At 38.0% G+C, this 144,179-nt stretch overlaps 1 protein-coding gene across 1 annotated transcript; it reads left to right on the forward strand.

Annotated features, from left to right (window-relative positions):
* Window positions 1–99,544: 99,544 nt before the first annotated feature.
* Window positions 99,545–101,056, forward strand: LOC127136325 (uncharacterized). Its single transcript, XM_051062903.1, has 3 exons — window positions 99,545–99,668; window positions 100,043–100,167; window positions 100,811–101,056. The coding sequence occupies exons 1-3, from the start codon at window positions 99,545–99,547 to the stop codon at window positions 101,054–101,056; spliced, it is 495 nt and encodes a 164-aa protein (XP_050918860.1).
* Window positions 101,057–144,179: the final 43,123 nt, after the last annotated feature.

A 144,179-nucleotide genomic window follows, 5' to 3' on the forward strand; every position in this document is an offset into this window, starting at 1 on the left:
TGTTTATTTTGATAAAGAATCTTTGCATTTTGAGACATGGAGATCCCTTCCAATGCATGTTTATAAGATTGAAAACTTGAAATCTTATTCGGAAGGTTGAGTGACTCAGGTGTTGAAATCTTGGCACGTCTGGGGCACGTTTTTGTCTAACGATCTCTTCTGCAGGTGCTGTTAGATTGTTTTCACTCACTTGCAGGTTGTGATGTGAAGCTTTTGACAAAAGATCCCCGTGGAGTTCAATCAGGGACAAGGGATTGAAGAATGGTGAAAAGACGGTGAGAGAACGTACGACGATCCTGGAGTATTAATCAAGAAGACTCTTCAAAGTCTGAGGACTGGAAAGTTCGTATGAATCCAGGGGGTTCGATCTCCGTGGAGTATGGAGAAGTTGAGAATACAAGGTGATGAATCAGAAAAGTCCAGACGAGTCTGGGAGCTCTCAAAAGTGGAAAGCTGATACTGGATTTAGATGTTGAATACCAGGGTTTGACGAGTCGACGGGTGTTCTGTGCCAGACTTTCCTTGTTTCCCTAAGCAGAGTTGGAATTGTTACCTCCCCAGCAGATTCAAGGTCTGTGACTTCCCTAGCAGGGTCAGGATGGTTATATCCCCAGCGGGTTTTAGATCGGTGTTTCCTCAGCAGCCAGGCCTGGAGGTTGCTATTTCCCAGCGGAGGTGTCTGTTGGTAGTTGTTTCGCCTAGCATGGCGGAGCTTGTTGAGTTCCCCATCCAGTCGAAGATTGCTGTTTTCCCCGCAGAGTGCGTTGTTGATTTCTTCCCCAGCGAAGTCCCCAAATGGATCGGGTTCAGTGGAGGTCATCCCTGGTAAGGGTGGTCCTTTCCCCAACAGCGATGCTATTCCCCAGCAGGGTGGAGATTGGAGTGTTAGCAAGTTTCTTAGCAGAGTGCCTCGAGCTCCCCAGAAGAGTCCCTTCATGGGGATACTTTTATGCATTCATAATTTAGGAGATCATAGCATATTGCATAATAAATTGCATAGAACTTCCATGATTATGGAGCATTACGCTGAAAAAAAATCATGCATCATCATTGCAAGCATAAGCTAGTCTCAAGCCGTGGTTACCGTTTGAGATTTGGTTTCGCCAGTGGGTGAAGATGCTACTCAAGCCGTGGTTACCGTTTGAGAAGTGGTTTCGCTAGTTGGAAGATCAGCATCAGCATTGCAAGCATCATTTACTCGAGCCGTGGTTACCGCTTGGGAGTTGGTTTCGCTGGATGGTGAAGATGTTACTCCGAGGAGTTTAGCATCGTGGTGTTGGGTCAACCATATTCCCCAATAGTGCGATACTGGAGGAGATTTCTGTCCTGCGAGATAGAAGTTGGAAGATGTTACTCTGAGGAGTTTAGCATCATGACGTTGGAGTAACAATGTTCCCCAGTAGTGCGATATTGGAGGAAATTTTTCTATCGGGCGGAGATGGAAATAAAATTAAAGAACGTTACGCGATCAGCGCGAAAATACATTTCAATTGGAGAAAGGGAACTGTTGCGGCATTTTCTGGAGAACAGGGTTCAAATAGAGATTGGAGTTGAAGATTATATCCGGGATGAGGTCCTCAGGATTGTCTTCTGATCATGTGTCACCTTAGACTTTGGCTGAGGCCAACAGAGGTCGTTATGGGTGTCTTCTGAGGAAGAAATGCACATGTTACCTTCCTGTTGTGAAGGTGTACCCTCTAATATGTCGCCATCAGAGTGGTGTTGTGGTGTTATTTCCGGCGTTGCCAGTGGAATTATCACAAGATAATGGAGAGCGGGGTTCAAATGGAGAGAATGAGATGCTGGGCATTTTCTGGAGAGCGGGGTCCAAATGGAGAAAGGGAGACACGGGGGTGTTTTCTGGAGAGCGGGGTTCACAACGGCGATCACGAGCTATCGTCAGGCGACTGGGGTTCAATTGGAGAGCGGGGTTCATTGTTTGGCAAACAAGACTACTATGAAGATGTCGGGGTTCAACTGCGGTGATCCGGGATCATTCGCGCGAAAGAAAATATTTGTTCGGGGTTCAAGAAACGAAAAAGAGGAAATCAATCAGAAAGTTCCGGGGTTCAAGAAAAAGCAAAAGTAATAATAATAATCCCCAGCGGATGAGCGGCGTTCAGGCCATGGTTATTCCTGTGCTACCATTTATTTTGGTAGCCAAGTCAACTTTCTGTTTCGGTGTTCAGGCCGACTTTCTCCGTACCAGACGGATTTTTCTTTTGAGATCATTTCTTTGCCGATTCTGACAGGCATGGTTAATTATTTCCCAGCGGAGCGCAAATTGTTCGTCTGTTCTTGGTATTCAATCACTCTTCACCCTGATCATCTGAAAGTCGGGGTTGTTCATATCGACAGGTTCACAGTGGATTGAATAGGGGCAGCTGTAACACCTCAAAATTTGCCCTCCTCTTCTTGGGACTAGCTTAACATATTGCATTTCATTTTTAGGGCATTAGTCATTGCATCTTTGCATGTCATGTGAAAAAAGCAAGTCATCCTCCTAAGTCTTTCTCAGAAGATAGAAAGGTTGAGAGATTCAAGTAGTCTGGAAGACCTGTCATGTTACTTTGGCAGGCACCTATCTGAAGCCCTCCTTAAGAGGCAATGCTTGTGTTTGTTTAATTTTGTGCCAAGCAGGTAAAGACCTCTTAAGAGGCAATTGACAGATAAAAGGGATGTGTAATCCATCCCCTGCTATTCAGTTGTGTCATTCACTTTGCTCACACCATGTGTTGATGCATTGTGAATAAGAACCCAAGATCTTGTTGTGTCAGTCATGTGGAGAAGAGTTCCCTCATTCTGAACTCCCGCACTCTCTATTTGATTCAAGCTCTCCCAGGCCAGGGATAAGAGCTGTGAGGTCTTACCCTCACTTCCCATTTCATCTGCTTCACCCTAACTCTCAATGTTAGGGTTAAGAGCTAAAAACACCCCATTCCAGTTGGCTTGTTTCTACAGCCTAGCCTTGTATGAGCCAATTATTTGCATATAGTGTGTGTGCTTGCTTTATTGTACTTGTGTTTGCTTTTGTGCTGCTTAGGCTAGCTTGCTTCCTGTGCAAGTTAGGATAGAGACCTCAACATAGGTATCGTATGCATGACAACTTCTAGGCTCGAGTCGTAGTCTCCCTAGTAGCTTGTTTTCTCCCTTGTCTCTGGTTAGGAGAGAGTTTCTCCCCTGTTAAAGGGGACAATGTTGCCCTGATCCTCATACCAGATGAGGTACGCAGGCAGGAGATTGTGCGAGATCTCTCGGGGCACCCTTTTTCTTTTTGTGTGTGTTTGCTTGACAGCTAGCAGGCTCGAGTACCAGACTCCCTGTTAGTTTGTTTGTTCAACCTTTTTTGTTGCTTTTGACGACTCAGCGTCCGGTTAACCTCTTGTTTGCTTGGAGTCTGACGTAAGTCCAGCGATTGGCAGTCGGTTTCCTGTTTGTGTTTGCTTGTTTGGAGTCTGACGTAAGTCCAGCGATTGGCAGTCGGTTTCCTGTTTGTGTGTGTGGAGTCTGATGTAAGTCCAACGATTGGCATTCGGTTTCCTTGTTTGTGTTTGTTGTTTGGAGTCGGACGTAAGACCAGCCATTGGCAGTCTGTTTCCATTTGCGTGTTTGTTTTGACGTCTCAGCGTCTGTGCGTGTGTTTTGTTTCGGCGTGCGTTAGCCGAACTACGGTAGCTCTGATTCTCATTCCAGATGAGATACGTAGGCATGGGATGCGATATCCTAGCGAGCCCGTTGCCCATTTTCCCCGAACTATGTCGACTCTGATGTTTGTTTCTGACAAACTATGTAGGCCCAGGATGCGACATCCTGCCGAGTCCTCTTCCTCTATCCTCTTCCGCCTGTTTATTTCAGCGTGTGCATTCTATGAGCAGTTTCTATCAGCAACCTTATTCTATTCTCTTGAGCGTGGATCCCGTCGAGTACGACGGACGTGAGGGGGTGCTAATACCTTCCCCTTGCATAACCGACTCCCGTACCTTGTAATCTCCGGTCGTAAGACCATTCCCTTTTCCAGGTTTACTTCGAGCGTTTCCTTTCCCTCTTTGGGATAAATAACGCACGGTGGCGGCTCTGTTTGTTTGCTTTTTCCCGCCTGTTGTTTTTCGCGGATGCGACAGTGTCCTCTTTTGTAAGTCCATGTTCAGATGGCAATCCTTAACCCCTAGTTAGCCGAACTACGTTTTGCTCTGATTCTCATTCCAGATGAGATACGTAGGCATAAGACGCGACGTCTTACCGAGCACACTTATCTTTAACCCATAGGTAGCCGAGCTACGAAGACTCTGATTCTCATACTCATATGAGATACGTAGGCAATGGATGTGACATCCTTGCGAGTCATTTTCTTTTAACCTTCCTTTTAGTAAATAGTACTTTAGATATACCTACACCCTTTAGACAAGAACAACACTTATGAAAAGGGCTCCCTAGGAGTACCTAGGATGGTTTGGGTGCTTAAAACCTTCCCATTGCATAACCAACCCCCTTACCCAGATCTCTGACATTTTTTTTTTGATTCGATGAAACTTTTAGGTTTTTGTTCGCTTTCTAACAATTCCTTTGGATAAATAGAAGTACGGTGGCGACTCGACTTGTATTGTTTACCTTGGATTTAGTCAATATCTCTAATGGTAACGAATACCCCGCTACATTGACAAATTTGAGCTTCTGGTACAGAGTGGAAGTAACAACTCCTGCTTCGTGAATCCATGGCCTTCCCAACAAACAGCTGTAGGCCGGGTGAATATCCATTACCTAGAAAGTAAACTGAAAATCACTCGGACCTATCTTGATTGGAAGGTCCACTTCCTCAATTACAGTCTTGCGTGAGCCATCAAAGGCTTTGACAATTACTCCACTGTACCTCTTGGGAGCTCCTTGATAAGATAACTTTAACAATGTTGATTTTGGAAGCATATTGAGTGACGACCCAGTATCAACTAGCACGTTTGACAAAGCATCCTCTTTGCAATTCATCAAAATATGCAAATCCAGATTGTGATTTCTTCCCTCTTCAGGGAGTTCTTCGTCGCAAAAGATCAAGTTGTTGCATGAAGTGATGTTGGCTACAATATGATCAAATTGAGCCACAGTAACATCTTGCTCCACATATGCCTATTCGAGAACTCTCTGGAGTGCTTCTCTGTGCGCTTCAGAATTTAAAAGCAGAGACATCACGAAAATCTTAGAGGGAGTCTGAAGCAATTGCTCAACCACGTTGAATTCACTCCTCTTGATCAGTCGGAGTACCTCATCATCATCACTATTGGCTTTCAAATTGTTGGGTTCACCAGACTTATCTCTTGGACAACCCACATGATCTACACTAGGCACCTCCGCCTTCTTACCAATAATCAAATCTTCCTTACCCTCTGGGACAACTGGCCTAAAAACTCGACCACTGCAGGTCACCTTCGTAACATCTGCAATTCTTACTACTGAACTGGTCGTAGGCAACGAGACCTCTTGACCTTTCTCAATCATCGTAGCATTGTATTGATAAGGTACAACTTTATCAGATGCATACAAGACTGGGTCCGCCAACCGTATTACCAACGGCGAAACTGATCTGTTTCTGATGTTCTTGCTACTATCATACTGCATCACCAACCGCTCTAGTTGCTTGAAACGGGAACAATGACATTAACATCGTCATCTTCATGACGGGATTGACAAATCTGGATCATGCCTTCATCCATCAGACGATGGATGTCCCTTTTCACAACAACGCACCCTCTTGGGTTCACACTACAAATATCACAACCTTCGTGATCATGTTCACATTAACTCACCATACAGATGTCCTTGTGTATCTACACCAAGGATCCACGAATGAAACGCACATCAAAAACTTTTATTCACCTGGACAACCGTCCACCATATTCGCTGAGGTATTCCCATGAGCGGGCAAAGGATTAGCTTTTACATTAGGCGCACGGTCTTCAAAAGACACCATGCCACTCTTCATAAGCTTTTGTACCTCGTACTTCAGTGGATAACAGTTCTCAATATCGTGCTCAGGTGCACCCTGGTGAAAAGCACAACGAAGTTCAGGTTTGTACCACCAAGGAAGTGGTTCTGGTATCTGTGGTGGATTCCTTGGTTGAATCAAATTCTTGAGGACTAAAGATGGGTACAGCTCGGCATATGACATAGGAATCGGGTCGAAAGAGACCTTCTTCCTCTCGAAATTCTGTTGCTGGTGATGATTGTTGTTGGAATTGTTGTTGTTGTAGGTGTTTGTTCTTTGTTGCGGTTGTTGTTGTTGACGTTGATTCTGATACTGATGTTGTTGTTGTTGAATAGGTATTGTTGACTGATTTGAAAACACTGGAATAATAGAAGATACTTGATGATGATGATGTTGTCGGGGTGGTAAATTCCTTCTTGCTTGAGGCCACCTCTGCCTCCCACTGCTTACTGCATTTGTTTCATTTTCCTTCCTCTTGCTAAAATTGCTCCCATACTTCTTGCTAGTTGACGCCTCTTCTTTCGACAGTCGTCCTTCACGGACCCCTTCTTCAAGTCTCATCCCCATATTTACCATTTCGGTAAAATCACTAAGGGCACTGGCAATCATGCGTTCATAATAAAATGAACTCAGGGTTTTGAGAAAGATTTTTGTCATCTCCTTCTCCTCTAAAGGAGGAGTGATCTGGGCAGCCAACTCCCTCCAATGCTGGGCGTACTCCTTGAACGTCTCCTTGTCTTTCTGAGACATGGACCTCAGCTGGTCCCTATCTGACGCCATATTCACGTTGTATTTATACTGCTTCACAAAAGCCTCACCTAGATCATTGAAAGTGCGGATGCTTGCACTATCTAACCCTATATACCAACAGAGCGCAACACCTGTCAGGCTATCTTGGAAATAGTGAATCAATAGTTGATCATTATCTGTCTGGGTTGACATCTTGCGGGCATACATCACAAGATGACTAAGTGGACAAGAGTTTCCCTTATACTTCTCAAAGTCAGGAACTTTGAATTTCACTAGGATTTTCAAATTGGGCACTAAGCACAGTTTCAACAGCACTCTTCCCAAACAGATCTTTGCCTCTCAATGTTTTCAGTTCCTTGCGCAGCTCAAGGAATTGATCCTTCATCTCATCCATCTTCTCGTAGACATTCGGGTCCTCAGATGGCTTAGAATGATAGATGGTGTCTTCAACATGCGGCAGAGTGTGCACAATGGGAGGTGGCACAGACATGACCAGGCTAGATGCCGACATGGAAATAAAGGTGGGAGTGAAACCCTCTGGCACAAAATTAGGTGGCATTCCCCAAGGGAACCCGGCAGGCAGATTCAGAGCAAAGTGGGCGGTGGCAGCAGGCACAGTAGAGGTGACCACTTCAAAAATGACAGTCCTCACGGGAGGAGTTGCATGAGTTGGAGAAGCTTGGCTCTAGGCAGCAAGAACTAACTCCATCATGGCAGTCAGTCGAGCAATCTCCTCTTTCAAGTCTCGGTTCTCTTGCTCAATGTGTTCCATGATCTTTGAATAATTGGCTCGAGTGTTGTACCGATGAGTCAACTTGGCTAAAGCACAGAAGAACATTGATCAGACACCTTGGAAAAACCTGCTTATGTAAATGATGCATGAAATGCAATGCTTGATTATTTTTTTTCATTTTTTTTCAAAGAACTTACTATATCATTTTCAAATATATAAAAATTGAAATGGAAATTGCAATAATTTTGATATGACCAAAAATCTCTTTTTATTTATAAAAATTGGAAGGATTACACTGAGTACAATTTCAGAAACCAAAAATAAAAGATAAAAGAGAAAAAGAGACTAGTCATCCTAAGGATCCCTAACAACAGTGTCAGAAGATCTGGCTGAAGGCGCGTACTTCCTTCGAATGCGACGAATCTCGGTCTCAAAAGAAGCCTTCATCTGAGTCTTCTCGAGGACAAGCTGGTCAACAATCTTCTTCCAAGAAACGGAAGGCTGAGGCATGCTAGAAGATGAAACCTCTAGCTCTCTCTGTCTCTTCGTCACTCGGTCTTCAAGTAGCTCAATCAGTGCATCTTTGTCCTTAGACTCCAATGGCAACTCTTCATGCTTCTTGCTCAAAGCATGGAAACACTCTTCCCACATATCTTTCTCTTGCTTCATCTTGATGAGCGCGTCTTCCAACTCCTCTACATCTTGGTTAGGGAGAGTTAATGGCTCAACCACAACCATAGACATATGTCTTTCACAAGGATAAGGCATATTCAACTCCATATCTCTCTTCTTCACCCAAAGAGTGTAAGCTTCCAAAGCTACACAATTGCGCGAACCAAGCTCAGATCTTCTTTTCCTATGCACATTATGCCAAGCATGCATAATCTTCTGCTTCAAATGTTGGGGATCTTTACCCTCTTGATAGAAAAGACCTTCTAACAAAACATGTTATTAGGTTTGTCTCTCAAGGGGAACCCAAGTTGACGACGAGCCAAAGCAGGGTTGTAGCTAATTCCTCCTTGTGTACCAATGAGAGGCACATTAGAGAATTCACCACAACTATCAATAATCTCCAAACTGCTTAAGGACGGATCATACCAAACTGTATCATCTAGTGAGAGACATAAGTCTCTGAGACCACCTTAGACATTGTTTGTTCTCCATAAAAGCAGGTGTTTGAGGCAAGTGCGAAATAAACCACTTGTACAGAAGAGGAGTACAACATACAATAGTTCCACCACCCTTAGAATTCCTTAGATACAAAAAGAAATACATATCACCCAAACGAGTAGGCACAAGATTCCCAATCAAGAAAAGTCTAATGGAGTTAACATCAACAAAACCATCAACGTTAGGGAACAAAGCTAATCCATAGATGAGCAACACAAAGATAGCTTCAAAAGCATCCACACTACCAACATGAGCAAAAGTAGTAGCTTCCTTGATGAGGAAAACAAATGGCAATCCAAATAACCCTCCTTTCTTCACCCAATGAGCCTCTATCTCAGACTTCTTCAAGTGAAGAGCTTCAGCAATAATACTAGACCGAGGAATCTCCTCCAATCCACTAAAAGGCACTCTACTAGAAACAAGTATCCCCAAAAGATGAGAATACTCCTCCAAGGTAGGCACAAGCTGAAAATCTTGGAAAGTGAAACAATGGTAGAGAGGATCATAGAACTGCACCAATACACTCAACAATCCTTCCACTACATCAGCATACAAGATAGACAGAAGCTTCCCACGATGTTGTTTGAAGTCCAAGGGATCTAATACAAAAGATGCTAGCTTCCTTAAATCTTTCAAGTCGGGACATCTGAAACTGTACTTCTTAGTGTTCCTTCATCCACAATCCATGGTCTGAAAATATTTGCAAATGATACCTTAGTTCCTTGAAATTTTGTGTGATGAATGTTATGATGCGCATGAAATGCATGAATGCAACAATCACAAGTAAGGGATCACACACAAGGCTAACGAAGGTCAAGGGATGAATCAAGTCATTGTCAAGATCAATCATCCATTTTGGTGGATTATGGTTTTCACCTTATCAACACCCAAGTTCCATCGATAAACGTTGAGTTTTTCCCATTCGTCCGTTGACGTCTGGTTGTATATCTTCATCCCAGTCATCGGTAAATGTCTGGTCACCTTTCTTTGATGTCGGTAAACATCATCTTTCGATGTCGGTAAACGTCAAGTATCTCCCCCAGTCATCGATAAATGTCTGGTTGTTCCCAGCCAGAAATCCCCAGTAGAGTCGTCGGTAAACGTCCTATCTGGTTTCCAGTTGCAAAATATTTTGTTTTCCTTCCCCAGTGAAGTGTTCACCTCTCCGTTGGTGTCGATAAACGTCGAGCTTCTCCCGTTCGTCCGTTGACGTCTGGTCGGGTCTTTTCCCAGTCATCCATTGATGTCTGGTCACCTCTCCGTTGGTGTCGATAAACGTCGAGCTTCTCCTGTTCGTCCGTTGACGTCTGGTCGAGTCCCTTCCCATTCATCTATTGATGTCTGGTCACCTCTCCGTCGGTGTCGATAAACGTCGAGCTTCTCCCGTTCGTCCATTGACGTCTGGTCGAGTCCCTTCCCATTCATCTGTTGATGTCTGGTCACCTCTTCGTTGGTGTCGATAAACGTTGAGTTTTTCCCATTCGTCCGTTGACGTCTGGCTGTATCTTTTCATTGATAAAAATAAAAATCCCCAGTGGAGTCGTCGATAAACGTCTTGTCTGGTTACTGTTGCAAGCATCCTGTTCATATCCCGCAGAGTGCAAATTTCTACGGTTCTTTGGTATTCAATCCCTGTTTACCTTGAAGGTATAACAGCCGTTGCTCTCATCCGTTCAGGTTCCCAGTTGATTGAATAGGGTAGCTGTAGCACCTCAAATTTGCACCTCCCATTTGTATATACATTTTATTTTTAGGTCATTAACATCACATTAACATTGCATTATCATTGCATAGTTCATTACATCTCATCAGGCAAGACTGGTCAGGAGATTCAACTGTGCAAAGCAACAAGAGCATTTGCCATGATATCAAAGCCCTAGGGTGATTCCCATGAGTTCACATGACCCAAGGATCATTTTGAAGTGATTTGGCCAAGAGTTGAAGGCTCAGAATTCATCAGTCCATGTGCAAATCATCTGAGACCCACAAAAGTCAACAAAAGTCAACTGTCAATTCAACTATGGATTTGGAGGTGGGAAATGGTTAGAGATGCCTCATTCATGTGTAAACAAGTCTCATTTGACATCTCAAACATCAACATTGAAGAATTTGAAGTCAGATCAAGACTTTCAAAAAATAGCAAGTGACCTGTAATTTGAACTTTCCAAAAATGGAAAGGTTTTGGACCAACTTCAACTCAAGATTACATCATCAAGAAAGCTTCAAAGGAAATTTTGTCCAACATGAAAGTTGAAGATATTTCTCTCCCATTTCCAAAAAGTCCAAGATCATGAATTTCTCATGTTTGGTTGAGGAGATATGGTTCAATCATGGCAAAGTATGGTTTAAACTTCAAATGAGCATAACTTTCAAACCAAAACTCCAATTTGAGTGGTTCTTTTTGCATATTGATCCTTATAACATGTATTTTCCAAGCATACCATCATTTGACATGAATTCTCATTTGCATGGCATTGGCTTATTCATGAAGATTTTGGGAAGAAATTGCATAACCTCATTTTGGTTGAACATATGCATACCAAACCAATTCCAACATGTGCATGAACTCATTTTTAGGCATTTTTGAACTTGAACATGCACTGTTCATGTGTATGGAGGTGCATGAAGTAGAAAATGCATTTTTGCACTTACACCACAAAGCTTCTTAATCTCATTTGCATTTGCCCTAAACCTCTCTTAAACATGATTAGCATAGAGTATATATGCTTAATCATAACTGTTTTCATCAGAATCATCAATTGTAGATCTAGAATCACAAATTCTCCAAATTTTTCTCTCACTTTTTTTCCAAAAATTCTTCAAACCTAAACACTTTCTCTTGCTTAATTCATCATCATGAGGTATTGTTGAACACATTTGGACCAAAATTCAGAAGAAATCGTGGTTGTATTGTTCATGTTCATAGAGTGAAGCATTCATGGTGATTTGAAATTTTGTTGGATTCATGCGCAATTGAAGCTCATTCCTTCCATTAATCATCCATACAAGCATCATAGAAGAGATTTGAAGCATTGCCAAGCCTTGTAACACGTGATTCCAACTGCTGTTCATCAAGAGGTTACATTTTCGACCTCTTTAATTTTGCAAATCATTATGCTAGTTGTGTAGTTCATTGATTGGTGGAAATTCTGGAACAAAAATGGAGTGATTTGGTGCTATATTTGCAAAGATCCATGTGATTAAAGTTTTGATGTAGATTTGTAATTCCTTCGATCCATGCGTGTTTGTGTGTTTTTTCATGAATGATTTGTGAATTCTTGTTGTATGATGCATGGCGAGTGGATTGACATAAGTTTTACTGATTTCTGGAACATTTTGTTGGATCTGGAAATTTCTGGATGAAGATCTTCATGATCTTCATCGTGTTCTTCATTTTCCAGTTTTGCTGGAGATTTTCCTGCGAATTCTGTTACAAAACGCATAAGATTTCCTGCGGATTGCATGCATATTACCTGCAGATTTTTTGAATCCATGCAGCGCGCGCTAGGGTTTCATGTTTAAACGCCGTCGTTTTCGCATTTGGCGCGCTAAGTGATTCAAATCTGGCCATGGATCGAATCCGGCTGATGGCATTTTCTCATATTGCCTTGCATTTTCACCATTTCCTTCATATGTTCATGCCTTTGCTCCATTTCATTTTTTTATTTTTTCATGAACTTCTAAAATTCATTTAAAATTGAAAATTAATCCAAATTCATCCCAATTTTTTTGCATTGTGATCCTTATCTTGTCTACTATTTTTTTCCATTAATTCCAAAATTGTGCTTGGCTGGATATTTTTTGGTGCTAGAATGTTTGAGTGCATGTCCATATTTGACCTTGCCTTGGTTATCATGTTGTGAAATGCTGGTCTTTGATCCAATGAATGTGAAATTTTGCATGCTATAACTAGACACATTGCTTGACATTTTGGTGTTGATTTGGTATTTTTATCACTTGTCATTTCTGTTTTATGATCATGCTAAGTTGGTGTGAGAATTTGTGTCACACCTTGTGATGTTCAACTTGAATGATGTGTTTGCCATACCAAATGATATCCTATGCTCCTGATTTTTTGTGTGATGCATGTTATAGATGTTGTGATTGCTCATGATTTTTGGTGGAATTATTGGGATCATTTCTAATTTAATTGAGATTTTTCATTCTGGTTGGTCACATTTGAGCTTTAAAATTGCCTTGAACTTCATTTGATCATAAAATGCTTGTGGCTTATCCAATGCTTCTGAATTTTTGCATACCATTTCTAGACGTGTTGAGTGTTGTTTTGGAATTAGTTTGAGGTTTTTACCATAATCCATCCCTGTTTTATGCCTATGCTAACTTGGTGTGACAATTTGTGTCATACATGTGCTTGTCTTGACTTATGATATGTGATTGCTATGCCTAATGATGTCCAATGCCTCTAATTTTTTGTGTGATGATCATGTTGTATGTCCTGTTTACTCTTGAATTTTGCTAAGATTATTTGAATCATTTTTGATTTAATATGCATTTATTTCTTCTGATGTCACAATGTGGTCACAATTTGCATACCTGGCCATGTTTGGTTCATGAAATGCTTTTGGTTAATGATATTGATATGGGACCTTTTGAGTTGTGTTCTTGATTGGATAAAGTTGATTCATGTTAAATTTCATGTTCTGTTTTGAATGTTTGACCCTCTTTTGACCCTAGGCTTTGACCTAGTGGTTTGGACTCACTGTTTGGATTGTGGATTTCAGGTTAAGACGCACATTGCCATGATCGGAGTGGCTCACTCATTTGAGTTGATTAATTGGTTGATGATTGACTAACCTTGTGTTGTTTTGTAGGTTGATACCAATTCATTTGTGTTTGAGCTTGTGCCTTGCACCTTGTTGCTTGATGCTTTGACTATTTGTCTGATTGTATGGTTGACTGTTGTCTGTCTGATTGTTTGAATTGTAAATTGATGGGTTTAGACTTTTTCAGGTACCTAAGTTGCTTTGAGTTCTTTTGAACTTGCTTTTGCTTTGCTTGGTTGCTTTGCTTGGTTGCTTAACCACTGAGGTATAACTCTCTGACTTCATGTAGTCTGGAAGACATGTCCTGTTATGTGGGCAGGCACCTGTCTGAAGCCCTCCTTAAGAGGCAATGCTTGTGTTTGTTTATCTTTGTGCCAAGCAGGAAAAGTCCTCTTATGAGGCAATTGGCAGATAAAAGAGATGTGTAATCCATCTCCTGCTATTCAGTGTGTCATCCACTTTGCTCACACCATGTGTTGATGCATTGTGGATAATAGCCCAAGATCTTTGTTGTGTCAGTCATATGTGGAGAAGAGTTCCTACTTTCTGAACTCCCACACTTTCATTTGTCTGAAGCTCTCCCAGGCCAGGGATAAGAGTTGTGAGGTCTTATCCTCACTTCCCATTTCATCTGCTTCACCCTAACTCTCAATGTTAGGGTTAAGAGCTAACTATCACCCGATTCCATTTGGCTTGTGTTTCATAGCCTAACCTTGTGTGAGCCCAATTGTTTGCATATAGTGTGTGTGCTTGCTTTTGTGCTTATATGTATTTGCTTGTGCTGTTTAGGATAGCTTGCTTCCTGTGCAAGTTAGATAGAAACCTTAACATAGGGATCGTATGCATGACAACTTCTAGGCTCGAGTCGTAGTCTCCCTAGTAGTTTGTGTCTCCCTTTGTATCTGGTTAGGCTAGTCCTTTTTCCCTGTTAAGGGGAACTACGTCGCCCTGATCCTCATACCAGATGAGGTACGTAGGCAGGAGATGAGCTGATCTCTCCGGGCACCCTTTTTCTTTTGCAACCCCTTCGTGTGTGTTTGGAGTCTAACGTAAGTCCAGCAATTGGCAGTTGGTTTCCTGTGTCTTGTTTGCTTGTTGGAGTCTGACGTAAGTCCAGCGATTGGCAGTCGGTTTCCTGTGTGTGTGTTTGTTGGTTCGGAGTCTGATGTAAGTCCAGCGATTGGCATTCGTTTTCCATGTTTGCCTGCTTGTGTGGAGTCTGACATAAGTCCAGCGATTGGCAGTCGGTTTCCTGTTTGTGTTTTGTTTGGCGTGCGTTAGCCGAGCTACGAGTGCTCTGATTCTTCTTCTGTCAGAGAAGATACGTATGCATGGGACGCGACATCCTAGTGAGCACGTTTCCCCCCGTCCCGAACTACGTCGACTCTGATGTCTGTGCTTGACAGACTACGTAGGCCCAGGATGCGATATCCTGCCGAGTTAGTTTCTCTTGTTTTCCTGTGTTTCCTTCCAGCCTTGTGCAGTGTGTGAGCAGTTTCTAGCAACCTTTATCTTTTCTTTTGTGCGTGGATCCCGTCGAGTACGACGGATGCGTAGGGGTGCTAATACCTTCCCTTCGCATAACCGACTCCCGATCCCATCTCTCTCTGGTCGCGAGACCATGTTCTTTCCAGGTTTACTTTGAGCGTTTCCTTTCCCTCTTTTGGGATAAATAACGCACGGTGGAGGCTCTGTTGTTTCGTTTTCCCGCCGGTTTTTTGCGTAATGCGACAGCTGGCGACTCTGCTGGGGAAACAGAAGTTGACCTCTTGCTGGTCCATCTTCCCTAAGCGAGTCTCTCCTAGCGTTCTCTAGGATAGGGTTTGGTTGCTTTTGCTGTTTTATTTATTGCATTCATTTATTTATTGTTTGCATTTATGTTTGCATTCATCATCTGTTCATCTGTGCTGGCTGTGCTGTGTTTGTCTCTCTGTTGGGGTGGGAGTTACATGAGGTAAAAGTCCCAATACCCAGGCTATGAGTGAAATCTAGGACACCTAGGAATAGAGTGATTCTTGGGAAGCGGGTGGTATTGCGCCACTTACCGGAACATGATATCACGAGCAGTTCAGACTCTGATGGGGTATTATCGTTACATACTTCGGGTGTGTATATGATGATATTCTATGAAAGGGTTATTTATGCTGCGTTTGTCTCGACCTTACCCTGGCCTAGATGACACCCGTGAGTGGGGAGGGAATGATCATTATTACATGTACAGTTGGTGACTTGTTGGTGACTTGTGATCCTGTTGGTGACTTTGTTCTTCAGATATGGGTCTCAAATGATTTTTGGGTCTCAGATGATTTGTGGTTCCGAATTCAAGCCGAAGCTTTGATCCTGTGCTCCGAGATACACAGCCGACCAGTCGTGTCTACATCATTTGCATCATAGCATGTTTATTTTCAAAAAATAATGCAAAAAAAAAATGGAAAAAAGAAAAAGAAAAAGAAAAAGAAAAAGCTAATCTCTGCATGCATATCATTTCTCAGGTTCATTCAGGAGTCTATTCACTGTGAGAGATGGCATCCGTTCCCGAATTGAAGCGGAAAACTTGCTCCTACCGTTTTCGCCGTGAGCCTTTGACGTCTCTTATAGAGTTGAGCAACTTGGTGACCGACGGTAATCAGAAGGGGTTTGTTGATCAGTATGGGGACTTGTTGACACTGTTGAAGATGGTGGTAGATCCAGTGCCGTTGCAGACTCTTCTACAGTTCTATGACCTAGAGCTCCGTTGTTTCACTTTCCAGGACTATCAGTTAGCACCCACTCTTGAGGAGTATTCTATTCTGCTGAATGTCCCGATCCGGTATCAGGTTCCTTTCTTGGATGTGCCTAAGGAGGTTAATTTCAGAGTTGTTGCCAGAGCTCTTCATCTGAGTGTCAAAGAAGTGAGTGATAATTGGAAGTCCAGTGGGGATGTTGTAGGGTTGCCTTTGAAATTCCTGTTGAGGATTTCTAGAGAAGAAGCAAAGAAGGGAAATTGGGAAGCTTTTCATGCTCAGTTGGCTATCATGATCTATGGGATTGTCTTGTTCCCGAGTATGCCTATCTTTGGGGACTTTGCTGCAGTCACTATCTTCATTGGAGGAAACCCGGTTCCTACCTTGTTAGCTGACACTTACTATGCTATTCACAGTAGGCATGGTAAGGGTGGAGCTATCAGATGCTGTCTCCCACTTTTGCTCAGATGGTTCTTGTCTCTCCTGCCAGTCAGTGGACCTTTTGTGGATGCTCAGAGCACTCATAAGTGGACTCAGAGGATTATGTCTCTTACCTCTTATGATATCAGATGGCAGTCATACCGGATGGATGTGCGTAATGTCATTATGAGCTGTGGAGAGTTTCGTAATGTGCCACTTGTGGGGACTAAGGGTTGCATCAATTACAACCCGGTTCTTTCTCTTCGCCAGTTGGGGTTTGTGATGAATGGAAGACCACTTGATGCTGAGATAGCCGAGAGTGTGTACTTTGAGAAGTAGAGTGACCCTGCTAGATTGGAGCAGATAGGAAGAGCTTGGAAGACCATTGGTGTCAAGGATGGAGCTGTTCTGGGGAAGAAGTTTGCAGTTGCTATGCCTGATTACCTTGATTGGGTCAAGAAGAGAGTTGAGACTTTGCTGTTGCCCTATGATAGGATGGAGTCATTGCAAGAGCAGCCACCTTTGATCCTTGCTGAGAGTGTACCTGTTGAGCAGTACAAGCAAGCCCTGATGGAGAATCGTCGGTTGAAGGAGAAGGAACAAGATACCCAGATGGAGCTTTACAAAGCCAAAGCTGATAAGTTGAACTTGGCTCATCAACTCAGAGACATGCAGGGTGAAGATACTGCTAGACTGAAGGGCAAGAAGAGGTCCTATGAGGAGATGGAGGCACTGTTGAATACAGAACACCGGGAATGCTTGAGGTTGCAGAGAGCTGAAGCCAATTATCAGAAGAAGATAAGAGACTTGGAGAAGCAACTCAGAGACAAAGAAATCCAATTGAAGAAGGAAGTTGACTTGAGACGTGCATCAGAGAGCCAGCTTGGAGCAGAAGTTGTAGAGCTCAGAAGACAACTGAAGGAGAAGCTCACTCCCCTGCCAGAATGTTCAGAATGTGACCTGTTGATAGACCAGTGCCACTACCTGAAGACTCTCATTCCGGGAGAACATTTGTATTAGCTTGTATCTCTGTTGCTTATGTTGAGAATCACCTCTAGGCTTGTTGGATGGGATTCGTTGTTGTACTCTGATCGTTTGGATCTTTGTTGTATGATCCTTGTTGTTCATATCTATAGATGAGGCTGTTGATGTTTCACCTTGTGCTCATTTTCCTGTGTAGGTTGTTTCTTTGCTGTTTGTATTGCAGGTTATCATTTCTTGAAAGATGAATCAGGCTCTTGAATGCCTGAGAAATGAACATATCATGTGCCTCATACGCATCATAAGCATCATACACATATCATTTTGCATTACAGGTGTTCTTGCTCGAGACTTCTCACTCTGGTTCCTGTGTCAGGCAGGATAGCTGATCAACGTCCGCACCGCTACGCAACCAGATTGAATCAACAGAGGAACATGGACCAAGTTCAAGCAGAGTTGGCTGAGATGAGGGATAACATGGCCCAATTCATGACAATGATGCAAGGGGTCGTTCAAGGGCAAGAGGAGCTGCGTGCCTTAGCCCAGAGATCGGAAGTTGTACTCTCACTACCCAGTCGTGCTTCACCAGTGGGTGCACCTGTGACCGATAATGCTGCTGTTGTTGCTCCCGTCAATGATTATGCCGTGGGTGATGAGTTGAGGGGTATTCAGATTAATGGACAGCCTCTTGCTCCAGAGACTGTTAATGCCAGAGGTACCCGGGCTCCCGTTCGTCATCCTGCTCCGTTGGTCGACAGGCAAGAGGACATGTTTACCCTGCTCAGTGAAGATGATGAAGTTGTGGGAAGAACTGACGAAAGGGATCGAAAAGTGGATGCCCTTGCTGAAAAGATCAGAGCCATGAAGTGTCAGAACTCTTTGGGGTTCGATCTCACAAATATGGGTCTAGTGGAAGGATTGAGAATTCACTACAAGTTCAAAGCGCCCTCGTTCGATAAATACAACGATACTTCTTGTCCTCGCACTCATGTGCATGCGTACTACAGAAAGATCTCTGCTTATACAGACGACGAGAAAATGTGGATGTATTTCTTCCAGGATAGCTTATCTGGAGCTTCCTTGGATTGGTATATGGAGCTTAAGAGAGAATCTATTCGTAATTGGAGAGATTTGGGTGAGGCCTTCTTGAGGCAGTACAAACATAATATGGACATGGCGCCGAGCCGGACTCAGTTGCAGAGTCTTTGTCAAAAATCCGGTGAAAGTTTTAAGGAGTACGCCCAGAGGTGGCGTGAGTTGGCCGCACGAGTACAACCCCCTATGCTGGAGAGGGAGTTGACTGATATGTTTATCGGAACTTTACAAGGTGTATTCATGGACCGGATGGGGAGTTGCCCATTCGGTAGTTTTTCAGACGTGGTGATCTGTGGGGAAAGGACAGAGAGTTTGATTAAAGCTGGAAAAATTCAGGATGCTGGTTCCTCATCTTCCAAGAAACCATTTGCTGGGGCACCTCGCAGGAGAGAGGGTGAAACCAATGCTGTGCAACACGGTAAGAGGAATGTGAATAGAGGGCAATATCGCCAAGTTGCTGCTGTGACCATCCCAGCACCTCAACCACGTCAACAGCAACAACAGAGAGTTCAACAACCACCACCACAACAACAACAACAACGTCCATATCAGCCGAGACAGAGGATGCCTGATCGTCGTTTCGACCTGTTGCCGATGACCTATGCTGAGTTGTTGCCTGAATTGCTCAGATTAGGGTTTGTGGAGTTGCGTACAATGGCTCCGTTGACAAAAATACCACCTGGGTATGATGCCAATGTATGTTGTGATTTCCATTCTGGTGCACCGGGGCACCATATTGAGAACTGTAGGGCTTTTCATCATAAGGTCCAGGACTTAATTGACGCCAAAACTATCAATTTTGCTCCTGTGCCTAATGTTGTGAACAATCCTATGCCTCAGCATGGTGCGCATAGAGTGAACAATGTTGAAGGGGGAGAGGCCTTGGACTTGATAGTTGATATTGGTGATGTTCAGACATTGTTGGTTGTTGTGAATGATTGTTTGTTGAATGGGGGCGTATTCTCGGGCTGTTGTGAGGGCTGTATAGACTGTGCAGAGTCAGAGAATGGTTGTGAATAGTTGAGGGCTGGTATTCAGAATTTGATTGACGAGGGATGTTTACAGTTTAGTCGGGCTGTTAAAGATCGTGGGATGGTGTCAACTGTCACCATTTATTTCAAACCGTCTGAGGGACGTGGCTAGAGAATTGTTAATACGCCTGCAACCAGTGGTACTCCTGTTACCATTTCTGCTCTTGTAACTGTCAGTGCTCCAACTACCATCGTTGCTTTAGGAAGAAGGCCGGGTGAGAATAGTAGGGTTGTGCCGTGGAAGTACGACAACGCTTACCGTAGTAATCGAAGGGCTGAAAATCAGGTCAAACCAGTGAATCAAGCGCCTGTGACTATTAGTTTGCCTAGTAGAACTCCTGTGGTTGTGGGTCCAGTTGTGGATAATGTTGGAGGACCAGGAGGGTTTACCAGAAGTGGTCGCTTGTTTGCTCCGCAACCGTTGAGGGACAATAATGCTGAAGCTCTTGCCAAGGCCAAAGGTAAACAAGCTACTGTTGAGGAAGAACCTGCTCAGAAGGAGGCGCCTGAGGGCTCGTTTGAGAAAGACGTGGAGGAGTTCATGAAGATTATAAAGAAGAGTGACTACAAGATTGTAGATCAGCTGAATCAGACTCCGTCCAAGATTTCTATCCTCTCTTTGCTTCTGTGCTCTGAGGCACACCGTAATGCCTTGTTGAAGATGCTGAATCTGGCTTACGTGCCTCAAGAGATCTCTGTCAACCAGTTGGAGGGTGTGATTGCTAATGTGAGTACCAGGCATGGTGTGGGGTTCACAGACTTGGACTTGACGCCTGAAGGTCGCAACCATAACAAGGCCCTGCATATCACTATGGAGTGCAAAGGCGCAGTGTTGTCTCATGTGCTGGTAGACACTGGCTCATCTTTGAATGTGCTGCCTAAGAAGATTCTGGGTAAGATTGATGTTGAGGGGGTTGTACTCACTCCGAGCGATCTGATTGTTCGTGCTTTTGATGGATCCAAACGGTCTGTTTTTGGTGAAGTCACGTTGCCAGTGAAGATTGGTCCGGAGGTATTCAATATTATCTTCTATGTGATGGATATTCAGCCAGCATATAGTTGCTTATTGGGGCGTCCCTGGATTCACGCAGCTGGGGCAGTTTCGTCAACTCTCCACCAGAAGTTGAAGTATGTCTGGAACAGTCAGATTGTGATTGTGTGTGGTGAAGAAGTCATTCTGGTGAGTCACCTATCCTCTTTCAAGTATGTAAAGGTAGATGGCGAGATCCATGAAACTTTATGCCAGGCATTCGAGACTGTTGCTCTTGAGAGGGTGGCTTTTGCTGAGCAGAAGAAGCCAGGTGCCTCAATTGCATCGTACAAACAGGCTATGGATGTTGTCAACTCTGGCAATGCAGAAGGCTGGGGAAAGATGGTGGATTTTCCCGTTAAAGAAGACAAGTTCGGTATTGGCTATCAACCGTTGCGAGAGGAGCAGATTGAGCAGAAAGGGCCGAGTACCTTTACCAGCGCTGGGCTGATGAATCACGGTGATGTCTTTGCAGCCAGTAGTGAAGACGGTGACAGTGATTGTGATCTAGACAACTGGGTTCGCCCGTGTGCACCAGGGGAGATGATCAACAACTGGACGGCAGAAGATGTGGTCCAAGTTACTCTTCAAACAGAGTAATTTTCTTTTGTTTTTCATTTTGCACAAAACCCTACGTTTTGCCCAAGGCGTAGTGGTTCATTGTAGGGCCTCATCATGTTTTTCAATGATATCATTAATAAAGGACGTTTTGCAAACAAATTTGTGATCCCTGTCTTTCTGTTTTTGTTTTTCCTTCTTTTTCAAAAAATAAAAATGGCAATGTTTTTGTTTTTTTGGACTTTCTTGAACTCTTTTTTCTAAAATAAAGCATTAAACATGCAGAAGTGATCTTACGGACTCCACTATGAACAGTTCTGTTATGGCTCAGTATGATTTCAATAATCCCATCTACCAAGCTGAAGAGGAGAGTGAGGAAGACTGTGAACTCCCTAAAGAATTGGTCAGATTGTTGAAGCAGGAGGAAAGGGTCATCCAACCTCATCAGGAGGAGTTGGAGATTGTCAATCTTGGTACTGAGGACGCCAGAAAAGATATTAAGATCGGGGCTGCTTTGAAGGAAGATGTCAAGAGAAGGTTGATTGAAATGCTGAGAGAATATGTGGAGATATTCGCCTGGTCGTATCAAGATATGCCTGGGTTGGATACCGATATTGTGGTGCATAGGCTACCTCTTAGAGAAGATTGTCCTTCAGTCAAGCAGAAGCTTCGCAGAACTAGTCCTGACATGGCCGTCAAGATCAAGGAAGAGGTTCAGAAGCAGTTGGATGCGGGTTTTCTGTTAGTGACTACTTATCCCCCGTGGGTGGCCAACATCGTTCCCGTGCCGAAAAAGGACGGCAAAGTCAGAATGTGTGTCGATTACCGGGATTTGAACAGAGCGAGTCCGAAAGATGATTTCCCATTACCTCACATTGATGTATTGGTTGATAATACGGCTAAATCCTCGGTTTTCTCATTCATGGACGGTTTTTCTGGTTATAATCAGATCAAGATGGCGCCAGAGGACATGGAAAAGACGACATTCATTACACCTTGGGGCACGTTCTGCTATAAGGTGATGCCATTTGGGCTGAAGAATGCCGGTGCTACCTATCAGAGGGCTATGACGACTCTCTTTCACGATATGATGCACAAAGAGATTGAAGTGTACGTGGATGATATGACTGCGAAGTCGCAGACAGAAGAGGAGCACCTGGTGAACTTGCAGAAGTTGTTTGACAGACTGAGAAAATTCAGACTGAGGCTGAATCCGAACAAGTGTACGTTTGGTGTGAGATCCGGGAAGTTGTTAGGCTTCATTGTCAGTGAGAAAGGGATCGAGGTTGATCCAGCAAAAGTCAAAGTTATTCAAGAGATACCTGAACCGAAAACAGAAAAGCAGGTTCGTGGGTTTTTAGGGAGATTGAACTATATTGCAAGGTTTGTATCTCACCTAACTGCCACGTGTGAACCGATATTCAAATTGCTAAGAAAGAATCAAGCAATCAGGTGAAATGATGACTGTCAGAAAGCTTTTGACAAGATAAAAGAGTATTTACAGAAACCTCCAATCCTCATACCTCTAGTTCCTGGGAGACCTCTGATAATGTACCTGTCAGTGACTGAGAACTCGATGGGGTGTGTATTGGGACAGCATGACGAGTCTGGTCGAAAAGAGCATGCCATATACTACCTTAGCAAAAAGTTTACCGACTGTGAAATCAAATATTCGCAGCTTGAGAAAACTTGTTGTGCTTTGGCCTGGGTTGCTCGCCGACTGAGGCAGTATATGTTGAACCATACTACCTTATTGATTTCTAAGATGGATCCAGTAAAGTACATCTTTGAGAAGCCGGCTCTCACCGGACGTGTTGCCCGTTGGCAGATGATTTTAACAGAATATGATATTCAGTACACGTCACAGAAGGCCATCAAAGGTAGTATTCTGTCAGACTATCTTGCCGAGCAACCGATTGATGATTATCAACCGATGATGTTTGAATTCCCTGATGAAGACATCATGTATCTTAAGATGAAAGATTGTGAAGAGCCTCTTGTCGAGGAAGGACCGGATCCTGATGACAAGTGGACACTGATGTTTGATGGGGCTGTGAATATGAATGGTAACGGTGTTGGGGCAGTGCTTATCAATCCAAAAGGTGCTCATATACCTTTTTCTGCCAGACTGACTTTTGATGTAACCAACAATGAGCCTGAGTATGAGGCTTGCATCATGGGTATAGAAGAAGCCATTGATCTGAGGATCAAGAATCTTGACATATATGGAGATTCCGCTCTAGTGATTAACCAGGTCAATGGAGATTGGAATACCAACCAGCTGCATTTGATTCCTTACAGAGATTACACCAGAAGGATCCTGACGTTCTTCAAGAAGGTGAAGCTGTATCATGTTCCTCGGGATGAGAATCAGATGGCTGATGCCTTGGCTACTTTATCTTCTATGATCAAAGTTCATTGGTGGAATCATGTGCCACATGTTGCGGTGAATCGACTCGAGAGGCTTGCGTATGTGTTTGCAGCCGAGTCTGTTGTGGATGAGAAGCCGTGGTACTATGATATTAAGAATTTCCTCAAGAGCCAGGAGTATCCTGAAGGTGCGTCGAAGAATGATAAGAAAACCCTGAGAAGGCTAGCTGGAAGCTTTTATTTGAATCAGGATGATGTGCTGTACAAGAGAAACTTTGACATGGTTCTGCTCAGATGCGTGGATAGACACGAAGCAGACATGTTGATGCAAGAAGTGCATGAAGGATCTTTCGGTACCCATGCTGGTGGTCATGCAATGTCGAAGAAATTGTTGAGAGCCGGTTATTATTGGATGACTATGGAATCCAATTGTTTCAAATATGCTCGGAAGTGCCATAAGTGTCAGATTTATGCTGATAAGGTGCATGTACCACCAAGCCCTCTGAATGTCATGAATTCGCCCTGGCCGTTTGCAATGTGGGGCATTGATATGATTGGGAAGATTGAGCCTACTGCTTCTAATGGACATCGCTTCATCCTGGTTGCGATTGATTACTTCACCAAATGGGTGGAAGCAGCTTCATATGCTAATGTTACCAAACAAGTGGTTGCCCGGTTCATTAAGAAAGAAATCATTTGTCGTTATGGGGTTCCTGAGAGAATCATTACTGATAATGGTTCGAATCTCAATAACAAGATGATGAAAGAGCTTTGCAAAGATTTCAAGATTGAACATCACAATTCTTCTCCTTACAGACCAAAGATGAATGGTGCTGTATAGGCGGCAAACAAGAATATTAAGAAGATTGTGCAGAAGATGGTCGTGACGTACAAGGATTGGCATGAGATGCTGCCTTTCGCTTTGCATGGGTACCGTACTTCAGTGCGTACGTCGACCGGGGCAACCCCTTACTCCCTTGTGTATGGTATGGCAGCAGTCCTACCAGTTGAAATGGAGATTCCTTCTCTGAGAGTTTTGTTGGATGTCAAGCTTGACGAAGCTGAATGGATTCGAACAAGGTTTAATGAATTAAGCCTTATCGAAGAGAGACGGTTAGCAGCTGTGTGCCATGGGCAGTTGTATCAGAGAAGGATGAAGAGAGCCTTTGATCAGAAAGTGCGTCCTCGAAGCTATCAGCCAGGTGATTTGGTTTTGAAGAGGATCCTTCCTCCCGGTACAGATAACAGGGGCAAGTGGACTCCTAATTATGAAGGTCCATATGTTGTTAAGAAGGTTTTCTCCGGTGGAGCCTTGATGCTTACAACTATGGATGGTGAAGATTTTCCGTCCCTTGTTAACTCAGATGTAGTCAAAAAATACTTCGCATAAATTGACCCGCTGGACAAAAAGAATAAAAGAGTCCAGGCAAAAAAGGGGCATCCCGGCGAACAAAAAAAAAGAGAAAAGGTTCGGGCAAAAGTTAGGGATAAAAAATGAAAAGAATTTGTACACCCGGTAAGTCGAAAACCCGCAAGGGCGGCTTAGGCAAAAATGGGTATCCCGGTGGATTGAAAACCCGAAAGGGCGGTCCAGGCAAAAGAGGGATTAAAGCGAAGACTACAGTCTGAGTTATCTGTACTTCATCGCGCTTCATGGTCTACCATCTCCAAAGATGTGATCGGTCCAATTATTCTTCTCAGAAAGCAAGGAATTGGGAGAAAATTGATGATATGTGAGTCATAACAGAATTGGGAAATAGTGGATGCCGTATTCACATTGCCATTAGGATAGTTTATTTTTCCTTTTGTGCGCAATTACCTCTTTCTAGGAATTGCTTCCTGATGTATTCGCCTTTTCAGGCCCATTTTCAATCAATAAAAGTCGTTATTCAGATAAATTGCTCTCTTGTTTTTATTTTACTGTTTTGTTTGCAAAAACGTCCGAATTTTTGATAAACATTGCATATAAAAACGTGAAGGCTAGACAATAACGTGCAGAAAGATAAAACATTTGAAAATCATTTTGAATGATTGAGTACAATCGGGTGTATCTTGTCCATACAATCCCTTGGGGCATGTTTGTCTGCTGTTTTGCATGTTGTTACCTTTTGATTCCTGGCTGAAGCAGATAAGCCACGGTTTGTTCAGGGATACTGATAGCACTGTCTGGAAGTGTAAGAGGATAGGGGATTTTCCCAGTAGTTGAAGCAAGTTCGAGACTTGTCTCCCCAGTGTAGTCAAGATCAGGAATTCCTCAGCCGGATTGAGGATGATTCCCCAGTAAGCTTGATTGAGGATGTTTCCCCAAGCAAGTCCGAAGGTTATCAGAACTATTCTCCCCTGCAGAGATGTCCGTGAATGGTGTCCCTCAGTAGCAGGTCCAAAGGCTATCCTATCCTCGCCAGGACTCAGGATTGATAACTCCCCAGCAGGCCTGGAAGTGGTTTACCCCCAACTAGTCTGAAAGCTGACAAGTTCCCCACTGAGTCTGAAGTTTTTTAATCCCCACCGAGTTGGAAGTATGTTGTATCCCCAGCGGAGGTGTCAGTGGAGTTTATTCCCTAACAGTCTGGTTTGAAGTACTGCTATGCCCAGCGTGGTCATGAACGCTTTTCCCCGGCAGTCATTTGTGGATGTCTATCCCCAGCGTGGTCTGGTATATTATTTCCCCAACAGAGTTATGCATTTCCCCATCAGGGTGTGGAGTGTTTTCCCCTAGCGGATCTCCCTAGCAGAGGGTTTGTGTTGATGGTTTTCCCCAGCAAGTTCCCCGAGTGGATCAGGTTAGGCGAAAATTATCTCCAGTAGAGTTCATTCTACCTGTGGATGGGTCGTCCCCAGTAAAGTCACATTGGTTGTGTCCCTAGCGGAGTCCCCGAGTGGATTGGTTCCAGTGAAGGTTATCCCCGGTGGGATCCTTTCCCCAGCAACAATGTTATTCCCCAGCATGAGGTAGAAGTTGGTGCTTTTCCCCCGCAGAGCATATTCCTCAGACAGAGTTTCCCCACAGAGTTAGAGAATCTATTCAGTTCGTGTGCTCAGCAGAGCAATCTGTTTGCTCCCCAACAGGAATTTCTATAATTTGCATCTTGCATGTAGTAATCATTGCATCCTTAAATCGCATAGCATTTCCATTCAATGTGGAGCATTACGCCATAGAAAAATTCAAACATATGCATTCATGTGTTAAGCCTAATCAAACCATATCCCCAGCAGAGGAGGATCATTGTTCAACACCTGTACGACACATTTGCTACAGTTGCTCCTGACAGCATTCAGGATTGATAATTCCCCAGAGAGGTTTATTTCCTCACCCGCAGGTGAGAGGAAAGGTTGATTCTCCCCGGGGAGATCCCCAACAAGTGTTTAGCCTTGCCTTGACATATTGAAGATGTCGTTCTTGTGATACCGGTAAGTGTCATGTTTGCACCCGTGTGTGTCCCTTTTTTGGTGTCGATAAACACCATTGTTTCGGTGTCGGTAAACATCGAGTCTCATTCCAGTCATCGGTAAATGTCTGGTCGTCCCTTTATTGATGTCGGTAAACATCATCTTTCGATGTGCGTAACATCTATCCTTTCCTCAGGTCATCCGTTGATGTCTGTTCACCTCTCTGTTGGTGTCGATAAACGTTGAGTTTTTCCCGATCGTCCGTTGACGTTTGGTTGTATTGGCTTTTTCCCCAGTAGATTCACCTCTCCGTTGGTGTCGATAAACGTTGAGTTTTTCCTATTCGTCCGTTGACGTATAGTTGTATCTCCTCTTCCCAGTTCATCCGTTGATGTCTGGTCACCTCTCCGTTGGTGTCGATAAACGTTGAGTTTTTCCCATTCGTCCGTTGACGTCTGGTTGTATATCTTCATCCCAGTCATCGGTAAATGTCTGGTCACCTTTCTTTGATGTCGGTAACCATCATCTTTCGATGTCGGTAAACGTCAAGTATCTCCCCCAGTCATCGGTAAATGTCTGGTTGTTCCCAGCCAGAAATCCCCAGTAGAGTCGTCGGTAAACGTCCTATCTGGTTTCCAATTGCAAAATATTTTGTTTTCCTTCCCCAGTGAAGTGTTCACCTCTCCGTTGGTGTCGATAAACGTCGAGCTTCTCCCGTTCGTCCGTTGACGTCTGGTCGGGTCTTTTCCCAGTCATCCGTTGATGTTTGGTCACCTCTCCGTTGGTGTCGATAAACGTCGAGCTTCTCCCGTTCGTCCGTTGACGTCTGGTCGAGTCCCTTCCCATTCATCTGTTGATGTCTGGTCACCTCTCCGTTGGTGTCGATAAACGTCGAGCTTCTCCCGTTCGTCCGTTGACGTCTAGTCGAGTCCCTTCCCATTCATCTGTTGATGTCTGGTCACCTCTCCGTTGGTGTCGATAAACGTTGAGTTTTTCCCATTCGTCCGTTGACGTCTAGCTGTATCTTTTCATTGATAAAAATCAAAACCCCAGTGGAGTCGTCGGTAAACGTCTTGTCTGGTTACTGTTGCAAGCATCCTGTTCATATCCCGTAGAGTGCAAATTTCTACGGTTCTTTGGTATTCAATCCCTGTTTACCTTGAAGGTTTGACAGTTGTTGCTCTTATCCGTTCAGGTTCCCAGTTGATTGAATAGGGGCAGCTGTAGCACCTCAAATTTGCACCTCCCATTTGTATATACATTTCATTTTTAGGTCATTAACATCACATTAACATTGCATTATCATTGCATAGTTCATTACATCTCATCAGGCAAGATTGGTGAGGAGATTCAAATGTGCAAAGCAACAAGAGCATTTGCCATGAGATCAAAGCCCTAGGGTGATTCCCATGAGTTCACATGACCCAAGGATCATTTTGAAGTGATTTGGCCAAGAGTTGAAGGCTCAGAATTCATCAGTCCATGTGCAAATCATCTGAGACCCATAAAAGTCAAAAAAAGTCAACTGTCAATTCAACTATGGATTTGGAGGTGGGAAATGGTTAGAGATGCCTCATTCATGTGTAAACAAGTCTCATTTGACATCTCAAACATCAAAATTGAAGAATTTGAAGTCAGATCAAGACTTTCCAAAAATAGCAAGTGACCTGTAATTTGAACTTTCCAAAAATGGAAAGGTTTTGGACCAACTTCAACTCAAGATTACATCATCAAGAAAGCTTCAAAGGAAATTTTGTCCAACATGAAAGTTGAAGATATTTCTCTCCCATTTCCAAAAAGTCCAAGATCATGAATTTCTCATGTTTGGTTGAGGAGATATGGTTCAATCATGGCAAAGTGTGGTTTAAACTTCAAATGAGCATAACTTTCAAACCAAAACTCCAATTTGAGTGGTTCTTTTTGCATATTGATCCTTATAACATGTATTTTCCAAGCATACCATCATTTGACATGAATTCTTATTTGCACGACATTGGCTTATTCATGAAGATTTTGGGAAGAAATTGCATAACCTCATTTTGGTTGAACATATGCATACCAAACCAATTCCAACATGTGCATGAACTCATTTTTAGGCATTTTTGACCTTGAACATGCACTGTTCACGTGCATGGAGGTGCATGAAGTATAAAATGCATTTTTGCACTTACACCACAAAGCTTCTTAATCTCATTTGCATTTGCCCTAAACCTCTCTTAAACATGATTAGCATAGAGTATGTATGCTTAATCATAACTGTTTTCATCAGAATCATCAATTGTAGATCTAGAATCACAAATTCTCCAAATTTTTCTCTCACTTTTTTTCCAAAAATTCTTCAAACCTAAACACTTTCTCTTGCTTAATTCATCATCATGAGGTATTGTTGAACACATTTGGACCAAAATTCAGAAGAAATCGTGGTTGTATTGTTCATGTTCATAGAGTGAAGCATTCATGGTGATTTGAAATTCTGTTGGATTCATGCGCAATTGAAGCTCATTCCTTCCATTAATCATCCATACAAGCATCATAGAAGAGATTTGAAGCATTGCTAAGCCTTGTAACACGTGATTCCAACTGCTGTTCATCAAGAGGTTACATTTTCGACCTCTTTAATTTTGCAAATCATTATGCTAGTTGTGTAGTTCATTGATTGGTGGAAATTCTGGAACAAAAATGGAGTGATTTGGTGCTATATTTGCAAAGATCCATGTGATTAAAGTTTTGATGTAGATTTGTAATTCCTTCGATCCATGCGTGTTTGTGTGTTTTTTCCTGAATGATTTGTGAATTCTTGTTGTATGATGCATGGCGAGTGGATTGACATAAGTTTTACTGGTTTCTGGAACATTTTGTTGGATCTGGAAATTTCTGGATGAAGATCTTCATGATCTTCATCGTGTTCTTCATTTTCCAGTTTTGCTGGAGATTTTCCTGCGAATTCTGTTACAAAACGCATAAGATTTCCTGCGGATTGCATGCATATTACCTGCAGATTTTTTGAATCCATGCAGCGCTCGCTAGGGTTTCATGTTTAAACGTCGTCGTTTTGGCATTTGGCGCGCTAGGTGATTCAAATCTGGCCATGGATCGAATCCGGCTGATGGCATTTTCTCATATTGCCTTGCATTTTCACCATTTCCTTCATATGTTCATGCCTTTGCTCCATTTCATTTTTTTATTTTTTCATGAACTTCCAAAATTCATTTAAAATTGAAAATTAATCCAAATTCATCCCAATTTTTTTGCATTGTGATCCTTATCTTGTCTACTATTTTTTGATCATTAATTCCAAAATTGTGCTTGGCTGGATATTTTTTGGTGCTAGAATGTTTGAGTGCATGTCCATATTTGACCTTGCCTTGGTTATCATGTTGTGAAATGCTGGTCTTTGATCCAATGAATGTGAAATTTTGGATGCTATAACTAGACACATTGCTTGACATTTTGGTGTTGATTTGGTATTTTTATCACTTGTCATTTCTGTTTTATGATCATGCTAAGTTGGTGTGAGAATTTGTGTCACACCTTGTGATGTTCAACTTGAATGATGTGTTTGCCATACCAAATGATATCCTATGCTCCTGATTTTTTGTGTGATGCATGTTATAGATGTTGTGATTGCTCATGATTTTTGGTGGAATTATTGGGATCATTTCTGATTTAATTGAGATTTTTCATTCTGGTTAGTCACATTTGAGCTTTAAAATTGCCTTGAACTTCATTTGATCATAAAATGCTTGTGGCTTATCCAATGCTTCTGAATTTTTGCATACCATTTCTAGACGTGTTGAGTGTTGTTTTGGAATTGGTTTGAGGTTTTTACCATAATCCATCCCTGTTTTATGCCTATGCTAACTTGGTGTGACAATTTGTGTCATACATGTGCTTGTCTTGACTTATGATATGTGATTGCTATGCCTAATGATGTCCAATGCCTCTAATTTTGTGTGTGATGATCATGTTGTATGTCCTGTTTACTCTTGAATTTTGCTAAGATTATTTGAATCATTTTTGATTTAATATGCATTTATTTCTTCTGATGTCACAATGTGGTCACAATTTGCATACCTGGCCATGTTTGGTTCATGAAATGCTTTTGGTTAATGATATTGATATGGGACCTTTTGAGTTGTGTTCTTGATTGGATAAAGTTGATTCATGTTAAATTTCATGTTCTGTTTTGAATGTTTGACCCTCTTTTGACCCTAGGCTTTGACCTAGTGGTTTGGACTCACTGTTTGGATTGTGGATTTCAGGTTAAGATGCACATTGCCATGATTGGAGTGGCTCACTCATTTGAGTTGATTAATTGGTTGATGATTGGCTAACCTTGTGTTGTTTTGTAGGTTGATACCAATTCATTTGTGTTTGAGCTTGTGCCTTGCACCTTGTTGCTTGATGCTCTGACTATTTGTCTGATTGTATGGTTGACTGTTGTCTGTCTGATTGTTTGAATTATAAACTGATGGGTTTAGACTTTTTCAGGTACCTAAGTTGCTTTGAGTTCTTTTGAACTTGCTTTTGCTTTGCTTGGTTGCTTAACCACTGAGGTATAACTCTCTGACTTCATGTAGTCTGGAAGACCTGTCCTGTTATGTGGGTAGGCACATGTCTGAAGCCCTCCTTAAGAGGCAATGCTTGTGTTTGTTTATCTTTGTGCCAAGCAGGAAAAGTCCTCTTATGAGGCAATTGGTAGATAAAAGAGATGTGTAATCCATCTCCTGCTATTCAGTGTGTCATCCACTTTGCTCACACCATGTGTTGATGCATTGTGGATAATAGCCCAAGATCTTTGTTGTGTCAGTCATATGTGGAGAAGAGTTCCTACTTTCTGAACTCCCACACTTTCATTTGTCTGAAGCTCTCCCAGGCCAGGGATAAGAGTTGTGAGGTCTTATCCTCACTTCCCATTTCATCTGCTTCACCCTAACTCTCAATGTTAGGGTTAAGAGCTAACTATCACCCGATTCCATTTGGCTTGTGTTTCACAGCCTAACCTTGTGTGAGCCCAATTGTTTGCATATAGTGTGTGTGCTTGCTTTTGTGCTTATATGTATTTGCTTGTGCTGTTTAGGATAGCTTGCTTCCTGTGCAAGTTAGATAGAAACCTTAACATAGGGATCGTATGCATGACAACTTCTAGGCTCGAGTCGTAGTCTCCCTAGTAGTTTGTGTCTCCCTTTGTATCTGGTTAGGCTAGTCCTTTTTCCCTGTTAAGGGGAACTACGTCGCCCTGATCCTCATACCAGATGAGGTACGTAGGCAGGAGATGAGCTGATCTCTCCGGGCGCCCTTTTTCTTTTGCAACCCCTTCGTGTGTGTTTGGAGTCTAACGTAAGTCCAGCGATTGGCAGTTGGTTTCCTGTGTCTTGTTTGCTTGTTGGAGTCTGACGTAAGTCCAGCGATTGGCAGTCGGTTTCCTGTGTGTGTGTTTGTTGGTTTGGAGTCTGATGTAAGTCCAGCGATTGGCATTCGGTTTCCATGTTTGCCTGCTTGTGTGGAGTCTGACATAAGTCCAGCGATTGGCAGTCGGTTTCCTGTTTGTGTTTTGTTTGGCGTGCGTTAGCCGAGCTACGAGTGCTCTGATTCTTCTTCTGTCAGAGAAGATACGTATGCATGGGACGCGACATCCTAGCGAGCACGTTTCTCGCCGTCCCGAACTACGCCGACTCTGATGTCTGTGCTTGACAGACTACGTAGGCCCAGGATGCGATATCCTACCGAGTTAGTTTCTCTTGTTTTCCTGTGTTTCCTTTCAGCCTTGTGCAGTGTGTGAGCAGTTTCTAGCAACCTTTATCTTTTCTTTTGTGCGTGGATCCCGTCGAGTACGACGGATGCGTAGGGGTGCTAATACCTTCCCTTCGCATAACCGACTCCCGATCCCATCTCTCTGTGGTCGCGAGACCATGTTCTTTCCAGGTTTACTTCGAGCGTTTCCTTTCCCTCTTTTGGGATAAATAATGCACGGTGGCGGCTCTGTTGTTTGGTTTTCCCGCCGGTTTTTCGCGTAATGCGACAGACCCAATTAGAAATAGTCATGCCTAACCACAAATACTTGTGTGACATTCCCAAATCCAAAGGAGTCTCCACTTAGCAGATGGATCTCAAGCCAACTTGTTAAGGACTACTCCACACAAGTCGAACATGACTATACCATCCTCCTATCGTAATTGCAGTCAAGTTCGGGTTAGAACTTATCTCACCACTTAGAGATCACCAAGAGCAACAAGCAGATTATATCACACATACATATATACAAAAATATTCACACAAAAAGTAGGCTAAACCCACTGGAGACTACTCCCCAGCAGAGTCACCACTTAATTTTTGTAGCGGGAATTCATGATCATTAAGCTATTGACAAGCTAAAGATCAATTAACAAGAGTTGCCACTACGATTTTATTGTTTCCAAGGGAAAAGGGAAAAATGCGAAGAAAACCCAAATAGTAAGAAGTTTTCAAATAAAAACTAAGAAAAATCAGAGATCATAGGTAAGGGGGTTGGTTACACAGAGGGAAGGTGTTAGCACCCAAAGTGTCCTAGGTATTCCTAGGGAGCCCTTTTTATGTGCATATGTATTTTGTACAAAGTGATGTTTACAAACAAATAGAATGGGGGGATTAGAAAAGAATTGATTAATTATATTTTTGTGTTTGACAAGACCTTCTGCCTCGTGCCTACGTACCAACATATAAATGAAGGATCAAAACCTCGTAGTTCGTGCTAGAAATTTCAAAGTGAATATGTTGGTTTTAACAAAAATTAAGTTTGAAAAGCACAAAGGCCTAAAATGGTTTGAATGAGTTAGTTCTTTTTGGCTTTTCGAAAGTTTAAGTCAAGTATAGTTAAATTTATTTACAAGTTTGATTTAAGAAAATAAGTTTGAAAATGCAATGGCATAAGGCCAAAGTTTTTACCTTTTTGTAAAAGTGGTCTAACTTTAGAACAAAATAGTTCACACAAAGAAGGTTTTGAAAATGGAGGGAGAGATTTTGAAATTAAAGAAGTGGGGAGAAGATGAAGAGACTACCCTAGATACAAGAAATTTAAAAGTTTAAAGTTGAAAAGATTTGACCAAATGGGAGCAATCCAATAGACAAGTATGTCAATAGAAACCCAGAATTCCCTTGGACTTTTTAGAATCAAGCAACACACAAATACACCACTATATCAATCTTGAAGAGAAAATGCATCAAATAAAGATGGCCTCTTCCAAGCTTATCCACTTCATGATCTTCTTCAAAATGGCCTATGTAGCAGATTAAATCCACAAGTCACAGGTTCAAAATAACAGCTTAGCAATGACCAATGTTGCAGATGGCTGTAGAGAGATCTTGAACGATGTATCAGATGAATCCAAATTTGCAAGTTCTTGGTCTTTCAACAAATTGGCATTGGCCAAGTCCATTAGCAAATGAATGTTGCCTGAATTCTAAGTCCAATTGGGGAGATCAAAACAACAGTCCACTCAAAAGTCTTTTAGGGTTTTTGTTATTATTATGTGCATTAATGGTCAAATACCAATCAAACAAACAAAGCAACAAAGTATATCACACAATATGGTCCAAGTGGACAAAGTGAAAATTGCATAAACATAAACAATTAGAATGATATGTACAATGATAAATGATAGTAGAACAATAAAAGTAAATTGCATTAAAAGTAAAAGCTTGAAAGTAAAAGTTAATGGTTAGTAAGTTAATAGTTAGTTTTGTTTTGCTTTTTGATTTCAAGACATTCTTTGGAGAACACTCAACCCACTTGCCACAAGCATGGATCCTTGAACCAAAACATCTTCCAAAGGAAGGAAGGAAGGCCAAGTTTCCACACAATACCATGGAAGAGGGGAGACTTACAATCTCACTAACTAGAATGCTTATGCCTTTTATGTCACAAATTTAGCGCTATGTTAAGCAATCGTAATTGGACTTATGTAGAAGTCACAACTATTTGAGGCCGGGAAATAAACTTTTGGTGTTAATGCATGTTAGAGACATAATATTAAGAACTATGCTCATTAAACATACCACACACACAAAAATATGCAAAGGTGTGGCCTAATCTCATCCATACTCATGTTAATCTTTCAATCAACTAACATTAGGACTTCGATATATCATTGGCCAATTGAAAATGAATGGATGAAGAAGGGGAATTAGATGAAGAGGGAAAGGGATGAATGAGATCACAAATTGGTCAAAGGAGGACTTTTACCAAATTAATATTATTCATTCATTTTGGGAGATGGAATGTACATTCCATCAATCCCCTAAATCCAATAATATTAATTTGACAAAGTCAAATCAACCTTGACCAAGGCCCAACAAAAAATGAGAAACTCCAACAAGTCAATTCAAATGGTCAACACAATTTGAATAGCATTTATTCAATTAAAAATATTAAAATAATACATTAAATTCAAATCTGTTTTGTCCAAATCCTAAAATCACATCAAAACACCAAATAAATGGCCATGTGATTTATCATAGGTCAAACAAGGTCAAAGGACCTTCGATAAAAAATGTCATAATTTTTGGACACTTAAAAATAATTTTAAACAATTAAAAACAAATAAAAAATCAATTAATTCATGAGAAACATTAATAATGATCCAAAAAATAATTTTAATTCAGAATATGAAAGAGAAAAATATTTGAAATTTTTTGGTGAAAGTCCCATATTTTTTGGAACAATATTGAATTTAATATGAACTATTGAAGAAAATGAAATAAAAAGGAAAATCAGAAATTGCAAAAATACGTGGACCATCAGATCTCCCTCATTAATTGAGGTGGCAGATCTGATGATCCACAACGCGAGTTCCACCAATGCAAGAGTCAACTGCGTGGCAAATGTGTTAATCAAAAGGAACGACTGAGTTTAGAACACAGGAGTTGGATCACACAGCCTAAACCTCAAACACATGATCACCGGAGCCAGAGCTCCGGTTGTCTTCTCCGGCAAGCTTCGTCGGACTGGTCATCATGAACCATCACCAAATTTTCAAACAGGGGCATGATTTTAAAGAGAAAACATCACTGAGCACGAATATCACCTCCATTTCTTCCAATTCTAACTATATTGAGAGATATGTGGAATTGAAAAATGAGGTTCATGATCTGAGTTGCTTCGATTCAGCATCAAAACAACTGAAAAATAAGGTACATTGGCAGGACTTTAGCCAACACAATAATCAAGAGAATTGAGCAAGAAACAAGGAGAATCGAAGAGATCAAAGTTTCTGCAAAATACCTTCAATGGAGGTTTGAGCTTGCTAGATCTTGATCTGAATCGTGCTTTGCTTCACTCCAATTGCTTGCAGAAGAGGAATGGAATGACTTAGAATCAAAGGACTCCTGGAGAATTGAATTCTAAAACAGCGGAGATTCAAGCTCAAATTCAAATGAATTTCTCAGGTTTATCCTCTTGGTATGAAGGGTTTTCTTTGGGGAATCAAAGCTTGCATAGTGTGTGTCTTGATTCTGAGTGATTGAGCTTCAATTTATAGAGATTTCAAATGATAATTGCACACTCCTTCAAGTTTCCAAAATTGGAAAAATGATGTAAGCAAGCTGCATGGGCGTGCATAGGCCCATAAAATTATTGTCCAAAGTTCATAAAGAAGTTAAGATGCATTGGAGGTGGATTGTATTGCAAGGCAATTGAGCATTGTTGTTTGAAGTTTGATCCATGCCACTTGATACCAGCCTGTTTAAGCCATGTGCAGCCTATGCATTTCTCATCCAAAATGCATGAAGTTTAGCTCTTTGGAAAGGTGAGATCAAAAGGGAAAAGTTTGATGTTGAACATTTTTTCATTTGGAGGTTGGAACTTGGAGATATTTGAGGTGGAAGTTTGGAAAAATTTGACATATTGAGAATTTTCTAAGTGTCAAGCCATATGTCTCAATATTCCACTTTGCTTAACTTTTTATGGGAGCTTCAAATGAGAAACGTGTCTTCATAAAACTTTTAGCTCTCTCAAAGACCTTAAAAATGGTCACTAATTTCATGTCATTTGGATTTGAAATGATAGAGTTATGCATTTTTGAAGTTTGGCAAAATCACTTGATCAATGGTATAGGTCAAAAGTGACCTATAATGTAGCCTCATATCACATGTGCAAATAAGTTGAATTAGCTCCCACTACAAACATAAAAGTTGATTAAACACATTGAATTTGATTGTGCAACTTGGAAATCTTTCATCTCATAAAAATTGAGCAAGTTATAGCCTTGCGAAGTTGACTTTCAAATTAGGGTTTAGACAAAATGACATATAATGTTTCAACATAGAAAATGATTTTCCAAGCAAAACTAGCTATAGGTATCAACATGAAATTTGTTTATAATGTCATTTAGAGTATGTTTTATCTTGTAATCATTTTCATATGGTTAAAATTGTAGGAGATAGGGTCTAGGGAGACCCAATTTTGATCAGATGAATTCATCTGGCCAACCACCATCAACCGACTTGCTAATTTCCAATTCTCTTGACTTTCTTGGGTCATGGTAGATCATATATGCATAAGATGATGAAATTTTATGTGTCCCTTGAGAAATTTTATCAATTGGTTAGATAGCTTGTAGAAGAAGTTACTCAAGATACCTAGTCAAACTAGGGTTTCCAACGCAAATCACCATCAAACTCTTAAAGAAAACTTGATCAATATAACATGTAGTAACAATTGGGACTCATATATAATGATTATAACCATTCTTGAATAAATTCTTGATTGTGCTCTTTGTTCATGACGGTTTCAAACCCTAGATGTGATCAATGAATCAAGGAAATCATGTCCCTTACCTACAAAAGAGTTAGACAACTACAAAGACATATTTTTGGTATTTTGGTTAGTAAAAATGATAAAATACAAGTATGATATAATCACAAAGTTCTTGGTGATCTCTCCCAAAACAAACCCAATGAAAAGGGGTAAGGAGGATGCCAAGGTATGATCCCAACGCAAATGCTTGTGATGAAATGCATGAGGGATCTTAGGGTCAAAATTGGGGTCTTAAAATATGGTTATGTGTATTTAATGAAACATAAATCAGAGTCCTTTGAAAAGTTCAAGGAAATCAAGAATGAAGTACACAACCAAATAGGTAAGAATATTAAAACTCTTCGATCAGATCGAGGTGGTGAGTATTTAAGCCTAGAGTTTGATGACCATCTCAAAGAGTGTGGGATTCTATCCCAACTCACTCCTCCTGGAGCACCCCAATGGAACGGTGTATCTGAGAGAAGAAATCAAACCTTGTTAGACATTGTCCGATCCTTGATGAGTCACGCCTATCTTCCAAACTCCTTTTGGGGACATGCACTATTGACCGCAACTTACACACTTAACCGTGTTCCATCTAAAAAGGTTGAGAAGACACCATATGAGATATGGAGTGGTAAAAAATCATATATGTCTTACATGAAGATTTGGGGTTGCGAAGTTTATGTGAAACAGAAAATTTCAACTAAGCTTGAGCCCAAATCTGACAAATGCTTATTTTTGGGGTATCTTAAAGAAACAATAGGGTATTACTTCTACAATCCTTCTGAGGGAAAAGTTTTTATCACTCGAACTTGTGTTTTCCTAGAAAAAGGATTTTATTTCCAAAGGAATCAGTGGGAGGAAAGTAGATCTTGAAGAAATTCAAGAATCACAAAGCATTGATACACCTATGGAGGAATTAGAGCAGGAAACACAAGTAGTTGTGGAAGAGCAACCGGCTCAAGTAGAACAAGACCATCGTAGGTCAAGTAGGATATGTCACCTATCTGAGAGATATGTATATCTCATAACTGATCAAGATGATGTGTTACTCATGGATCAAGATGAGCCTGTGACCTGCCAAGAGGCCATAAATGGTCCCGAGTTTGAGAAGTGGCTAGAAGCCATGAAATCTGAAATGGATTCCATGTACACAAACCAGGTTTAGACCTTGGAAGAGCCTCCTGTAGGAGTTAACCCTATAGGTGCAAGTGGGTCTTCAAAAAGAAGACTGACATGGATGGTAAGGTACATACCTATAAGGCCAGACTGGTTGCAAAAGGATATAAACAAATTCATGGGGTTGACTCTGATGAAACCTTTTCACCAGTTGCAATGCTTAAATCTGTTCGGATTTTACTTGCTATCGCTGCATATCATGATTATGAAATATGACAGATGGATGTCAAAACTTCTTTCCTTAATGGAAATCTTCTTGAGGATGTGTACATGACACATCCTGAAGGATTTGACATACCAGAAGAACCCCAAAAGATATGTAAGTTACAAAGATCAATCTATGGATTGAAGCAAGCTTCAAGAAGCTGGATTCGTCAAGAATGAAGATGAGCCTTGTGTCTACAAGAAGGTTAGTGGGAGCATGATCGTCTTCCGGGTATTATATGTAGATGACATATTACTCATTGGAAACGATGTCCCTACCCTACAACAAGTAAAGTCTTGATTGGGGAAATGCTTTTCTATGAAGGACCTAGGTGAAGCAGCCTATATATTAGGAATCGGGATCTATAGAGATAGATCATAAAAAATGCTTGGCCTAAATCAGAGTACATGCATATACAAAGTGATGAGACGCTTTAATATGCATGATTCCAAGAAAGGATTCATACCTATGCAACATGGCCGGTATCTATCAAAAACACAATCCCATTCAACTAAGGAAGAAATGGATCACATGAATAAGACTCCATATGCATCTGCAATAGGATCTATCATGTATGCCATGTTATGTACTAAACGAGATGTCTCGTGTGCTTTAAGTGCAATGAGTAGGTACCAATCTGATCCCGGTGATGCTCATTTGATAGTTGCCAAGAATATCCTTAAGTATTTGAGAAGGACTATGGACTTATTCTTGATATATGGAGGTCAGGAAGAGCTTGCTATAATTGGATACACCAATACTAGCTTCCAGACAGATAAGGATGACTTTAGATCTCAATCTGGTAATGTGTTTTGCTTAAATGGTGGCGCTGTGAGCTGGAAAAGTTCAAAGCAAGATACAATTGCTGATTCTACAACCGAGGCCGAGTATATTGCTGCCTCAAGTGCAGCAAAGGAAGCTGTTTGGATCAAAAAGTTCATTAGTGAACTTGTCATAGTTCCTAGCATTGTGGATCCCATTGATCTCTATTGTGATAACAATGGTGCTATCGCACAAGCTAAGGAGCCTAGATCTCACCAACAATCCAAACACGTACTTAGGTGTTATCATCTCATTCGAGAGATAATAGATAGAGGAGATGTGAAAATATGCAAAGTACCTACACTTGACAATATTGCTTACCTACTGACAAAGCCTCTTGCACAGCAGAAGCATGATGGCCATATTAGATCTATGGGAATTAGGGGTATGCTTGAGTGGCTATAGTGCTAGTGGGAGATTGTTAGTGTAAGCCCTAGTGGCCAATACTTTTGGTACTTGTATCTAATTATTTATTAATAATAAAAGGCTTTTTCTTTATTATGTTTGTTTAATAAAGTCCCTAGAATAGCTAGTTCGTGTAATGTATCAAGTGTGACTTAATCATGAGATCCCATTAAACATAAGGACATTATTCTTAAAGTTTCATAGTCGAGCTTTGTTGTAAAGTGGGATAATATTAAAGTATTAAGACTATTATGTATATAGACTGATGATCACATCTCATGGATCATGGATAAGGAGTTATCAAGTCTTAAATATAGGTATGAATATCAAGAGTAATATTTATACTAGATTGACCCACTATGAGAATACTATATATAATGTTATTCAAAGTGTCATAAGTTATTCTCATGGTGATATTGGTGTATACCACCCTTCGACCTGAAACCACTATAGACCCTAGATGTAGAGTCGAGTACCTTATTGCTGATCAAACATTGTCCGTAACTAGATGACCATAAAGACAGTTGATGGATACTCCACGAAGCATACTGAGGGACATGAGTGACCTAGATGGAATTTGCCCATCCTGCGTACCAGGATATATGTCTAAGTGCCCAATATTGAATTGGACACGGATGACACGGTCTATGCCTTGTGTTCAATATATATATAAGGGAAAAAGGGTAATTGTACACATAAGTATTATCGCAAAAGGATTTGTCAGATCACATGACATTTTCGTGTCTTGGGTAGCAGTGATGTGTTGCTAGATAGCGCTCACTATTTATTATGTTAAATACGTGATTTAATATAATTACCAATGTCGCGGGAACCTCCAGGGTCACACACAATAGGACAGATTGATGAGAGATATAGTAATTAAGGAACACCGTAAGGTACAATGCACTTAAGTGAATTGTAGAACATCATAAGGTATGATGCACTTATGTAGAATACGAAATATGGTAAGGTACCAAGTGCTTAAGTGATTTTGGTATATTATAAGATATGGGCCACATACACTTAAGTGGGCTTTTTAGCTTACAGCCCACACAAGTGGTTCTGTAAATAGAACCCTTGTGCAGAAGCATTAGTTGATATGAAATTTCGTTTCTCTCTCTCCTCTCTCTCTCTTTCTCTTTCTCTCTTCTCTCTCTCTCTCTCTCTCTCTCTCTCTCTCACTCACTCACTCACTCACTCACTCACTCAAAGCCTTCATTCGTAGCAGCTAGCGCTGAGATTGAAGTATTATGTTCATGTGGACTGAGTAGAGGCGTTGTCACCATTCAAAATTCGTGATCACTCCTTAGATCTGCATCAATGGTTTCAATCGCCACAAGAGGTGACAATTCTATCACCGATCTTTCCCATTCGTAAGGATCACTAAATGAGAAATTTTAAATTCTGCAGCGTTTTGGATCGCTATTCTCCTTCACTTTGATCATCCGCCACACCAAAAGGGTTTCTTCATAGAAGAATAGGTTTGAAAGCCTTGGGGAAAGGTTGTTCACTTAAATTTTATGGTCAGTGTTATTTCTATCTTCTATATGTCCTTCATGAATTTCTTGTCTTTGCTTGGAAAAATATTTTTGGGTTGCAAATAAGGTTTCTTTAAGGTGGGGATAATGGTGGGGCGAAGATTAATTGAGTGTGTTGGAAGGATATGTATTAACCCAGATTGTATGAAGGGCATGAGGTATGAGATCTTAGGAACTTTAATCTTACCCTCAAAGATAAATTGAAGCAATTTCAATCTTCGGTTCTAATATAGGTTGGGCTTTTTACTGGCTTTTTAAGGGGGTTATCAAGATTACTAGGAAGAGTCTAAGTTCTAGGTTTTAGGAGGATGTCTGGGTGGATATTCTTGAGTATTTTTGTTGAAAAGACTTGTATTGATCTTTGATAAGAAATATAAATTAGTGGGATTATGGTTTCTTTAGATGAGGATGAGGATTTTTAGATGTCTCGGAGGAGGAGTTACTTGGTAACATGGCTCGTTTCTTTGAAGATAAAGTGCAGCATTTGAAAGAGGATGCTTGGATGTTGAATTTGGATTTGCAAAGTGTATTCTTTGTGAGATCTATAATGCCTTACTTTTTGACTCGACAAATAATTAAATAAAACATGTATAACACATATATCCTCCAAGTAAGATGTTGCTTAACAACAATCCAACTCATATTTGAAACACATAATTAAAAATGAAATTTTTTGATAAGTAAAGGAAATTATAAAATACTTGGCATTAAAAATCTCTACAGCATTATTAGTTTTAAAAATGGTCCATTATCAATAATAAAAGGAAATATATGTAACATAAAACAAATAAAAGAACAACTTGTTCCCCCTGTGTTACATATCAGAGCGACTTCAACTATAAGACTCGATTGACAAGAAAGTAAAGAGGAACAACATCATCCTCAACCTCAAGCTCCTACTCAGGTACCTAATTGTCTGTACTCTAGAGGAGCACGCAACAACATAAAAAGGGGGCGAGAATACGTTCAAATAATAATTGATGTGCAAAATAATCAAAGTAGATTACCACATCACATATTCATGCATATATCAAACATGCACCACAATATCACATATTCATATTTCACCTACATCACAATTAATCCACCAATCATGCAAATCCACACAAGAGTATTCATCAATACACAAATATTTCATCTACACAACCATTATATAATGAAATACAACATCGACTCAACTCATGCTTGTTACGGTTCCCACTCTAAATTGAACTAGTAACTCAACTCTGCATACATGCGCTACATACTAAACATTTGGTTTTTGAACCAAGCCTCCACTCTGAACTCCAAGCCCCCAGTTTGAGCTTGGGAAAAATCACAAGTCCCAACATCTGAACTCGTGTCTCTCCTCTTTGGTTATTCATATGAACCAGGTCCCAACATATGAACCCCGAGCTTCAACATCTAAGCTTCAAGCCCCCACTCTAAGCTTGGAACAAGTCACTAGTCCCCATTCTGAACTAGCAAACAAGGTTCTTTCACAACAATGACAACATATGATGCATGGTATATAACGATGCAATGATAAAAACACAACAATGAATACAAATTTACTTTGACTATAAACGATCTCTGACTATAAATGATCATGCATTCATCGTATTGTGAGACCCCAATTTTGACCCTAAGATCCCTCATGCTATCTCATCATTTTGATTGGCTTTGGGATCACACCTTGGCATCCTTCTTACCCCTCATTCATTGGGTTTGCATTGGGAGAGATCACCAAGCACTTTTGATTGTATCATACTTATTTTTCATTGTTTACTAACCAAAATACCAAAAATATGTCCATGTATAGCTTTATTCCTTTTATAGGCAGTGTGTGCATCCACATATGCCTCATCAAGCTCATAACTAGGGTTTGAGACCCTAAATACCAAAATACCAAAAATATGTCCATGTATAGCTTTATTCCTTTGAAACCCTAATTAATCTGGGTATCTTGTGTGACTTCCTCAACAAGTTTCTTCAACAATTGATAAAATATTTAAAGGGATACTTCGTATTACATCGTCTTACATATATATGATCCTCCTTGAGTCCCACAGATCAAGAGAACTTCAAGTTTACAGGTTAGTTCAAGGTGGTTGACCAAAGAAAGTCAACTAATGAAAATTGGGGTTCCCTAGACGCTATATACTATAATTTTTGTCATATGAAAATGATTCCAAGAGAAAAGTTACTCTTTATGACATTACAAACAACGTTCATGTTTACATCAAGAGCTAGTTTTGCTTGGAAATTCATTTTTTATGGTGAAAGATTATAGGTCATTTTGTTTGTGCCCTAATTAGAAGGCCAACTTACAAGGACCATAACTTGCTCAATTATTATGAGATGAAGGCCATACAAGTTTCATGATAAATTTCAACTTGCAAGGGCATGTGCCAAGAGGAAACATTATAGGTCATTTTGGGCCATCATCATTGAACAAGCAATTTTCCTCAACTTCTAAAATGCATAAATCCCTCATGCCAAATCTAAATAATGTTAAATTTGTGACCAAATTGAAGAGGGATGAAAGATCTACAACTTTGATGAAGGAACTCTTTCCATTTGAAGCTCATAGCAAATGTTATTCAAGGTGGAAGAAGTGGTCATTTGACTTGGTACTTAGAAAATTTTCAAATATGTTTGATTTCTCAAACTTACACCTCAAACTTAATCATGATACAATATCCAAATGGAAAAGTGTTCAACATCAAAGTTGTTCCCCTTGATGTAACCTTTCTAAAAAGTCCAAGATCACCAAATTTGGACCAAGTTTGAGAGACTTGCGCATGGTTCCTTTCATAGGTTTGTTATGCAAAGATTTAAATCCAATTGACCATTTCCTTTTGCATGCTTACATGTTAATGCTGCAGGATCCATTGTGCATGAATTCTAATATGATCACATCATGAATTGGGCCCAAATCATTACCCATGCATCCATGTACCAAAGTTGCTAAAATTGGAAAAATTTCAAAGTGTGTGATTTGGGCCAATTTTGAAGAAACGAAGCATGAATTTGGCCAATTTAGAAGAAACGAAGCAAAAAGACCAAAAAATAGGGGTTTTCAGCAAATATTGTACACATGGCATTATGCATGGCGACCGTTATAGGAGAAGCCATGACACATCAACCCTCAACCAGGAGGAAACGTCCATGATCCCATGAACTTTCTCATTCACACACATGGCAGGCGCCATGAAAGGGTGGCAGCCGCCACCTTTGCATTTCACGTTCCCACTAAGGAGAAGTTGAAGAGCATCATGGTCTTTGCTTGCTGCTGAGTTCCTCTATAAATAGGCCGTTCTAGTTCATTTCCAAATCATCCAACTTAGTTTACAACACTAAGACTATATTATCATCTATAAAAGTGGTAATCTGTCACATCGGGGGGTTATCACACCGTAGTGTAATTGAGTTGGAGCACTTTGATTTTGCTGTCGTCTTTATCTTCAAAGTCAAAGGTTTATCTTCCTTGTGCCAAATTTAAAGCCTCCGCTTGGAGCAGGTTATAATTTAATCTCTTTTATTTATTTTACTTTTCATCCTTTACTTTATTTAATTTCTTGCCACGCTTTACTTTACTTAATTTCTTGTCATGCTTTACTTTATTTAATTCCTTGTCATTGTCTTTATTTTATTTAAACTTCCCGCCATTATCTTTACTGCTCGTTTTAATTGTTCTACACGCTTTACTTGTTTTTCACGCCTTACATTCTAACCTTATTTTCATCATGTTCAACATCGTTGTATTTGTTTGTATTACCATGTCTGGCTAAATCTTTCAAAGGTTAGAATGTAAGGATCGCGGTTAAAAAGATGTTTCACATATTGAATTTGTAGAAATGCTTTAAAGGTTGTTTTGATTTTTAATTCGAGTTTTCTGAAACAAACTTGGTTAGTTTTAACTACTCAAGAAGTGCGAAAGCACCCTGACTTAGTTAACTAGGAATTTTTATCACTTTAAGGAAAAACAATTTTGGAAACTGTTATCGGACGCGTTGATAGATTTAAAATCAGGAAACTCCTTGGGTAAACTTTCCAAATCAAAATCACTTTTCAACTAAGTTTACGAGTCTTATTTCTTAAAAATAAGTTTACTACTTTAGCGTTCTGTGCACCTTTTATAAGTGACAATAAAAGGCCTTAATTTAAGGGTAAACTCGGTTCTGAATACGCGAAAGCGACATTTCTTATTAAATGGATTCTTTTCAAGAGTAGAAAATATTTCCCCATAAGTAGTTCTATTTAGACAATTGAAACATCGTTTAACTGACGTGAATTACATTCAAGCCTATCTTTATCTGCACTATATTTTCCTTTATTTACTATTATTCTGCGACATTAATATCTCATTTGTACCGCCTTAGATAAACATCGTAACAATAGTAACTGATAAATTGACGATTTGGTCTTTGTGGGATCAATATTCTTTTATATTACTTTGACCCAATTCGTATACTTGCGAATAGAGAGATCAGTGAGGTCCACCGGAGAAGAAGACCGGAGTTAAGGCTCCGGTAGTACGTTGTCACTTTCCCAACCTTCTGATTTGTTTCAAACGTTTTAATCACAGTCTTTGGTTCAGACTACCATGTGAGTGTCGCGTTGACTGAAGTGCATCGTGGATAGCACACGTTTGGCCATCAGTTCTGCAACCTCAATTAATAAGGAGATCTGATGGCCCTTGTTTTTTTGTATTTTCTAATTTTCTGTTTTAATCCTTTATTTTGTTTAATTCATAGAATTTTCATTTTTAATCCAAAAAATATGGGACTTTCACCAAAAATCTTTAAATATTTTTCTCGTCCTTATTTCAAATTAAAATTATTTTTTGGATTAATTTTGGTATTTTTCATGAATTAAATATTTTTGTGCACATTTTTAATTATTTTAAAATACTTCTGACTTTCTAAAAATTGTGAAATTTTTTGTCTAAGGTCCTTTGACCTTGTTTGACCTAGGATAAATCCCTTGGCCATTTATTTGGTGTTTTGAAGGGATTTGAGGTTTTGTCCAAATTAAAATGCATTTTAATTCATTTTTAATGTGATTTTTAATTGATTAAATGTTTAAAAATTATGTTGAGTCATTTTTATGGTCTTGTGATGTTTGACTTTCTATTTGGGCATTGATCATGGTTGATTTGACTTTTGTTTGATCAAAACCATTGGATTCAGGGGATTGATGAAATGTACATTTCATCTTCCAAAATGAATGGATGGGATTGATTAGATGAATTTCCTTTCATGATCAATTTTTGTTTCTATCTCCCCTTCCTTCTTCATCTTCATCCTTATTCTTCCCAATTCTCTCATTTGACCAATGAAATCTGTAATGTCTAAAAGCTAATTGATTCATCAAAGACCTTGTGTCAGATGAATCAATACAAGTACGACTGAGATAGGTCCTTCCCATTTCTTTTAGTGTGTGGTATATTTTAGGAGTTTGGTTCTTTGTACCAAAACTCTAACATAAATCAACACCTATATTTTTATTGTCCGACCTCATATAGTTGTGACTTCTACATAATTCCAATTATGATTGCTTAACATAGAGCTAAATTTGATCAAGAAGACATAACATTATAGTAAGTGAGATTATAAGTCTCCCATTCTTCATGGCATTATGTGGAAACTTGACCTTTTTTCCTTTCATGAGAGCTAGTGGCATACTTGTTAAATTATCCAAGTTGGAGCCCTTCTCATGGAAGATGCCTTGGTTTAAGGATTCGTACTTGTGAATGAATGGTTGACTGTTCTCCAAGGAATGACTTAATCAATTAAAACTCAACACTAACATTTGACTAACCAATGACTAAGTCTTATTAATATTGATTTACTTTTAAGTCATTTACTTTATACAATTTAAAATTCAAGTACCTTTATCATTCATTGCCATTTACATTTCATATAACTTGTGGTCTTAGGACCTTAAAACATTTAATAACAGGAAAAACCCTAAAAACCATTTGGTGGATTGTTGGGACTGAATCTGGACTTTTGGATTTAGGATTAGGCAACATTCCCTATGCTAAAGGACTTGGCCAATGCCAACATCTGAGACTTCATCTGATGCAAGACCTTGGATCTCTTTGATTTATCTACTACTCTGCCTCTGTGCTTAATTGTTATTTTGTTATTGCCCATGTCTGATGATTTATTCTGAGTTGATCAAGGAATATTTCATCTGATACATTCGAAGATACTGAAGACTACTAGCTATTGGAATGCTTGCTTGGATATGGCTATCTTTATTTGATGCCTTGGTCTTCATTGATTTCTGGATATTTCTCATTTCTTATTTCTTATTGCTTGATTAAAGTCCAAAGGAAAATGGGTTTCTATATGACATTCTTGTCTGTTGGATTGCATCCATTGGTCAAATCTTTTCAACTCTTAACTTTTAAATTTTTGCTTAGGGTAGTCTCTTCATCTCCTCCCACCTTCTTTAATTTCAAAATCTCTCCCTCTTTTCAAAAACTTTCTTTGCTTGTGATTTCAAACTTAGACATGTTTTAATGATTAGAAACTTTGGCCTTATGCCATTGAATTTTTGAACTTCTTTTCTTAAATAAACTTTGTAAATAAACTTAACTATATTGAATTAAATTTCAAAAGACAAACAGAACTAACAACTCCATTCAATTTTTTTGGGCCTTTTGTGTCTTCTCATTTAAACCGGTGTTAAAATAAATTCACCAACTTCTTTGAAACTTGTACCACGAACTACAGGGTTTTGATCCCTCATTTTTTGTTGGTACGTAGGCATAAGACCGAAGGTCTTGTCAAACACAAAAATATAATCAATGAATTCTTTTCTCAACCCCACACTCTATATTTGTCAAACATATTTTATACCAAAAACATATGCACAAAAAAAAGGGCTCCCTAGGAATACCTAGGACACTTTGGGTGCTAACACCTTCCCTCTGAGTACCTAGTTTTGAATTGAAAACTTCTTATCTTTGGCTTTTGTTCGTACTTTTCCCTTTTCCTTTGGAAACAATAAAAGCGCGATGGTGACTCTGGTTTTATTGACGTTAAGCTTATTAATAGCTTGATGGTCATGAATTTACTGCTACAGAAGTTAAGTGGAGACTCTGCTGGGGAGTAGTCCTCAGTGGGTTTAACCTAGTTTTTTATGTGTATATATTTGTATCTTTGATGATTGTCTGTATAATTGTTTGTGTGATATAATATGTCTGTTGTGCTTGGTGATATCTGTATGGAGAGATAAGTTCTAACCCGAACTTGAGTGCAATTAAGATAGGAGTATGGTATAGTCATGTTCAACTTGTATGGAGTAGTCCTTAACAAGTTGGCTTGAGACCCCTTTTGAATTGTTGATGTCACACGAGTTAATTGTGGGTAGACATTACTTCTTCCGATCTGGGAGTCCGAGAAGCTAGGGACTGTAGAACATTTAACCTAACTTGGCCTATTTAGGACGTAGTGTGGAGACTGTTCAAGTGTAAACTTGATAACAGTTGTTACGCGATACTACACCCGACGAGTTTCTCTTGAGAATATTACAGGTTAAAGAGTCAGTCATCCTAACATGTAATATCCGATAGATGGGATCAAGACTCTAGGAATTTCTTAGAACATGATCTATAGGTTTTTATCCTTAGTACACTCCTTTGGGATGGCTCTTAACATGTCTCTATGCTCGTGACTCACAACAAACCCTTTGATTATCGGTTGATCCTTTCAAGTCTCATCAATATCAATGGAACTTGGGTGTTGATAAGGTGAAAACCATAATCCACCAAAATGGATGATTGATCTTGATGATGACTTGATCCATCCCTTAACCTTTGTTTGTGTTTGCCTTGTGTGTGATTCCTTGTTTGTAATTGTTGCATTCATGCATTCATGCACATCATAACATTCATCACAAAAAAGTAAGTTTCAAGGAAACTAAGGTCTTATTTGCAAATATTTTCAGACCATGGATTTTGGACAAAGGGACACTAAAAAGTACAGTTTCAGATGTCCTGATTTGAAGGAATTAAGGAAATTGTCATCCTTTGTATTAGATCCCTTAGAATTCAAGCAACGTCATGGGAAGCTTTTGTCTGTATTATCTACTGATGTGGTTGAAGGACTTCTGAGTGTTTTGGTGCAGTTTTATGACCCTCTCTACCGGTACTTCACTTTTCCTGATTATCAGCTTGTGCCTACGTTGGAGGAGTATGCCCATCTCTTGGGTATGCCCGTATCTGAAAAAGTACCTTCCAGTGGATTAGAGGAGATATCCAGATCTCATGTCATAGCTAAAGCTCTTCATCTGAAGAAATATGAGATTGAGGTTCATTGGGTGAAGAAATGAGGTATTCTTGGGTTGACTTTTAAGTTCCTCATTGGCAAAGCAACTGTTTTTGTTCAGGTCGGTTGCATTGATGCTGTTGAAGCTATTTTTGTTCTTCTCATCTATGGTTTAGCTTTGTTCCCTAACATTGACGGTTTTATTGATGTTAACTCCATTAGAATCTTCTTTATTGGGAATTTTGTTCCTACTCTGTTGAGTGACATGTATTTCTCTTTGCATTTGAGGAATTCTAAAGGTGGTGGGACTATTGTGTGTTGTGTTCCTCTTCTGCACAAGTGGTTTATTTCGCACTTGCCTCAGACGCCTGCTTTTTTGGAGAACAAGCAATGTCTATTGTGGTCTCAAATACTCATGTCTCTCACTAATGATGATATTGTTTGGTATGATTTTGCATTAAGTAGCCTGGATATTATCGATAGTTGTGGTGAATTCTCTAATGTGCCTCTCATTGATACATAAGGAGGAATCAACTATAACCCTACTTTAGCTCGTCGTCAACTTGGGTTCCCCTTGAGAGATAAACCTAATAGTACTCAGTTAGAGGGTCTATTCTATTAGGAGGGTAAAGGTCCCCAACAATTGAAGAAAAGGATGGTGCATGCTTGGCATAATGTGAATAGGAAAGGAATATCCGGTCTTGGTCCACGAAACTTTATGACTTTGGAAGCTTACACTCTTTGGGTGAAGAAGAGAGCTTTGGAGCTTAAGATGTTATACACTTATGAAAGACCTACGTCTTTGGTTGTGGTTGAACCATCAACTCTCCCTAACCAATATGTAGAGGAGTTGGAAGATGCACTCGCCAAGATGAAGCAAGAAAGTGACATGTGGGAAGAGCGGTTCCATGCTTTAAGCCGAAAGCATGAAAAGCTACAACTTTAGTCAAAAGACAAAGATATTGAGATTCTTGAGGATCGTGTAGTGAAGAGACAGAGACATCCATAGGATTTATTTTCCTCTAGCATGCCTCAGCCTTCCGGTGCTTGGAAGAAGATTGTTAATCAACTTGTCCTTGAGAAGGCTCAAATGAAGACATCCTTTGAGTAAGAGATTCGACGCATCCGTAGCAAAATACACTCCTTTGGATAGATCTTCTGATGCAGTTGCTAGGGATCCTTAGGATGATAGTTTTACTTTTATCTTGTATTTGTATTTTAGTTTCTATAAGACCCCAATTTTGACCCTAAGATCCCTCATGCAATTGCATCATAAATATTAGCATTGGGATCATACTTTGGCATCCTCCTCCCCACCCCCCTTCATTGGGTTTGTTTTGGGAGAGATAACCAAGCACTATGTGATTGTATCATACTTGTATATTATCATTTTACTACCAAAATACAAAAATATGTCTTTGTATTTGCCTAACACTTTTGTAGGTAGGGCTTGATCACCATTGATCTATCAAGTTCATATCTAGGGTTTAGGACCCTCAGGAGAAAGAGCACAACCATGAATTGATCCAAGAATGGTTATTAGCATAATATATGAGTTCCATTAATTCCTACATGTTATATTGATCAAGTTTTCTTCAAGAGTTTGAGGGTGATTTGCCTTGGAAACCCTAGTTTGACTGGGTATCTTGAGTAACTTCTCCAACAAGCTATCTCACCAATTGATCAAATTTCTCAAGGGATACTGCAAAATTCATCATCTTATGCATATATGATCTACCATAAGCCAATAAAGTCCAAATAATTGAAGGTTAGCAAGTTGGTTGATGGTGGTTGGCCAGATGAATTCATCTGATCAAAACTAGGTCTCCCTAGACCCTATCTCCTACAATTTTCACCATATAAAAATGATTCCAAGAGAAATTTTACTCTAAATGACATTACAAACAACTTTAATGCAAAGACCTAGATCTAGTTTTTCTTGGAAAAGCATTTTCTATGTTAAAACATTATAGGTCATTTTGTCTAAACCCTAATTTGAAAATCAACTTCCCAAGGACATAACTTGCTCAATTTTTATGAGATGAAATATTTACAAGTTGCAAAATCAAATTCAAGATGTATACTTCAACTTTTATGCTTGGAGTGAGAGCTAATTCAACTTTTATGAGCATATGATATGAGGTTACATTATAGGTCACTTTTGACCTATACCATTGAACAAGTGATTTTTCCAAATTTCAAAAATGCATACCTCTGTCATACCAAATCCAAATTACATGAAATTGGTGACTATTTTGAAGGTCTTTGAAAGATATACAAGTTTGATGAAGACACGTTTCTCATTTGAAGCTCACATGAAAAGTTAAGCAAGGTGGAATATTGAGATATATGGCTTGACACTTAGAATTTTTTTTGATATGTTGAAATTTCCAAACTTCCACCTCTAAATTCATCATGATACAAGCTTCAAATGGAAACATGTTGAACATGAGAGTTATTACTCTTGATCTAACCTTTCCAAAAAGTCAAATTTCATCCATTTTGGACAAGGTTTGAATGTCCCGCGCATGGCTTGAACATTGCATCATCATTTGGCAAATATCAAACTTCAAGCTTCCATGTACAATTGCCTAGCACTCCAATTTGAATTTAAACTTGGTCACACTCAATTACGGATCAAATGGGATGATCTCATGGGCCTGTACACGCCCATGCGCACATGCATCACTCATTGCCAATTTTGGAAACTCATTTGGAAGGTGCAAATATCACACGATTCAGCTATAAATAGAGCTCCATATGCTCAGAATTAAGGACCCCTTCGTGCCAGCTTCGATCCCAAACACCAAACCCTTCCATTTGAGAGGATAATCCTGAGAATTTCCTTTGGAAATTAAGTTAGAATCTCACTGTTTTGAGATTCAAAAGTCTAGGGATCCAAGACCTTTTGTTCATTTTAATCTACTTCTGCAAGCATACTGAGCAAGATCAAGCACGAGCCAAAGAAAGAACAATTGAATCCAGACCTGCATTGAAGGCATTTTCCATAAAATTTCATCTCTTCGATTCTCTCAATTCCACTCAATTCTCTAGGATCTTTGGTTGTATGAAGTCCTACCAATGTAGGCAAGAAGATTGAGTTGCTTAGAGGTCAAATCGAAGCAACTCAGTTGACACACCTCAAAATTCAACTCCTCATATCTTTCTATATATGTGGAGTTAGTTAAAATTGAGGTCAGTTTCGTGCTCTACACCATTTTTTCTTTCAGATCATGTCCTCCTTTTTCATTTTCTTGATGATGATGAGTGAACCAGTCCGGCCAGGGTCACCGAAGAAGATGATCGACCTTTGGACGCCAACGATGCACTGGAAGTGTTCAAAGCCATTGATCTGGTTCAAATTGTTTTAATCTCGTGCGTTGTTTTAAATACCAAGCTTATGCCGCGTTGACTGCAGTGCACCATGGAACTCGCGCTTCTGGCCACTTGATCTGCCACCTCAATTAATGAGGGAGATCAAGTGGTCCACGATTTTTGTTATTTTTTTGATTTTCTTTTATTCCTTTTATTTTCATTAATTCATATTAATTTTAATATTGATCTAGAAAAATATGAGAGTTTCACCAAAAACTTTCAAATAATTTCCTCTTTCATATTCTGAATTAAAATTATTTTTTGGATCATTATTAATATTTTTCATGATCTAATTGATTTATATTTATTTTTAATTGTTTAAAAATACTTTTAAGTCTTTGAAAATTCTGAAATTTTTTCTCCAAGGTCCTTTGACCTTGTTTGACCTATGATAAATCTATGGCCATTTATTTGGTGTTTTGATGAGGTTTTAGGAATTTGACAAACCATATTTAATTTAAATGTCTTATTTTAGTATTTTTAATTTGAATAAATGTCAAATAATTTTGTTGACCAATTGTGATGACTTGTTTGAGTTTGACTCTTGTTGTTGGGCCTTGGTCAAGGTTGATTTGACTTTGTCAAGTTAATATCATTGGATTTATGGGATTGATGGAATGTACATTCCATCTCCCAAAATGAATGGATGATATTAATTTGGTAAAAGTCCTCCTTTGATCAATTTGAGTTTTGATCCATTCCCTTCTCTCTTCATCTTATTCCCCTTCTTTATGCACTCATCTCATTTGGCCTATGATATCTCAAAGTCTTAAAACTAATTGATTGAAAAATTAACATGACTAAGGATGAGATTATGCCACCTCTTTTGCATATTCTTTTTGTGTGTGGTATGTTCCATGAGCATAGTCCATTATACTATGTCTCTAACATGCATTAACACCAAAATTCTATTGCCCGACCTCAGATAGTTGTGACTTCTACAAAAGTCCAATTACGATTGCTTAACATAACGCTAAATTTGTGACACAAAAGGAGTAGCATTCTAGTTAGTGAGATTATAAGTCTCCCCTCTTTCATGGTATTGTGTGGAAACTTGGTATTTTTTCCTTCCTTTAGAAGATGTCTTGGCTCAAGGATCCATGCTTGTGATAAGTGGGTTGAGTGTTCTCCAAAGAATGTCTTAAAATGAAACGCAAAAGAAAAACAATATTAACTTCTAACTCATTAACAACTAACTTTGAATTTTAAGCCATTTACTTTAATGTCATTCAATCTTAGCCTTATTCATTTGCCATTATTCATACCATTCTAATTTTTTATGTTAATGCAATTTTCGCTTTATCCACTTGGACCATATTGTGTGATATATATTATTTGTGTATACTTTGTTTGTTTGTGTGGTCTTTGACCATTAATGTACATAATAACAATAAAAAACCCTAAAAAACTTTTGTGTGGATTGTTGACTTGATCTTGGACAAATGGACTTAGAAATTAGGCAACATTCCTATGCTAAAGGACTTGGCCAATGCCAACTTATTGAGAAACCAAGTGCTTTCAATTTGAAACTTCATATGATACATCATTCAAGATCCCTCTGAGTTCATCTGCAACATGATCATTATGAAGCTGTTATTTTGAACCTGTGACTTATGGAATTCATCTGCTACATGGGTTAATCTTGAAGAAGATCGTGGAATTGCTAAAGCTTGGATGTGTTTATCTTTATTTGATGCCTTTGCTCTTCAAGATAATATAATTGTGCATTTGTGTGTTTCTTGATTCTAATGTCCAAGGGAATTCTGGGTTTTCTATTGACATTCTTGTCTATTGGATTTTTACCCATTTGGTCGGATCTTTTCAACCCTTAACTTTTAATTTTGTGCATAGGATTAGTCTCTTTATCTTCTCCCCGTTTCTTTAATTTCAAAATCTCTCCCTCCTTTTTCAAAATATTCTTTGATTGAACTTATTTTGTTCCAAACTTTGACCACTTTGCAAAAAGATAGAAACTTTGGCCTTATGCCATTGTATTTTCAAACTTCTTTCCTTAAATCAAATTTGTAAATAAACTTAACTATACTTGACTTAAACTTTCAAAAAGCCAAAAAGAACTAACTCATTCAAACCATTTTTGGGCCTTTGTGCCATTCAAACTTAATTTTTGTTAAAAGCAATGCATCCACTTTGAAATTTGTATCACAAACTACGAGGTTTTAGTCCCTCATTTTTATGTTGGTACATAGGCACAAGACCGAAGGTCTTGCCAAACACAAAAATATAATTAATGAATTCTTTTCTCATCCCCTCATTCTATTTGTTTGTAAACATCATTTTGTACCAAATACATATGCACATAAAAAGGGCTCCCTAGGAGTACCTAGGACACTTTGGGTGCTAACACCTTCCCTCTGTGTAACCAACCCCCTTACCTGTAATCTCTGACATTTTATTAGTTTTGATTTTAAAAACTTCGTACTGTTTCTCTTTTCCCTTGGAAACAATAAAATCATGGTGGCGACTCTTGTTATTTGATCTCTAGCTTATCCATAGCTTGATGATCATGAATTTACCGCTACAGTTTCTAAAACTGTACTCAGTGTAATCCTTCCAAAAATTTATGAATGAAAAGAGATTTTTTATGGTCAATTGAAATATTATTGTTGATTATTATTATGTTTGAAAATAAGACTCCATATATTCCTTGAAATTAAAAGAAATAAAAAAAATTGCATTTTATTCATCATTTGCATAACAAGTAGCCTTCACCAGGTGTGTAGCGGTAAATTCATGGCTATCAAGCTATGGATAAGCTAGACGTCAATTAAACCAGAGTCACCACCATGCTTTTATTGTTTCCAAGGGAAAAGAGAAAAGTACGAACAAAACCAAAAAATAAGAAGTTTTCAAATCAAAACTAATAAAATGCCAGAGATTACAGGTAAGGGGGTTGGTTACACAGAGAGAAGGTGTTAGCACCCAAAATGTCCTAGGTACTCCTATGGAGTCCTTCTTGTGTGCATATGTATTTGGTATAAAATGATATTTACAAAAAAATAGAATGGGGGGATGAGAAAAGAATTCATTAATTATATTTTTATGTTTGGCAAGACCTTCGGTCTTGTGCCTATGTACCAACATAAAAATGAGGGATCAAAACCTCGTAGTTCATGGTATAAATTTCAAAGTGAATGAGTTGCTTTTAACAAAATTTTGAATTTAACAAAGGCACAAGAGGCCTAAAAAGGTTTGAATGAGTGTTAGTTCTTTTTGGCTTTTGAAAATTTAAGTCAAGTATAGTTAAATTCATTTACAAGTTTGATTAAGAAAGTGAGTTTTAAAATGAAATGGCATAAGGCTAAAGTTTCTAATTTGCAATATGGTCTAAGTTTAGAAAAACAAACACAAGCAAAGAAGACTTTAAAAGGAGGGAGAAATTTTGAAATTAAAGAAGTGGGGAGGAGATGAAGAGACTAACCCTAGGCAAAAATTTAAAATTTAAGAGTTGAAAAGATCTGACCAATGGGATGCAATCCAATAGACAAGAATGTCATATAGAAACCCAAATTCCTCTTGGACTTTAGAACCAAGCAATATCAATACACAAATAGCAAGATGAATAGAAAGGCATCAAATAAAGATAGTCACATCCAAGCTTAGTAATTCCATGATCTTCTTCATAATTCCCCATGTATCAGGTGACTTCAAAGATAGGCATTAGACACAGGTTCAGAATAACAACTTCAATATGATCATGTTGCAAATGAACTCCAATGGATCTTCAATATTGTATCAGATGAAAGTTCACTTCACAAGTACTTGGTTTTTTGAAAGTTGGCATTGGCCAAGTCCTTTGCATAGGGAGTGTTTCCTAAGTCTAAGTCCAATGTCTCAGATCAAATCCAACAGTCCACACAAAATGTTTTTTAGAGTTTTTGTTGTTATTATGTAGAATAAGGTCAAAAGAACACAACACAAACAAGTATAAAAAAAACACAATATATTCACAAGATATGGCTCAAATGAGCAAAGTAAAAATGACATTAAAGTAAACAAATTAAATGATATGAGTAATGGAAAATGAAATAAGACTTAAAATTAAAGTGCATAAAAGTAAATGGCTTGAAATTAAATGTTAGTTGTTATTTGATTAGAAGTTAGTATTGCTTTTGCTTTTGTTTTGTTTAAGTTATTCTTTGGAGAACGCTCAACCCACTTATCACAAGCATGGATCCTTGAACCAAGACATCTTCCAAAGGAAGGAAAAAGGACTAAGTTTCCACAGAATACCAATAAAGAGGGGAGACTTACAATCTCACTTAGTAGAATGTTATGCCTTTTGTGTCAACAATTTAGCGCTATGTTAAGCAATCGTAATTGGACTTATGTAGAAGTCACAACTATTTGAGGCAGGGAAATAAGAATTTTAGTGTTAATGCATGTTAGAGACATGGTATTATGAACCATGCTCCTTGTCATACCCCAAAATTCACCCTACCCCGAAACAACTTTCATCAGATCTATGGTCCTATTACACATACATTTATTCATTGCTCCATCACCATAATTATATTAACATTCATAATCAAAGGCATATTGCATGGGCTCAAGGCATGAATTTAAAAAAAAATAGGGAAATCGATTTACCCAATTAGGTAAATCGATTTCTCCTGTGCAGACACCAAAAATAAGCCTTTTTTTTTGCACAAAGGGTATTTGGTTCCCCCCACTTTCCCACTTGCTTTCCCTATAAATAGATGAACTATTCCCCCTCATTTTTCATGCTTTCTAGCCCCCAAAAATTCTGAAAAAATATCATCCAACCCCTCTTCTCCAAACCTAAATCAAAATAAAAAAAACCTTTCTCTCCCAAAAGTCACCACCACCAACTTTTTTCCATTTTCATATTTTTTCCTCAAAATTTCTCACTCTCTAACACCCATAACCCAACCCCTTTACTAAGCTTTCACCACAAATATTTTCATCTCAAACCTCTGGCTTCACATTCAAGCTCAACACCATTTCTACCTAACTTTTTTCACATTTTGTGGGTAATGATTTTAACTTAAATTTTTTAACTTTTTGGTTCTTTTTTTTTGGATTAAAAATGGTTGCTTGTTCTTGGTTGGTCCTTTGAGATGATTTAGATTCAAGCTTGCAAAAAATGATTGACTTTGGTTTACTCACTTTTTTTTAAAGATTTTTTACTCTTACTATCTTTTGGTTCACCTTTTTGTGGTTGCTTTGTGTGTGTTATCATTTTCTTTTATTATGGACTTGTTGTTGTATTTGTTTGGTTGACGAGGTCTATTAGATCATGACCATGATTGTTTAGAGTTGATTAAATCTTCAATGTTTCAAACCTATCTATGGTTGATCAATAGATCATTCATGATAATTTGAGGCATTGATAGATTGCCTCTATTTTAACCATATTTGGATATTGATGCATAGATGAAATCATGTCTTTACATTAACTTGCTAATCCATTTGCTTATTGTTACTAACTACTAATTACTAACTCCTAACATTTATATTATTTCACTTTAATTCCTTGCAATTTATTTTATTGTTCATTTTATTTCATTTATTTTATGTTTATGTTCACTAACTACTAACTTCTAACATTTATATTATTGCACTTTATTTTTTTGAAATTTATTTTATTGTTCACTTTATTTCAAGTATTTTATGTTTATGTTTATTGTTATCTAACTATATCATTTACATTATGCTAATTTATTTACTACCTTATTATCTTGTTAAATAAAAGAGGAATAAAAACAATAGAAAGAGAACAAATCACTTTTTTAAAATATTAATAGAAGGACTTAAGGTTGCATAACTTTCTTTGTTATAAATCTATTGTTAGTTGATTTTTTAATCATCTTCAATACTTTGCATCAATGATAAGCTATCCCTTAATGTGTTATATTTTAAGTCTTTTTGGCCTAGGAAAATAGTCTAAAAAAATATTCATTTTTGTACATGTTACTAACCACTAATTATACTTCATTAATTTTGTTTATCATTAACCTTTGTTATTATGATTTTGGTATTATTGACTTATTATTTGTTTTATATCATTTATATTCACTAATCATTATTATTGTGATATTATTTCTTTATCTTGTAGTTTACTTTTATGCCATTACCTTGTAATTTACATTAAAGTACTCATCATCATCATCATTGTACAGATTCATCATGCATGTTTATTTACTTGTTATTTATTTTATTGTCATCAAACATTAAAAACAATAAAAATATAATAAAATGATAAGACAAAAATATTCATTCCACTCTTAATCAACTTGGACTTAGAGGATTTCATTTTAGGACCCTTGCTTGGAGGTCTTTCCCTTATCTTTGTGATACTTTGTAAATGTTGGATTTTATTTGTAACTTACATTCATGTTGTAAGAATGGCATAATGGCACCACCTTAGGGGGACATGTTTGTAAGACCATTATCCTTTGTTTAGCTTATGTCACTTTTGCACACAAAAGGCTTTCTCTTGGGCTACCTTATAATGATACTCTTTAATTTCTTGTTGGTTACTTTGCATTCATGTTGCATAAGCTAAATTTCATAATCAAAATAAAATAAACCCTTGATTCAACATCAAGTGGCATTTTTTTAGCCAAGTTCAAAAATACTTAATAATTACAATTATTATTGTGGACCACGAGCCTTAAGTGGTGGAGAATGAGTGAGAATGGAGCATTCCTACCCTTACTCTGATTATTTTGGACGCAAGACGCTTGGCTTATTGTCTAGAATAATCGCCTCCGCCCATAAACTTTAGTACGATATAATCACAAACACTCATTTCATAAAACCCTTATTCAAGATAAAAATAATACAACTCATCAAACTCATTTTTGTGCCTTAGGGCATCATCCCGAAAACCCTTTTTTCAAAGGTAAAATCAACCAACACACAAACATTTTGTTCTCCGAACTACGGAGCTCTGATTCCTCATCCCCGAATGAGTGATACGTAGCCATAAGGGCCCCAATCCTTGGTGAGCACTATAATAATAAAAACACGCCCTTTTTTTCACACATTCTTTTGAAAGTAAAACAATGATAGATAAATCCCATGTATGTAAAATAACCCAAATGGTTCCCATGGAGTACCATGGATATAAGGGGTGCTAATACCTTCCCCTTACGTAACCTACTTCCGAACCTAAATCTCAGTTGCGAGACCGATTCCTTATTCTCTTTTAGCGCTCCCAGTGCGCGTCTCCTTTCCGAGGGTTTTATCGACTATTTCCCCTTTCCTCTCCGATAGAGGTAAACTAAATAAAATTCGGTGGCGACTCCTATGACTTTGCCTCTCTTTGGCATATCTTTAGTCCCACTTTCGTTATCGTGAAATCCCGGTAGCGACACTCCTAAAACATACCACACTTAAAAAGAATATGCAAAAGAGGTGGACCTAATCTCATCCACACTCATGTTGATTTTACAATCAACCAGCCTTAGGATATGGGGATATCATAGGTCCATGAAATGAATGATAAGATAATGGGATTGAGATGAAGAGGGAGGGGAAATGGAATCAACACAAATTGGTCAAAGAAGGATATTTATCAAATTAAAATCATTCATTCATTTTGGGAGATGAAATGTACATTTCATCAATCCCCTAAATCCAATGATTTTAACTTAACAAAGTCAAATCAACCTTGTGCAAGACCCAACAACACAAGTCAAACTCAACAAGTCAATATCAAATGCTCAACACAATTTATTTTGCAATTAAAAAATTAAAATCAATTAAATAGTGCATTAAGTTAAATTATGGTTTGTCAACTTCCTAAAATCTCATCAAAACACGAAAGAAATGATCATGAGATTTATCATAGGTCAAACAAGGTCAAAGGACCTTGGAGAAAAACTTTCATAATTTTTGGAAACTTAAAACAATTTTTAAATAATTAAAAATATTCACAAAATCAATTAAATCATGAAAAATATTAATAATGATCCAAAAAATAATTTTAATTCAAAAAATGAAAGAGGATTTTATTTAAAATTTTATGGTGAAACTCTCATATTTTTTGGATCAATATTAAAATTAATATGAAATAATGAAAATATAACAAATAAAATGAAAATCAGAAAATGAGAAAAAACGCGGACCACTTGATCTCCCTCTTTAATTGAGGTGGAAAGTGGTAATCCAAAATAACGCGTGAGATTAAAACATTTGAAATGGATCTTGTGGTTCTGATGACTGCCAACTCACCCACCGGAGCCGAAGCTCTGGTCTCCTTCTCTGGTGAGCCTCACCGGACTGGTTCAGTCACAATCATCACCAAAATTAAAAAGAAGGACATGATTTTAAAGTAAAAATGGCACTGAGCTCGAATCTAGCCTCACTTTATCCTAACTCCAAGTATATTGAGAGATACAAGGAGTTGAAATTTGAGGTGCACGATATGAGTTGCTTCGATTTGACCTTAAAGCAACTCAATCTTGTTGCATACATTGGTAGGACTTTAGACAACCAAAGATCCAAGATAATTATGGAGAATTGAGTATCGAAGAGATGGAAATTTCTGGAAAATACCTTCAATGTAGGTCTGAATTCGATGGTTCTTGTTCTTGCTTGTGCTTGATCTTGCTCAAGATGCTTGAAGGAGTAGGATAGAATGATCAAAAGTCTTTGGATCCTTGGAGTTTTGAATCTCAAAACAGTGAGATTCAAACTCAATTTCCAATGGAAATTATCAAGATTATCCTTTGGAATGGGAGGGTTTGGAAGCTTGAGATCAAAGCTGGCGCGCAGGGTCCTCAATTCTGAACCTATAGGACTCTATTTATAGCCAATTGATTTGATATTTGCACACTTGGACATGGAATCCCAAAATAGAAATGAGTGAAGCATGGGTGCATGGGCGTGTACAGGCCCATGAAATCATGTCATTTGGTCCATAATTGAATACAAACAAGTCTGAGATCATGTTGGAATGTCATGCATTGGTGGGTGGGAGTTTGAAATTCAATCTTGCCAAATGATGATGCAATGTTTAAGTCATGCGCAGCTCTTTCATATTCTGAATTAAAATTATTTTTTGGATCATTATTAATATTTTTCATGATTTAATTGATTTTGTGATTATTTTTAATTGTTTAAAAATACTTTTAAGTCTTTGAAAATTCTGAAATTTTTTCTCCAAAGTCCTTTGACCTTATTTTAGTATTTTTAATTTGAATAAATGTCAAATAATTTTGTTGACCAATTGTCATGACTAGTTTGAGTTTGACTCTTGTTGTTGGGCGTTCGTCAAGGTTGATTTGACTTTGTCAAGTTAATATCATTGGATTTAGGGGATTAATGGAATGTACATTCCATCTCTCAAAATGAACGGGTGATACTAATTTGGTAAAAGACCTTCCTTGATCAATTTGAGTTTTGATCCATTCCCTTCTCTCTTCATCTTATTCCCCTTCTTTATGCACTCATCTCATTTGGCCTATGATATCTCAAAGTCCTAAATCTAGTTGATTGAAAAATTAACATGCCTATGGATGAGATTATGCCACCTCTTTTGCATATTCTTTTTGTGTGTGGTATGTTTCATGAGCATAGTCCATTATACTATGTCTCTAACAGGCGTTAACACCAAAATTCTATTGCCCGGCCTCAGATAGTTGTGACTTCTACATAAGTCCAATTACGATTGCTTAACATAGCGCTAAATTTGTGACACAAAAGGAATATCATTCTAGTTAGTGAGATTGTAAGTCTCCCCTCTTTCATGGTATTGTGTGGAAACTTGACCTTTTTTCCTTCCTTTGAAAGATGTCTTGGCTCAAGGATCCATGCTTGTGATAAGTGGGTTGAGTGTTCTCCAAAGAATGTCTTAAAATGAAAAGCAAAAGCGAAACAATACTAAATTCTAACGTATTAACAACTAACTTTGAATTTTAAGCCATTTACTTTAATGTCATTTAATCTTAGCCTTATTCATTTGCCATTATTCATACCATTCTAATTGTTTATGTTAATGCAATTTTCGCTTTGTCCACTTGGACCATATTGTGTGATATATCTTGTTTGTGTATACTTTGTTTGTTTGCATGGTCTTTGATCATTAATGTACATAATAACAACACAAAACCCTAAAACACTTTTGTGTGGACTGTTGGCTTGATCTTGGAGAAATGGACTTAGAACTTAGGCAACATTCCTATGCTAAAGGACTTGGCCAATGGCAACTTATTGAGAAACCAAGTGCTTGCAATTTGAAACTTCATCTGATACATCATTCAAGATCCCTCTGAGTTCATCTACAACATGATCATTGTGAAGCTAGTATTTTGAACCCGTGACTTGGGAAATTCATCTACTACATGGGCTAATCTTGAAGAAGATCATGGAATGGATAAAGCTTGGATGTAGTTATCTTTATTTGATGCCTTTTCTCTTCAAGATAATATAATTGTGCATTTGTGTGTTGCTTGATTCTAAATTTCCAAGGGAATTCTGGGTTTTCTATTGACATTCTTGTCTATTAGATTGCTACCCATTTGGTCAGATCTTTTCAACCCTTAACTTTTAATTTTGTGCATAGGATTAGTCCCTTCATCTTCTCCCCATTTCTTTAATTTCAAAATATCTCCTTCCTTTTTCAAAGTCTTCTTTGATTGAACTTATTTTGTTCCTAACTTTGACCACTTTGCAAAAAGATAGAAACTTTGGCCTTATGCAATTGCATTTTCAAACTTCTTTCCTTAAATCAAATTTGTAAATAAACTTAACTATATTTGACTTAAACTTTCAAAAAGCCAAAAAGAACTAACTCATTCAAACCATTTTGGGCCTTTGTGCCTTTCAAACTTAATTTTTGTTAAAATCAATGTATCCAGTTTGAAATTTGTATCACGAACTACGAGCTTTTGATCCCTCATTTTTATGTTGGTACATAGGCACAAGACCGAAGGTCTTTCCAAACACAAAAATATATTTAATGAATTATTTAATCATCCCCCCATTCTATTTGTTTGTAAACATCATTTTGTACCAAATACATGTGCACACAAAAAAGGCTCCCTAGGAGTACCTATGACACTTTGGGTGCTAACACCTTCCCTTTGTGTAACCAACCCCCTTACCTGTAATCTCTGACATTTTATTAGTTTTGATTTGAAAACATCTTACTATTGGGTTTTGTTCGTACTTTTTCCCTTTTCCTTTGGAAATAATAAAAGTGCGGTGGCGACTCTTGTTATTTGATCTCTAGCTTATCCATAGCTTGATGATCATGAATTTATCGCTACAAAAATTAAGTGGCGACTCTGCTGGGGAGTAGTCTCTAGTGGGTTTAGCCTACTTTCTGTGTGTATATATTTGTATATATGTGATGTTTGTATATATGTATGTGTGATATAATCTTCTTGTTGTGCTAGGTGATCTCTGAGTGGTGAGATAAGTTCTAACCCGAACTTGAGTGCAATTAAGATAGGAGGATGGTATAGTCATGTTCGACTTGTGTGGAGTAGTCCTTAACAAGTTGGCTTGAGATCCATATGCTCAGTGGAAACTCTTTTCGATTTGGAAATGTCACACAAGTATTTTTGGTTAGGCATTACTATCTCTAATTTGGATCTGAGAAGCTGAGGACCATATAACATTTACCCTCTTGGCCTATTTAGGACGTAGTGCGGAAACTATTCAAGTGTAGACTTGATAACAGTTGTTACGCGATACTACACTCAGACGAGTTTCTCTTGAGAATATTATGGGTCGATGAGTCAGTCATCTTAACCTGTAATATCCGATAGATGGAATTAAGACTCTGGGAACTTTTTAGAACATGATCTATAAGTTTTTTATCCTTAGTTCACTCCTTTGGGACGGTTCTTACCCAAACTCCATGCTCGTGACTTGCAACAAACCCTTGATTCTTGATTGATCCAATCAAGTCTTGTCAATATCAATGGAACTTGGGTGTTGATAAGGTGTAAACCATAATCCACCAAAATGGATGATTGATCTTAACAATGACTTGATTCATCCCTTGACCTTTTCTTGCCTTGTGTGTGATTCCCTTATTTGTGATTGTTGCATTCATGCATTCATGCGCATCATAACATTCTTCACACGAAAATTTCAAGGAACTGAGTTATTATTTGCAAATATTTTCAGACCATGGATTGTGGACGAAGGAACACTAATAAGTACAGTTTGAGATGTCCTGACTTGAAAGAGTTAAGGAAGCTAGCATCTTTTGTATTAGATCCCTTGGACTTCAAACAACGTCATGGGAAGCTTTTGTCTATCTTATCTGCTGATGTGGTTGAAGGACTCTTGAGTGTATTGGTGCAGTTCTATGATCCTCTCTACCGTTGTTTCACTTTCCCAAATTTTCAGCTTGTGCCTACATTGGAGGGGTATTCTCATTTTTTGGGGATACCTATTTCTAGTAGAGTGCCTTTTAGATGATTGGAGGAGATTCCCCGATCTAGTATTATTGTTGAAGCTCTTCACTTGAAGAAATCTGAGATAGAGGCTCATTGGGTGAAGAAAGGAGGATTGTTTGGGTTGCCATCTGATTTCCTCATCAAGGAAGCTACTGCTTTTGCTCAAGCCGGTAGTGTGGATGCTTTTGAAGCTGTCTTTGTGTTGCTCATCTATGGATTAGCTTTGTTTCCTAACATTAAAGGTTTTGTTGATGTTAACGCCATTAGACTTTTCTTGATTGGGAATCCTGTGCCTACTTTGTTGGGTGATATGTATTTCTCTTTGCATCTAAAGAATTCTAAGGGTGGTGGAACTATTGTCTGTTGCATTCCTCTTTTGTACAAGTGGTTTATTTCGCACTTGCCTCAGACGCCTCCTTTTGTCGAGAACAAACAATGTCTAAGGTGGTCTCAGAGACTTATATCTCTCACTAATGATGATATAGTTTGGTATGATCGTTCTTTGAGCAGTTTGGAGATTATTGATAGTTATGGTGAATTCTCTAATGTGCCTCTCGTTGGTACACAAGGAGGAATTAACTACAACCCTGCTTTGGCTCGTCGTCAACTTGGGTTCCCCTTGAGAGATAACCCTAATAACTAAAATTCTGGTATCAGATATAAGATGTCGAAGGTAATGTCACGACACTAATATCTGGTAACAAACAATCGATAAACAAAACAGAATGGTAAAGCGAATAACACAAGCAATTGTTAACTCAATTCGGTGCAACTCACCTACGTCTGGGGGCTACCAAGCCAGGAAGGAAATTCACTAAAATAGAATTAGTTCAAAGACTCTCCATACACTTCAACAAGTTACAATCTTTATCACCTAATCTCTACCCGTGCAATTTCTACCTAAGCACTCTTAGATATGAGAACCCACTCACTTCCCTTACAATCACACACCAGTGATTTTAAACAACAATCCCTTGTGAAAAGAAAAATACTTTTCAATTACACACTCTTGATTTTACTTCATAGTTTCAATCAACAAGACACACTCTTGATCTTGCTTCACAGCTTTGATCAAGAAGACACACACTCTTGCTTAACAGCTTTAGAGTGACAAATTACAACCACAAATCAGTCCAATTCAATCATCAATGGATAACTTGAATGACCTATAAGTCTTACGACTAAACAGACACAAACCCTAGCTCTCTCTCTATATTTCACTCAGTCTTAGTTGTGTATTCAAACAGGTTTTCTAAGTCCCTTTTTATAGAAGCACCCAGCTGGGCTTGGACATCTTGAAAACCCTAAATCTATTTTCCAATCAAATCATTTTATAACAGCTGTTTAGATCTCCTTGGAAAATAAGTAAATTTGGTTGTAATCCATGATTGAATGCACCACCTAGCCATATCTTCAATCATCCAAAGATTGCCATTAATTGTGCAATCACAAAACACCAGACATTCATACTGAATATTCTGTGTACAGGATGTCATGACATCGGGTCTGACATCCTGGAAAAAATCCTGCATAATCCAATAATTCCTTTTATAACTTCCAGCAGGTACAACGATATCAGATGTCATGACATTGTGTATGTCATCTGAAACAATCCTGCATGAACATGTCTTTCATTTAAGCTCCAACAGGTACAACCAATATCAGAAGCCTTGTAAATGTATGTGGCATTCTGAAACAATCCTGCATGCACATGTTCTTGAACTCCAGCAGGTACATAGGATATCTCATGTTAAGACATCACACATAACATCTTGTGAACACTCTTTGTTTTACCAAAATTGCTGCCAACACTTAGAATCAATAAACTCCCTCTTTGGCAAATTTTGGCTAAAACATATATTTGTCCTTTTTGTTCACAAGGTAAACTATCAACAGTTAAACAACATAACAGTAGTTTAATCAGCAGCAGAAGCAAAACAACTACTAGCTATGGCTACTAGTAATACACACATGCACAAGGGTACTTCTCCTCCCCCTAAATCTGTGCAACAAACAGAATTACTAGTTATGGATGCAACTAGTAAGACACACAAACGCATAATGCACAAGGGTACTTCTTCTCCCCCTAAATTTGTGCATGCAACAAACATAACAGCTACTGAACTCAAGTACTTGTACCAACCAGAATGTCATACTGACATCTGCTTCAATATCAACACCTGTGCACCATACCAGACATCCTTTTTGACATCTGTAACAAACAGAATTACATTCTGTTTTAGCACTTGTGCACTCCTTTCAATAATAGCCGTCCTTCTGTCCAGCCACATACAACTTCCACAACAGCTACCATATCAAGCACTTCTCCCCCTTTTTAGTCAAAATTGACCAAAGGTGACCAATTAGACAAAATAAATGTCTATTAGCCTAGCAGAGAATGTTAGATCAGATGTTATAACATTAAGCATGTTAAAACAAAAAATTCAGGAAGTACACACCATCATTATACACAGTTGTGATAGTTGGGATAATGAACAAATTCAAGGAACTCATTAAGAGCCCTAAAAATTACATACCAGGCATCAATAAGGACTGCCACAAAATACATAATAAAAAAAAACAATCAAGACAACAGCCTTCCAAACAACAACCCAACTTCCACCACACCTCCCAGTCTTCAATTCAGGCAGGAACCATTAATCAGAAGAAGAAGTATCACCTTCACCTTCATCTTCATCTTCAGAACACTCAGAGCTTCCAGAGCTGCCACTGGATTGTGCTTTTTCATCTGAATCCTTACCAGTCTTCTCTAACTCCTCTTTTTCCAGCCTACAAATAAGAGCTTCCAAAGCTTCTTTTCTTGCCTTGGCCACCTTCATACCCTTCTCCAATTCCTTGCAGGTATCTTTCAATTGATCAATTAGGCTTCCTTGAGATGCAGGCTCTCTTCTGTCAGATGTCATAGCAACATCATTTATATGACTTCCCTCAAACAACTTATAATGAATGGATAGAGGGGTTTTTCTTCTGCTTGGCATGTCATTTGTATTGAGTATGCCTGGTTGTTGGCTCAAGATAATGCCACACATAAGGGAAGGGAAAGCAATAGGTAACTTCACAGCATTTGTAGAAGCATGTCTGATGGTTTGATCAAATATAAATTTGCCAAAATCATAGTTTATCTTGGTTCCAATAGCATGAATGATTCTTTCAAGGAAAATGGAGATGGTAGAAACATGATTAGTAGGTACCCAATTTGCGGAACCAATCTTGTGCAGAATGACATATTTAACAGTGAGCTTACTAGCTGATAGGTGTTTCCTACTAGCCCATTCCTTAACTTGGCCAGCTGTAATAATTCTACAGACCTCATTGTCTATGGTCTCTAGATCTACTCCTCCATCAGTTCCTCTCCCTAGGAACTTGTTGATGATGGTAGGTGAAAGTTTCACACACTTACCTCTTACAAATACTTTGCAGACCTCACTGCTGCTTCTTTCATAAATATCCTCAAGGATGTTCACAATGAATTCTTTGACCAACCCCTCATAGCACTGAGGCAGAGCAGTCACAGTTTTCATAAGACCAGCTGCCTTAATTAACTCCATGACTTCTTTTACTTCACTTGCCTTTTTTCCCAATTCTCTTTCAACTGCTACCCTTCTTTGAGTCACAGACTTCCATTTGGCAGCACCATCTTCTACGTGAAAAGAGATATTGTCAAGATGAACAATAACCACTTTGTTTGGAGACTTCTTGACAGACTTCCTTTTAACAGGAGGGATGTCTGAGACATTGTATTCGACATCCTCATCAGATTCAGAACTCTCACTTTCTCTCCTCTTCTTGACCTCTACTTTACTCCAAGACTTGGAGGGACCTATACCAACAACCTTTGTCTCTTTCCTAGCTGTCCTTATCTCAACCATACTCTTCATCTTTCTCAGTTTATTAGCTACACTTGTTTTCACAAGATTGACCAACGTGTCATCTTCTTCCTCAGACCTTTCTTCCTCAATATCCTGAGCAGTATCAGGGGACATGCTATGTAAGTTTTTTCCAAGAGAACATAGTCCCTCAGCAGCTACTTCCTTTTCTGTTCTAGATGAGTCATCATCTTTCTCAGCTTGGGTTTCCACCTCAGGAGAGGGGTCCCTTCTAGACAGAGGGGTAAAAATATCCTTGACTCCATGCTCTTCATTCAGTATCCTAGTAACTAGGTTTCTTATGGTGCGATTAGTAGAGTGCATGTCCTCTTTATCAGGAGATTTTTCAGGAGTGTTACCTTGCTTAGCTCCAGCCATGGAAGGGGAGCCTGGGATGTCACCTGGTATCATACACAGAGGAGTCACGTCCATCAAATCTTCATCTAAGAATTCCATGGAGGAAGTTCTTGTACGAAAGGGTTTTGAGCTGGATGTTGATGGATGTTGAGACATGTTGTTGAACTTCTGAGAAGAGTTTCTTTGCCCTAGCAGAGGTTCTCTGAGTAGATTGATGAAGATGGAAAGAATTGTGTTCAGGCAGAGCATGCTGATGAAATAAATACTATTTCCAATACTAGGAGATAATTCATTATTAATGTGGCTTTTTCTTTTCATTGGGCAGACAATATTTTTGTTACCTTTTCCACTCCATATTAATTGCCATATTTTCTCAAGAAACCAAGCCCCTAATTTCCCCCTTTCATATTTCAGTTGGACATTATACACATCCCTTGCAGTCTTGTTGGTTAGTTGCATTTCATGCTATAGAACTACGAGGTTGTTTTCCACATATTTTTTAAATGAGTGATGGAAGCAAATAATGTACTTGGTCCAGCTGTGCTGAATATGATCTTTGGCCATAGGTGTACCATACAGGTTGTCATAATATAATGTCCAAGCATCGAGGGGCTCATATTCCGTTTACATCTATATTGAATTTCAAGTGTACAAACAACATGGCTGAATATGAAGCTTGCATTATGGGGCTCGAAGAAGCCATTGATCTCAGAATCAAGTACCTTGACGTCTATGGAGATCCAGCTTGGGTTGTGAATTAGATCAAAGGTGAATGGGAGACAAATCAACCCGATTTGATACTATGCGAGGAGGATTTCAACTTTCTTTACAAAGGTTGAGTTTCATTATATCCCTCAAGACGAAAACCGGATGGTAGATGCTCTTGCCACGTTGGCTTAAATGATTGTGGTGAAATATTGGAATGAAGTTCCTAATTTTACTATAATGCGTCTTGATTGGTCAACTCATGTGTTTATTGTCGAAGAAGTCAAAGATGAAAAGCCATGGTATTTTGATATTAAATGTTTCCCCCAAAGTCAAATTTACTCGCATGGGGCATCTTTGAAAAATAAGAAGACTTTAAGAAGATTAGCTGGCAACTTCTACCTGAATGGTGTTGAAGCTGCAAACAAGAACATCAAGAAAATCATTCAAAAAATGGTTGTGACGTACAAATACTGGCATGAAATGCTCCCATTTTCTTTGCATGGGTACCGTACATCCATCCGCACTTCAACAAGGGAAAACCCTTTCTCACTTGTATATAGTATGGGAGTTATGCTCCCGGTAGAGGTTGAGATTCCATCTTTGCGTGTTTTGATGGAAGCCAAGTTGACAGAAGCTGAATGGTTCCAGACCAGGTATGATCAACTGAGTTTGATTGAAGAGAAGAGATTGACTGCCATGTGCCATGGTCAGTTATATTAGCAAAGAATAAAGAAATATTTTGATAAGAAGGTCAGGCCTCGTGTGTTCCGAGAAGGTGATCTTGTTCTCAAGAAGATTTTATCTTTCAAACCAGATGCTAGAGGCAAATGGACTCCTAATTATGAAGGCCCATATGTCGTGAAGAGAGGCTTTTCAAGCGACGCTTTGATTCTTGCAACTATGGATGGTGAAGAGTTCACACGTCCTGTGAATGTCGATGCAATCAAGAAATACTTCGCCTAAAAAGAAAAGAACAACTCACAAAGTTGAAAACCCGAAAGGGCGACTTAGGCAAAAATGAGCATCTTTGTGGATTGAAAACCCGAAAGGGCGATCCAGGAAAAAATTGGAGACATAAAATAGAAAATTCATCCCGATAGATTGAGTACCCCACCCTGGGGAAATCTATGCAAAAATTAGGGATTATTGCAAGTAATTGCATTCGGTTGATCCCTAGTCATGGGGGATGTTTTGGAGCAAGTCAGTCATTTCTGAGTCATCATTCTTAACCGAAGCCAAGAACGCACTGGATATTAAAGTTGGTAGAAGGATTAGTGATCATTGTATTCAATGTAGCCCTTTTCCATCTAAATTACCATTTTTTCAACTTTTGTAAAAGATCTATGGAGTCTTGTCATTTACAGACTACCATTCTATTAAATAAAGTTAAGCTTTTTATCCAATTGTTTCTACTCTTATTTATTTTCCAGCTAAATAGAATTGAATTTTATGATGATAATTTTGAAATTGAATTAATAAGTAAAAATCATTTTCCTTAAATAATAATGAAAGCAATTACTTTCAAACTATCAATTTCTGTAAGGAATATCAACAACGATCTGAAAGCATATGAGTCCTAAAGTGTGGAGCATTGTTGATCTTCCCCAAGCAATTGGTTTGGTAACCTTTTTCCTCCCCAACAGCAAGTCAATTTTCCCAGTTGAGTTTGTAATCACCTCCCCAGCTGAGTTGTAGGCTCACATCCTCAACAGTTCACATGGATCCAGCGCCGAGTTTTGTCTCTTGTAAGTCCCCAGTGGAGTTCATTTTTGATCCCCGACAGTGTTGATTCTTGAGCAGTATTTGATTTGGTCCCCTGCAAAGTTGTCTCCCATTTGACATAGTGTTGACCTAAAATTCCCCGTAGAGTTGAGAATTCAGATCCTCGGCAGATCTTCTCTCTTTCCCCAACTACGTTTGATATGTTCAAAGCCATTTAATTTTCATCCATCCCCAGTATGTTTTTCCAGTTGGTGTTTCTATCTTGTCGAGATTAGTCGGGTGTTGTAGCGATGATTCAAATCGGCGACATTTATATCCTTTGTGATTGTTTTGTTAGCATAATCATCAATCATATACATACATATTTATACATCATATATTTCATTATACATTGCATTTGATTCCTTATTTCTGATCCTCTACTACGGTGATATTATTTCCCTATGCAGATTTGGTGCATCTGTCCTCTTTCAATGATAGAGTCTCACCCCCTTAAGCAGAAAGAATTTAACCTTTCTTATTCCCCACTGAGTTATTTCCTCGTGGATGATTATTCTTTCAGTTTCCTCACCAGTTAATTATCTGGATGGAACCACTCCCCTTGAGTTATATCCTCATCAAGTTGAGTCTTTGTTTGACCGTTTCTTTCTAGCTCTTACCTAGACAGATATTTTTGGTCCCCTGAAAGACTGTTACCCAGTAGCAGGTAATATTGTTTTCAATTTGCGAGTACTTTACTTTTTCCAAATACCCGGTAAAAGTGATTTACCTTCTTTATTTTCCCCAGCGGAATCGTTTTCACGTTTCCCCAGGTAATCTATCCCTGATATGTTCATCCTAACCGATGACGGATATTCTCCCCTTCTGATTTTCTACCTAGAAAAAAGGTAGTTGTAATCCCTATTTCATTTCCCAGAGAGTTAATCCTTGATATGTTCATCCTAACTGATGACGGGTTTTCTCCTCTTTGCGGTCTTCTGCCCAGTAACCGGTAGTTGTAAATCCTACTTTCCTCTCGGAGTCTATCCTTGATATGTTCATCCTGATTGGTGATGAATATTCTCTCTTTTGGTATTCTATCCAGTAACTGATAGATATAATTCCTATTGTTACGCAGGTGGTCTATCCTTGATATGTTCATCTTAACCGATGACAAATATTCTTCCCTTGAGTCTATCATTGATATGTTCACTTTAAATGGTGACATATATTCTCTCTTTGGTCTTCTGCCCAGTAGTCGGTAGTTGTAAATCCTATCTTCCTCAGTAGGCTATTCTTACCCAGTAACCGGTAATGAATACACCTTTTGTTTCCCTCAACGAGTCATCCTTGATATACTTACCCTAACCGGTAACGACTTCCTCTGTGTCAAATTATGTTATCTTCATACCCAGTAACCGGTAATAGATAATATATTTTTGGTACTCCCGTGTTAAAGATCATTCATCCCCAGTTGAGTTTGATTCAGGTATTTCAGCTTTGTTTTGATCTACCCGCTACCCCTGAACATTTTTTCCCTTATCCTCGAACGGGTTCTTCCATTGATTTATTTTTCATGGAAATTCCCTCGTGTCTCCAACAACTTTTAATTCGTAGCCTGGCCTACGCACAACAGCTTATCCCCAGAGTCTTTGTTTCCCCAGTGAGTGCTTTTTATGGAACGCATTATGCTCCTACGGACTTTCAGTCTCTCCAGACTCTTTTCCTTTGTGGCAACTTTTTCCCCATAGAGATTACTTTTAACATTCATATCATATGCATCGTGAGGTCTCTTAGGGACCAAAATTTGTTTCTATAGGTTGTTATTTAAGTCCATTCTACTGAGTCGATACTAAGATTTTAACCTTCACATCCGCAGTTAGAATGTCCTTAAATAGGGGCAACTCTAAGACCCCAATTTTGACCCTAAGATCCCTCATGCTATCTCATCATATGCATTAGCTTTGGGATCACACCTTGGCATCCTCCTTACCCCTCATTCATTGGGTTTGCATTGGGAAAGATCACCAAGTACATTTGATTGTATCATACTTTATTTTTTTTATTATTTACTAACCAAGATACCAAAAATATATCAATGTATAGTTTGTTGCTTTTGTGGGTAGTGTGTATGCTCACTTATGCTCCATCAAGCTCACATCTAGGGTTTAAGATCCTCAAGGCAAGAAGAACAATCAAGAAATGGTTCACATTGGTTCTATACATCATATATGGATCCCTATGGTCCTCACATATCATTTTGATCAAGAATTCATCAAGAGTTTGAAGTTTGTTTGCCTTGGAAACCCTAATTCATCTGGGTATCTTGTGTGACTTCCTCAATAAATTTCTTCTTCAATTGATCAAATGTTTCAAAGGGATACTTCGTATTACCTCATCTTATGCCTATATGATCCTCAATGAGTCCCAAAAATCAAGAGAATGTCAAGCTAGCAAGATGGTTCATGGTGGTTGACCAGAGAAAGTCAACTAGTCAAAACTGGGGTTCCCTAGACCCTATCTCCTACAATTTTTGTCATATGAAAATGATTCCAAGATAAACTTTACTAAAAATGACATTGCAAACAACTTTCATGTTGAAGTCAAGAGCTAATTTTGCTTGGAAAGTCATTGTTTTTTGTGAAAGATTATAGGTCATTTTGTTTGAACACTAGTTAGGAGGTCAACTTCCCAAGACCATAACTTAATCATTTTTTATGATATGAAATCAATTAAAATCCCATGATCAAACTAAATATGTATACTTCTACTTTTATGTTTGGAGGAAGTTCAAATTCAACTTGAAAATGCATGTGCCAAGAGGAAACCTTATAGGTCATTTTGGGCCATTACCATTGAACAAGTGATTTTCCTCAACTTCTAAAATGCATAACTCCTTCATGGAAAATCCAAATGAGGTCAAATTGGTGACCAAATTGAAAAGGATTTAAAGAGATACAACTTTGATGAAGGAACTTCTTCCATTTGAAGTTCATAGTAAAAGTTATTCAAGGTGGAAGAAGTGAACATTTGACTTGGTACTTAGAAAATTTTCATATATGTTTGATTTCCCAAACTTCCACCTCAAACGTCATCATAATCCAAGCTTCAAATGGAAAAGTGTTCAACATGAAAGTTGTTTAACTTGATCTTACCTTTTGGAAAATCATATCATTTGGATTAATTTTGAAGTACCTACGCATGGGTGCAATGCATCGTACCATTTGGAAGGATTTCATGATCAAACTCATTTCAACATTGCATGGCTTAATGCATTGCTTTCAGCATGACCTATGCACGATTTTGGACCTTTTCAAATGATTCTTTGGGCTTTATACACGCCTATAGCTCATGAAGGAAGTTGCTAAATTTGTATTTGAAATGGAAGTGTGTGGAAATCATGTGATAACCCTATAAATACAAGTGCAATGAGCTCAGAACATCATCAACACCTTGCCCAAGCTTTTCCAGAACAATCCAAACCCTCCATTTCATAGAATACTTGAATATTTCATTTGAAATCGAGTTGAATTTCATCTTCTATTTTGGAAATTCAAACTCCAAGAATTCATTTCCCTTTTAATTTCAATTGATCACTGAAAGCAAGATGAAGAGAAAGCAAGCAAATCCATATCAAGATCAAGGGAATTTGAAGAAACTCGAAGGTCATTTTTCAGAAACTTCATATCTTCGATTCTCTCTCAATTCTTCACCATTCTTTGTAACTTTTAGTTGGCTGAAGTCCTACCAATGTAGGTAAAAAAGTTGAGTTGCTTTGAGGTCAAATCGAAGCAACTCAGTTCATGATCCTCAAAATTCAAATCCCTATATCTTTATATATACTTGAAATTGGAGAAAATTGAGGCCATATTCGAGCTCCTGAGCATTTTTTCTTTAAATTCATGTCCTTGTGTTTTATTTTCATGGAGATTGGTGGTGGACCAGTCTGGTGAGGTCCACCGGAGCTAAGGCTCCGGTGATGTTTTGGCGTGTCCAAAACCATTGGATCATGATCTGACGTTATAATCTCAGCCATTGCTTTTGCATACCACACGTACAACAAGTTGACTAGAGTGCATGGTGGAGCGCACGCGTGTGGCCATCAGATCTGCCACCTCAATTAATGAGGGAGATTTGATGGCCCTTGTTTTTTCTCATTTTATTTAATTTCTGATTTTATATTTTAATTAGCTTATTTTGTTTAGTTCGTATTAAATTCATTTTTAATCTAAAAAATTTGGGACTTTCACCAAAAACCTTTAAATATTCTCCTCTTTCATTCTCTGAATTAAAATTATTTTTTGGATTAACTTTGATATTTCTCATGAATTAATTGTTTTTGTGCATATTTTTAATTGTTTAAAAATACTTCTGACTTTTCAAAAAGCAAAAAAAGAACTAACTCATTCAAACCATTTTCAGGCCCTTGTGCCTTTCAAACTTAATTCTTGTTAAAACCAATGCATCCATTTTGAAATTTGTATCACGAACTACAAGGTTTTGATCCCTCATTTTTATGTTGGTACGTAGGCACAAGACTAAAGGTCTTTCCAAACACAAAACTATAATTAAGGAATTCTTTTCTCATCCACCCATTCAATTTTTTTGTAAACATCACTTTGTACAAAATACATATGCACACAAAAAGGGCTCCCTAGGAGTACCTAAGACACTTTGGGTGCTAACACCTTCCCTCTATGTAACCAACCCCCTTACCTGTAATCTCTGGCATTTTATTAGTTTTGATTTGAAAACTTCTTACTTTTGGGTTTTGTTCGTACTTTTTCCCTTTTCCCTTGGAACCAATAAAAGCGCGGTAGCGACTCTCGTTATTTGATCTTTAAATTATCCATAGCTTGATGATCATGAATTTACCACTACAGTACGTAGGCACAAGTCCGAAGGTCTTGTCAAACACAAAAATTTAATCAATAAATTCTTTTCTCATCCCCACACCCTATTTTTTCTCAAACATCTTTTATACCAAAAACACATACACACATAAAAAAAGGCTCCCTAGGAGTACGTAGGACACTTTGGGTGCTAACACCTTCCATTTGTGTAACCACCCCCCTTACCTGTAATCTCTAGCATTTTATTAGTTTTGATTTGAAAACTTCTTATCTTTGGGTTTTATTCGTACTTTTCCCTTTTCCTTTGGAAAAAATAAAAGCGCGGTGGCGACTCTGGTTTTATTGATGTTAAGTTTATCCATAGCTTAATGGTCATGAATTTACCGCTATACTGACCAAGAACACATTCCATACTTTCATCAAGCACAGTCAGATACATGATCAACGGTCTTCCTTCAATATGCGGAGACAAATCAGAGGCTCAAGCATATACTCTTTGAGATTTTCAAAAGATTTCTGGAAATCTTCGGTCCAATCACAAGACTGATATTTCTGAAGAAGCTTGAATATAGGCGAACATGTGGCAGTCATGTGTGATATAAATCTTGAGATATAGTTCAAGCGACCGAGAAAACCTATGACTTGTTTCTCAGTTTTGGGTGCATGTATCTCTTGTATTGCTTTGACCTTGGCATGATCAACCTCAATACCCTTCTCACTGACAATGAAGCCCAACAACTTACCAGAACGAACACCGAAAGTACGCTTCTTAGGATTCAAGCGGAGTTTTTATTTCCTCAAATGCTGGAATAACTTCAACAAGTTCTCAACATGCTCTTCTTCATCACTGATTTCGCAATCATATCATCAACATAAACTTAAATCTCTTTATGCATCATATCATGAAAAAGAGTGGTATGGCTCTTTGGTATGTTGCACCATCATTCTTCAAATCGAAAGGCATCACTCTAAAACAGAATGTTCCCCAGGGTGTAATGAATATGGTCTTCTCCATATCTTCGAGCGCCATGTTGATTTGATTATAATCGTAAAATTCTTCCATAAATGAAAAGACTTTGAATTTAGGTGTATTGTCTACCAACATATCAATGTATGGCAGAGGAAAATAATCTTTCGGATTAGCTTTATTCAAATCTCTGTAATGAACACACATATAGACTTTTCCATCTATCTTAGGGATAGGAACAATGTTGGCCAGCCATTGTGGATACTCTGAGGTAACAAGGAACCCAACATCAATTTGCTTAAGCACTTCCTCTTTAATCTTCACTACCATATCAGGATGAGTTCTTCTCAATTTATGCTTAATCGACGGGCATTCAGGCTTCAAAGGAAATCTATGCTCCACAATCTCAGAATCCAAACCAGGCTTATCTTGATAGGACCAAGCAAACACATCATAATATTCATGAAGAATACCAATCAACCCCTTCTTAGCTTTTGGATATAGTTGAGACCCAATCTTGACTTCCTTCACATCATCATCGGAACCCAAGTGGACTAATTCAATCTGCTCTTCAAATGGCTGAATGGCTTTTTCATCGTGCTCCAGCAAACGGGATAACTGACCAGATACTTCTTCATCATCATTCTCTTACTCAACTTTAAACATAGGGAAATCAATGTTTGGAGAGGGAGTAGGATCATTACATTCAATGGGTTTGAGAACCAACCTGCATAATGATTTGATATTTTGATTTTAGAGAAGTGGAGTGCAAACAAATACGATGCAGATGGAAAGATTATTATTTAGTTATGTTTTTTGTGATTACCATTTTAAAAAAAGAAAAAAGTAAAAAAAAACATCATAGATATGGATGAATAAAATTGTACTTTATTGATGATAACAAGAAAATGCCCAACAATGTTCACTTCTCTCTTAGGCATATGAGAAGGATTTTTTTTCTTAAAATAATGAAAACAAATTACTTAAATCGGTGTATAACAGTAGGAACATCAACAACAACCTAGTTATTGCAAGTCTGGCCGTGTGTCACAAAGTCGGTGCAAGCTTCGTCTTTAACATTGTCTTCACTAATGGAAGCTGAGTGTTGATCATCCTCATGAATGAACCCTCCACTATGGAAAACTGGTTGCATAACCTTGACATTGGCGTTGAATGGCCCTTGCTGAAATCCCAACCCTGCTTTGTTCTTGTTCTTGATGACTTCCATAGCACGGCCCTATTCATAAGTGTTGCCAGCCTGAATAGCCTCTTGTGCATCCTTTAAAGAAGACATGGATGCCCTAGCTTTCTTTAATTCATCAGCAATAGACAAAGCTTGGAACGGTGTTCCAACTTCTTCCTCAACACCAAAATAAGTAAACTATGACAAATGGCTTACCAATAATATATTCTCTCCACAAATAACGACAAGCTTGTCGTTCTTCACAAATTTCAGCTTTTGGTGTAGAGTAGACGTCACCGTGCCGACTTCATGAATCCATGGCCTTTCTAACAGACAATTGTAGGCCGGGTGAATATCCATAACTTTTAAGGTGATTTGGAAATCACTCGGACCTATCTTAACCGGAAGTTCCACTTCTCCAATGACAGTTTTATGAGAATCGTCAAACGCTTTAACAACCACGGCACTATACCTCATCGGGGCGCCCTGATAAGAAAGTCTTGCTAGAGTTGACTTTGGCAACACTTTCAACGTAGAACCAGTGTAAACCAAAACATTGGACAAAGCATCCTCCTTGCAATTCATCAAAATATGGAGTGCCAAGATGTGATTCCTGCCTTCCTCAGGATGTTCCTCGTCATAGAAGCTCAAGTTCTTACAAGAAGTGATGTTGGCAACAATGTGGTCAAACTGATCCACAGTAACATCGTGTTCCAACACTTTCTACAATGCTTCTCTGCGTGCCCCATAATTCATCAGTAATGACAACACATAAATTTTTGACGGTGTTTGAAGCAGCTGCTCCACAATGTTAAATTCACTCCTATTAATTAGGCATAACACATCATTATCATCGCTAGTCTTCAACTTACTAGATTCACCAGACTGACACATTGGAGCACTAATTGGATCAACTGTAGGAATCTCTGCCGTCTTACGTACTGACACATCTTCCACAACATTTAGAAACACCGAACTGAACACACGACCAATACGGGTCACCTTGTCTATATCTGCAATACTTACCACTTAATTTGCAACTAGGAGAGGAACCTCCTGACCACTCTCTATCATGGTGGCATTATACTTGTATGGCACAACTTTATCAGATGAGTATGGGACGAGGCCTGCTAACCGTATAACCAACGGCGATACAGATCTATTGACATTATTGTTGTCGCTACTATAAAATTAAATGATTACCCGCTCAGGGGTCTTGAACACTGGCACTATCACATTCACATCATTTCCCCAATGCCAGGACTGGTAGACTTGGATACGACCTTCATCCATCAACCTATGAATATCCCTCTTGACAATCACACATCCGTGAGGGTTCACACTGCAGATCATACAACCATCATGATCATGTTCACAGTCACTTACTAAGCAAATATCTTTATGAATCTCCACCAAAGATCTTCTGATGTAGCGGACATCATAAACTTTGAATTCTCCGAGACAACTGTCCACCATATTCACATAGGCGTTGCCATGAAGAGGCAATGAACTTGCTTTGACGTTTGGTGCTCTGTCCTTAAAGGACATCATACCACTTTTAACCAGCTTCTAAACTTCATACTTCAGGGGATAATAGTTTTCTATGTCATGACCATGGGCTCCTTGATGAAAAGCACAAAGAAGATCAGGTTTGAACCACTATGGTAGTGGCTCAGGAATTTATGGATGGTTTCTCAGATGGATAATATTCTTGATTACCAAGGATGGATACAACTCTGCATATGTCATAGGAATAGGGTCAAAAGAGACTGTCTTCCTCTCGAAGTTTTGTTGATGATTGTTGTTATTGTTGCAGGTGGTTCGTTGTTACTGTTGTTGTTGATGTTGATGTTGAATTGGAACTTATTGATTGGTTGAATTATTGGAAAAAACTAGAAACACAGATGATACCTGGTGCTGATGCTAACGGGATTGAGAACTCTTTCTTACATGAGGCCTCCTCTGCCTCCCTGCTGATAATGATTTAGTTTCTCCTTCCTTCTTCTTGGAGAATCTACCACCATACTTCTTGCTTGCTGACGCTTCATCTTTGGACAAACATCCTTCACGGACTCCTTCCTCCACTCTTATCCCCATGTTTACCATCTCGGGAAAATCATTGGGGGCACTTGCGATCACGCGTTCATAATAAAATGAACTCATCATCTTCAATAATATCTTGGTCATGTCTTTTTTTTCCTATGGTGGACTAATCTGGGCAGTTAATTCCCTCCATCTTTGAGCATATTTTTTGAATGTCTCCTTGTCCTTCTGAGAAATCGACCTCAACTAATCACTATCTGGCACCATATCAACATTGTACTTATACTACTTGATAAAGGCCTCGCCCAAGTTATTGAAACTACGAACACTAGCATTGTCTAGGCCCATATACCATCTGAGGGCAGCTCCAGTCAGACTATCCTGGAAGTAATGAATAAGTAGCTAATCATTATCAGTTTGAGTAGACATCTTTCTGGACTACATGACAAGATGACTCAACGGACAAGTATTCCCTTTTTAATTTTCAAAGTCTGGGACCTTGAACTTCACCGGAACTTTGACGTTAGGAACCAAACACAGTTCAGCAACACTTTTGCCAAATAAATCCTTCCCTATTAGAGTCTTCCATTCCTTGCGCAAGTCAAGAAATTGATCATTCATCTCATCCATCTTCTCATAGACATATGGATCTTCAGACGGCTCAGAGTGGTAAATGGTCTCCTCGACATGAGAAAGAGTATGAACAATAGGAGGAGGCACTAATAGGACCGGGCTAGATACTGGCAGAGAATAAAAAGTAGGCGCATACTCTTCAGGTACAAATTTTGGTGGCATTCCCTACGGGAACCCAACAAGCATAGCAGGAATAGACTGGTCGGCAACAGCAATAGGTACAGATGACAAAGCAATCTCTGAAATGACAGTCCTCTAAGGAAGAGGAGTTGCATGAGGCGGAGATGGTTGGTTCTGAGCAGCTATCATAGATTACATCAATGTTGTGAGTCTGGCGATCTCATCCATCAACTCTCTGTTTTCTTGCTCTATATGCTCCATTCTTCTCAATCGATTAGCTCAAGTGTTGTAGTGATGAGTCATCTTGGCTGATACACAGAAGAAGAACTGATAAGACACCTGGAGGAAGAAACCTGTTATGCAAATGATGCATGAGATTCAATGTTTTTGATTTAATTTTAAGGAACATATGAAGTCTTATTTGTAAATATAATAATAATCAACAATAATAATAATTCAATTAAGCATAAAATCTCTTTTTATTCATAAAATTTAGAAGGATTACACTGAGTAAAATTTCAGAAACCAATAATACAAAATTCGAGAGAAAAGGAAACTATCATCCAAAGGATCCCTAGAAAATGTATCATATGATCTAGCCAAGGGAGTATATTTCCTGCTGATGCGTCGAATCTCTGACTCAAAGAACGCCTTCATCTGATCTTTCTTGAGGACAAGCTTTGCTTTCAATACCATGCTTTGCTTTCAAATTAAAATTTCTCCATTATCCATGCTTAGATCATAACTTGAAATGAATGGAAGATAATATCTAAAATATTTGAACAATATGGACTATGAATGCATGATAACACATGGACCTGTGGACTAAGAATAAGTATTATGAATCAAGAACGATGGACCCATATTTCTCCATGAAGCATGAGGTCAAATAATGCACCAAGGACTTGATTCAATTAACTATGACAATTGAATGAAACATGCATGATGAATCATGAGCCAATGGACTATGAAGTATGAATCAAAGACTAGCAATCCACACCATGTACATAAGAGCCATGACCTTGCAATGGCTATGATGATATGAGTATGATGGACCAGATGATGGGCATGAGCCCTTCCCAAATGGATTAGGGTTTTAGCCCCAACCAAGATTCCTCAACCAATCACTTACCTGCATGGGCCTTCATGTATATGAAGTTAGGGTTTCAAGAACATATCTTTCAATCAAATCCTTTGGATGAATTAGAATGCTTTTCAACCAATTCTTGAACATATGAACCTCCAACTAGGGTTTAGAGGCCAAGATAAGCCCCCACAGAAAAAATCATGAAGCTTTACACCTCATCACTAGAAAATTAGGGTTTGAACCCCCTTGAAAAGTATGATGATGGAAATAGAGTTAGAGCTTGACTTGAGAAAGCATTCTTAATGACAAAAGGTCCTTCGTAGTTGGGAGTCCATTTTCCCCGAGGACCTGGGTGAATGGTAGAATACCATTTGAGCATGAGTTCTCCTGAGTGATACTCACGAGGAAGAAATTGCTTCTCGAAAGCTCGTTTGAGGCATCTTTGGTATAATTGACCATGGAAAATAGCCGTCAAATGCTTTTCTTCAATCAGATTCAGTTGGTCATACTGAGATTGAACGCATTCAGCTTCATCAAGATCAACCTCCATGATGACCTTGAGTGAAGGAATCTCAACTTCAATTGGTAGAACAACTTCCATCTCATACACTAATGAGTACGGAGTTGCCCCAGTGGATGTACGAGCCGAGGTCCTGTAATCGTGCATAGCAAAAGGTAGCATCTCATGCCAATCCTTGTATGGCTTGACCATTTTCTGGACGATTCTCTTTATGTTCTTATTAGCTGCTTCTACGGTGCCATTCATCTTGGGCCGGTATGGTGAAGAGTTGTGGTGCTCGATTTTAAATTCTTCGCACAACTCCTTTATCATATTATTTTTGATATTAATAGCATTGTTAGTGATGATCTTTCTAGGAATTCCATAGTGGCATATTATTTCTTTCTTGATAAACTGAAAAACCACTTGTCGAGTCACATTGGCATATGAAGAAGCTTTGACCCATTTCGTGAAGTAATCGATAGCAACTAGGATGAATCGATGACCATTGGAAGCTTTAGGCTCTATCATCTCAATCATATCAATACCCCACATAGATAAAGGCCATGGAGATGTTAGAACATTCAATGGAGTCGGTGGCACAAAGATCTTGTCACCGTACATTTGACATTTGTGGCATCTTCTAACAAAGTTGTAACGCTCAACCTCCATTATTTTCCAGTAATACCCATCCCGAATAATCTTCTTGTCCACAGGAGGACCTTTCGCATGTACACCCTCGCAGCCTTCATGTATAGGTTTTACGATCGTGCTAGTTTTGTGTCTATCCAAGCATCTGAGCAACATAGAATCATAATTCCTATTGTATTACACATCACCATTTAATAAAAACTTGGAAGAGAGTCTTCTGAAGGACTTCTTATCAGTAATAGATATACCCTCAGGGTATTGTTGTTTCTCTAAAAATGTCTTTATGTCATAGAACCCGGGCTTATCATCAGGATCTGCCTCGATTGCTAGACAATGTGTTGGTTCATATAAGTGGTCAATATGGATGGCTGGTGCTTCATTCTTCCACTTGACTTTAAACATAGATGCCATCGTAGCTAGAGCGTCTGCTAACTGATTCTCTACCTAGGATGGTGATGAAAAGAGACTTCATCAAAGTAGGGTATCCGTTTTCTTATATGCTCATTATAAGTTATCAACTTGCTTTCCCGAGTTTCCCAATCACCTTTTACCTTATTTATTACTAGAGATGAATCTCCATATTACTCAAGAATCTTGATCCTTAAGTCGATGGCCGCCTCCATACCGTAGATACATGCCTCGTATTCTGCCATATTGTTGGTACAATCAAAGCATAATCTAGCGGTAAATGGATGGTGGAAACCAGTTGGAAAGGTGATAATTTCACCTATTCCATGACCACGAGCATTGAAAGCACCGTTGAACATGAGGATCCATCGCAATCCGGGTTCGGGGCTTTGCACGGGGCTTTCCTCGAGGCTGGAATAGTGAAATCTCTGATAATCATGATGTCTTCGTCTAGAAAGTCAAAACTCAATGGTTGGTAACCTTCCATAGGTAAATGAGCAAGGAAGTCAGAAATAACACTTCCCTTTATTTCTTTTTGAGTCACATACTGGATATTGTATTTGGTTAACAACATTTTCCACCGAGCAATTCTACTAGTAACAATAGGATTTTCAAATATGTACTTTATCGGATCCATTTTGGATATCAATAAAGTGGTATGGCCCAGCATGTATTGTCCTAGGAGTCGAGCAGCCCAGGCCAACACACAACAAGTATTCTCTAAAAGTGAGTATTTGGTCTCACATTCAGTGAATTTCTTGTTGAGGTAGTATATTGCCTATTCTTTCGTGTTTGTATCATCATGCTGACCCAAAATGCAGCCCATAGACTCATCGAGTATCGTGAGGTACATTATAAGAGGCCTACCAAAAATCGACGGTATGAGGATTTGTGGTTTTTGTAAGTACATTTTTGTTTTGTCAAATGCCATTTGACAATCGTGATTCCATATAATTTATTGAGTCTTCCTCAATAGTTTGAATGTCGGTTCACAGGTAGCTGTTAAATGTGATATGAATATGGAAATGTAATTGAGTCGACTAAGGAAACCTCGTACTCCTTTTTCTGTTCGGGGAGGTGGCATAAGTTGGATGGCTCGAATTTTGTCGGGATCAACCTCAATACCCTTCTGACTGACTATGAAACCCAATAGCTTACCAGATCGGACCCCAAAAGTGCACATTGCTAGATTGAAATGCAACTTGAACTTCCGGAGCCTGGCAAACAACTTCCTCATGTTTTATAAGTGATCATCTTCCGTTCTGGATTTGGCAATCATGTCTTCCACTTAAACCTCAATCTCTTAATGAATCATGTCATGAAAGAGGGTTACCATGGCATGTTGATATGTTGCCTCTGCATTCTTCTAGTCAAATGACATTACTTTGTAGCAGTAAGTTCCCCAAGGTGTGATGGAAGTTGTCTTCTCCATATCATCTGACAAAATCTTTATCTGAGTATACCCTGAGAAACCATCCATGAAGGAAAAGACGGAAAACTGAATTGTATTATCAACCAAAACATAAATATGATGCACAGGGAAATCATCCTTTTGGGTTGCTTTATTATGGTCTCGGTAATCTACACACATTCTGACTTTGCCGTCCTTCTTCGGAACTGGAACGATATTAGCAACCCACTAAGGATACTCAGAAATAGATAAAAATCCATGTCACACTATTTCTTAACCTCTTCTCTGATCTTGAGTTCCATGTCAGGTCAGGTCCTTGTGAGCTTCTGCTTGACTGGAGGACATTTAGGCTTGAGTGGCAAGTGATGTTCAACAATGTTGGTGTCTAATCCTGGCATATCTTGATATGATTAAGCAAAGACGTCAACATATTCATGTAATAACTTGACCAGCTCGGAGTGTACATGCTTGGAAAGAGATGCCCCAATCTTTACTTCTTTTTTATCAGTTTTAGAACCCAAATTAATGACATCCACTGATTCTTTTTATGGTTGAATCTATTTTTCTTCATGCTCATGGAGCCATGCTAGTTCAGCCGGTAATTCACAATCTTCCTCACTGTCATCTTCAGCTTGGTTAATTGGAAGTTGAGACAACCTATGTCCCATTAGTGAAATTCTAATAAAAATGTAGAAATGTTTATAAAAAATATAGAAAGTTTTAAACTTTTAAATAACAAGACTGAATTAATTAAAACATATTACTTCACATATATATGCTTCAAATATATTTTACATATAGCTTGACACCATTAAGACTAGTGGTCTTGCCACATAGATAAAACTTAAAATAAAAGTACATGAAGAAAACCAAAAGAAAGCATAACAGAAGGACCTCCTAAGTCCAACAGAACTGACACTTATACTGACAAAATGCTAGCAACCTTCAGCCTTGACGTTATCGTAATCTTCTTGAACCTGAATGCAAGAATTGCATAAGCTTTTCAGGTATTCAGGGTAAAAGAGGATTACATACTAACATATCCAAAAAAAATCCCGTCCAGGATTGTCATACTACTGAGGTATATATATTTTTGATGTTCTGGTAGGGAGACGGTAGACGGAGAGTATGATATGCATGATGCATGATGCATGATGTATGCCTTATTTTCATGATGCATGAGTGTTTATATAGTTAGACGGATGACGTTCACAGGATATGATCCTTTGGTATGGAGGGAATCCCGACTCGTCATCAATTATGCCAAAGAAATGATATTATGAAATAAAGGGGATTTAAATGCTTGCTGATAAGAATTCGTCTGCCCTTGTTGAGGATCATAAGGATGCATGATCTAATCAGGTAATCAACAAGACAATTGCAGATGTTCAAGAAAACGTTCAAACCACGGATCATCTTGTTAAGCTCTTCGGGAGTTTACAACAATGCATAAAGTTTTATTTTAATGTAGATTTTATTATTCCTCAAGATTTTGGAGCATTATATGATTAGAATAAATTAGTTATTTCGCAAACAAAATGCAGGAGAAACAAAAGCGATTATTAAAAGAGATTGAATTTTATTGATCATAAAGAAAACTGTACATACGGTGTGTACAAAGATGCAAACATCCTTAAAGAGGACATCGCAAAAATTGAAAAATAAAAGAAATGGCAATGGGAAATATTTTTTGTATTTTTCCATTCATTACAATATTGGCCGTTATCCACTGTAGGATTTGAGTCCCAAGACCTTTCTTTGATTGACGATGATTGAATTGATCTTTGACCGTCTGATACCTAGCTTGTAGTGTAGTAGGCTCAAGTATCATAGTCAATGCCTTTATCCTTAACTTTTGCCTGGACATTTTCTATTATTTTCGTCCATCGGGATACTCCTTTTTCCCTAAGTCGCCCTTTAGTTTTTTTGACTTAGAGAGATTTATATTTTTATTTGATCCCTAACTTTTGCATGGACAATTAATTTTTTAATCACTCGGGATAGCCATTTTTGCCTAGATTAATCTAGCAACTTTTATCATCATTTCTTTTTAGGCATAATATTTTTTGACTATGTCTGCATTCACTGGAAATGGCAAATCTTCCCCATCCATTTTTGTGAGGATTAGAGCTCCACCTGAGAAAGCATTATTAATGAAGAAAGGTCCTTCGTAGTTGGGAGTCCATTTTCCCCGAGGATCTGGGTGAATGGCACAATATCATTTGAGCACGAGTTCTCCTGAGTGATACTCACAAGGAAGAACATTCTTCTAGAAACCTCGTTTGAGGCATCTTTGGTATAACTGACCATGGAAAATAGCCGTCAAACACTTTTCTTCAATCAGATTCAGTTGGTCATACCGAGATTGAACCCATTCAGCTTCATCAAGATCAACCTCTATGATGACCCTGAGTGAAGGAATCTCAACTTCAATTGGTACAACAACTTACATCTTATACACTAATGAGTATGGAGTTTCCCTACTGGATGTATGAACCAAGCTCATGTAACCGTGCAGAGCAAAAGGTAGCATCTCATGCCAATCCTTGTATGTCTTGACCATTTTCTGGACGATTCTTTTGATGTTCTTATTAGCTGCTTCTACGGTGCCATTCGTCTTGGGCCAATATGGTGTAGAGTTGTGGTGCTCGATCTTAAATTCTTTGCACAACTCCTTCATCATATTATTATTGAGATTACTAGCATTGTTAGTGATGATCTTTTTATTAATTCCATAGTGGTAGATTATCTCTTTCTTGATAAACCGAGTAACCACCTATTGAGTGAGATTGACATATGAAGCGACTTTGACCCATTTCGTGAAGTAATTTATAGCAACTAGGATGAATCGATGACCATTGGAAGCTTTAGGCTCTATCATCCCAATCATATAATACCCCACATAGAGAAAGGCCATGGAGATGTCAGAACATTCAATGGAGTCGATGGCATAAAGATCTTATCGCTGTATATTTGACATTTGTGGCATCTTCTAACAATGTTGTAACAGTCAACCTCAATTGTTGTCCATTTATACCCATCCCAAAGAATCTTCTTGGGTATAGGAGGACCTTTCGCATATACACCCTCGCAACCTTCATGTATAGATTTTATGATCGTGCTAGCTTCGTGTCTATCCAAGCATCTGAGCAGCATGTAATCATTATTCCTATTGTTTAACACATCACCATTAAAGAAAAACATGGAAGAGAGTATTCTCAAGGACTTCTTATCAGTAATAGATATACCCTCGGGATATTGCTCTTTCTCCAAAAATGTCTTTATGTCATAGAACCAGGGCTTATCATCAGGATCTGCCTCGATTGCTAGACAATGTGTTGGTTCATATAAGTTGTCAATATGGATGGCTGGTGCTTCATTCTTCAACTTGACTTTAAACATAGATGCCAACGTAGCTAGAGCGTCCGCTAACTGATTCTTTTCCCTAGGAATGTGATGAAAAAAGACTTCATCAAAGTATGGTATCAGTTTTCTTCTATGCCCTTATAAGCTATCAACTTGGTATCCCGAGTTTACCAATCACCTTTTACCTAACTTATTACAAGAGATGAATCCCCATATACCTCAAGAATCTTGATCCTTAAGTCGATTGTCGCCTCCATACAGTAGATATATGCCTCGTATTTTGCCATATTATTGGTACAGTCAAAGCATAATCTAGAGGTAAATAGAAGGTGGAAACAAGTTAGAAAGGTGATTATTGCGCCTATTCCATGACCACAAACATTGAAAGCACCGTCGAACATGAGCGTCCATCACGATCCTGGTTCGGGGCCTTCCTCGAGGCTTTCCTTGGGGCTTAGAATAGTGAAATCTCTGATAAACATGATGTCTTCGTCTGGAAAGTCAAAACTCAATGGTTGATGACCTTCCACGGGTAAATGAGCAAGGTAGTCAGACATAACACTTCCCTTTATTTCTTTTTGAGTCACATACTTGATATCGTATTTGGCTAACAACATTTTCCACATAACAATTCTACCAGTAACAGCAGGATTTTCAAATATATACTTTATCAAATCCATTTTGGATATCAATAAGAATGTATTAGTAGTGATGTAATCAGTGTTTGACAAAACGCTAGCAACCTTCAGCCTTGACAAGACGCTAGAAAAAAAGAATACATGGCTAAGATTGACGTACAAGTTTAAAAGTGGGAATAGGATGTATCTTTATCTCATATTTACCTATACTCTAAACAAGCGTATCTTTATCTCATATTTACTTATACTCTATAATAGTTTATTCTAATGCATCCCTGAACTATATGCTGACTCAGACCACTAAACATTGTCAAGGATATCTATCCCATTTATCAAGATCATATATCATAAGACCACATGCAACCAACATACTCCCAATTACCAAGATTTACGCCACCTAACTTCACATGGAGTCCAGGTGTTATAAGTCGATTGTCCCTTAGCATTCAGGCCAAGACCCTCGTCTTTCCTAGCATGCATAAATAATAATCCTCGTCGGGATTGTAGGCGACTGATCAACCTCGTATCTCCCATACCGCACGACAATGGACTTACACACTCCTCAAGGTTAATAATAATAATAATAACAACAAGGATAATTATTTATTACATTTATTAACTTAAGGTTATTTTATTACTATTTTTTTAAGATTAGTTTGTAGAGTAAAATGGTGATATTCAAATAAAATAACATCAAATAATATAATAACAAAAACAACAAAAGTAATAATAATAAAAATAATATGGATAATTAATTACCGTAAAATTAAGTATTTAAAGTACTAATTTCAAAGTTAGTTTCTAAAATAAAACGATGATATTCAAATCGAATAATAATATCAATAATAAAATAAATAGTAATTAATTGATAAGTTAATTATTATAACTGCTAGTTTCAATGTTTAGTTTGTAATAATTAGCGATGTTAAATTCTAAAATATAATTATATATATTATTTAATGTATGGAAAATTAGGATGTTACATTACCACCCCCCTTTAAAGAAATTTCGTCCTCGAAATTTAACGTACCTAAAACATATGTGGATACTTTTGACGCATGTCTTCTTCTCTTTCCCAGGTAGAATCACCAATTACATCATACCACACAACTCTAACCAATGGTATCTGCTTTCCACGAAGTTCCTTAATTCGATGATCTAAGCTTTTGAAAGGTAAAGCCTCATATTCCAGGTTATCTCTAAGTTCCACACTTTCAGGCTCAATTACATGTGAAGGATTAAGATAATACTTCCTCAGTTGTGATACATTAAATACGTCATGAAGATTAGACAGGTTTGGCGGCAAAGCAATGTGGTATGCTACAGGTCAAATCCGTCGTAGAATTTGAAAAGGCTCGACAAACCTTGGTGTTAACTTCCTAGTTTTGATTGCTCGTGTAATTCCCTCTCTAGGAGTTACCCTAATGAACACGTGATCTCCTGCCTCAAATTCCAAAGGTTTTCTCCCTTTATCACTATAACTCTTTTGACCATAATGTGTTGCTTTCATCTTTTCTCTAATAAGCTTAACCTGGTCTGTCGTTTGTTGCACAAATTCTGAACCCAATATTTTATTTTCTCCAACTTCATACCAATATAAAGGTGTGCGATACCTTCATCCATACAATGATTCATATGGAGCGATTCCAATACTTAAGTGAAAGCTATTGTTGTAAGTAAACTCAATCAATGGTAAGAACTTATCCCAATATCCTTTGTGTTCAAGAGTTCAAGCTCTCAATAAATCTTCTAACGACTGAATTGTCCTTTCCGACTGACCATCTGTTTGGGGATGATAATATGAACTTAACCTTAGTTTGGTTCCTAGTTCTAAGTGCAACTGACGCCAAAACTTTGATGTGAATCTGGGATCTCTATCACTGACTATACTTGTAGGTATTCCATGTAATCTAACAATTTCCATTACATATACCTGAGCTAGTCTCTCTAAGCTAAACGTCTGATTGATGGGAAAGAAATGTGCACTCTTCGTCAACCTATCAATGATTACCTAAATTGTATCATGCTTCTTCTGAGTTTTGGGAAAAGAAGTTACAAAATCCATAGTTATTCCATTCCACTTCCACTTTGGAATGTCTAAAGGTTGTAACAATCCGGTTGACCTTTGATGTTCAATCTTTTCCTTCTGACATATCAAACAACTTTGAACATACTCTGTTATATCCTTCTTCATTCCAAACCACGAAAACATTTTCTTCAAGTCTTGATACATCTTTGTGGCTCCCGGATGAAAACTCATCTTACTTTTGCGGCCTTCTTCCAAGATCAAGTTTTGAATATCCTGGTTTTGAGGTATACACAACCTTTCTCCACACCTTAGGATTGCATCACTCCTTATATTAAAATCTCCATTTTAACCATATTTGATAGTTTCCTTTATGTTCATTAGTTGGTCATCAAGTTGTTGTTCATCTTTGATGCATTTTAGAAATTCATTAGACACGACAACAACGCCTATGAACATACTTCCTTCACTGTGATGTACTCCTAAGTTTAAATCCACGAATTGGTTAATCAACTCTTCTTCCTTCAACATCATTGCAGATACATGAAGTGTCTTTCGACTCAAGGCATCTGCTACAACATTGGCCTTTCCTAGATGATACTGTAACTCAAAATCATAGTCTTTCAAAAATTCCATCCAGCGCCTTTGTCTCATGTTTAGATCTTTCTGATCAAATAGATACTTCATGCTTTTGTGATCACTTAACACGGTGAACTTTGATCCATACAGATAATGCCTCCAAATTTTTAAGGCAAACACATTTGCTACTAACTCTAATTCGTGAGTCGTGTAGTTTCTCTCATGCACCTTCAGTTGTCTTGATGCATAAGCCTTAGTCTTGCTGATTCAAAGCCCCTGGGATTAGGGCTTTGAATCCTCTCTAAACACTTTACATTATAGAAACAGTAAAATGGTGCGAAGAGAATGTTTCAACAGTTCACCTGTCGGAGGAGACGAAATTGAGAACATCGGAGTTGAGATCCCAGGTGATTAATCTGAATCCCTTTTCATGCTCTTGATTATGAATTCTTCTTCTTCTTCTTCTCTTTTCCGGGTTTTTGTTATTGTTGAATGAATTTGCGTCGTGAGAGTTTAAGATGTTGTTGATTCTGATCAATTGACTGAATGATGGAATTCTAAGCAAAATGCTTGAGTGAATTGAGGTGAGGACTTGAACAATTGAGAGAATTAAGAGGTTCTAGTTGAATTGAGAGTGATGAGGTTGACGATGAGGAGTGAATATGAGGTTCAAGGTTATATGAGTGTGATGATTGGAGCTAGGTTTCATATGAAGATTGAGAGGGTGAAAGTGAATGTGCAAAATGATTGGGGAGTTTGTGGTGAATGATTGAAAATCATTGGATCCCTTGATGAATGGTTGAGAGTTGTTATTTATTGGTGGTTAGGTAGTTGGGAATTGTGTAAATTCGGTTATGGACGTTAGGAGTTTGTTATTGATTTGGGGAGTTCGATGCATAGCAGTTAGTTATTCAGTTTGGATTTTGTGGATCCCTAGGCTAGGTTCAGCTAGGTAGTTAATTTGAGTTCAGTTATGTTAGTTGTGAATGATGCTCAATGGCATTTTGTGTTGAGTTTTGTGACTCTTTGCAATTAGGTTCAATAAATTAGGCTTTGGTTTCATCTGTGGTGGATGTTTTGTTTTGAGTGGTTTTAGTTTTTTCAGGTTCATGCTTGGTTTTAATGCACCCTGATATTTTTCAGTATTTGTTGATTGGTTTATGGCTTGTTGCTTGGTATATGTTGTAGGTGTATTGCATATATTATGTTAATTGACCAACATTTCTATTGTAACCTTTTCATTGCTTTGCATTATACCTGCTTTTTTAGTTGATCGCACACCTATTATGCTCTATTGTGAACTGCATTTGTGTTACATTCTTGAACTATTGTGCTTCCTTAGGTATTACCTTGCCTTGGTTTATTTTATGTAGTGTTATGATGATTCTGCAGGTAAGTAGGCATTTTGCAACAGATACGAGTGCTTAGCAACAGGTAGTGGCTTATATCCATATGGTAGAAGGTCTATCTTACAGGTATAGTGTGGTTTGGTCTGACCTTGTATATGTTACTTCAAGATTCAGTTTCTTTGACGTGGTTCTACTAGCATAGGCTTGCATGTGTTGCTAGGAATTTCCAGGAATTTTGTGTTGTAACCGATGTGTTAAGGTTGTCCTTGTTAGGCCTCTTGATGCATTCCCTATTTTGACGACTTCCTTAAGTTCTTATAATGAGCCTACAGGTGGTTCTGACTTTGCTCACTATGGGCTTGCATTGTGGGGATTTCATGTATACATTGGTAGGTTGGTTAGCAGCATGATGTGCAACTGGTTTTATGCAGAATTGCTGCAACTATGAGTTCATATGCTGGTGTGCTTGCATTTCTTAACTTCTAGGTTCATGACATGGTTTACGTGTGATATGTCTTATGCTCTTGCCTCATGGTTCATCGAGGGTGGTGGTTGAACCAAGGCTTCATGACATCAAAATTAGAATTGAAGCAACATGTGTAATTGGTCAATCAAGAATTAACATGGAACATGGAAGATTAAGGTTAAGATTAGGGATTGGAATTTTAGGGTTTTTTAGGATAGGGTTGACTTTGGTCAAAGTTGACCAAAAAATCAATTATTGACCAAAGTCAACATTTGGTCAACAATTCCAATTTTTGTATTTTTTTATGTAATGGACATTTGTAATGATTTATAATGAATGGGATTTTGAATAGAATGGATTGGATTGAATGAGTCTTGTACATGAATATGCTATTAGTAGGGAATCTTGAAATTGACCATGACTTATAAATGGATTGAATGGAATTTGGATCTTGTAATGACTAATGAAATGGATGGAAATGACTTGAATATGACTTATAATGGATATGACTTAAAAATGGAGTGAATCAAGACATATAATGGAATGGAACCAAGAAAAAACTTATGAGTGAACCATTAACCATGGATCCAAGGGCCTATCAATGACCTAAATGATCAATGACAAGCATGGAACAAAGAAATGACAACAAATGAAATGAAAAATGTCTATATGATAGTAGGTTGAGCAAGGCAATGGCTAGGGCTAGGCACGAAGATGACCAGATAAAATAGGCATCAGCAAGATATGAACGTGGACTAGGCATGGGGAGATGATCAAATGAAACGTTATGGAATAGAAACAGATGAAAGTTGTGGGACCATGGACTTGAACTCAAACCAATGGACACAAGCACAAGGTGAATGGAATCCACACCAAGAAAACACCAAGAATGAATCATGAATAAGAGGTTTTTGGGTGAAGCTTGATTAAGCAAGAGAAACACATACACAATGGAATGATGATGAACCAATGAAATGGGGTTAGGAGGCCACACAAAGGGTATTGGACATAATTAGGGTTTATGGCAACCATGATCAAGTAGGAGCCCCCAAATTAGGGTTTTGCTTCACCAAGAAGCCAAAATGGAATCATCAATGACAAACACCTACACAAGCATCAAGAGCTACCTCCAATTAGGGTTTGATTTATTAAGAAACCTCTAGTTTCCATCAAAACCCTAGTTTCCACTAGGTCCAAGCACAAAGCTTGGAATCCATGACACTTGTCCTCTTGGATTAGACCATGGTTATGCAGGTGAAATGAATGAGCACAAGTATATGCATATAATTAAGGTTAGTGACCTAGATGAATATTGTGAAGGGTAGGGTGAATTTTAGGGTATGACAAGTTATCCATATGATTGACTTTAGTTAAGTACTTATTCATATTTTAACTTTGGTCCAGAATCTGATGATGTATAGAGTCCAAAGTCTGATGATGTCTAGAGTTCAGAGTTTGAAGATTTCCAAAGTCCAAAGTTTGATGAAATCCATAGTCCATAGTCTTCTTTGTCTAGAGTCTGGCTTGTTCAGTGTCTGCTCTATCTAAAGTCTGCTTTGTCCATTTAATCCAGCATCTTGCTTGTTCATGGTCTGCTTTATCTATCATTTGGTTTGTTTAAAGTCTGCTTTATTTAGAGTCCATTAAGCCCAGAATCCAGAATTTAATTTCATTATCTTTAATATTTTTCACATTTAACTAAACTATTAGAGTACACAATTATTATTTATTCTTTTTTAACATCAAAACTCAAGGATTGTATATGTAGAACCAAACTTGTTCCAACATTTTTTTTTGGTATCGAATAAACATTTGTTTACTAAGGAAGGGTTATGTCCATAAGTGGTTTTAAATTATAGATACATTTCCTTAATGAAATAAACTGAAGTTGTGTTCCAAAGGAATATTAATTTTCTTTGTCAATTTCACATGGACAAAAGTATTCAAGCAAGTGTAACCGATATACTGTGAATGATGTGCAAGAAGCGATAAACATGTTATAGGTGGAACATGTATGGGCCAATGATAAGGTAGAGTATCATTAATGGTTTCATGTATTTGAGAAAATATGTGTTGATTGTAGTCAATTCATTAATTAGGTGAAAGACACATGATTGACTCCACATCTGTGTAGATTTCTTAGAGCATTGATTAATCGAGTGCTGCATTGGGTAACACCATGAATAATATGTATGTACTTTTAATATTTCTAATTTGTATTAATTTTTTTTATCATTTTAAGGTTTTAGTCTGCTCCTTTGATGTTTTCTTTCTTCTTAGGGCTGAGTTTTCTCATTAAAATTTAAAGCAGATGTTGGAGAACAATATAGATGACCTGTGAAAATGTTGGGAGGCTATGAATAAAAACTTGAAGTTACAATTGAACATCATTCGAGCTTCTTTTTAGAAATTATTTTAGGAAGTTGGGTACGCACACACTATTCCATTTTATGGGAATCTACGTGGATCAATATCAAGAGCTGATTTGAGATACGTTGTTTGTAAGAACATGATTTGGTTCTACGTCTATCCTTAAGTTTTGATGATAACTATACATTGACTCTTAGAGAACAATCTTGTACCCTAGTGGTTTCGTTTTTTGTATAGATACTAGATACGAGTTTTGAATCTGATAGAATGACGTGTGATGTCATTGGATTCTGAACCTAGTGTTAGAACAAGATTTGGTTTTGCATTTATACCTTGAGTTTTGATGATAATAATATCATATTTGTGTGAGAACAGTTTTGGTACCCTAATGATTTGTTATTGTGTGGCTTTAACAACTAGTTCTGATTTTGAATATATGATGTGCAACGTCATAAGTTTCTGAACTATGTGCTCCAAATCCGCTTTTGTGCCAACTATTGGAAGCTCTGAAAGATGTTCATTATTGCTGCTTCAATGATCTTTCTGCTTATGTGATGATTCACTCCTGAGAAGCTTCTGAGGAGACCCTATGTTGTTGTTGCAATGTTCTCTCAGTTCATGCTTCTGGACATGACTCTGATCACTAAATTCCTAAAGAATGGTAAGCTTCTGAAGTTGTGTTATATAGCTGAAGATTCTAAAGATCTCAATCTAGACGGTTGAAGTTATCAAGGTTCCCACTGAAGATTCTGAAGACTCGAAAGATCTCAAGCCATAATTCTGATGTTGTCAAAGTTCTGAACAAAGATTTTGAAGTTTTATGAATCCAGCTTTATGTTTCTTCATTTCATGCTTCATCAAATTTCATCAGAAGCCAATGAACTTGAAGATAAGACCGAATGGGAACATGGTCAAATAGTACATAGTACAAATAACACATCCTTCCACTACCTGATTTCATGGCCAATGACAGTACTATACATCACACCTGTCATTGATTTTGTGGGTGAAGGACAATACACAATATCACTCCTTTCCCATCCAACAGTGGATAGCCGCTTAATGAGCTTTTTTCTATTTTTCCCTACAATAATCTTCTTCTTATGCTATATAAGTGAGACTTGGATACTTGAAAAAAAATGTCGCACATACAATATTTTGACAAGTCTATTTCTTTGTGAAAAGCTATCATTCTTTTGTATACATTTTTTCTTTAAGTGTTTGTTATTCATTTGTGTAAAATATGCTCGTACATAAGCATCTTGCAACACATAAAATCATATTCAAATTGTTTGTTTGATTCCTTAAGGAGGTTATCCTTGAGAAGACAAAGAAGGTTGTTCTTTGTGAGTCCTTAAGGAGACTAGGGTTTAGATGGATATTTGAGAAAACAAAAAGGGTTATTCTTTGTGATTATTGTAATTTGTTGGTTATAATGGATTAATTCCTTGTGTATAAGGAAAAATCACCTTGGCGGGTGGACTGGATTAATTTTGAGTTATAAGCGAACCAGGATAAAAATGCTTGTGTTTTTATCTTTTTGTTATTAACTTGTTAGTGGTTTTCTTGTTTTGGAAAAAGATTTTGCTTGTAAAACCCAATTCAATCCCCCGTTATTTGTGTTTTTCACACCTTCAATTGGTATCAAAGCTCCGGTTCTGATTGTGATAAAAGATTTATCAAACCTCACGATGTTCAATACCGATCCAGTTTGTGTGAGAAGCAATGGTCGTTGCTAACATTGTTAACAATAATAGAAGAGATCATTACAATGAAAAACCACCAGTCTTTGATGGTGAGAAATTTGACTATTGGAAAGATATAATAGAAATTTTATTTCTTGGTTACGATGTTGATCTTTGGGATCTTGTAGTCGATGGCTATGTTCACCCAGTAAATGCTGAAGGAAATACTATAGCAAGAAGTGCTATGACTGATCAATAGAAGAAAGATTTCAAAAATCATCATAATGCCAGAACCATATTACTTAATGATATCTCTTATACAGAGTATGAGAAGATAACAAACATAGGTTCTGCCAAATCCATTTTTGACTCTCTAAGGATGACTCATGAGGGAAATGCTCAAGTAAAGAAGACAGAGGCCTTGGCCTTAATCCATAAATATCAGGCATTTAAATTGGAAGATGATGAAACAGTTGAGACTATGTTCTCAAGGTTTCAAATGCTTGTTGCAGGACTTAAAGTTCTAGATAAAGGATACTCTACAACTGATCATGTCAAGAAATTTATTAGAAGTCTTCCCAAAAAATGGAGACCTATGGTAGTTTCCTTGAATTGGAAAATGATCTCAACAACATCAGTCTTGAAGAACTTGTTAGTTCTCTAAGAAGCTACGAGATTGAGCTTGAAAAAGATGAACCTTATAAGAGAGGTAAATTTGTTGAGAATCCAAGCCTGAGAAGACAAGAGCTTATCAAGCTAAGGAAGAATCAGAAGGATTTGATGAAGACTCAGAAGATGATGATGAGCTATCTCTAATCTCAATGAGAGTCAACAGACTCTAGAAACACAGGAAAAATGGTCAAGGAAAGTTAAGAGGAGTCAAAAGGATTGTTAATCACTTCGATTCTTCATGTGGACAGAAGAAGCAAGGTTCTGGAAAAGAAGTTATCTGCTTCGAGTGCAAGGAGCCAGGCCACTACAAAAATGATTGTCCTAAGCTGAAAAAGGACAGAAGGCCCAAGAAAGATTTCTCTAAAGTCAAGAAGGGGCTGATGGCTTCTTGGGATGACTCATAATCTGAAGAAGAAGATTTTGAGGAAGAAAAAGGCAATGTTACATTGTTGGAAACTACAAGGTATCCCACAAGTTCTAAAGAACCAGAAGACAAGGTATCATCAGAATCAGAATCCGACTCCGATTCTGAAGAGGTATTTTCTAACCAATCTTGTTTTGATATTGAATCATGTCTCTCTAAAATGCTGTAAAAGTACTAGAGTCTTCAGTGTAAATACAAGGACCTTAAACAAGTCCAAGTAATTACTTCTGAAACTCGGAGAGAGCTTGAGAAAGATATTTCCTCTCTAAATGGAAAAGTATTTTCTTTACAAAGTAATAACTCTACTTTGAAAAGAAAATTTTCAAAACTAGAGGAGGAAATAATCTTAGAAGCTTCTAGTACTAATTGCGTCATTAGATATGACAGAGCATTCCAGTAATTTTTGGATAAAAGCATAGATATAAGTAAAATGGATTCCTTAATTTATAGAGTTAACAGAAATGGCAAGAAAGGTTTAGGTTGTACATAATCTATAAAACCTGACGAAAATCATAAGGTAAACCCAAAACCTCTCTATGTGCATTTCGTTCCTGCTGGCACTGAGCTTGATACTTCTGCACAGACACAGAAACATACTAAGGATAAGAACTCTGTTTTGAAACCTGAGTATCATGCATAAATCTCTCATGATTATCTTTCATCTAAAAGACCCAAAGTTGTAAGAAACTCTAGGAAAACTAACAAGAGAGGACCCAAAAAGTGGGTACCTAAGGATAAAATAATTTATGTTGCAGACATCCTTAACAGTTCAGCTGAAACACCAGTCATTGTACCTGGACAATGGATTCTCGCGACACATGGCGGGCAGAAGGTCTATGTTCCAAGATTTGGATCTTAAGCTTGGAGGCTTCATTGGTTTCAGAGGAAACCAGAAAGGAAAGGTCATTGTCTCTGGAACCATTGGTAACGATAAACTTACTACTATTACTAATGTTCTTTTAGTTAATGGTCTAATGCATGACATATTGTCTATTAGTTAACTTAGTGACAATGGTTATGATATGATCTTTAATCAAAAGTCATGTAAGGCTGTCAGTCATAAAGATGGTACAATCCTTTTTAACAGAAAGAGAAAGAATAAAATTTATAAAATTAGACTTTTTGATCTTGAAGATCAAAATGTAAAATGTCTAATGTCTGTGAATGAGGAGAAATGGGTATGGCATAGACGTTTGGGCCGTGTCAGCATGAGAAGGAATTCTCACCTAAATAAGCTTGGATTAGTCATAGGTCTACCAAACCTGAAGTTCATTTCAGATGCTCTTTGTGAAGCATGTCAGAAAGGCAAGTTTTCTAAAACATCCTTCAAAGCAAAATCTGTTGTTTCTACCTCTAGACCGTTAGAACTTCTGCATATTTATTTATTTGGACTAGTGAAAACTTCTTCTATCAATGGAGAGAAGTATGGATTGGTCATAATTGATGCCTACAGTCGTTGGACATGTGTAAAGTTCTTGAAACACAAGGATGAGTCACATTTTGTGTTTTCTACCTTATGCTCATATTGCAAACAGAAATGAATTGCAAAATAGTCAAAGTTAGAAGTGATCGTGGTGGCGAATTTGAAAATAAACATTTTGAAAAACTCTTTGATCAAACAGTATATCCCATGATTTCTCCTGTCCTAGAACTCCACAGCAAAATCGAGTTGTAGAAAGGAAGAATAGGACTTTGCAAGAAATGGCTCGCACCATGATCAAAGAAATTGATATGGCTAAGCGTTTCGGGGCAGAAGCAATTAACACAACTTGTTATATTCATAACATGATTTATATCCGACCTATACTGGGTAAGACTCCTTATGAATTGTTGAAGAACAAAAAGCCAAACATTTCTTATTTTCACCCTTCTGGATGTGAATGTTTTATATTGAACACTAAAGAGAATCTTGGCAAGGTTGATTCTAAAGTATAGAAGTGTTTATTGTTAGGATATTCTGAACGATCTGAAGGCTACAAAATCTATAACACAAAAACATGAATTGTTGAGAAATCAATTCGTGTTAGATTCAATGATAAGCTTGACCCTGAAAAGTCAAAGCTAGTTAAGAAATTTGCAGATCTAAAGATCAATCTTTCAGAATCCAAGGATATTGATTCTAGAGAAAAAGACTCAGAAGGCAAAACTAAAGAATTTGAAGAAATAACTCAACCAGAATCTATCTTTGATCCAAATCATCAAACGAAGAGTAGATCAAGAAATTCTCATTTTGATGAACTGATTTTGGGAGACAAGAATGCTCCAGTCATAACTAGCTTTTCATTCAAACCTTCTGAAGAGAGTCTTTTAGGTTTGTGTCATACCCCAATTTTTACCCCTAAGCTTCATAGCATCTTAATCAAACATTGCATTCATACTTTCAATTTATCAATACCTAATATGGTCACAAGCATGGATCTAAGGGATTATGATCTTGATGACCTCTCCTTGTTTACTCAAGCTATGGTTTGGCATCTCACTCATTGTATCACCTATTGCATTTACTTGTGTTATCTGTAACTTGTTTGGTCTCTCATCCCCATGTACTTGGATCAAAGGTATACACATTTCATTTTTATCATTCTTCACTAACTTCATGCATTTAGATAGGTTTTTGCTTTTGTGTTGTGCTTGTGTATTTTGTATTTTGTTTGGTGTATGGTTTGAGAAATTTGAAGATCAGGAGAAAGGGGATTGTGGTCTCAATCACTCAACGTTTATCATTTGGAATTGAATATCACAATGTGCATGGATCTCAACATCATTTTATCTTTATTTGTGCAAGTCATCACAAGGAATTGCTTCTTTGGTTCTAAGACTGGTTAGGTTGACTTCCAAAAGTCATAAAGTTTTCATCAAGCAAGCTTTGAGTATGGTTCTTTTAGCGCTGGACTTTAATCTTCATCATCTACAACTTCTATTAACATGTCAAGAGCTAATTATGGATTTAAAACAACTTTGAAGGCAAAATATCTCAAGTTGTCAAAGGTTTTGACCTAATTTTCAAGTTGAACTTACCAAGATCATAATTTGGCAATATTTACCATATGGAATCAATTCTTTTTCTAATATGATCCAATTGTGACCCTATATAACTTTGGCTAATTGTTCAAGAAGATATTTTGCTTGGTTTAGCAATTGAGTGTAAAGGTCTCCATATGCAATCCCCTGATTTTCGCCCGACTTCAATTGACCATAACTTGGTCAATTTTTATCCAAATGGAGTGTTTATTTTCACCACATCAATCTTGAGTACATTTCTAAAAAAAAATATTTTAATCACAAAGTCCAATTTTGAGTGGAAGCCCGTTTATTTTGGGAAAACATTACAGGTCATCTTTGGTTCTTAGTGATTTTGGGCCAAACTTCTAAACATCATAAACCCCTCAATGTTTGGCCAAATGAGGTGGTTATTTTTGAAAAGTCAATCTCACAACCATTGCGAACATTTGATCTTTGCACATCCAAAGCCAACTTTGAATGGAAAAGGGTGAATGAGGTCCATACATAATATGTCATTTCGCCAACTTCACTATCCCATAAATTTATCATTTTTGACCAAAATGAGATGTTTATTTTTTATATGATATTATTTTTCCATTCTCTACAACTTTCATTCATTTTCCAAAAGCCAAAAATGCATAGATGAAGGACTTGTAGTACAAATCTTAAAGTTGCCAAAATTGCCCAAAATTGAAAAAATGAGGTTTTTATCTAAAGGCTCATTAGGTGATTTTCCAACTCAAACACCTCACATATGGTTCATATGATTTGTGTGAATCATTGTTTGAGGTTGATTCAAGCAAAAACTCAATTGGACAACCTTATACCTTGCATTTCAGGTTATCCATTTATGTCACATAGCCATTTTCCAAATTACACACTTTTGAGCTCAATTTTTTGTGCCATTCCATTATATACCAATTATGTGGTGCGTGTGCATCAAGATATGCCATGGTTGATGGCTCAAACCATAACTTGTCTTCCAACCCGAGCCATCTTGAGATTTTGGCCAAAAAGCATTTTTCTCCCAAACCAATCTCCCTTGCTCCAATTGGACCTCAAACAGATCATGAAAGACCCATTTACATTTGTTGTTAGCACTCATCCATGACCTGTACCATGCCTATGTCCCATATTCCTCAATTTTTCATTTTTCACCTTTTTAGAAGCAAGTCACCCAAATGCAAGGAAATTACAACTGGCCACGATTTTGGATTCAAAACTGAATGGTGGAGAGTGTAATGTGTCTGCACATGCCATTAGCAAGGTACAAAGGCCACCTCACAAAAACTTGGTTTGCAAGATTGTGCAAAACTCCATTTTACCCTCTAACCTAATTGGAATCATTCAGCAATCGACCAATACCTTTCCCCCTCGATAAACAAAGGCCACTGCACTAACATTTTTATGCTTGGATAGCCATTGTATCTCTGCAAAATTTCTCCTTGGAAACTCGAAAATTTGAATCGATTTTCAAAACTCAAGCACTTTTAAGCTTTTTCTTTGGCTCACCAAGTTTCTCTGAAGTGTGGTAGAGGTGTGACAACTTGAAGCAAGCATAATAGTGACCTGTGGAGGGAGAACCAGTGCTCTAAAGTCAATCATTCGAGTGATCTTCAAGAGGTATACAACTTGAACCAAATCTTAATTTTATTGATACCATGTTGTTGGAAATTTATTCATGATGATCACCATACCATTTTATTGCATTTGCATGAATTGAGTAGCATTTAATTCTGATTTATAGTCTAGGGTTTCATTTTCGTACCAGCTTTGATTTTCATTGTTGGTTGTTCATAATTAAATTTGGATCCCACCATCTTGCTCGTCATATAATTCTGAGCAACTTTGCTCTTTTGAATTTTTCATTTTGAAGTTGTTTGCATTTTTTCCAGAAACTGGCCACCTCCCATGGTTGTCTGGTCATCTTCTTAGGCGACTACAAGTTCCTCCCTCCAAAATTCAAATTGGACCAATGGGAGTGTGACATATGGTCCTTCCAAATTTGATATATGTTTGTGTTCCTATCCATTAGGAAACACTTGTTATGGTGTGTCTCCATTGGATCTAGTGGATCACACTTAGCAACCTCATTAATGAGGAAAAGGGACAAATCCGCACGCTTGCTTACCATAGACCTTGTTCCTCTAATTTCCACTGGATTACATTTTTATTATTATTTTTATTTATTTTGTTTATTTAATATATCTCAAATCACTTGGAATTTGAAAAAATGTCCAACATGAAAGTTGTTGGAAATAATTTTCTCTTCGATAATATTATCGTTGTTTATTTTTCTGACCAATAGAAAATTAAAAATCATTTTTCTCTTTTTATGTATTATTTTTAATGTATTTAAATCATAGTAATTTCAGATTACATGATAAAAATCCAAAAAAATTGTGAATGATCCTTATGCAATGGGTAACACTTTTCTTCTTTTGAGCTTTCTGTTTTGAGGCATCTTTCACTTAATTTGATCTTAGGGTTTGTTATTCATTTATTTCCAAAGTTTGAAAACCCTAAGTGTTTCAAAATGTTACATAAATGATATATAGTTATTTTTTTGGTTTCCATAGGTGATTGGTGACATCTTTAGTGTTGAACATTTTTTCATTTGAAGCTTATTTCTTAGAGTTCAAAATTAGGGTTTTCTTTTGCCCCTTTTGCTTGGTTCAAGTTGTAACCTGCTCTTGATGCATGATCAATGTGAAATGATTTCATCCCTTATTTTATTTTGAGATTTAGAGGCTTTCTTATGTGGAAAGTTTCTCCATTTGAGCTCTTTCTCATGTAGTTCTCATTTAGGTATGGATTTTGATGTTTATGCTTGTTTTTGTCTTAAGAATGGACCTCTAATCTTGATGCTTGATTTGTGTTTCCATATTGATATTTATATGACATTTTGGAATATGTTTTCTTCTTTCCAATTTACATTTTTAGGTCCTTTTCATTTTCATTCAATTTCATGTTTGATTTGACCTAGTTTTGGCATGTTTAAGTGATACATTGTATGATTAGCACCATAACTTGTTTGATACTTATCATAAATGCAATCCATGAACATTATTGGTTTTCCATATCATTTTTTTCATTTCAGCTTCCCAAATGTTCTTGATATCATGTTTATATCTTGCACTTTTGGTTCAATGTTCAAGCATGTTGTAGATTAGGGTTTAAACCTTTCTAGCATGCCTTGTTTTGATTCTTATTTTGTCAACTTGCATCATTAATGATGTCTTTCAATTGCACTTGATTCTGACCTTACAATATGTCATTTCATATGTTAAGTGTTTTGGAATTTTGACCTTTTTCCATTTTCATTTCAGTTTGTGTAGAAAGCATGTTTAGTTTGCATCCCATTAGTGTCTCGTCTTGATAATCATGTTCAAATTTGCTTTTCCTTACATGAGAAAAAATCCAAAAAATATATGTCATTCTGGACTCACACTTCTCTATTTCATCTTTTGAAGTCTACTAACAATTTTGATTCTATATTATAGTTTAAAATTTGTTAAGTCCTTGCATTAGCATTGTTTCTCTTCTTGTTACATTCAAGAGTGTTCCATTCAGACATGGTGAAAAAGAAAATTACAAAGAGGAAGAGCCAATCCAAATCAAGTGAGACCAGCAACAGACCAAGAGTTTCCTTATCTCTTCATTTGTTCATTTTCTCCCTTTTTTTCTTTTTCATTTGTCTTTGAGATTCTATTTGTGGAAGGGAAATATCACCTTAGGACTAGTTTACCTTTCTTGCTTTTCCAATGGATGTAATAAGGATACTATGAATACTATGTTTAGATATGGGTATGGGACTTTGCATGAGGGGGTAGGTTAGAGGTTGTATGCTTTAATGCCTTAAAACTAAAATTAACCTAAAATCAACCACTCATAACTAAAGTCACTTTCTTGCATGAAAAACGTTTCACCATCCTTTGTCCATAACTTAGTATACCACACTCTTTGCATTTCAAAACACTTTGTAAAACACCTAATAAAGGCTTTAACCTAATCAAAGATAAAAAACACAAAATTTCACTTTACTTTTAACCCCCGCATTTATTTGGTCCATATACCAAACCCTAACTGTAGCGGTAAATTCATGACCATCAAGCTATGGATAAGCTTAACATCAATAAAACCAGAGTCGCCACCGAGCTTTTATTGTCTTCAAAGGAAAAGGGAAAATTACAAACAAAACCCAAATATAAGAATTTTTCAAATCAAAATTAATAAGATGCCAGAGATTACAGGTAAGGGGGTTGGTTACACAGAGGGAAGGTGTTAGCATCCAAAGTGTCCTAGGTACTCCTAGGGAGCCCGTTTTTATGTGTGCATATGTTTTTGGTATAAAATATGTTTGATAAAAATAGTGTGGGGATGAGAAAAATAATTCATTGATTATATTTTTGTGTTTGACAAGAGCTTTGCTCTTATGCCTACGTACCAACATAAAAATGAGGGATCAAAACCCCATAGTTCATGGTAAAAATTTCAAATAAGTTGGTGAATTGATTTTAACAAAGGATTAAATGAAAAGGCACAAAAGGCTAGAAATTTGAATGAGGTGGTTAGTTCTTTTTGTATTTTAAAACTTAAGTCCAAAGTTTCTAATCATTAAAACATGTCTAGGTTTGAAATCACAAGCAAAGATTTTTTTTGAAAATAGGGAGAGATGTTGAAATTAAATAAGGTGGGAGGAGATGAAGAAACTACCCTAAGAAAAATTTAAAAGTCAAGAGTTGAAAAGATCTAACCAATGTGATGCAATCAAACAGACTAGAATGTCATATAGAAACCCATTTTCCTCTGGACTTCAATCAAGCAACAGACAATAAGCAATGAGCAATATCCCGACATCATGAAGATCAAGGCATCAAATAAAGACAGCCTTATCCAAGCAAGCACTCTCAATAGCTAGCAGTCTTCATTATCTTCTTAATGTATCAGATGAAATATTCCTTGATCAACTCAATACAATCATTAGACATAAATAATAATAACAAAATAATAATTAAGCACAAAGACAGAGTAGTAGATGAATCAATGGAACTCAAAGTATTTCATCAAATGAAGGCACAATTCAAGATAGCTCAGTCTTAAAATGCCATACCTCCCTCCACTACCTTAGGGTAGTGAGCATGTGGAACCTGCTCATGTCTCTTTTGAGGAATTCAATAAGCTAAAGGAAGAGAACGCCCAGTTAGTGAAAGATAGAGATGTTTGGGAGAGCAAATTTTACTTTGCTAATGGAGAATGTTCTAAGCTCCGTAGTCAATTACAAGAAAAGGGAGATGTGATTATTCGACAAAGGGTGGCTCTAGAAGAAGGGGTCTCTAAGAGTCAAAGGCTAGATAGAGATCTCAAAGCGTCATGGTTTGCTTCCGATCAACACAAGGAGAGGCTGTTACATACCGAAGGACTTCTAGGACAAGCATTGGAAGAGAAGACCACTCTGAAGGCTGAGTTGAAGACTAGGCTTAGATTTCTTTGATTTGTTGTATTTATGTTTGTACTTTTCTTCTTTATTTTATTTTTAAGTATTTATTGTGTTTTCTTGTAATGTTACTTTCAGACTGAAGGAAGTTTGAAAATTTTAAAACCTATTAAGTCCTTGAAAGTAGGAAATGATTAAAACTCATGTTTATCCATGCATCATTTGCACTGTCAGTCATGGTCATATTCTGTCAAAAGTAAAAACTTTTAAAAAAATGTCTCATTCTTGTCTGTTCTATTCTTCAGAAGTGCCTGATACCCGTCACAAATATATTCAACAAGAGATAATATTCAATTAAGGATGGATGCTCTCGAACAAGTGAACTGTGGACTGCATGAAGAGACTTTTACTCTCCGAGCCAGCCAGGAGAGACAAGTTGCATTAATTGACACCTTGATGGAAAGGTTGGAGCTCATACCTACCACTCTTTTGAGTACAACCGTGTATGTGCCGGTTGTTACTGATACTACTATACCTACTACAATTGTTGTTACTACTGCTGCGACTACCAACTTCGGTATGTCATATGGATTTTCAGCATGGATATCAAGGATTTATTCCTCTACTAGAACTGACTCAAGGCTTTCCCAACGCCCCATTTGACTCTTTTGGCCCTTTTGGTCTTTTTGGCTCTCAGCCATTTAGGTCACCACCCTTGGCTTCTCAGCCACTCGCTTCACAAGCAACTATGTCTCAGGGTTTTCTTCCTCAATATTATGGTGCCAACCCTTATGGAGCTCAGCTTTTTGTTCCCATGGGAAACCCTGGCTATACTGTACCACCCGTTGTTGTGGTTACTTGCCCTCTTCAAGAGGATCCTGCTGATCTGTATCATGGCCTAAGCATCCATTCAGACACTGTCGAGGACGCAATACAAGGTCAAATTCAAGCTCTTAGAAAGAAACTAAATGCCCTCCTAAGGAAAGATCTTTTTGGCAAGAATGCATGTGAGATGTTCCTCATTCCGAATATAACAGTCTCTACTAAATTCAAGGTACCAGAGATCGAGAAATACAAGGGAGGTACTTGTCCTCAGACACACCTGGTCATGTATTGCAGAAAAATGGCTGCATACACAGATGATGACAAACTCCTAATTCATTACTTTCAAGACTCTTTGTTTGGTGCTTTGTTAAGATGGTATATGGGTTTGGAGTACACAAATATTCAAGAATTTTTGATATCGATGAGGCATTTGTGTAACATTATAAGTATAACCTGGACATAGCACCAAATCAGACTCAGTTCCAGTTTGATCCAATCTCGATAGCATATACCGATCTACTACCTTCGATACTTTCCCAGAATCTCGTAGAAAAGCGTGCAGCACCACCAGTTCCTGATAATTTGCCTAGATGATATAAACCTAATGAACGTTATGCTTTCCACTCTACGCGCCTGGGCATGACACCGAAAATTGCTTCGTATTTAAAGGAAAAGTCCAAGAGTTTGTGATATTGGGGTTAATCAAGTTTGGTGATACGCCAAATGTGGCAACCAACCCATTTCCTGAGCATGGGCCAGTTAATGTGATTACCGAAGATGAGAATTTGATCATGGATGTCCTGAAAGTGAAGACTCCGTTGCTGCCTGTGCACCTCAAGTTGTTAAACGCCTTTATTCTAGAGCAAGATCATGAGAAGTGCTATGTTTGTTTGAGGGACTCTAAAGGTTGCTTCGATGTGTAGAAAGATATACGAATGCTGATTTCCAATGGTGTGTTACAGGTTAGTGGAAAGAAGAAGAACGATGAAGTATCTGTCATAGTACCTATCTTCAAAAAGCCCAAAGCTTTTGAGATCTTTTGCCCATCCAAGGAAGGTACACCTCTGGCCAGCTCTGCTAAGAGCTTGGACATTAAGATTCCAACTCCTTTTCCCTACATATCTGATAAAGTTATGTCGTGGGAGTACACGCCTACTAATATTGTGAATGGTGTTGAACCACCATAGGTTAATAACAAAGTTGTCACCAATATTGTGGATGCAAGTGGTCTCACAAGAAGCATAAGGGTTTTCTCCCCTGTTAATCTTAGAAGTGGGAAGCCCGACAATGGCAAGGCTCCGTTGGTCATTCCTGAAAGCAGACATGTATCGAGTGTAGATGCTAAAGAATTTTTTCCCCTAATACGAAAGAGTGATAATAAGGTGGTGGATCATCTTCTTCAAACCTAGTCGAAAATATATGTTTTGTCTTTGATCTTAAACTCTGAAGCACACTATATAGCCCTATTGAAAGTCTTGGGGCTAGCCTACGTAAATCCAGATGTCACGGTTGATCAGTTCGACCATGTAGTTGGGAACATTATGTCTTGCAACACAATGAGCATTTTTGACAATGAGTTTCCCGACGAGGATAAAAATCATAACAACACTCTTTACATATCCATGGGTTGTGAAAAGAACTCTCTTTCACATGTTTTGGTTGATACCGACTCTTCTCTAAATGTAATGCTGAAGATTACTCTCGCTAAATTATCCAATATTGAGGTCGACATCAAACCAAGTGATGTTGTTGTGAAGGCCTTTGATGGTTCTAGAAGGGTTGTAATGGGTGAAATTGTCTTGCCGATGATGGTGGGTCCGCAACAATTTCAAATCCTCTTCCAAGTGATGGACATTAACCCTGGTTCAGCAGTCTACTTGGGAGACCCTGGATTCATGATGCAGGCGCCGTCACATCCACATTGTATAAGAAATTGAAATTTTTACGAAATGGTAAGCTTGTTATTATTCATGGCGAGCGAGTCTTGATGATCAGTCAATTATCTGCTTTTAGATACATTGACGTAGAAGAGGACGCTATTATGACCCAGTTTCAAGGGCTTTAAATTGCAAATGCAGTAAAGATTGAGGACCTCGATGAGGAGGTTAAGGTGGGAACTTTTATGGAATCTCCGAAGGATGCACAACACGTGGTGGCTAGTGGCCAAGCTTTGAGTTGGGGCAGGTTTGTGCAGCTCAGTGATAACAAGGATTGTAATGGGTTAGGGTTTAATACTTGTGAGAAGTCTACCAAGGCACAGAGGACTATTCAAGAGGTGAAGCTGATTTTTGAGACATTTAAGATGTAAGAACAAAGTTGGTTCTACAATATATCTCTAAGATTTTGATGATAACAAAAGATGAAACAAAAATGGTACTCTAACGAGATTTTTTCTTAGTGTGCAGGACTCTGATCAAACATCAGATAGAGAATTACATCAAATATAAAATTTTCGATTATCAGATGTTACTTAGAAAGAATATGTCCAGAAGGTTCTGATTCTGATCAACGCAGATGCCAACACAACATTAAGAAGTCAGAAACTCCGACAAAAGAATACTGAATCCAGACTCTGAATCTAAAGAAGTCTAGAGCATTGAGAAGCTCTGATGTGGTTAGAAATAATTATCCTCTAAAGGCAAACTCTGATCTATCAAGACTCTGGCGTAGACTCACCAGCTCAGAATGCGTAAACGAAAAGAAATTTGTATTTGGAAAGAAACTATTTCAAGAAGGAAATAATGAGGCTCTCAAAACTGTGTTAGAAAGAAACAATGAGAGTAATGACATCACTCCAACGGTCCTTCACAACGACTATATAAAGGATGAAATACTTCACAAGAGAACACACCTGAGACAGACAAGAAAACAAAAACTCTCAATTTCATTCTTCTCTTTTACGAGTTGCTGCTCTTACGTGAAAAAGCTATTGTTCTTATAATTCTGTAATTCTTGCTTGTTTGTTAGAAGCACTTTAAATTACAATTTATACTCTTGCTTGAACTACTTCCGCAAGTGACTCTGCATAGTTTGAATACTTGAGAGGGCTGAGAGATTATTCTCTTAGACGATTGGTTGTGTAATCTTTCAATATTAGTGGATGAAGTCCTTTTTGAAGGCAAAATCACCTTGGTCGGGTGGACTGGAGTAGCTTTGAATTTCAACCGAACCAGTATAAAACTCTCAATTTCATTCTTCTCTTTTACGAGTTGTTGCTCTTACGTGAAAAAGCTATTGTTCTTATAATTCTGTAATTCTTGCTTGTTTGTTAGAAGCACTTTAAATTACAATTCATACTCTTGCTTGAACTACTTCCTCAAGTGACTCTGCATAGTTTGAATACTTAAGAGGGCTGAGAGATTATTGTCTTAGACGATTGGTTGTGTAATCTTTCAATATTAGTGGATGAAGTCCTTTTTGAAGGCGAAATCACCTTGGTCGGGTGGACTGGAGTAGCTTTGAATTTCAACCAAACCAGTATAAAACTCTCAATTTCATTCTTCTCTTTTACGAGTTGTTGCTCTTAAGTGAAAAAACTATTGTTCTTATAATTATGTAATTCTTGCTTGTTTGTTAGAAGCACTTTAAATTACAATTTATACTCTTGCTTAAACTACTTCCTCAAGTGACTTTGCATAGTTTGAATACTCGAGAGGGCTGAGAGATTATTCTCTTAGACGATTGGTTGTGTAATCTTTCAATATTAGTGGATGAAGTCCTTTTTGAAGGCGAAATCACCTTGGTCGGGTGGACTGGAGTAGCTTTGAATTTCAACCGAACTAGTATAAAACTCTCAATTTCATTCTTCTCTTTTACGAGTTGTTGCTCTTACGTGAAAAAGCTATTGTTCTTATAATTATGTAATTCTTGCTTGTTTGTTAGAAGCACTTTAAATTACAATTTATACTCTTGCTTGAACTACTTCCTCAAGTGACTCTGCATAGTTTGAATACTCGAGAGGACTGAGAGATTATTCTTTTAGACGATTCATTGTGTAATCTTTCAATATTAGTGGATGAAGTCCTTTTTGAAGGCGAAATCACCTTGGTAGGGTGGACTGGAGTAACTTTGAATTTCAACCGAACCAGTATAAAATTCTGTGTCATTTCCTTTTTTATTTTGTGTGTGTCTGATTTCTAAAAAAGTTTTTATTTCCAAAATAATTCAAACCCCCTTTCTTGTTTTTCTCAACCTTCAATTGGTATCAGAGCTACGACTCTGTTATTGATTTTCTAATCAAACACTTAACAGTGTAGAGAGATCCATCATGAGAAAAACTATGGCCAACACAAATGAAAGAGATAATTACAAGGCTAAACCTCCAATCTTTGATGGAGAAAAATTTGATTATTGGAAAGACAGGAATTAAAAGTTTCTTTCTGGGCTACGATGCTGATCTATGGGATATTGTCACAATTGGATACACACCACCTGTGACAGACGCTGGTGTTGCTATTCCCATAAGCAGAATGTTAGATGATCAGAAGCGTGAATTCAAAAACCATCACAAAGCCATAACGATACTACTCAATGTCATTTCCTATAATGAATATGAAAAAATCACCAACAGGGAAACAGCTAAAGAAATACCTGACTCCTTGAGGATGACTCACGGAGGAAATTCTCAAGTCAAAGAAACAAAGGCTCTGGCTCTAATTCAGAAATTTGAAGCCTTTAAAATGGAGGACGATGAAGCTATAGAGGTGATGTTTTCTAGATTTCAAACTTTAATTGCAGGACTAAAAGTGCTGGATAAAGGCTACACAACCGCGGATCATGTCAAAAAGATTGTTAGAAGCTTGCCAAAGAAATGGAGACCCATGGTCACAGCTTTAAAGTTATCAAAAGATCTGAACAATGTCAGCCTTGAGGAACTCGTCAGTTCACTCAAAAGCCACGAGATAGAACTGGAGGAAGATGAACCTCAAAAGAAGATCAAGTGTGTAGCACTAAAGTCCATATCCGAAAGACGCAAACCAGATAGAAACAAAGCCTTCCAAGCTGAAGAGGAAGATAATGATGACTCTGAGAATGACGACTCTAACGAAGAAGAAGAATTATCTCTTTTAACAAGAAGAGTAAAACAACTCTTGAGAAAAAGGAATAATAACTTCAGAAGACTAAGACCCAAGGAGGATCGATCAGAATCAACTTCCAGAGGTAAGTCAAACAAATATATAACATGCTATGAATGTAAGGAAACAGGTCATTACAGAAATGAATGTCCCAAGTTGAAGAAAGAAAGCTCTAGAAGAGAGAATTTCAAGAAAAGTTCATTCGGAACTAAAAAGGGACTGATGGCCACCTGGGATGATAGTGGGTCTGATTCCTCAGAATCAGACTCTGAAGAACATGCAAATGTTGCACTCATGGCTACCACCTCCAGAAATACATCAGATGGAGAATCTGACTCTAAAGAGGTATTTTCTGATCTTTCTCACTCTGACCTGAAATCATGCCTTTCTGAAACTCTAAACTCATATCAGAAACTTAAACAAAAATTTAAAGCTCTAAAAGAGGTTCTTGAAGAAACCATCGAAGAATGTGGTAAACTTGAGATGACAGTTTCAGAACTAAAAGATGAAAGCCGAACTTTAATATTAGAAAGAGATTCCATAAATAAACAATGCTCAAAACTTGAAGAAGCGTTATCTCACGCTCCACAAACTTCGAACACAGTAATATATGAATATGAAAATCCTTTTCAAAAGTTTCTGAAGAATGGGATAAAGAGAAGTAGAATGACATCCATGATTTATGGAGTAAGTCAGAATAATAAAAGAGGAATAGGGTATGTCCCCAGTGAAGATAAATCTTCCACAAATGACAAACCTAAATCTCAGTTTTCTTATCACTACACACATACACAAGCACAACATTTTGATAATGCTAGAAAACCCAAAGTTCTAAGAAACTCTAGGAAAACTAATCATAAAGGACCCAAAAGATTTTGGGTACCAAAGGATAAGATTGTTTATGTTGAAGATATCTTATGCAGCAGAGTTAAGACACCAGTCATGGTACCTAGACTCTGAATGCTCGCGACACATGACGGGAAGAAAGTATATGTTCAAAAGCCTGGAACTTAAAGATGCGGGCTTTGTAGGGTTCAGAGGAAATCAGAAGGGAAGAATCAGAGGCTCTAGAACTATTGGTAATGGTAATCTTCCCTCTATATCTGATGTCCTCTATGTAGAAGGATTAATGCATAACCTGTTATCAATAAGTCAATTAAGTGATAACAGCTATGATGTAATCTTCAATCAAAAAACATGTAAAGTAATCAATCAGAACAATGGAACAGTCCTATTCACTGGCAGGAGGAAAAACAATATTTACAAGATAAACCTTTCATACCTAAAAGAACAAAATGTAAAATGCCTTTTGTCTGTTCACGAAGAGCAATGGGTATGGCATAGACGCTTGGGTCACATTAGCATGAGAAAAAATTTCAGCTAAACAAACTTGAGTTAGTCAGAGGTCTACCCAAGCTGAAGTATTCTTCAGATGCTCTGTGTGAGGCATGTCAGAAAGGGAAATTTTCCAAAACATCTTTTAAAAAGAAAAATATTGTTTCCACCTCTAAGCCTCTGGAACTTCTTCACATTGACCTGTTTGGGCCTGTTAAAACAACATCAGTCAATGGAAAGAAATATGGACTAGTTAGTGTTGATGATTTTAGTCGCTGGACATGGGTAAAATTCCTAAAGCACAAGAGTGAGTCTCACTCTGTATTCACTAGCTTCTGTTCCAAAGTGCCAAACAAATTTGACTCCAAAATCATCAGAGTCAGAAGTGATCATGGTGGAGAATTTGAAAATAATTTTTTTGAAGAAATATTCGATTCTAATGGAATATACCATGATTTCTCCTATCCTAGAACTCCACAACAAAATGGAGTTGTAGAAAGGAAAAATAGGACACTCCAAGAGATGGTCAGAACCATGATCAATGAAACAAATATGGCTAAGCACTTTTGGGCTAAAGTAGTAAATACAGCGTGTTATATTCAAAATAGAATCTCTATAAGACCTATTCTGGAAAAGACTCCTTATGAACTGTGCAAGGGAAGAAAACCCAACATTTCTTATTTCCATCCTTTTGTATGCTCTTGCTTTATTCTGAATACTAAAGAACATTTGAACAAGTTTGATTCAAAAGAACAAAAGGGTATTATGTTAGGATACTCAGAACGCTCTAAAGGCTACAGAGTATACAACACAAAAACCAAAATTATGGAAGAATCAGTCCATGTTAAATTTGATGATAAGCTTGACCCTGAAAAGTCAAAGCTAGTTGAGAAACTTGCAGATCTGGAGATTACTCTTGCAGGTTCTGACGAAAAGACCCAAGCACCAAAAGTATCTGATAAACAAAGTCCAGATGCAACTAAAGCCTAAACTATCCAAAAGAAATCAAGAAGCCGCCCTAACATCTCTAAAGATTTGATTCTGGGAAACAAGGATGAACCTGTCAGAACTAGGTCAACATTCCAAGTACCTGAAGAAATCCCTCTAGGACTAGTATCTCTGATTGAGCCTACTTCCTATGATGAGGCAATTCAAGACAACGACTGGGTTCTAGCTATGAAAGAAGAGCTAGATCAATTCTCAAACAATGACGTCTGGAACTTGTTCCAAAGCCTAAAGGAACTCACATTATTGGAACCAAATAGGTGTTCAGAAACAAACTGAATGAAAAAGGAGAAGTTGTCAGAAATAAAGCTCGACTGGTGGCACAAGCGTACAGTCAACAAGAAGGCATTGACTACAACGAAACCTTTGCCCCAGTCGCCAGGTTAGAATCTATTCATTTACTTGTTTCATTTGTTGTAAATCATTCTATCAAACTATATCAAATGGATGTCAAAAGTGCATTTCTTAATGGTTATATATCAGAAGAAGTTTATGTCAATCAACCTCCAGGTTTTGAAAACTCTAAATGTCCAGAACACGTTTTTAAACTTAAGAAATCATTGTACGATTTAAAACAAGCTCCTAGAGCTTGGTATGATAGATTAAGTAAGTTCCTTCTAGAACATGACTTTATTAGAGGAAAGGTTGACTCTACACTCTTCTGTAAAAAACATTAGAAATGATCTCCTGATATGCCAAATATATGTTGATGACATTATTTTTGGTTCAGCTAACCCTTATGTATGTCAAGCATTCTCTGAGCTAATGCAGGCATAATTTGAAATGAGCTTAATGCAAGAACTAAAGCTCTTTCTAGGGATTCAAATCAATCAAGCTTCAAAAGCTACCTACGTTTATCAAAGTAAATACATAAAAGACATTCTAAAGAAATTTGAAATGGCTGAATGCAAACCTGCTAAGACATCTATGCATCCAACCTACATTCTGGAAAAACAAGAAATTAGCCAGAAGGTTTGTCAGAAGCTCTATCGTGGTATGATAGGCTCTCTTCTCTATTTGACTACTACACGTCCTTATATTCTGTTTAGTGTATATTTTTGTACCAGTTTCCAATCAGATCCTAGAGAATCTCATTTAACAGCTGTTAAAAGAATACTCAGGCATTTGAAAGGAACCCCTAACCTGGGCCTGATGTATGAGAAAACATCAGAGTATAGACTTTCTGGTTATTGTGATGTAGGTTATGCAAGAGACAGAATGGAACATAAAAGTACATATATGAAGTGTCAGTTCTTAGGAAAGAATCTGATATCCTGGGCAAGCAAAAGGAAATCAACCATAGCTCTGTCCACTGTAGAGGCAGAATATATATCAGCATCACTATGCACTACTTAGATGCTCTGGATGAAGAATCAACTTGAAGACCTTCTGATTTTTTAGACTAACGTTCCTATTTTTTGTGACAATACTGCTGCCATCTGTTTAAGTAAGAATCCTATTTTGCATTCTAGAGCTAAGCACATAGAAATAAAACATCATTTCATTAGAGACTATGTTCAGAAAGGCGTAATCACTTTAAAATTTATTGATACAGACCATCAATGAGATGACATTTTTACCAAACCCCTGGCTGAAGATAGATTCTCTTTTATCTTGAAAAATCTAAACATTCAAAATTGTCCAGAATGAAATGTGCCTCTGAAATAGAAAAATAAGACTCTGAAGTAAACACCTAGAATCTGTTTCTGACTTTAATGCTACTACCAGTTAGAAGTCATATGAGTTAGAAATCCTCAGGATCCAACCCTTTGGTATTCCTGAAGATCACATAAAGTAACACGTGGTACATCTTGCATCTGACCTTGGAACTTCTAGACAGCTGTCTAGCAGAAATCAAGAGACGGACTCTTGATATCTCCTCGAGCAGTGTGTTGATTTGGGGATTAGACCTCCATCATGGGCGGTAATCATTCTCCTCCAAACATGCTTACTTGGTTAACGTGCTGCATTCAATTTCTTAACTGTTAAACTCACTTTCTATTATCGTTTTGCATGCACCCTAAATGTTTATATATTCATTTCATAAACTACACTTGCACACTTTAACACCCACGACCTCACAAAACCCTCTCTCTCAGTTCTTCATCTCCTTCAAAAAATTTCTGCAGTCTTCATCAAGCTCTTCAAACATTCATCATCATCTTCAACCGTTCTTCATGGATTCTCAGCAACAATCCGTTTACAACTTCTCCCAACAAATAAACTCAGTAGAGCAAGCACCCAGTTCTAGCCAACAAACTACTGCAACCACCGGCGTCGTCTCAACTCCAGTCTACAGGGAACCCCATATCCTTGATTGTGAGCCCCACATTCATATAGCAACTCCCTTTGATAAGCTTAAAGTTCTATGTGAATCTTTGGTGGATTTCAAAAACATGAAGCTAAATGGTGTAAACCTTACTGAAGAATTGAAAATGCTAGGGTGGGAAACCTACTTTCAACGCCTCTATGGCCCTGTGTACACGAATCTGGTGAAGGAGTTTTGGCGTTTCACAGACTCAGATGATCACTACAGTGTCTCCTACGTTCTGGGAGTCAAGATAGTCATCACTGAAAAATCAATTGCCTCCCTTCTAAACGTGGAGAATACAGGAGGAAGACGCATCTACAATATAAACCCTAGGGCAAACTGTAAGTTTAAGGAGTGCCTTAGAGGGGGGTGAATGAGGCACTTAGACGACTTTCCAGATTTTTTACGGTTTATTGATTTTTACTTTCTTGAGATGCTTATGTGATGAAAAGCGGTAAAGTGCGGAAAGTAAAGAACACCATGATGTATAGTGGTTCCCCTCACAGATCGAGAGTACTCCACTCCCCTTTCAACACGAAAGAGAATTCACTATAATGTTAGATTCCTAGACAAGACACCTTAAGGCCTTTCTTTCTAATTCTAACACATCAAGAACAATCCTCTTGGATTTACAATGTTTAAAGTCCAATCGAGACTCAAATTCTCACAAAAGGACCTCTTGCATCCACACACCAAAATAGCAAGGATAAAACCTTACAAACATATTCTTAACAATCCTAAGAATAAGTTGTAATCAAGAGATACAATTTTGAATTTTTGTAGAAGATGAAATAGTTGGAAATTTGAAGTATATCAATTTATCAATTGATCTTCTCATTTGTAACACTTAATTCTCACAATAATTATACAAGTGTTCTTTGTATGGAATGAAACTATGATGCTTAAAGAGAAGGTTTATGCAAGGTTTCACTCTTAAGAAAATTTGGAAGAACACTTAAAAAAGTTTGAAAGAATATGAGTAATTGATTTGAAATTTTTGCAAGGAGGTGAACTTGAAATCTGAAAAAAATGATGTATACATGTTGTCTAAACACCTCCTCAAATGGATGCAATTACCCAAAGGATGCCATGGTTCATGGTAAAGAAAATATAAAAGTTTCCATGAAGAGATGCACTGATTTTTGCCTCTAGTTCAGTGGTAATCGATTACCTTAATATGGGTAATCGGTTACTTGCCTCAAACGTGCAAAAATATTTGAATTTTTCACAGTGTAATCGACGATTACCTTAAAATGGATAATCGATTACTTCATCCCAGATTTGAAAAATAGCCTAAAAAATTAAGTGTTATGATTTTATTTATGCATAAAATTACTTCCAATGGTTATGGCATGAATGAGACATGTTTTGAACACTTGTATAATCATCTAGAGGTCAAGTGTTATACCTATTCATTTGAAATACGAATCTTCATGAGTTTCATCGAGACTTGATCATTTAGTTGAAAACTTCCTTCATGAGCTTGAATCTTGATCAATCCTTTTTGTTAATCAATCTTAGACTTGTAGAGAAGGTTGTCGTCATCAAAACATTTGAGAAGTCATGTTTTCACACAAAGTACTTGTCCCAGGAAATCAACCCTACCATCTTCCAATAGAGTGCTGAAGGCAAGCATTCTATGAACAAGGAGCTACATCAGAACCTTCGGGTCTGGCTGAAGATCATCTTAGGCACCATCCATCAACGTCCTGCTTCAAACTCTTCTGACTACATCAACACAGATAAGAAGTGTATCTTGTACTGCATTCACAAGGGTCTAAAACTGTGTCTACCTGCACTCCTCTTCAAATACCTCAGAGATTCAGTTAAAGACACCAGAAACAACATGAAGACAAGGAACTACATCCCTCAGGGGAGGCTGATATCTGATGTATTTATCAAGAGTGGCCTCGTGGATCACCTAATTTAGCTCAGACTCATGGAATATGTCACCATTGACACTAGAAGACCTCTGAACGCTCGGAAAATGAAGAGCATGGGAATCATTGATCAAGTCAGAGCCAAACCAACACTTGATACCTCCTGGGACGCACGTAGAGATCAGAGGGAGATTCCCAACGCTCTCTACCTATTCTCCAAGATTGACCCTCCAGAGGTAGTAGCCTAATATCTACAGGACCTTGCCAATCAAGGGATGAATATCTATAACTTCACAGTGGATTGGCTTTCTGAGCATCCACCTCACTTCATGAAAAGGATGCAAGAACCCTCTGAGAAATCCAAGAAGGTGAAGAAAGCTAAGCTGGGAGAATCCTCTGGATCATGACCCCCAATTCCTCTGGTTGGCTCTCCAGGTAAGTCTGTATCTCTCCCTCGCTCTGTCAAAATTAAACCAATTGCTTCTTCTCTTCCCCAAACAACTCCCATATACACCTCTGCTGAAACTTCTCCCTCAACCACCAGATCTTCTAACCCACCTTCTCTGAAATTCAACCTCGCCACCATAACATTACCAGTTTCAGAAGCAAAAATGCTAAACGAAACCACCTCACCATCATCATCACCATCTCCTCAATCCCCACCATACTACGAACTCTCCTCTGATACCGAACCATCTGACCCCCAATCCCCCACTCTGGCTCAGCTCCAAGCCCGTGCTCTGGCCTCTTAACAACCATCATATCCAGAACCTGAACCTGAACCAGAAGTCACTTCCCCACCTTCGGAACATCCAAATCCAACCACATCAGAACCACCTCAAATACCATCTGAACCAAATCCAACCACATCTGAACCACCTCAAACACCATTTGAACCATAACCAACCCACTATGAACCACAACCAACCAAACCACCATCTGAACCAACCCCACAACATGAACTATTCTCATAGACCCACTTTGACATACCACCACCCATCATTTCCGCTGACCCAACAACTCCCACACTTAATCTAAGTGCCCCAAACTCACCCTCCCTAGCCTTTGCCACTGAACCAGAAACTTCCCTTCCTACCCTTGAAGAAGAAATCCAGGTTTTTGCAGAGTCTTCAGTTGAGAAGGTCAAGTCTCTGACCATCAACTTTGGTATCAGTGATGATCCCCCTGTTGTAAGGATCCACTGGAACAGAGTGATAAGTTCGATGACCTCTGAAGCCTTCAAGCTGAAAGGCCTCTCTGAACAAGTCCACAATGACTTCATCAGAGATGCTGGGATTAGACTTCAAGAGCGCCTGTAGCGGTAAATTCATGATCATCAAGCTATTGACAAGCTAGAGATCAAATAACAAGCGTCGCCACCGCGCTTTTATTGTTTCCAAAGGAAAAGGGAAAAAGTACGAACAAAACCCAAAAAGTAAGAAGTTTTCAAATCAAAACTAATAAAATGTCAGAGATTATAGGTAAGGGGTTGGTTACATAGAGGGAAGGTGTTGGCACCTAAAGTGTCCTAGGTACTCCTAGGGAGCCCTTTTTGTGTGCATATGTACTTGGTATAAAGTGATGTTTACAAACAAATAGAATGGGGGGATGATAAAAGAATTCATTGATTATATTTTTGTGTTTGACAAGACCTTCGGTCTTATGCCTACATACCAACATAAAAATGAGGGATCAAAACCTCGTAGTTCGTGATACAAATTTCAAAGTGGATGCATTACTTTTAGCAAAAATTCAGTTTGAAAGGCACAAAGGCCTAAAATGGTTTGAATGAGTTTGTTCTTTTTGGCTTTTTGAAAGTTTAGGTCAAGTATATTTTTAAATTAAAGAAATGGGGAGAAGATGAGGAGACTATCCTATGTACAAAATTTAAAAAGTTTAGAGTTGAAAAGATCTGACCAAGTGGGTAGCAATCTAATAGACAAGAATGTAAATAGAAACCCAGAAATCCCTTGGACTTTTAGAATCAAACAACACAATGCACAATTATATTATCTTGAAGGGCAAGGTATCAAATAAAGATGGCCACATCCAAGCTTATCCATTCCATGATCTTATTCAAAATAGACCATGTAAGAGATGAATTCCACACGTCACAGGTTCAAAATAACAACTTCACAATGATCATGTTGCAGATAAACTCAAAAGGATCTTGAATGATGTATCAGATGAATTTCAGATTGCAAGCACTTGATTTCATAATAAGTTGGCATTGGCCAAGTCCTTTAGCATAAGAATGTTGCCTAAATTCTAAATCCATTTGTCCAAGATCAAGCCAACAGTCCACTCAAAAGTTTTTTATGGTTTTTGTTATTATTATGTACATTAATGGTTAAAGAGCACACAAACAAGCAAAGTATGCACAAACAAAATATATCATACAATATGGTCCAAATGGACAAAGTGAAAATTGCATTATCATAAAGAATTAGAATGATATTAACAATGGCAAATGAGTATAAGAAAAAATTAAATGGCATTAAACTAAAGGGCTTGAAATTAAAAGTTAGTAGTTATTTGGTTAGAAGTTAGTATTGTTTTGCTTTTGCTTTTTAATTGAAGTCATTCTTTGGAGAACACTCAACCCACTTATCACAAGCATGGATCCTTGAACCAAGACATCTTCCAAAGGAAGGAAAAAAGGCCAAGTTTCCACACAATACCATGAAAGAGGGAGACTTACAATCTCACCAACTAGAATGATTATTCCTTTTTATGTCACAAATTTAGCACTATGTTAAGCAATCGTAATTGGACTTATGTAGAAGTCACAGCTAGTTTAGGTCAGGCAATAAAATTTTGGTGTTAATGCATGTTAGAGACATAGTATAGTAGGCTATGCTCATGAAACATACCACACACAAAAAGAATATGCAAAAGGGGTGGCCTAATCTCATCCATACTTATGTCAATTTTTCAATCAACTAGCCTTAGGATTTTGAGATATCATAGGCGAAATGGAATGAATGAATGAAGAAGGGGAATAAGATGAAGTGGGAGGGGAATGGATGAAATCACAAATTGGTCAAGGGAGGATTTTTATCAAATTAATATCATTTATTCATTTTGGGAGATGGAATCTACATTCCATCAATCCCCTAAATCCAATGATATTAATTTGACAAAGTCAAATCAACCTTGACCAAATCCCAAGTCAAACATAAACAAGTCATCACAATTGGTCAACAAATTTATTTGGCATTTATTCAAATTAAAAATACTAAAATAGTGCAGTTAAATTAAATATGGTTTGTCCAATTCCTAAAATCTCATCAAAACACCAAAGAAATGGTCATGAGATTTATCATAGGTCAAACATGGTCCAAGGACTTTGGAGAAAAAATTTCATAATTTTTGGACATTTAAAAATATTTTTAAACAATTAACAACAAATGCAAAATCAATTAATTTATGAAAAACATTATTAATGATCCAAAAAATAATTTTAATTCAGAATATGAAAGAGGAAAATATTTGAAATTTTTTGGTGAAAGTCCCATATTTTTGGGATCAATATTAAATTTAATATGAATTATGGAAAATAATGCAATAAAAATGAAAATGAAAATACCAGAAAAAACGTAGACCACTTGATCTCCCTCATTAATTGAGGTGGCAGATCAAGTTAATCAAAACACGTGTTCCACCATGCACCTAGGTCAGCGCGCTACACAATTGGTATTCAGAAGGAACGCTCAAGATTAAAACAAATTAGATGGATCCTATGGCTCAAAACCATCCAGCACACCACCGGCGGCCAAGGACCGGTTCAGTCATAAACATCACCAAAATTAAAAACAAGGACATGATTTCAAAGTAAAAATGGCACTGAGTTCGAATCTAGCCTCAATTCAGTCTAACTCTAAGTATATTGATAGATACATGGAGTTAAAATTTGAGGTACATGAACTAAGTTGCTTCGATTTGGCCTTAAAGCAACTCAATCTTCTTGCCTACATTGGTAGAACTTCAGACAACCGAAGAATCAATAGAATTGAGCAAGAATTAGAGAGAATCAAAGAGATCAAAATTTCTGGAAAGTACCTTAAATGGAGGTCTGGATTCAACTGACCTTGCTCTTGCTCGTGCTTGCAGAAGAAGGATTGAATGCTTAAAAGGTTGTGGATCCTTGGAGTTTTGAATTTCAAAATAGTGGAAATTAAAACTCAAATTCAAGTAAATTTCTCAGGATTATCCTTTGCAGTGTGAGGGTTAGAGGTAGGGGAATAAAGCTGGCGCGAATGTGTGTGAAATGTTGAGCATATGAGGCTCTATTTATAGCTGAATCCATTGTTTTTTGCACACTTGAAATCCACTTTCCAAGTTTGGTATTGATGATGCATGGGTGCATGGGCGCGCATAGGCCCATAAAATCATTGCTCTAAGTCCACAATTGAGTTTGAGATAGTCTGAATTCAACTTGGATTACAAGGCAAGTGTGTGTAAAGATTTGAAGTTTGATCCTTGCCAAGTGATGACGCCATGTTCATGCCATGTGAAACCTATGCATTCCTTGTCCAAAATGAATGAGTTTGAGCTCTTTGGAAAGGTTATATCAAGAGGAACAACTTTGATGTTCAACACTTTTCCATTTGGAGCTTGTATCATGATGAATTTTGAGGTGGAAGTTTGGAAATTTCAACATGTTGAAATTTTTTCTAAGTGTCAAGCCATATTTCTCAATATTCCACCTTGCTTAACTTTTTATGTGAGCTTCAAATGAGAAACGTGTATTCATAAAAGTTGTATCTCTTTGAACATCCTTCAAAATGGTCAAAAATTTCAGGCCATTTGGATTTGAAATGATAGAGTTATGCATTTTTGAAAATTGGAAAAATCATTTGTTCAATGGTATAGGTCAAAAGTGACCTATAATGTAGCCTCATATCACATGCTCATAAAACTTGAATTAGCTCTCACTCCAAAAATCAAAGTTTAAGTATACATCTTGAATTTTATTTTTCAACTTGGAAATATTTCATCTCATAAAAATTGAGCAAGTTATGGCCTTGGGAAGCTGACTTTTAAATTAGGGTTTAGACAAAATGACCTATAATGTTTCAACATAGAAAATGATTTTCCATGCAAAACTAGCTATAGGTATCAACATGAAAGTTGTTTGGAATGTCATTTAGAGTATGTTTTCTCTTGGAATCATTTTCATATGGTGCAAATTGTAGGAGATAGGGTCTAGGGAGACCCAGTTTTGATTAGATTAATTCATCTGGCCAACCACCATCAACCAACTTGCTAACCTTCAATTATCTTGACTTTGTAGGCTCATGGTAGATCACATATGCATAAGATGATGAATTTTGAAGTTTACCTTGAGAAATTTGATCAATTGGTGAGATAGCTTGTTGGAGAAGTTACTCAAGATACCCAGTCAAACCTGGGTTTCCAAGGCAAATCACCCTCAAACTCTTGAAGAAAATTTGATCAATATAATATGTAGAGAACATTGGGACTCATATGTGATGCTCATAACCATTCTTGGGTCAATTCTTGGTTGTGCTTTTTGTTTATGAGGGTCTCAAACCCTAGATATGAACTTGATAGATTAATGGTGATCACGCCCTACCTACAAAAGAGTTAGGCAAATGCAAAGACATATTTTTGTATTTTGGTTAGTAAAATGATAATATACAAGTATGATACAATCACATAGTGCTTGGTGATCTCTCCCAAAACAAACCCAATGAAAGAGAGGTAAGGAGAATGCCAAGGTATGATCCCAATGCTAATGCTTATGATGAAATTGCATGAGGGATCTTAGGGTCAAAATTGGGGTCTTACAGGTGCCCCTATTTAAGGACATTCTAACTGAGGAGGTGAAGGTTAAAATATTCGGCTCGACTCAGTAGAATGAGCTTAAATAACAACATAGAGAAACAAATTTTGGTCCCTAAGAGACCTCATGATGCATATGACATGAATGCAAAAGTTAATGCTTTGTGGGGAAATATTGTCACAAAGGAAAAAGAAATCAGAGAGATCGAAAACCCGTAGGAGCACAATGCATTCCGTAAGGAAAACTCACTGGGGAGACAGAGACTTTGGGGGGAAAAGGGGTTATGCGTAGGCCAGGCTACAACTTAAAACTGCCGAGGTGAGGACATCCATATAAAATGGAAAGACTCAGCCAGGGAACAAACAACATCTGCAAGGGACATGTGTAAGTCAGGATAAAATTGAGGTACTCGAATCATGCAGGGGAAAAGAGATTTCACTAAGGAAATGCGCACTCAACTCAACTGAGGAAGATAAACTTCAACACAGGAGGAGCAGAAATCTATTATCCACTACCTGTTACCGGGTAAGGAGATAATAAAGATCTGACAGGGAGAACATCCGTCATCGGTTAGGATGAACATATCAAGGATGACTCGATGAGGATCGCTAGGAGGGGAAATTCATTACTGGTTACTGGGTAAGAATAGCCTTGCTGGGAAAAATTGCAGAAAATAGGATTTACAACTACCAATTACTGGGTAGAAGACCAAGGGTGAGAGTATCTATTATCGGTTAGGATGAACATATCAAGGATAGACTCGACAGGGAAGAAAATCCATCATCGGTTAAGATGAACATATCAAGGATAGACTTTCCTGGAAATGTCAAGGAGGATACCCGTCATCGGTTAGGATGAACATATCAAGGATATACCAACTGAACAAACAAGAATTACATCTATCGACTGCTGGATAGGAGACCATCAGAGAGAAAATCCATCACCGGTTAGGATGAACAGATCAAGGATAGACTCTGCGAAAGGAGAAAAATAGGATTTACAACTACCGGTTACTGGGCAGAAAACCAATCAAAGAGAAGACCCGTCATCGGTTAGGATGAACATATCAAGGATCAACTCTGAATAGGGGACAAAGTAGGATTTACAACTACCGGTTATTGGGTAGAAAACAAATCAAAGAGAAGACTTGTCATCGGTTAGGATGAACATATCAAGGATCGACTATGATGAGGAGCAAAAATAGGGATTATATCTATCAGTTATTGGATAGAATACCATAGAAGAGAAAATCCATCACCGGTTAGGATGAACATATCAAGGATAGACTTCGCACGGGGGAAAAGTAGGATTTACAACTACCGGTTACTGGGTAGAAAACCACAAGGAGAAGAAAACCTGTCATCGGTTAAGATGAACATATCAAGGATTAACTCTCTGGGGAACAAAATAGGGATTACAACTACCTTCTTACTGGGTAGAATACCAAAAGAATGAGAATACCCGTCACCGGTTAAAGTGAACATATCAAGGGTATACTCAGGCAGGGGAAAGAAAGATATCCTTCACCGGTTAGGATGAACATATCAAGGATATACTTCCTAGGGAATAGATCCACTAGGGACTCTACTGAGGGGAAAAAATAAGGGTACTTTTTCCGGGTATTGGGCAAGAAGTAACAAACTGTAAACTAAGAAGAATATTACCAGTTATTGGGTAATAGACTCTCAAAGGGCTAAAGCATCTATCTAGGTAAGAGCTAGAAAGAAAACGGTCAATCAAGACTCAACCCAATGAGGACATAACTCAAGGGGAGTAATTCCATCCAGATAATCAACTGGGGAGGAAACTGAAATAACAATCATCCACGAGGAAACAAACTCAGTGGGGAAAAGGAGAAAAATTAAAGTCTTTTTGCTTAAGGGGCTGACACTCTACAATTGAAGGAGGACAGATACCAGATTTGGTATGGGGATAAAGTACCACCATAACAGAGAATAAGGATCTCGAAGATAATGATGCACATATGCAAGTATGAAATTGTATGAATGTATATGTATATGTGTATATGATGATTATGCTGACAAAGAGATCACAAAGGATACAAAGGTGTCGCAAAGAATTTGAACCATCGGTACAATCCTCGGTCAATCCACAAAATATGGAGACAATTGTTGGAGAACAAAGAGATCAACATCCCAAAGGTTCAAACCTAGCTAGGGAAGGAAGAAATATGTTGAGGATAGAACATTCAATCTGTGGGGAATTTTAGGTCCACACCATAAAAATGGGAGACAACCCTATAGAGAATAATCATAACAAAAGCTGCTCAGAAACCAGGAGGAAACTCTGACTGGGAGCAAGTTGAATGGCGATTGGTGGGGAAACTAATGCGATCTACTAGGGAAGATCAACCACCTCTGAAGATCAACCCTGCTGAGGAAATACGAACTTCGTTGTGGATGTACAAACTCCGCTGGGGAAGGAAGAAACTCTGTCGGGGAAAACAACACGCCACAGGGTATCTGAATCAACCAACTCAGCTGGGGACGAGGAAAGGAATTACACTGAGGATCAAACACTCCGCCGAGGAACTGAATCAACACAAACATCTAGGGATACCCGGAAGATTAACTGCTTGGGGAACCTCTGATGTTTCTCACTTAAGGACTTGCTATTCATCAAAATGTTGTTGATATTCCTTTTAATTGCTTTGAAAAATTCTTGCTTTTATATATTTAAAAAACTGATTTTGATTAAAAAAAATTATTTCAAAATGATCATAATAAAATTTAAAACTATAGGCTGAAGTAAATAAGAGTACAAACAATCTGGACAAAAGCTCAACTTTATTTGATAGGATGGTAGTCTGTAAATGACAAGACTCCATAGATTTTTACAAATTTGAAAATGGTAATTTACATGGAAAAGGGTTACATTGAATACAAATGATCATTAATCCTTCTACCAACTCTTGATATCCACTGTGCTCTTGACCGCTGCTGGAGATAAACTGATGTCAACCCTTGTGCTCAAACAAGTCTTCAAAATCTAGAGATCAGCAGAATGCAGTTACTTACCATAATCCCTAATTTTTGCATAAGTTTCCCCAAGGTGGGGTACTCAACTTATCCGGAAATTCTTTCTGTTTTATGTCTCTAATTTTTTCCTGGATCGCCCTTTCGGGATTTCAATCCACCGAGACACTCATTTTTGCCTAAGCTTCCCTTTTGGGTTTCCAACTTAGCAAGCTGCTCTTTTATTTTTTTAGGCGAAGTATTTCTTCACTACATCTGCGTTTACAGGACGAGTGAACTCTTCACCATACATAGTTGTAAGAATCAAAGCACCACCTGAAAAGGCTCTCTTAACAACATATGGGCCTTCATAATTAGGATTCCATCTTCCTCTGGAATCTGGCTTAATCGTCAAAATCTTCTTGAGCACAAGGTCACCTTCTTTGAACACTCGAGGTCTGACCTTTTTATCAAAAGCTTTCTTCATCCTTTGTTGATACAACTGACCATGACACATGATAGTCAATCTCTTCTCTTCAATCAAATTCAGCTGATCAAACTTGGTCTGACACCATTCAGCCTCAGTCAACTTGGCTTCCATGAGCACGCGCAATGAAGGAATCTCAACCTCTACGGGGAGTACTGCTTCCACACCATAAACAAGAGAGAAAGGGGTTGCCCATGTTGAAGTGCGGATGGATGTACGATACCCATGCAAAGAAAAAGGGAGTATCTCACGTCAATCCTTATATGTGATAACCATCTTCTGGATAATCTTCTTGATGTTCTTATTCGCAACTTCAACAACCTCATTCATCTTGGGTCTGTAGGGAGAAGAATTATGATGTGCAATCTTGAAGTCCTTGCAAAGAGATTCCACCATATTGTTATTCAAGTTCGATCCATTGTCAGTAATGATCTTACTTGGCACACCATAACGGCATATAATCTGATTCTTGATAAACCTTACAACAACTTGCTTGGTCACATTTGCATACGATGCCGCTTCAACCCATTTTTTGAAGTAGTCAATTGCCACCAAAATGAAACGATGTCCATTTGAAGCTTTAGGCTCAATCATCCCAATCATATCAATTCCCCACATGGAGAAGGGCCATGGGGAAAAGATAACATTCAATAGTGTCGGAGGAACATGAATCTTATCAGCATAAATTTGACACTTGTGGCACTTCTTCACAAATTTGCAATAGTCAGATTCCATTGTCAGCCAATAGTAACCTGCTCGCAACATCTTCTTCGCCATTTCATGTCCATTGGAATGAGTGCCAAAGGAACCTTCATGCACTTCGGTCATCAACAGGTTTGCTTCGTGTCTACCCACACATCTGAGCAAAACCATGTCGATGTTTCTTTTGTACTGTATATCACCATTCAAGTAGAAATTATCGGCTAATCTTCTCAAAGTCTTCTTATCTTTCAAAGATGCCCCAGGCGGGTAAATCTGACTTTGGAGGAAACACTTGATGTCGTAATACCACGGCTTCTCGTCTTTGATTTTTTCAACAGCAAACACATGAGCTGGCCTATCAAGACGCATCACGGGTAAATTAGGAACTTCATTCCAATACTTCACTACAATCATCGATGCCAATGTTGCAAGAGCATCTGCCATCCGGTTCTCATCTCGAGGGATATGATGAAACTCAACTTTTGTAAAGAAGGTTGAAATCCTTCTCGCATAATCTCTATATGGTACCAAACCGGGTTTATTTGTCTCCCATTCACCTTTGATTTGATTCACAACCAAAGTCGAATCACCGAAGACATCTAAATACTTGATTCTGAGATTCATGGCCTTTTCAAGCCCCATAATGCAAGCTTTATATTATTCCATGTTGTTTGTACATTTGAAAGTCAATCTAGCTGCAAATGGTAGATATGTACCTTGAGGAGTAATATCACTGCCCCAATGCCTTTACCATACTGATTAACAACTCCATCATATACCATGCCCCAACAGGAACCAGGTTCTGGCCCTTCTTCTAGTAGTGGTTTATCACAATCTTTCATTTTCAAGTACAAAATCTCATCATCAGGAAAATCATACTGCACTGACTGATAATCTTCAATTGGTTGGTGAGCCAAATGGTCAGCCAAGATACTATCTTTGATCGTTTTCTGAGATCGGTATTCGATATCATACTATGATAACAACATCTGCCAACCAGCAATCCTCCCAGTTAAAGCAGGCTTCTCAAATATATACTTGATTGGATCCATTTTAGATATCAACCAAGTGGTATGATTCAACATATACTGACGTAGACGCTTAGCAGCCCAAGCCAATGCACAACAAGTTTTCTCAAGCATAGAATACCGAGTCTCACAGTTGGTGAACTTCTTATGGAGGTAGTAAATCGCAAACTCTTTCTTTCCACTCTCATCTTGCTGACCAAGAACACAACCCATACTATCTTCGAGCACAGTCAGATACATGATCAACGGTCTTCCTTCAACAGGTGGAGACAAAATTGGAGGCTCAAGAAAATATTCCTTGATACTGTCAAAAGCTTTCTGGCAGACTTCGGTCCAATCACAAGACTGATCTTTCCAAAGAAGCTTGAATATAGGTGCACATGTGGCAGTCATGTGGGAAATGAATCTGGAAATATAATTCAAGCGGCCGAGAAAACCTCTGACTTGCTTCTCAGTTTTGGGCGCATGCATCTCTTGTATTGCTTTGACCTTGGCAGGATCAACTTCAATACCCTTCTCGCTGACAGTAAAGCCCAACAACTTACCAGAACAACAACAACAAAAGTACACTTATTGGGATTCAGACGGAGTTTATACTTCCTCAAACGCTGGAATAGCTTCAACAAGTGCTCAACATGTTCCTCTTCATCAATTGATTTAGCAATCATGTCATCGACATAAACTCTAATCTTTCTATGCATCATATCATGAAAAAGAGTAGTCATTTCTCTCTGGTAAGTTGCACCATCATTCTTTAGACCGAAAGACATCATGCTATAACAGAATGTTCACCAAGGTGTAATGAAAGTGGTCTTCTCCATATCTTCGGGTGCCATTTTGTTCTGATTATATCCGGAAAATCCATCCATAAACGAAAAGACTTTAAATTTAGCAGTATTGTCTACCAACATATCAATGTGTGGAAGAGGGAAATCATCTTTCGGATTGGCTTTATTCAAATCTCTATAGTCAACACACATGCATACTTTTCCATCTTTCTTCGGCACAGGCACAATGTTGGCCACCCATTGCGGATACTCAGCGGTTACAAGGAAACTGGCGTCAATCTGCTTCTGCACTTCCTCTTTGATCTTCACAGCCATATCAGGATGTGTTCTTCTCAACTTTTGCTTGACTGGCGGGCATTCTGGCTTCAACGACAATCTATGCTCCACAATCTCAAAATCCAAACCAAGCATGTCTTGATAAGACCAAGCAAACACATCTAAATACTCTCGAAGAAGATCATTCAACCCCTTCTTAGCATCTGGACACAGTCAAGACCCAATCTTGACTTCCTTCACATCATCTTTGGAACCCAAGTTGACTAGCTCAACTTGTTCTTCGAACGACTGAATGGTGTTTTCATCTTGCTTAAGAAGACGAGATAATTCATCATTCACTACTTCATCACTTTCCTTCTTTCCCTCAAACACAGGGAATTCAAAATTTGGAGAAGGAGAAGGATCATTATATTCAATGGGGTTAGAAACCAACCTGCATAATGATTTGATATTTTGATTTTAGAGAAGTGAATTTGTGACCAAATCTTATTCAGATGGGCAATTATATTGTTTATTTATGCTTTTTGTGATTACCATTTTCAGAATAAAGCAAAAAGTAAAAAACAAACATCAAAGATGTGGATGAATAGAATTTATTTTATTAATGATCAACTTGAAATGCCTAAACAATGTTCACTTCTCCCATAGGAATAGGAAAAGGATTTTAAAATATAAAAGCAATTACTTAGATCGATGCAAAATAACAGGAATATCAACAGCAGTCCAATTGTTGCACGTCTTTCCATGCGTTACAAAGTTGGTGCAGTTTTCCTCTTCGTCATCCCCTAGCATGGCAGCTAAGTGTTGTTCATTTCCATGAATGAACCCTCCGCTACGGAAGCTAAGTTGCATATCTTCAGTCCTTGCAGTTGATGAGCCTTTCTGGAACCCCAAACCGGTTATTCCCTTGTTGTCGGAGACCTCTACCATGCGCCCCCACTGATCAACAATACCTTCTTCAACAATCTTCTGAGCATCTTTTAATGAGGACATGGGTGCCCCACCTCTCTTTTCAGGAGCAATAGACAAGGCTTGGAATGGAGTTCTAACCTCATCCTCAGCCTCAACATAAGAGAAAGATGACAAGTGGCTAACAAACAACGCCGTCTCTCCACCAACAATCACTAGCTTGCCATTCTTGACAAATTTCAATTTCTGATGAAGAGTGGAGGTAACAGCTCCTGCCTCATGAATTCATGGCCTTCCCAATAAACAGATGTAGGCCGGGTGGATATCCATTACTTGAAAAGTAATCTGAAAATCACTCGGACCTATCTTGACTGGAAGGTCCACTTCACCAATTACTGTTTTGCGTGACCGTCAAAAGCTTTGACGATTACACCACTATACCTCCTAGGCGCTCCTTGGTAAGATAGCTTTGACAAAGTTGACTTCGGAAGCACATTCAGTGACGAACTGGTGTCAACAAGCACGTTTGACAAAGCATCTTCCTTGAAGTTCATAGAGATTTGCAAAGCCAGATTATGGTTTCTGCCCTCCTCAGGGAGTTCTTTATCGCAAAAGATGAGATTGTTTCAAAAAGTGATGTTAGCCACAATGTGATTAAACTGATCCACTATAACATCATGCTCTACGTATGCTTGTTCAAGAACTCTCTGTAGTGCTTCTCTATGCGCTTCGGAATTCAAAAGCAAAGACAACACAAATTTTTGAGGGGGTTTGGAGCAGCTGCTCCACCGTATTAAACTCGCTCCTCTTTATCAATCGGAGTACCTCATCATCATCATTGGCTTTCAAGTTGTTGGATTCACTAGACTTATCTTTTGAAATGCCAATCGGATTTACATTAGGCACCTCCTCCTTCTTACCAACAATCGTTTCTTCTTTGTCCTTTGGGAACACCGGCCCAAACACTCGACCATTATGGGTCACCTTCGTTACATCCTAAGGATCCCTAACAACAATGTCAGAAGATTTGGCTGTAGGTGCGTACTTCCTTCGAATGCGACGGATCTCGGTCTCAAAAGAAGCCTTCATCTGAGTCTTCTCGAGGACAAGCTGATCAACAATCTTCTTCCAAGCAACGGAAGGCTGAGGCATGCTAGAAGATGAAACCTCTGGCTCTCTCTGTATCTTCTTCACTCGGTCTTCAAGTAGCTCAATAAGTGCATCTTTGTCCTTAGACTCCGACTGTAAGTCTTCATGCTTCTTGCTTAAAACACGGAAACACTCTTCCCACATGTCCTTCTCTTGTTTCATCTTGGCGAGCGCGTCTTCCAACTCCTCTACATATTGGTTAGGGAGAGTTAATGGCTCAAACACAACCATAGACATAGGTATTTCGCAAGGATAAGGCATCTTCAACTCCATAGCTCTCTTCTTCACCCAAAGAGTGTAAGCTTCCAAAGCTACACAATTGCGCGGACCAAGCTCGGATCTTCCTTTCCTATGCACACTATGCCAAGCATCCACAATCTTCTACTTCAAATGTTGGGTATCTTTACCCTCTTGAAAGAAAAGACCTTTTAACAAAGTGTTATTAGGTTTGTCTCTCAAGGGGAACCCAAGTTGACGATGAGCCAAATCTGGGTTGTAGTTAATTCCTCCTTGTGTACCAATGAGAGGCACATTAGAGAGTTCACCACAACAATCAATAATCTTCAAACTACTAAAAGATGGGTCATACCAAACTATATCATCATTAGTGAGAGACATAAGTCTCTGAGACCACCTTAGACATTGTTTGTTCTCCACAAAAGCAGGGGTCTGAGGCAAGTGCGAAATAAACCACTTGTACAGAAGAGGGATACAATAGACAATCGTTCCACCACCTTTAGAATTCCTTAGATGCAAAGAGAAATACATATCACCCAGCAAAGTAGGCACAAAATTCCCAATCAAGAAAATTCTAATGGCATTAACATCAACAAAACCGTCAATGTAAGGGAACAAAGTTAATCAATAGATGAGAAACACAAAGATAACTTCAAAAGCGTCCACACTACCAGCTTGAGAAAAAGAAGTAGCTTCCTTGATGAGGCAATCAGATGGCAACCCAAATAATCCTCCTTTCTTCACCCAATGAGTCTCTATCTCAGACTTCTTCAAGTGAAGAGCTTTAGCAATAATACTAGATCGGGGAATCTCCTCCAATCCACTAAAAGGCACTCTACTAGAAACAGGTATCCTCAAAAGATGAGAATACTCCTCCAAGGTAGGCACAAGCTGAAAATCTGGGAAAGTGAAACAATGGTAGAGAGGATCATAGAACTGCACTAGCATACTCAATAGTCCTTCAACCACATCAGTAGACAAGATGGACAAAAGCTTCCCATGACGTTGTTTGAATTCCAAGGGATCTAATACAAAATATGCTAGCTTCCTTAACTCTTTCAAGTCGGGACATCTGAAACTGTACTTCTTAGTGTTCCTTCGTCCATAATCCATGGTCTAAAAATATTTGCAAATGATACCTTAGTTCCTTGAAATTTTCGTGTGATGAATGTTATGATGCGCATGAATGCATGAATGCAACAATCACAAATAAGGGATCACACACAAGGAAAACAAAGGTCAAGGTATGAATCAAGTCATTGTCAAGATCAATCATCCATTTTGGTGGATTATGGTTTACACATTATTAACACCCAAGTTCCATTGATATTGACAAGACTTGATTGGATCGACCAAGAACCAATGGTTTGTTGCAAGTCACGAGCATGAAGTCTGGGTAAGAACCATCCCAAAGGAGTGAACTAAGGATAAAGACCTGTAGATCATGTTCTAAAAAGTTCCCAGTGTCTTAATTCCATCTATCGGATATTACAGGTTAAGATGACTGACTCATCGACCCATAATATTCTCAAGAGAAACTCGTCTAAGTGTAGTATCACGTAACAACTATTATCAAGTCTACACTTGAACAGTTTCCGCACTACGTCCTAAATAGGCCAAGATGGGTTAAATGTTCTAAGGTCCTCAGCTTCTCGGACCCAATTAGAAATAGTAATGCCTAACCACAAATACTTGTGTGACATTTCCAAATCCAAAGGAGTCTCCACTGAGCATATGGATCTCAAGCCAACTTGTACAGACTACTCCACCCAAGTTGAACATGACTATACCATCCTCATATCTTAATTGCACTCAAGTTTGGGTTAGAACTTATCTCACCACTCAGAGATCACCAAGCACAACAAGCAGATTATATCACACATACATATATACAAACATCACATATATACAAATATATACATACAAAAAGTTGGCTAAACCCACTGGAGACTACTCCCCAAAAGAGTCTCCACTTAATTTCTGTAGCGGTAAATTCATGATCATCAAGCTATTGACAAGCTAGAGATCAAATAACAAGAGTCGCCACCGCGCTTTTATTGTTTTCAAAGGAAAAGGGAAAAAGTACAAACAAAACCCAAAAGGTAAGAAGTTTTCAAATCAAAACTAATAAAATGTCAGAGATTACAGGTAAGGGGGTTGGTTACATAGAGGGAAGGTGTTAGGACCCAAAGTGTCCTAGGTACTCCTAGGGAGCCTTTTTTATGTGCATATGTACTTGATATAAAGTGATGTTTACAAACAAATAGAACGGGGGGATGAGAAAAAAATTCATTGATTATATTTTTTGTGTTTGACAAGACCTTCGGTCTTGTGACTACGTACCAACATAAAAATGAGGGATCAAAACCTCGTAATTCGTGATACAAATTTCAAAGTGTATGCATTACTTTTAACAAAATTTAAGTTTGAAAGGCACAGAGGCCTAAAATGGTTTGAATGAGTTAGTTCTTTTTGGATTTTTGAAAGTTTAGGTCAAGTATAGTTAAGTTTATTTACAAGTTTGATTTAGAAAAGAAATTTGAAAATGCAATGGCATAAGGCCAAAGTTTCTATCTTCTTGCTAAAGTGGTCAAAGTTTTAGAATAAAAATAGTTCACACAGAGAATATTTTGAAAAATTGAGGGAGAGATTTTGAAATTTAAATAAATGGGGAGAAGATGAAGAGACTACCCTGTGTACAAAATTTAAAAAGTTTAAAGTTGAAAAGATCTGACCAAGTGGGTAGTAATCCAATAAACAAGAATGTCAATAGAAACCCAGAATTCCCTTTTACTTTTAGAATCAAACAACACAATGCACAATTATATTATCTTAAAGAGCAAGGCATCAAATAAAGATGGCCACATCCAAGCTTATCCATTCCATGATCTTCTTCAAAATAGCCCATGTAAGAGATGAATTCCACAAGTCACAGGTTCAAAATAACAGCTTCACAATGATCATGTTGCAGATAAACTCAGAAGGCTCTTGAATGATGTATCAGATGAATTTCAGATTGCAAGCACTTGATTTCTCAATAATTTGGCATTGGCCAAGTACTTTATCATAGGAATGTTGCCAAAATTCTAAATCCATTTGTCCAAGATCAAGCCAACAGTCCACTCAAAAGTTTTTTATGGTTTTTGTTATTATTATGTACATTAATGGTCAAAGACCACATAAACAAGCAAAGTATGCACACACAAAATATATCACACAATATGGTCCAAATGGACAAATTGAAAATTTCATTATCATAAACAATTAGAATGATATGAATAATGGCAAATGAATAGAAGCAAAAATTAAATGGCATTAAAGTAAAGGGCTTTAAATTAAAAGTTAGTAGTTAATTGGTTAGAAGTTAGTATTGTTCTGCGTTTGCTTTCTAATTGAAGTCATTCTTTGGAAAACACTCAACCCACTTATCACAAGCATGGATTCTTGAACCAAGACATCTTCCAAAGGAAGGAAAAAATGCCAAGTTTCCATACAATACCATGAAAGAGGGGAGACTTACAATCTCACTAACTAGAATGCTTATGCCTTTTTATGTCACAAATTTAGCGCTATGTTAAGCAATCGTAATTGGACTTATGTAGAAGTCACAACTATTTGAGGCCGGGCAATACAATTTTGGTGTTAATACATGTTAGAGACATAGTATAGTAGACTATGCTCATGAAACATACCACACACAAAAAGAATATGCAAAAGGGGTGACCTAATCTCATCCATACTTATGTTAATTTTTCAATCAACTAGCCTTAGGATTTTGATATATCATAGGCCAAATGGAATGAATGAATGAAGAAGGGGAATAAGATGAAGTGGGAGGGGAATGGATGAAAGCACAAATTGGTCAAGGGAGGATTTTTACCAAATTAATATCATTCATTCATTTTGGGAGATGGAATGTACATTCCATCAATCCCTTAAATCCAATGATACTAATTTGAGAAAGTCAAATCAACCTTGACCAAGGCTTAACAACAAGATTCAAACATGAAAAAGTCATTACAATTGGTCAACAAATTTATTTGGCATTTATTCAAATTAAAAATACTATAATAGTGCATTTAAATTAATTATGGTTTGTCCAATTCCTAAAATCTCTTCAAAACACCAAATAAATGGCCATGAGATTTATCATAGGTCAAACAAGGTCCAAGGACCTTGGAAAAAAAATTCATAATTTTTGGACATTTAAAAATATCTTTAAATAATTAAAAACAAATGGAAAATCAATTAATTCATGAAAAATATTAATAATTATCCAAAAAATATTTTTAATTCAAAATATGAAAGAGGAAAATATTTGAAAATTATTGGTGAAAGTCCCATATTTTTTGGATCAATATTAAATTTAATATGAATTATTGAAAATAATGCAATAAAAATAAAAATTAAAATAAAAAAACGTGGACCCGTCATCGGTTAGGATGAACATATCAAGGATATACCAACTGAACCACAAAAGGGGAAATTACATCTATCGAAACCGGAAAGAAAACCGTCTAAGACAAAAAAATACGTCACCGATTAGGATGAACATATCAAGGATTTACTCTGCGAGGGGATAAAGTAGGATATACAACTACCAGTTACTGGGTAGAAGACCAATCAAACAGAAAATTCGTCACTGGTTAAAGTGAACATATCAAGGATAGACTCTGAAAAGGGGAATAAAGGTAGGGATTACATCTATTAGTTACTGGATAGAATACCGAAGAAGACAAAATTCGTCACTCATTAAAGTGAACATATCAAGGATTCACTAAGCTCAGGGGGACAAAAGGATTTACAACTATCGACTACTGGGTAGAAGACCAACAAGGAGAAGAAAACCTGTCATCGATTAAGATGAACATATCAAGGATTAACTCTCTGAGGAACCAAAATAGGAATTACAACTACCTTTTTACTAGGTAGAATACGAAAGAAGAGAATATTTGTCACTGATTAAAGTGAACATATCAAGGATAGACTCCACGGGGGAAGAAAAGATATATGTCATCCATTAGGATGAACATATCAAGGATATACTTTTCGAGGAATAGATCCACTAGGGATACTGCTGAGGAGAAAAACGGTACTTTTGTCGGTTATTTGGCCAAAAGTAACAAACCACAAGCTAAGAAGAATATTAGCAGTTACTGGGTAATAGACTCTTAGGGGACCAAGATATCTATCTAGGTAAGAGCTAGAAAGAAAACGGTCAATCAAGACTCGACCCAATGAGGACATAACTCAAGGGGAGTAATTCCATCCAGAAAATTTGTTGGAGAGGAAACTGAAATAACAATCATCCACGAGGAAACAAACTCAGTGGGGAAACAGAGAAAGGTTAAGGTCTTTTCTGCTTAGGGGATGACGCTCTACAATTGAAAGAGGACAAACACCAAATTTGGCATGGGGACAAAGTACCACCATAACAGAGAATGAAAATCTCCAACAAATCAAATATGAAGATTCAGGATATACAAATCATGAATTTATGTGAATGTATATGCGTATGTATATATGGTGATTATGCTGACAAAACGATCACGAATGATACAGAGGTGTCACAAAGAAATTGAACCACCGGTACAATCCTCGGTTAATCCACAAAATCATGGAGGCAAACTGTTGGAGAATAGAGAGATCAACATCCAAAAGGCTCAAACCTGGATGGGGAAAGAGATCTACTGAGGATCAAACATCCAAATCTATAGGGAATTTTAGGTCAACACCCTAAATATGGGAGACAACCCTATTGGGGAAGAAATCAAAAGCTGCTCAAGAACCAGGAGGAAACTTTGACTAGGAACAAAGATACAACTATTGGTGGGGACACCAAAGCGATCTACTGAGGAAGATCAAAACATCTTCTGATGACCATCTATCTGCTGAGGAAACACGAACTCCGCTTGGGAAGGCCGAAACTCTGTTGGAGACAAGAACATGCCGCAACCAACTCAGCTGGGGAAAAAGAAAGAAGTTCCACTAGGGATCAGACACTCCACCGAGGAACTAAATCAACACAAACGTCTAGGGATTCCCGAAGAGTTAACTGCTTGGGGAACCTCAGATGTTTCGCACTTAAGAAGTTGCTTCTTACTGAAATGTTATTGATATTCTTTTTATTTGCTTCGGAAAAATTCTTGCTTTTATATTTTTAAAGAAAACTTGATTTTGATTTAAAATTTTAATTTCACAATGATCATAATAAAATTTAAAACTATTGGCTGAAGTAAATAAGAATAGAAACAATTAGATAAAAGCTCAACTTTATTTAATATAATGGTAGTCTATAAATGACAAGACTCCATAGATTTTGCAAAGTTCAAAATGGTAATTTACATGGAAAAGGGGTACATTGAATACAAATGATCCTTAATCCCTCTACCAAATCTTGATATCCACTGTGCTCTTGATCGCTGCTGGAGATGAACTGATGTCAACCCTTGTGCTCAAACAAGTCTTCGAAAATCATTGAAGATCAGCAGAATGCAGTTACTTGCCATAATCCTTAATTTTTGCATAAGTTTCCCCAAGGTGGGGTACTCAACTTATCGGGAAATTCCTTCTATTTTATGTCTCTAATTTTTTCTTGGATCGCCCTTTCGGGTTCAATCCACCGAGGCGCTCATTTTTGCCTAAGCCGCCCTTTCAGGTTTTTAACTTAGCGAGTTGTTCTTTTATTTTTTAGACGAAGTGTTTCTTGATTGCATCTGCATTCACAAGACGAGTGAACTCTTCACCATCCATAGTTTTAAGAATCAATGCACCGCCTGAAAAGGCTCTCTTGACAACATATGGGCCTTCATAATTGGGAGTCCATTTTCCTCTGGAATCTAGCTTGAATGATAAAATCTTCTTGAGCACAAGGTCACCTTATCTGAACACTCGAGGTTTGACCTTCTTATCAAAAGCTTTCTTCATTCTCTGCTGATATAACTGACCATGACACATGGCAGTTAATCTCTTCTCTTCAATTAAATTCAACTGGTCAAACCTGGTCTAACACCATTCAGCTTCAGTCAACTTGGCTCCCATGAGCACACGCAATGAAGGAATCTCGACCTATACGGGTAGCACTGCTTCCATACCATAAACGAGAGAGAAAGGGGTTGCCCCTGTTGAAGTGTGGACGGATGTACGGTACCCATGCAAAGCAAAAGGGAGCATCTCATGCCAATCCTTGTACGTGACAACCATCTTCTGGATAATTCTCTTGATATTTTTGTTTGCAGCTTCAACAACCCCATTCATCTTGGGTCTATAAGGAGAAGAATTACGATGTGCAATCTTGAAGTCCTTGCAATCTTACTTGGCACACTATAACGACATATCATCTGATTCTTGATAAACCTTTCAACGACTTGCTTGGTTACATTTGCATACGATGCCGCTTCAACCCATTTTGTGAAGTAATCAATTGCCACTAAAATGAAACGATGTCCATTCGAAGCATTGGGCTCAATCATCCTAATCATATCGATTCCCCACATGGAGAAGGGCCACGGGGAAGAGATAACATTCAATAGTGTCGGAGGAACATGAATCTTATCAACATAAATTTGACACTTGTGGCATTTCTTCACAAACTTGCAACAGTTAGATTCCATTGTCAACCAATAGTAACCTGCTCGCAACATCTTCTTCGCCATTGCATGTCCATTGGAATGAGTACCAAAGGAACCTTCATGAACTTCGGTCATCAACAAGTCTGCTTCGTGTCTATCCACGCATCTGAGCAAAACCATGTCGAAGTTTCTCTTGTATAGTATATCACCATCAAGTAGAAATTACTAACTAATCTTCTCAAAGTCTTCTTATCTTTCAAAGATGCCCCAGGCGGGTAAATCTAACTTTGGAGGAAACATTTGATGTCGTAATACCACGGCTTCTCGTCTTTGATCTCGTCAACAGTAAACACATGAGCTGGCCTATCAAGATGCATCATAGATAAATTGGGAACTTCATTCCAATACTTCACTACAATCATTGATGCCAATGTTACAAGAGCATCTGCCATCCGGTTTTCATCTCGAGGGATATGATGAAATTCAACCTTTGTAAAGAAAGTTGAAATCCTCCTCGCATAATCTCTATATGGTATTAAACTGGGTTGATTTGTCTCCCATTCTCCTTTGATTTGATTTACAACCAAAGCGGAATCTCCGAAGACATCCAAATACTTGATTCTGAGATTCATGGCCTCTTCAAGCCCTATAATGCAAGCTTCATATTCTTCCATGTTGTTTGTACACTTGAAAGTTAATCTAGCTATAAATGGTAGTTGCGTGCCTTGAGGATTAATGATCACTGCCCCAATGCCATTTCCATATTGATTAATAGCTCCATCAAATACCATGCCTCAATGGGAACCAGGTTCTGGCCCTTCTTCAAGCAATGGTTCATCATAGTCTTTCATTTTCAAGTATAAAATCTCTTCATCAGGAAAATCATACTGCACTGACTGGTAATCTTCAATTGGTTGGTGAGCCAAATGGTTAGCCAAGAAACTACCTTCGATATCATACTCTGATAACAACATCTACCAACGGGCAATCCTCCCAATTAAAGCAGGCTTCTCAAATATATAGTTGATTGAATCCATTTTGAATATCAACCAAGTGGTATGATTCAACATATACTAATGCAGACGCTTAGCATCCCAAGCCAATGCGCAACAAGTTTTTTCAAGCATTGAATACCGAGTCTCACAGTCGGTGAAGTTCTTACTGAGGTAATAAATTTCAAATTCTTTCTTCCCAGTCTCATCTTGCTAACCAAGAACACAACCCATACTATTTTCTAGCACAGTAAAATACATGATCAACGATCTTCCTTCAACAGGTGGAGACAAAATCGGAGGTTCAAGCAAATATTCTTTGATACTATC

Source organism: Lathyrus oleraceus, chromosome 4 (genome assembly GCF_024323335.1).
Source record: "Lathyrus oleraceus cultivar Zhongwan6 chromosome 4, CAAS_Psat_ZW6_1.0, whole genome shotgun sequence".
Lineage (NCBI taxonomy): Eukaryota > Viridiplantae > Streptophyta > Magnoliopsida > Fabales > Fabaceae > Lathyrus > Lathyrus oleraceus.

Bases quoted from the DNA above. Each gene is read 5' to 3' on its own strand.
- LOC127136325 (XM_051062903.1), top strand. From the start codon at position 99,545: ATGGAGACCTATGGTAGTTTCCTTGAATTGGAAAATGATCTCAACAAC. The intron at 99,669-100,042 runs GTAAATTTGTTG...CATAATCTGAAG, and splicing joins AGATGAACCTTATAAGAGAG to AAGAAGATTTTGAGGAAGAA. The intron at 100,168-100,810 runs GTATTTTCTAAC...TTTATGTTGCAG, and splicing joins CCGACTCCGATTCTGAAGAG to ACATCCTTAACAGTTCAGCT.